Raw genomic sequence first — 144179 nt, 5'->3', positions numbered from 1 at the left:
TAAATCTTCGTCCGCGAAGCCAAGCCAAAGAAAAGAAGACATGTGAATGCATTGCACAAACCAAATGAGTCTTTCTCCCTTAATGGACAAAGTGTAGATTAATATCCTCATGTTCCAGATTCAAACTCTCCTTCTAATCTAACTGCATTTTCTACCAAATGGAGAGCCCTCCAATATTATTTATATTTTAATAATATATACTGTTCAGGTTTACACAAGGGAAAAAAAAGGAAGTAAAAGGCAGGGTTTCCTGTTGGCTGAGAGTTGGTGGGAAGATCAGCAAGACAGGGAAAAAATATGTTGATATTTTTTTAAAAATCAGATAACTAAGAATAAAGATACAATCTCCTTTCTGTCTTAGTCCTTTTCTAGTCTTGGATTTGTACAAGATGAACTACAGTAAGCCTTAATCTATTGTCATAGCAGGGTTCAATTTTCTTCCTGTCACCCAGATCTTTTCAGTTTTCATGTTACATTTTGAATTCTTAATGAAAGCAGTATAGAAGTAGGAAGTGGTCATCATTGGAGTGGACTGAGTCAGAGTTGTAAGGCTTTGGGTCAGCGGACTTTGGTGAGAACAGGTAAAAGATGAGGGATAGTAGGAGTTGAAGTGAGAAAGGGCTACACTATTCGAGGAACGACACAGATAAGGGAGGGTTTTAGATGTCAACTTTTTTTCTCTAGTCATAAACAAGGGGAATGGCAACCAAGGCAGGGGAATGCTCCTCTTGCAGAATGTGGGTTGTCAGTGGCGCCAGCAGTATCTCTGATGACTTCATCTACGAGAAGTGCATTCAACTGCAGCACATGACAAGCTGAATTAAGGAGTTGGAGCTGGAGTTAAATGAACTTTGGATCATTTGGGAGGTAGAGGGGATGATGGACAGGAGTTACAGGGACACTCACACCTAGGAGGCAGGAGAAGGGTGGATGAGTGATAGTCAGGAGAGGGAAAGGGAACAGGCAGACAGTGCAGGGCACCCCTTTGGCCATTCCCCTCTATAACAAGTGTGCTATTTTGGATACTGTTGGGGGACGGGGACATAATAGGGACAAGCCACGGTAATCAGGTCTCTGGCTTGGAATCTGATCATGTAGCTAAGAAGGGAAGGGAAGAGGAAGAGGTGAGCTGTAATAATAGGGGATTCCATAGTTAGGGGAACAGATAAGGGGTTCTGTGGAAGAGATAAAGTATCCTGGATGTACTTTACCTGGTTGCCTCCCTGGTACCAGGGTCTGAGATATCTCAGATCGAGTTCACGGCATTTTCAGGAGGGATGGTGGGCAGCCAGATGTCGTGGTCCAAATAGGAACCAATGATGTGGGTAGGAAAGGTGAAGAGGTCCTGTAAGGAGAGTTCATGGAGTTAGGCTCTAGGTTGAAGGACAGAACCTCCTAGGGTTATGATCTCAGGATTGCTACCTGTTCCACATGCTAGTGAGGTTAAAAATAGGAGGATAATTCCGCTTAACACGTGACTAAAGACATTATGCAGGAGGAAGGTCTTAAAGTTCTGGATCATTTGGCCCTCTTCCAGGGAAGGTGGCACTTGTTCCAATGGGATGGTTTGCTTCTGAACTGGAGGGGGACTAATATCCTTGCAGGAAAGTTTGCAAGTGCTAAGATTGGAGGCGTTGTGGACAGCGAAGAAAGTTTTCAAAACTTGCAGAGGGATCTGGACCAGCTGGAAAAATGGGCTGAAAAATGGTCAATGGAATTTAATGCAGACAAGTGTGAGGTGTTGCATTTTGGAAAGACAAACCAAGAAAGCACATACACTGTGAATGGTAGGGCACTGAGCAGTGTGGTAGAACAAAGGGACCTGGGAATACAGATACATAATTCTGTGAAAGTGGCATAACAGGTGGATAGGGTGGCAAAGAGAGCTTTTGGCATATTAGCCTTCATAATCCAAATATTGAGTTGGGATGTCATGGTAAAGTTATATAAGGCATTGGTGAGGCCAAATTTGGGTATTATGTGTAGTTTTGGTCACCTAACTACAGGGAAGTCATCAATAAGATAGAATGGGTGCAGAGAAGCTAATGAGGATGTTGCCCGGACTTCAGGAACTGAGTTGCAGGGAAAGGATAAACAGTTTAGGACTTTATTCCCTGGAACGTAGAAGAATGAGAGAAGATTTGACAGAGGTATTTAAAATTATGAGGGGGATAGACAGAACAAATGTAGATAGGTTTTTTCCTCTGAGGGTAGGTGAGATACAAACCAGAGGACATGGGTTAAGGATAAAAGGGGAAAAGTTCTGGGGGAACATTAGGGGAAACCTCTTCACACAGAGAGTGATGGGAGTGTGGAACGAGCTGCCAGCTGAGGTGTTGAATGCGGGATCAATTTTAACATTTAAGAAGAATTTGGATAGGATCATGGATGGGAGAGGTATGGAGGGCTATGGACTGGGTGGAGGTCAGTTGGACTAGGCAAAAAAAAAAGGTTCAACACAGACTAGGGGCAAAGGGGCCTGTTTCTGTGCTTTAGAGTTCTGTGGTTCTATGGTTAAACCTGTAAATGTGTGTATAAATCACATAAATGTAATCCTTCCTGTGAAGGTTAAAGTTAATTTTTTTTCTTTTTTATTTTCAGAGGAACTTCTCAGTGATGGAGCTGAAGATGTTTTTATGGATTTTAAAGATACTAACAATGACAATATTAAAGATCGACCAAATAAGAAGCTACAAACAGTTCCAAGTGGTATGGAAGTAGCCTTGTGTTAGTATTCTTTATTTATTTTTCTGTAACATACAAACCATTCAGCTATTAATTCAATGAAATTTTTTCACTGCTACTAATTTTCATCTGACCATTTGATTAATGAAGTTACTTATTTGTATATTTGTCTTGAAGAGGTCATTCCTTCCCTTGAGTCTGATGATTAATCTTTGATAATCTTTTTCTCAATTTCATTCACTCTCTTTAATTGAATGTCTTTTAAAATCCACTCAATTCCATAAATCTTTTTTATGGTGTGAAATTGTCAAATTTAAACCAAAGCTGAGATTTAAAAAAAAATCTAAATGCTCCATTCATAAATTGTGTTTTTGATCCATGCCAAAGAAAGTGGTACAGTTAGCACAGTGGTTAGCACAACCCTAACCCTACTATAGTGTCAGCAACCTGGGTTTGAATCTGGTACTGTCTGTAAGAGGTTTGTATGTTCTCTCCATGTCTGCGTGTGTTTCCTCGGGGTGCTTTGGTTTCCTCCCACCCTTCAAAATATACTGGGGGGTCGGGTGTATTTGAGCAGCATGGGCCTGTGGGCTGGCTGAAAGGGTCTGTTACCATGCTGAATATCTAAATTTAAATTTCATTTAAAAAAATTTAAAGTGCCTTGTACTGTATAAACAATATATCAAAAAATTGTCAGTTCTCCTTTACAACCTTCTATTTATTAAGATTATTGGATCGGGAATCATGATAAATAATTTCTAATAAGCATCTTGCCCACTGACAACGTTAAATTTAGTGGTTGGCTTCACAACAGAACTTACACATAAAATGGATAACTTCATAACTTGAAAAATTAGTGTTAATAAAGGCATCCTCAAAAAGGTAGTAAAAATGGTGGGAATAACTGACTTATCCCAATTACTTTACATTGCTATCAGCTAGAGATTTTGTCACTTGTGTACTTAAACTAACCTGTTTATTTAGTTCCTGACTAATGAGGTGGTGTTGTGGATCCAGAATAGGCTGTCCTTTGAATACTCACCAAGGACTATTCTCTTCACGATGGAACCAATGATGTATAATGAAAAATGGTTGACATTTGCCTCCAGAAGTCCACAATCATCTCCTTTGTCTTGTCCACATTGATACTTAGGTTGTTATTCTTATACCATTTTACAAGCTGCTCAACCTCCTCTCTGTAAGTCGACTCATCATTGTTGCTGATGAGGCTGACTACTGTTGTATTATCTGCAAACTTGATGATTCTGTATGAACAGAATCTGGTAGTGCAGTCATGAATCAGCAGCAAGAACAGTAGCGGACTACGCAGACAGCCTGATATGTGCTAGTGGACAGCGTGATGGAACTTGAGATTTTATTGGACATTATTGACTGAAATATAGTGATAAACATGCACTCACTAAGATATCCATCTGAATTGCCATCATGATGCTCAGGTAAAAAAAAATGCATACAACATTAATTTCCTAGAGATCTGAGGACCTTAATGGGCCAGAATTATGCAGTTTGGTTTCTACACCAATGAAATACTTGTATAGGAGCTTCTGAGCATAGATGTGAGGATCTCCAAGCAGATATTTTAATCCTTGTTAACATTGCCTGGTTCTCTTTTCAGGTCTACATCTAGTGAAAGCTAAGTGAAATTTGAAGATGTTTTATAATTATTTTTAAATGTGATCATTTTAATAGGTGATTCAGTTGTTCCTGGTCCATTACTTCCAGTAAACTGTGTTATTGGTGATCAGACAACTCTTGATTCAAATGAAGAAGAATGCTTTGCCTTGCATCCAGTTGATGCTACTGGTTAGTTATCTTTATTTATCTCTCTCTCTCTAAAAAGAAACACAATATATTGCATGCCAGGATTCACTGGTGAACCCTCTGGAGGTGTTGTGGGTCCATGAGCAAAACTCTGAGGAAGGAGAGCACCCATGTGATAACCCAGAAGATGCCATCACTCACTTGGCTATCCTGCAGTCTCGACAACAAGTCTCAGGAGTGCAATAAGGGATGTTAATATATACTCCTACATAACATAAATACTGCTGCAACAAATGGTAATCTTGCTTCAAACTTGATAAATCTTGTGTCAGAATTATTGTAAATAGTCACCCGCATTCTCAGCAGTTCCCTGGACTCTTGTGTCAAAGGCAGGATGCCCATATGTGGATCTATCTGCCTTTACTGCAGAACAGTGGTGGGCCTTTGCCTTCAGTAATTAGAGGAAAATGTGTTTGGTGCTTTCTTTAAAACCAAGACAAAACAACTAATGCAAACTGCAAAGTAACTAAAATTTACATTAGTTCTGACAGGTTTGACTCTCCTTTTATATTCTAAATAAACATTTAAGTATGGCAATCTCTCACAGTGAGAATGTGAATTTAGTCTCTCTTTAAATATTACATAAGGGGGAAATTGTTAAATGGTTGTTTACTTTTACCCCTTAGGGTCAAAAGTATTATATCTTACACTGATGATGTTCTTGTTGGTTTGTTCAGAAAGAAGACGAGACAAAAGGAGACGGAAGCTTATTGTGGATTGTGTTAAAGAACTTCATAGTGAGACCATTCGTAATCAGATTGAGGACATTTCAGATATAATCACAACAATGGAACTGGCTCCACCCACCAAGAAATTAATGATATGGAAAGAGACAGGTGGAGTTGAAAAACTCAACTCTCTGCCAGCCCAACACCTAATAAATTACAGCTTATTAAAGGTAAATCACTTTTTATGTTTCGCATGTTGCAGAGATCCTGAAACTTGAGTAAGTATCCGTGTTTTATATATATTAAAAAAAAATGCTGGCTTCACAATTTTTATTGATGAAACTTTATTTTTCAGATGGAAACATTTTACCTTCCTGAAAACAAAATCTGGATATTGTAGATTCCCAAAGATAATAACCAGAAAAGCATTGAAATATTTTTTGTTAAAATATACATCTGTTTTGCAGAAAAATAACTAAAAGAATGCAACAACTACAATGTGGTCGAAGTAATCCATGACTCCAAGCATACTGCTAATTTTGTTTGGAAAGTGACATTATTTTCTCGAATATAGGTGACCTCATGCTCCTCAGATTAAAGGGGGAGGGGGTTATATTTCCAGAAACTGTTCATATAACAAATTTCTGTGACACAAAGCTATGTCATTTGTACATGCATCAAGAAAAGCAAATTGAAAAAAAATGCTTACTTCTTTCAGGTAAATATGATGAGAGTGAATTTTATTCCATATCTTAAATTTTTGGGTAGCAATTTATGACTTCTGTAAGAGGAAATTTCAGTGTACCAAATGAGGTAACACAGGGGCCATCTGTAATATTCACTTGAATACCTAAGGAATGTAAAATGTTAAGTAATTCAGTTCTCAGATAAAGAAATTAATCTAAAAATGTCTTTACATCCAAATGTCTTTGCTGGATGGTTGCTGAGGAATTTTGACAGTTGCAGTTATGGACCCACACTGCAAATTTCAATGGAACAGACGCTCACATCTGAAAAGAAATGTCAGGATAATGATCCTTACTGCATTTTATTCCAAAAAAAAAATCAAATTTCAATCGAGTAATACTAGAGGAAAAGCATTCTGCAATTGTATTTCCAGGTAGTTGTTCATTCTCATGGCCAAGAGAAACAAACATGTTGCAGTATTTAAAGCAAGTGCAATTCCTTTCATCAAATTCTGTAAATTGCCAGTACTATTAGTATGGATTAGTGAGAGCAAGAGACAAATCATCCAGAGTTTAATATTTATGTTGTAATTTTATAAGAAACCTAGTTATGGCTAGGTGAATGTTGGTGTCAGTCTTCAGCATATTGAAAATGTGAATCTAAATTTAACATAAATAAATAAATAGCTACAGCAAAATAAACAATAAAGAAATATCTTAAAATCTGCCTCAGAATAAAATCTAAGGTAAGATCACTTGTTTAACATATGGCAAAATGGTTTTGCAGTTTGGCAGAGAACACTTTTTCCAGTTGGTGACATCAAGTTTTCTCCACATTGAGATAAATGTTTGCAGCCTCAATCAGCGACATATTAGAAATATCAGTTGAAGCGAAGACCCACCATTAGATTTTTGTGAGAATATTGATCAGATCTAGGTTCAATCTCTGCAATATGCACAGGATACAAATCAATTATGAAGGAATAAGTAGTTGATAAATGTCCTTGCTCTACTAAGTAATCTTCACTTTTGTTGATAATGATATTGAGTTCATTGTCATACAGATTGTCAGTATAATTCTTATTTGCTGCAGCTGAATAGGTCAGGAAAAACTATAATAACTAATTGAATTAAATGAAAAAAAAAGGCAATTAAAAAAGATAGTTAGTAAATATCCTAATTCTAGTGCAAAAAAGTAACTTGCAATGGTGCAGTCAATCCTTTTATGCTCTTGGAGCAGTCTATTAGTGTACCAAAGGAAGGTGCAAAAGTCTGACAGCTGTTGGAAAGAAACCATTCTTGAACCTAGAGGTGTTGGTTTTTAGCCTCTGTACCTTCTGCCCGAAGGTAACAGAAGAAATTGTGATCAGGTGATGGGGCTCCTTTATGATGTTGGCTGCTTTCTTGAGACAGTGTCTCACATGGATGCCTGCAATGAATCCAATATCAGAGCCTGTGATGGACCCAGGTTTGCTGCCTTCTGCGTTCCTGGTCACCTTAATTGGCAAACCAAGCTGTGAGGCAACCAGTCAGTATGTTATGCACAGTGTACCTGCAGAATTTTGATAGATTATCCAATGACATGCCATATTTCTTCAGAATCCTTAGAAATTAGAGATGTTGGTGTGTCTTCTTTGTGGTGGCCTCAATGTGTTGGCACAGGAGAGTTCCTCTGATATGTGGATTCCAAGGAACGTGAAGGTTCTGGCTTTCTCCATCTCCTTCCCATCAATGCTAACAGGTGTGTGACCCCCCTCAGCTCTCCTTCATAAAATCAACAATAAGCTCTGATGTTGAGAGCGATTGTTTTTCTGGCACCACCAACCAGGTTCTTGATAACCATCCTGAATTCTGACCCATCTTCAGTTATTCAGCCTAAAATAGTGGTGTCATCAGTGAATTTGTAGATTGAGTTGTAGCTGAAACTTTATGCAGTCATGGATGTACATGCAGTACAGTAGGAGACTAAGCACGCAGTCATAGGGTGCCTTTGTTGATGGTCAGAAGGAAGAGGTTGCCAATCAAACTGATTGGGTCTGTCATTGAGGATCCAAAGGTACAGAGGGATAGACAGAATCCAGGTTCTTTACCTTGCCAATAAGCTTTGCTGGTAGGATGGTGTTAAACGCCTTGCTGTAGTCGATGTCCAACAGCCTGACGTAGGTGTTTCTGTGGATTAGGTGATCTAACAGAGAGTGAAGGGCCAGCCACACGGCATCTACTGTTGACCTGTTGCCTGTTATGATAATAGGCAAACTGAAGTGGTCCAGGCCCATCGTCAACCTCTCAAAGCATTTAATCATGGTAGACGTCAGTGACACTGGCCAGTAGTCATTGAGGCAATTCACCTTGCTCTTTTTGGGCACTGGAATGATGGGTGCCCTTTTGAAGCAAATAAGGACCTTTGACCACTGTAGAGGGGTTGAAAATATCCATAAACCTCCTGCCAGTTGATTCAAATAGGTTTTTAGACCTGCCAGGCACACCACAGTCCCCAGTGACTGTGTACTCCTAATCCTATGGCTGATATGAACAGAACTTTCAGGAGGAGGAATCCTCAGAAAGCACCCAGTCAAGACAATAGAACCTGATTACATTATCAAATGATTCTTCTCTTTACTTTCTTTCCCCTCACTCATCCTCTCTACCTGACAGTCATCTACACCTTCCTTCCTCCAGCTCCCTCTCTCCTTTCCTTCCCTTCCCTTAATTCCTTCTATTAGGTTGTATCTTTCCTAACTGTCACCTCCTAGCTTTTTATTCCTATATCTTCCACCACCTTCTTGCATTCACATATCAGCCTGAACTACTCCACCCTTTATTTGGGCTTCTGCCCATTTCTTGCTATACCTGTTGAAGGATTTTGTTCAAAATGTTGACTATTGATTCTGCCTGATCCACTGAGTTCCTCCCAGCAATTTGTGTATCACACCTATCACAATCAAGGTTCCTTTTATTGTCTCAAAACAGAACATTAAAAATCCAATATACATGATATCCTTTAACTTTTGTCTGCCTGGTGTCCCTAGCAGTTGGAGAAAGAGGCAAAAGAAAGTCCCTTCAGTGACACTGAATGTCTGTGATTTAGCATCTAGAACTCCCAAAACCTCTGTAGTTGCACAGACTCCTGTTCGATCCATTGGCAACTTGAGTTCCAGTTCCAAAGCTGCCACACGATCAGGAAGCCTTCAGTGCTTAAGGCTCTTCAGGAGCCCTTTTTGCCCTCAACACCCGCTCGAATCCCAGTTCCGATGCCTGGTTCCCATAAGCCAGTCTCCAGCTGCCCACAATTCAAGCAGGTGTCCCGACCGTAAGCTGTCCGCAGCCTGTGTAGATCCTTTAGCCGCTGACCTTCTTGCTGGTCCACTGCTGTGGTCGCCATCCTGTAGGGTCGCCTCCTTTGTTTCTCTTTCTCAACAGGGAGTGTTCTCCTCTCATGTCACTACATGGTTTATTTTAATTGTTTGTACAATTGAATTTTATTGACATTGCAACTTAATGCTACAAGAAATTGTCAGAATATTGGCAGGTTTTTATATTGAATGGTTGGAAAACAGTTTGTACAAAAACCAATGTCCTTAATAAAAATCTATTGATTACTTATTTTGCTTTGTCCATCAGTTGTTCAAACGTTGTCTTCGAAAAAATCTGCCATGGGAGACAAACAATCATGATTCTCTGGAGGAAAGATCTGATATTGAACAAATAAGAAGTGAGGAACATAATGTAATTGGTGAGTAATTGAAGATTTTATCTGGCTGATTTAAAATATATTTTTGTAGTTGTTCATTATCATTCAGAGGTAAAGGATCTCTGTGAAAAATATTAATCAATCTTTAATTTAAGGTGGAACCTGCTTAATACGTGTTATATCAGTTCTTTTTCATTCCTCTTGTCACTTCAGTGATTAATCTTTTTGGAAATAAATAAAAACATTCATGGTTGATAAAATGCTGTGCTGCTCTCAGTAGCTTGCAACAACACCAGACCTGGCCTATTTTCTTAATACGAAGAATAAGGTTGGTATTCCTCGATACTGATTATTTTGTTTTTTCACTTTTTTGCAATTGCATACAATAAAATGAAGGGCCCTGGTGGGTAATTCAAGTTCAAGAGTGGGATGTCATCTTTTAAGTGTACAAGGCCACATTTGGAATACTCTGTGCAGTTCAGGTCACTTTACTCTGGGAGGGTTATAATTAAACAGGAAAGGGAAAAAAGAATCATAAGTTTGTTAATGGGACTAGAGGGGTTATGTTTTAAGGATAAGTTGGATTAGCTAAGACCTTTTCGCCGTGAGCAAAGGAGGCTGAGGGGTGACTCCATATTATGAGAGGCATAGATAAAGTAAATGATCAGTCTTTTCCTCAAGATAGAAAAGTCTAAAACTTGAGGATGTAGGTTGAGGTTGAAGGGGGGCAAAGATTATAATGTTCCTTAGGAGCAACTTCTACACACACAGTGTGGTGTGAATCTGGAAAAAGCTGCCAGAGGAAGTGGTAAAGGCAGGTACAATTACAACATTTAAGACATTTAGATAAGTACATGGATAGGAGAAAGTTAGAGGGGTATGAGCCAAGTGTAGGCAAATGGGGAGTAGCTCTATGGGCAACTTGGTCCATGTGGATGGGTGAGGCTCAAGGGCCTGTTTTTGGGTTTTATAGCTCTGTCTCTGTTGCACGTATCTAATATGAAGAGCAAATTTGTAGCTTTTACTCTGGATTTTTCAAAAAAATTCATTTTGTTCTGTGATATGTCATAATCCAATTTGTTTCTATACCTTCTACTCTAATTATCAACACAAAGGTTGCATGGAGGCCATAACTTCAGAGGAAAGTGCTATCAGCAGCCAAGCTTGTGGCATCACAATTGGCTCTGCTGCACAACAGAGAAGTGAAAATTCCAGGCAGGCAGTAATTCTAGGGAATTTATTAGTGAGGGGATATGACCAGCACTTCTGTGCCTGAGAGCAAGAATCAGAATGATATGTGGCTTCCTGGTACCTGGGTTAGAGATGTCTCAGATTATGTGCAGAACATTGTAAATGGGAGAGAGAATAGTGGAGGTCATGGCGCATGTTGGTACTAACATAAGTGGACAACAGAATGAGGATGTACAAAGAGAATTTAAGGAGTTAGGTAAAAAGCAGGATTTATAGTATCATAATATACATAACCTTGCAGGTATGTTTGCTTGTGCTACTCGGAAGGATTTAAACTAATATGGAGGAAGGTGGGAAGTATTGTAACACAGTAGTAGGTGGGGAGACTGACTTGTCTGACAAAGAAAATCAAGGAATTCTACTAACAAATGCAGATAGAAGCAGGCTAGGGATGGCAGACTTAACTTCATTTACTTTAATGCAAGGATCTTCACAGGTAAAAGATGAGCTTGGAGCCTAGATCAGCACTTGAAATTGCAATGTTATTGTGATCACAGGTTGAGAGAAAGGGCAGGAGCGACAGCTTAATCGTTTATGGCAAGGAAGGTTCAGACATGATAGGAGGATGCAAAAGTGGAGAGGAGTTGCACCATCAGTCAGGGAGGATATCACAGAAAGGATAACTTGCAGAAATCATCCAATGATTCCATGTAGATAGAATTTATGAATAAGAGGGGCAATCACTCTTAGGATTATTTTTCTGGGCCTCTTCTAATAGTGGAATTAAAGGTACAAAGCAAATTGCAAATAGTTAGAAGAGCAAAAGTAGTGAAGGATTATAATTTTCCCACCACTGATAGAAATTGCTTTGGTGCAAAGGGCTTAGACTGGGCAGAATTTATTAGGTGCATCCACAATAGATTTTTGAGGAAATTTAAGTGAGCAGATGGTAGAAGTATTGATGGAAGAATATTTTAATTTTTAAATTTAAAATTTAAATTTAGACATATAGCAAGGTAACAGCCCTTATCATTCCACGAGCCTATGCCACCCAATTATACCCAGTTGAACTATAACGCTGGTACGTTTTTAACATTGGGAGGAAACCGGAGCATCCGGAGGGAAACTCACACGGACATGGGGAGAAAGTACGAATTCCTTACCAACAGTGCCAGATTCAAACCTGGGTCGCTGGTGCTGTAACAGCTTTGTGCTAACACTGCGCTAACCAGGCTGCCCGAACCCTAATAGTGGTACTAATATTAGTACAGGTTGAGTACCCCACATCCAAAGTTCCGAAAATGGAAAGGGTCCAAAAACCAAACTTTTTTTTAGTGCCGACACAATATTGCAAGTGGAAAAAGATCTAGCTCCTGACTTTCCTATGTGGGACTCTGATGCTTTGCTGGCGCCAGTTTGATTACAATAACAGTTTAAAAAAAAACCCAGAAATCTTTGCTTCTGGTTGGCAAGATGCCAAACAAAGCTGGGTCCAAATTTTCAGCAATGGCTGCAGTGGCCCTTCAGAGCTTATGAGTGACACTTTGGCACTGGCAGACGGCCACAAGCTGTGTTTGCTCTTTCAATGGCTATTTATAGAGCATTTGCTAGTAGACATCCGCCTCACGTTATCCAATGAGGATTTCTGTGACCCACGAGAAGTGGGTGCACAGGCAGGCATCCTGTTGCGCGCAAAACAGCAGGGTGCGAAGCCCATTGAAATAAATGCTGAATCATACCCGAAGGCACTGAATCTTTGAGTCTTAATGACGAGAACATGGTCTTCACCAGACAGACATGACTCAGAGACTAACAGCTGGTGCTTCTATTACCAACATTGGGGAGCTGGTGCCCGCAAATGCCCTGCTCCTTGTGGTTTCTCGGGAAATGCCCAAGCCAGCCACCAATAATGGATATGATGGCTGGCCATCAATATAGCCTGCTTTATGTCTGGGATGAGCTCTTGGGGTGAAAATTCCATTTGGAGGTTAGCATCTTTCCTCCTTCAGGGTTTGACACACGTACTAGAGGAACAGGTCCTGACCTCACGGCTGTAAATAACAGCACTATTCATACGTATGGAGTAAGAACCATGGCTGTGAAATTCAACGGCAGCAAGTTTACATGGAGGCTCACTCTTGCTGCCGTGTTGTGGCCGTTGCTGGGAGCAGACTTTCTCCATGCCTAGTCCTTAATGGTGGATATGAATGGATGCTGCATGGTGGACAGCACAACTTTCCAAACCTTATTCCTTGGAGATTCAAGGTTACCCGACCCCCACTTGCATGTCTTCGAATGTATGAAGAACGAATTCGCCAGAATTCTCGAAGAGTTAGGCATTATACACAGGTCAGATAGCCCATGGGCACTGTTGCATATGGTGCCCAAAGCCACAGGAGTCTGGAGACCCTGCGATGATTACAGATGCCTAAATGACACAACAACAGCAGACCACTATCCTGTGCTCCACATACAAGACTTTACAGCAGATCTTTACAGGGCCAGGATTTTCTCAAAAATAGATTTGGTATGTGGTTACCACCAAATACCCGTTAACCCAAAAGACATGCCTAAGACAGCAATTGTGACGCCGTTCGGCTTATTTGAATTTTTGTGGATGCCCTTTGGGCTGGAAAATGCTGCACAAACTTTTCAATGCCTAAAGGACAGTGAGGAGTGCCATAGACTTCATTTTCATCTACTTAGACATTCTTGTCACCAGCCACTCCCACAAAGAACTTTCACTTTAGCACTTGTGAATGTTTGGGCTCACGATTAATCCAGCAAAGTGCCAGTTCGAACAGTCGACCATTGAATTCCTGGGATACAGAATCACTCACATGGGTGTGATTCTGCTACCAGCTAAAGTGGAGGCCATCACAAAATTCCTGAAGCTATCAATGCTCTCCGAGTTCCTTTGGATGGTAAATTTTTACTGCCGTTTTGTTCCTACTGTGGCACATATCATGAATCCCCTTTTCGACCTGACGTCTCAGAATAAAAAAGAACTTTGCTGAATGGAGAGAACTAGAAATGCCTTTCAGGAGTCTAAAGGTGCATTAGCAAGCACAACCATGCTGAGCCAACTGCCTTATCGACAGATGCATATGACCTGGACATAGGGGGAGTGCTAGAACAATAGGTGAAAGAACAGTAGAAGCCACGAGCATTCTTCAGCCGGCACCTTCACCACACAGAGTCCAAATATAGTACTTCAATAAAGAGCTGCTGGTGCTTTACCTGGCAAACAGGCACTTTTAATACTTCCTTGAGGGCAGAGACTTATCGGACTTTACAGAGCATAAACCATTAACTTTAGCGTTCAGTAAAGATTCGGACCCTTGGTCAGCCCGTCAGCAACATCACTTATCCTACATTTCAGAGTTATCTATGAAGATGGAGCACACCTCCAGAAAAAGGAATGTGGTGGCTGATGCTGTCTCCTGTGATGCTTTTCAACAAGTATGCACATTTTCCCAAGGTGTTGACTATTTTAACCTGGCAGAGGCTCAATCGCAAGACGCAGAGATACCTAACTACAAAATGTCCATTACAAACTTTGAGCTCCAGGACTGGATTTCGGATCTCAGGGCAATACGCTACATTACGATGTCTCGGCAAGACAACCACACCCTATCGTTCCTGCCTTATAGAGGTGCCACATTTTCAATGCCATCCACGGCCTATCGCATCCCTCCATTAGGTCAACGGTCCGCCTAGTATCTGATAAATTCATCTGGTACGGCCTGAAGAAAGACGTCACTCACTGGGCAAGGAAGTGTGTGGACGGCCAGAAATGGAAGGCACATAAAAATTCCGCTCCAACCATTCGAATGGCCAAAGCACGGATTTGACCATGTACACATTGATATCATCGGCTCAATACCAGTGTCCAAGACATTCAGATATTTATTCACCATCATCGACAGGTTTACTAGGTAGCTGGAGGCAGTTTCCATGTTCAACACTTCAACTAAAGCGTAAGCAAGAGCTTTTGTTTCGTCCTGGGTCTCTCGTTTTGGTCTGCCTGCACATGCCACTTCAGATGGAGGACCGCAGTTTACCTCTGCCATCTGGAGTGCTTTATCTTGGCTCCTAGGAACGCAGCTCCACTATAACATGGCCTATCATTCATAGTCTAATAATATGGTGGAGCAGTTCTCTCGGCACCTAAAGGTAACACTTATGGCCTGGTTACAGGGACCAGATTGGGCAGATGAACTTCCATGGGTGCTACTAGGCTTCAGAACAGTGCCTAAAGAAGACCTCAACTTATCGTCAGCAGAGTTGGTCTATGGAGCATCTTTGGTCATCCCTGGAGAGTTTGTGCTGTCTCCTCATGGACGGGAACAGCAGCCGTCAGGGATACTATACAAGCTGCAGGAGCGAGTAGGAAAACTAGCTCCTATACCAGGTTCTAGACATGGGAATCAATCTTCCTTCATTCCCAAGGAACTCAGAGATTGTGAATATGTTTTCATCCAAAGGGGTTCACGTGGATCACCCCTACAATCCCCTTATGAAGGACCATATAAAGTGCTACAAAACTCCAGGATAACATATGTCTTAGACATTGGGGGAACAACCTCAATGCTGGAAATATGAAATAATAACTAAAAATGCTTCAAATGCTCAGTACATTCAACAGCCATGGAGAGAGAAAGTGTCAGTATCATCTGTAAAGAATGAAAACTATAGCCATTTCTGATACAAACTGGAAGCGTTGGTGATCTGAAATTGTTGAATTCAGTCTTGGGGCCTTCAGGCCAACTATTTGGCAGATGGGACATTGTTCCTCAAACTTAGAATGGACTTCATTGAGAGAATATAAAAGGCCAAACTCAGAAATAACAGTTAAAGTGAAGGGCAACTGGAAGCTCAGGGTCACCTTTGTGAAACAGGTGTTTTGGAAAGTGGTTTCCCAATCTGATTTGGGTTTCTCCAATATGGGAGAAACAAATTGTAAGGTCTGCATGCAGTACACAAAATTGCAAGTCAATTCTGGCATTTGTATTTCCCATTTTATTGATGACTAGGACTTCAGTTTTGGAATCTCTTCACTAAACTCCATCTCCCTATTCCTTTTTATTTCTTTGGAATTGGTTTTTTGATAAGCCTGCATCCCATGTTTAATAGTTTTCAGTTATTTGTTCTTAGTTCAAACACCAAGCTGACCAAATGGAATTTTAACTTGTGTCTAGTTTATCAGTAGCTCCTCTATTGCAGTTCAATAACAAAATAATATGATCCAAGAATAAAAAATAATGTGTTTTAGTTGAAAAATGCATTGCTGATAGGAAATCTTGAATAGGATAATTAAAATATTTTAAAATGTATATGGTCAGCACAAGCAAGTTTTGTTTTGAAACATCATATTTCCAAACATACTTTGACTTTTATTTTCCCAATTTGCACCCTGATTTTGTTTTGGGTTTGATAGATTTGCCTGTTATGGAAGAGTCTTATGTTTTGCAAGAATCAATAATAATTGAATCCAGAAGGAGTAGCATTGATCACAGACCAATATCAGTGCAGAAAATCTGCAAAGGTCGGGATAGTGCATCTGAACAAGAGATCCATGAATTGGTAAGTGTCTTTTTGTCAACTATTTCAATAACCATAGAAGTAAATACACTTGCATCAGGTGATGGCTTAAAGAAGATTGCTGACTGACTTAAGAATGCACTGGCAGCTGCAGTAAATTCAAATTCTAATTGTTAACATCTATACAGAATGCCATTTAGGATAACCTTAGGCACTACAGACATATATAGATGTTTACACAAGCATCACAATTAAATCTAGCATCATGGTTTCACTTTTCCTTTTCTGGTTAGTGCTCTTTTTTAGTAGTGAATTTTTTTTGTGGCATTTCTCACTTGCCAACCATTTTTTTTGTATTTTTAAAGTATAAATAATCAAATCTTCAATAACACAATATATTAAACTTTATTACAAACAAGATACAAAGAAAAAAATTCCCTCCCTCCCTTCTATATGTACAGATCCACACACTATCAGAGCTTACACATCTTTTAAATATATAGAGTACAGTTGGTGAAATCACTTTTGGGTATGTATAATATCAGTGTTTATGCTCATTTCTGTTACTGTATTTGGGCCCCTATGTGGCCAAGGTATGGCTGCCAGATCTGTACAAAAGTGTCACATTCATTCTTTAAATTATACGTAATTTTGTTTTTCCTCAAGTATACAGCTATTCATTTCTGCAGTCCACCGTGCTATATGTAGATGGGAGTCGGACTTCCAAGTGATCGCAATACTTTTTTTTGGCTACCATCAGTACTATTTTTATAATTGAGGTTTGATATTTAGTCAATTTATTGCTTATTTCTATAAAATTGCCGAGTAAATATAGCTCCAGGTCACCTGCGTAGACCAATCCTGTTATCCTGGTTAATTTTTCTGCGATATCTTTCCAAAATGGCCTTATCTTTATGCATGACTACGTAGCATGTAGAAAATAACCTATTTCAGTCCCACATCCAAAACTCATCTCTGAAATTTCTGCTTTTGATCTATTTATCTTCTGTTGGGTAAGGTATCATTGGTGCTGAAAATTATACTGAACAAGTCCATATCATGCATTTATAATTGATGTCATACTGTCCATACACCAATCTGACCAGCTTCTTTCTGAGATTACTACACCCAAGTCCAACTCCCATCTTTCCCTTGACCTCTATAAACCTGGTTTTGCACATAAAATGCATAATACATTTTTGTTACAAATTTGGGTGTATTCCCCATCCATCATTTTACTAGTTTCAGGTGGGGTCAGCATTGTTCCCCATCTTTCTCTTAGGAACAACCTTAGCTGGAGAAATCAATAGAAGGTCCTACTGGCCACTCTGTATTTCTGTTTTAGTTGTTCAAAGGACCTGCAAGTTCCTTTTGTGTAACAGTCTTTAATATATGCCTTTGTCATATCATGTATTCAATATTCTATTGCCTATATTAATAGGCAATAACACATTTTTACGCAGTGTAGTCTTTATTGATATTCCTACTTTTTTCCTATACATTCATTAATTTCCTGCCACATTCTGATCATATGTATTAGTATAAGATTATCTGTTTTAGTGATTTGACAATCCATTTATAGATAAAATCCTTTGCTTTCCCCTCCCTATTGAGTACATTCCCATTTGAATTGGGGGGTGGGGGGGGGGGGGGGCTGTCTTCCATAAAGAAGGCTGCGAGAAATCTAGCTTGTGCAGCTAAGTACTATTTTTTTAAATCCGGAAGTCCAAGTCCTCCCAGCCCATAGTCCGTGTCTAGTTTTCCAATGCAGTTCTTGGTACCTTGTTATTCCATAGGAACTGTCCAATATGATTTTTTAATAATTATGGAAATTTTTAGGTAACCAAATAGGCAGTGATTGAAAAAGGTATTGTCGTCTTGGCATTACTTTCACTTTGACACAATTAACCCTTCCCACTAAAGTAATTGGCAGATCTCTCCATTTCTGGAGGTGTTTTTCTATCTTCCCCAAAGACAGAACATAGTTTATACAGAATTTATAAATTATTGTTAGTTGCTATTCTAAGTTATTTTATTTTATCTGTCTTCCATTTAAATTTACTTCCTTTTTGATACCTTTTGCATTCTAAATGTGCCAATGTCATTATCTTGCTTTTGTCCCTATTTATTTTAAAGCCAGATACTCTTCCATATTTTTCTAATGTTTCCTTAATTTTTCCAAAGGTTTAACTGGGTCTGATAGGTACAATAGCATGTCATCGGCAAATAGACTAATTTTGTGTTCTTGTTCACTTGCCAACCATAATCAATTCTGGTCACCTCATTATAGGAAGGATGTGGAAGCCATGGAAAGGGTGCAGAGGAGATTTACCAGGATTTTGCCTGGATTGCAAAACAAGTCTTATGAGGCAAAATTAGCAGAGCTGGGACTTTTTTCTTTGGAGTAGAAGGATGAGAAGAAACTTGATAGAGCTCTACAAGATTATGAGGCATAGATGGGACGGACTGCCAACATCTGTTTCCTAGGGCAAGATCAGCAAACCCCAGAAGACACATGTACACAGTTAGTTGAGGGGAGACATCAGGGGTAAGTTTTGTACACAGAGTTGTAGGTGCCTGGAATGCCTTGCTGGGGATGGTGATGGAAACTGAAACATTGGGGGGGGGGGGGGGAATTTAAGAGACTCCGAGACACATGGATGAAAGAAAAATTGAGGGTTATGGGGTAGGGAGGGTTTAGCATTTTTAAGGATGGGATGTATGAGTTAGCACAACACTGAGGGCTGAAAGGCCTGTATTGCCTTGTATTCTATTATACACCTTGGCAGAAGTCGCACAGAAACACCAAAAACATTATTTGTACTGTATTAATGGAGAACAAACATGCACATTGTCCATGGAAATTCACCTATATTAAACCATATTAAGTATTTTTGGTATGTTTTTGAAATAATTGCATAAATTCTTATAAATTAATACATAGTTTTGCTTCCAGTAAGTGAACCCTTACCTTTGAATTTTTCTTCCTCAAGAAATATCATTACAAGCATTATAATTTCCAACTCATGTCATCTTCAAAAATCATGAATAAAAAAGGCAGGATGTATTCTTAAATTGAATTGTAAGATTTTTAGTGAATTTTGGACTTTACTTAATATTTATGCTCCAAATGCAGATGATGAAGTATTTATTTCGGATGCATTTTTATGTTTGGGTCAGGCTAATGATAATATTTTAGTTGGTGGTGATTTTAATTGTGATTTGGAACCTTTATTAGATAAATCTCTGAAGAAAGTAAAAAAAATCCAAGATGGCAATTCAGGTCCAAGCGTTGATGAAAGATCTTAATTTAGTAGATATTTGGAGACGTCTTAATCCGACAGAGAAAGATTTTTCCTTTTATTCATCTAGACCTGAATCGTTTTCAAGGATTGACTTCTTTTTAGTATCGGCACATTTACAAGGGAAAATACAACAAGCGGAATATAAAAGTAGGGCGATTTCAGATAATTTTCTGTTATATTTTACATATGAGACTTCTGAGAAAATTCAAATAGCTTATCGTTGGAGATTTAATACAATGTTGTTAAAAAAATATAGAATTATTGATTTTTTTTGAAAAACAAATTAATTTTTTTGAAAGAAAATTCTAATTCTGTTCAAAGTAAGTTTGTATTATGGGTTCTATGAAAGCCTATTTGAGAGGACAAATAATTAGTTATACTTCTAAAATAAAAAAAGAATCGATTAAATTAGAGTCTTTGAATTAGAGAAACAGATTGATGAGCTAGAAAAGGAATTTGAGAAAGATGCTACAGAAGATCAGAAAATAGAATTATCTAGGCTGAAATTGAAATATAATACTTTGCAATCTTATCAATTTGCGTGTGATTAATAGGACTAAACAATGGTATTATGAATGGGGAGAGAAAGCACGTAAGGTATTGGCGTGGCAATTAAAGAAAGAACAGATATCGAGGAATTCTCTTAAAAATCATGAACAAGTGGTTCTGTACTCAGCCCTGAATGTGATGAAATGTTTTTTCTTCATTTTCAATTTCTCTTTTCTTGAGATGTCGTTCGCATTCATAATTGCCCATCCCTGTGTGATGTGAGAAAGGAATTGTGAAAGTGTTTTCGGACTGGAATATTTATCAATGTTTAGTTTTTATAGAGCAAAATAATCAAACCATTGGAGGAATGCAGTGGATCAAGTGACGTCTGTGGAGGGAAAGTAAATTATGACAATTCATGTCATTACACAGATACTGCTCAACCTGCTGAGTTCCTCCAGAATTTTGTTTCTTTACTTTAGAGCATCTAATGTCTCTTGTGTCTGCAATTGTTATAGATTTCCAAAGAATATGATCATGCTTGAGTTCTGACAGAATTTGCTAAATGGTTACCAGCTGAAGCCTATCTTCAGTTAAATTTGGGACTTTTTTTAGGATGATATTTGATGAACCCACATTAACATTTGTAAAATAAGAGAAAATTTTCATTAAGCGAATTTATGGTTCATTACCAACTACATTACAACTCCGATTATCGGAAATGATCAGATAAACGGTTTTATTCAGAGAACTGGTCATTTATAAAAAAACAGTCCAGTAGCAACAGTAAATCACTTGCATTAATGTTTAAACAACAAGGGAAGGCTTTTTAAGCATTAAAATAATGTTTAATTCTTATCAAAGAAATGCTGACTGCCGCCCATCACCAAAACAAACCCAGTGTGGCCGCCAATCACCGAGACCACCCAACCGCTGCTGCGATCTCCGACATAAACCCACCATTGCTGCTGATGCCCGGGGAGGCATTTCAGGCTGGTGGAATACTCCTAGTGAGTCGCGGTCTCCTGTCTCCCTGGTCATTGGAGCTCCTGACGCTGGAGTTACAACTGTGAATCCTCCCCTAGGTGCGTGCAGTAGGCCAAGGGGAAGATTCAGAGTCAGTGTCGGCATCCGGTGTGCTGGAGGGAAGAGGATAGGAGGGGTGGGGAGGTAACGCCACTGAGCTCGAGGATACGCTCCTGCACAGAAGGCTGCTCTCCTTTATGATGCTAGGACAAGGGACTTTTCCAACCACTTGCGGCTGGGAGACAGTAGCATGCAGTTTGAGAGGGAGTTGGAGAGAAAAGTCATTAGGGGAAGGTAAAGAAGAAATGGAAAGAGAGGGGGGAGAGAGTTAACTGAAATGAGGATAATCATCATTCTAATTTCACATTAGGTGAATTATTTTTCAACCTGTGAGATCAATTTGGCTCTAAACAAAATTCAGATAAATGTGGATTTCTGATTTGTTTCTGATATCCTCATTTATGCAAAAAAAATTTAAAATTGGATAAATGAGGATTTTGGAGAATCTGATTTCAGATAATTGGAGTTGATTACTGTACAAAATACCTGGTTACTTCATGGGGCAAATGGAGATGTATATACAAACCTCCACACACCCTGTCCCAGTCCGACCCCTACTATTGTTCGTACTTTAATGAAATCCTCAGTGGAGCATTTACAAGTACAGTTTTGTAATGTACGTAACACATATTAATGGATTTTTTAATAAAATGTAATGGATTTTTTTGTTATTTAAGGAAAAATCTGACAGTGACTTAATGCAAGTAGATCTTCCTCTTGAGGAGTCATTAATTGATCACCTTTCTGCTGGAGAAGAGAGAGAAAGTGCACAAAATGAAATTATACAGGTGAGGTAAATGGAAATACTTCAACCAGAGGTAAAGGACCATGGTTTAACAAGACCTGTGTTAGGTGTCCGCCTACCTGCAAGAGATCCTGACTCTTACCAGAGCTGCGGCCACCCTCAGACCAGAGCTTCCCATACTGCCTCCATCCATGTGTCTCCCAACGTAGAATCCCACATTAGTCCTGATCACGCTGCTGGATCCCACTTACTCATCCCTCTCACTACTCCTTACCCTTCCCTACCCCTTCCGCCGCCCCCCCTCTGACCTCCCCCCGCCCCCCCTCTGACCTCCACCGCCCCCCCTCTGACCTCCCCCGCCCCCCCTCTGACCTCCCCCGCCCCCCCTCTGACCTCCCCCGCCCCCCCTCTGACCTCCCCCGCCCCCCCTCTGACCTCCCCCGCCCCCCCTCTGACCTCCCCCGCCCCCCCTCTGACCTCCCCCGCCCCCCCTCTGACCTCCCCCGCCCCCCCTCTGACCTCCCCCGCCCCCCCTCTGACCTCCCCCGCCCCCCCTCTGACCTCCCCGCCCCCCCTCTGACCTCCCCCGCCCCCCCTCTGACCTCCCCCGCCCCCCCCTCTGACCTCCCCCGCCCCCCTCTGACCTCCCCCGCCCCCCCTCTGACCTCCCCCCGCCCCCCTCTGACCTCCCCCCGCCCCCCTCTGACCTCCCCCCGCCCCCCTCTGACCTCCCCCCGCCCCCCTCTGACCTCCCCCCGCCCCCCTCTGACCTCCCCCGCCCCCCTCTGACCTCCCCCGCCCCCCTCTGACCTCCCCCCGCCCCCCTCTGACCTCCCCCCGCCCCCCTCTGACCTCCCCCCGCCCCCCTCTGACCTCCCCCCGCCCCCCTCTGACCTCCCCCCGCCCCCCTCTGACCTCCCCCCGCCCCCCTCTGACCTCCCCCCGCCCCCCTCTGACCTCCCCCGCCCCCCTCTGACCTCCCCCGCCCCCCCTCTGACCTCCCCCGCCCCCCCTCTGACCTCCCCCGCCCCCCCTCTGACCTCCCCCGCCCCCCCCTCTGACCTCCCCCGCCCCCCCCTCTGACCTCCCCCGCCCCCCCTCTGACCTCCCCCGCCCCCCCTCTGACCTCCCCCGCCCCCCCTCTGACCTCCCCCGCCCCCCTCTGACCTCCCCCGCCCCCCTCTGACCTCCCCCGCCCCCTCTCTGACCTCCCCCGCCCCCTCTCTGACCTCCCCCGCCCCCCCTCTGACCTCCCCCGCCCCCCCTCTGACCTCCCCCGCCCCCCCTCTGACCTCCCCCGCCCCCCCTCTGACCTCCCCCGCCCCCCCTCTGACCTCTCCCCCGCCCCCCCTCTGACCTCCCCCGCCCCCCCTCTGACCTCCCCCCCGCCCCCCCTCTGACCTCCCCGCCCCCCCTCTGACCTCCCCCGCCCCCCCTCTGACCTCCCCCCGCCCCCCCTCTGACCTCCCCCGCCCCCCCTCTGACCTCCCCCGCCCCCCCTCTGACCTCCCCCGCCCCCCCCTCTGACCTCCCCCGCCCCCCCTCTGACCTCCCCCGCCCCCCCTCTGACCTCCCCGCCCCCCCCTGACCTCCCCCCGCCCCCCCTCTGACCTCCCCCGCCCCCCCTCTGACCTCCCCCCGCCCCCCCTCTGACCTCCCCCCGCCCCCCCTCTGACCTCCCCCGCCCCCCCTCTGACCTCCCACGCCCCCCCTCTGACCTCCCCCGACCCCCCCTCTGACCTCCCCCGCCCCCCCTCTGACCTCCCCCGCCCCCCCTGACCTCCCCCGCCCCCCCCTGACCTCCCCGCCCCCCCCCTGACCTCCCCCGCCCCCCCCTCTGACCTCCCCCGCCCCCCCTCTGACCTCCCCCGCCCCCCCTCTGACCTCCCCCGCCCCCCCCTCTGACCTCCCCGCCCCCCTCTGACCTCCCCCCGCCCCCCCTCTGACCTCCCCCGCCCCCCCTCTGACCTCCCCCGCCCCCCCTCTGACCTCCCCCGCCCCCCTCTGACCTCCCCCCGCCCCCCCTCTGACCTCCCCCGCCCCCCCCTCTGACCTCCCCCCCCGCTCCCCCTTCTGACCTCCCCCGCCCCCCCTCTGACCTCCCCCCGCCCCCCTCTGACCTTCCCCCGCCCCCCTCTGACCTCCCCCCGCCCCCTCTGACCTCCCCCCGCCCCCCTCTGACCTCCCCCCGCCCCCCTCTGACCTCCCCCCGCCCCCCTCTGACCTCCCCCCGCCCCCCTCTGACCTCCCCCCGCCCCCCTCTGACCTCCCCCCGCCCCCCTCTGACCTCCCCCCGCCCCCCTCTGACCTCCCCCCGCCCCCTCTGACCTCCCCCCGCCCCCCTCTGACCTCCCCCCGCCCCCTCTGACCTCCCCCCGCCCCCTCTGACCTCCCCCCGCCCCCCTCTGACCTCCCCCGCCCCCTCTGACCTCCCCCCGCCCCCCTCTGACCTCCCCCCGCCCCCCTCTGACCTCCCCCCGCCCCCCTCTGACCTCCCCCGCCCCCCTCTGACCTCCCCCCGCCCCCCTCTGACCTCCCCCCGCCCCCCTCTGACCTCCCCCCGCCCCCCTCTGACCTCCCCCCGCCCCCATCTGACCTCCCCCCGCCCCCTCTGACCTCCCCCCGCCCCCCTCTGACCTCCCCCCGCCCCCCTCTGACCTCCCCCCGCCCCCCTCTGACCTCCCCCCGCCCCCTCTGACCTCCCCCCGCCCCCTCTGACCTCCCCCCGCCCCCCTCTGACCTCCCCCGCCCCCCTCTGACCTCCCCCCGCCCCCTCTGACCTCCCCCGCCCCCTCTGACCTCCCCCCGCCCCCCTCTGACCTCCCCCCGCCCCCCTCTGACCTCCCCCCGCCCCCCTCTGACCTCCCCCGCCCCCCTCTGACCTCCCCCGCCCCCCTCTGACCTCCCCCCGCCCCCCTCTGACCTCCCCCCGCCCCCCTCTGACCTCCCCCCGCCCCCTCTGACCTCCCCCCGCCCCCCTCTGAACTCCCCCCGCCCCCCTCTGACCTCCCCCCGCCCCCTCTGACCTCCCCCGCCCCCCTCTGACTCCCCCGCCCCCCTCTGACCTCCCCCGCCCCCCTCTGACCTCCCCCCGCCCCCCTCTGACCTCCCCCCGCCCCCCTCTGACCTCCCCCCGCCCCCCTCTGACCCTCCCCCGCCCCCCTCTGACCTCCCCCGCCCCCCTCTGACCTCCCCCCGCCCCCCTCTGACCTCCCCCCGCCCCCCTCTGACCTCCCCCCGCCCCCTCTGACCTCCCCCCGCCCCCCTCTGACCTCCCCCCGCCCCCCTCTGACCTCCCCCCGCCCCCTCTGACCTCCCCCCGCCCCCTCTGACCTCCCCCGCCCCCCTCTGACCTCCCCCGCCCCCCTCTGACCTCCCCCGCCCCCCTCTGACCTCCCCCGCCCCCCTCTGACCTCCCCCGCCACCCCTCTGACCTCCCCCGCCCCCCTCTGACCTCCCCGCCCCCCTCTGACCTCCCCCGCCCCCTCTGACCTCCCCGCCCCCCTCTGACCTCCCCCGCCCCCCTCTGACCTCCCCGCCCCTCCTCGACCTCCCCCGCCCCCCTCTGACCTCCCCCCGCCCCCCTCTGACCTCCCCCCGCCCCCCTCTGACCTCCCCCCGCCCCCCTCTGACCTCCCCCGCCCCCCTCTGACCTCCCCCCGCCCCCCTCTGACCTCCCCCCGCCCCCCTCTGACCTCCCCCGCCCCCCTCTGACCTCCCCCCGCCCCCCTCTGACCTCCCCCGCCCCCCTCTACCTCCCCCGCCCCCTCTGACCTCCCCCGCCCCCCTCTGACCTCCCCCCGCCCCCCTGACCTCCCCCGCCCCCCTGACCTCCCCCGCCCCCCTCTGACCTCCCCCGCCCCCCTCTGACCTCCCCCGCCCCCCTCTGACCTCCCCCGCCCCCCTCTGACCTCCCCCGCCCCCCTCTGACCTCCCCCGCCCCCCTCTGTCCTCCCCCGCCCCCTCTGACCTCCCCCGCCCCCCCTCTGACCTCCCCCGCCCCCCTCTGACCTCCCCCGCCCCCCCTCTGACCTCCCCCGCCCCCCTCTGACCTCCCCCCGCCCCCCTCTGACCTCCCCGCCCCCCTCTGACCTCCCCCGCCCCCCTCTGACCTCCCCCGCCCCCCCTCTGACCTCCCCCGCCCCCCTCTGACCCCCGCCCCCCTCTGACCTCCCCCGCCCCCCTCTGACCTCCCCGCCCCCTTCTGACCTCCCCCGCCCCCTCTGACCTCCCCCGCCCCCCTCTGACCTCCCCCGCCCCCCTCTGACCTCCCCCGCCCCCCCTCTGACCTCCCCCCGCCCCCCTCTGACCTCCCCCGCCCCCCTCTGACCCCCGCCCCCCTCTGACCCCCGCCCCCCTCTGACCCCCCCCGCCCCCCTCTGACCTCCCCCGCCCCCCTCTGACCTCCCCCGCCCCCTCTGACCTCCCCCGCCCCCCTCTGACCTCCCCCCCGCCCCCCTCTGACCTCCCCCGCCCCCCTCTGACCTCCCCCCGCCCCCCTCTGACCTCCCCCCGCCCCCCTCTGACCTCCCCCCGCCCCCCTCTGACCTCCCCCGCCCCCCTCTGACCTCCCCCCGCCCCCCTCTGACCTCCCCCCGCCCCCCTCTGACCTCCCCCCGCCCCCTCTGACCTCCCCCCGCCCAACAGGATCCCACTACCAGACATATGTTTCCCTTCTCCTCCCCTTTCTGCCTTCTATAGGGACCACTCCCTCCGTGACTCCCTCATGCACTCATCCCTTCTACCAATCTCACAACACCCCCTCCAGCATTTTCCCCTGTTGCCACAGGAGTTGCAATGCTTGTGCCCACACCTCCCCTCTCACCAGGGTCTGGGGCCCCAAACAGGCCTTTCAAGTGAAGCAACATTTCATTTATGTATCTGCAGGACTGATTTACTGGATGTTGTGCTCCCTTTGTGGCCTTCTCTACGTGGAGAGATTGGGCGCAGATTGGGAGATCGAGCACCTTCGCTCCATCCAAACAGTGACACCCAATAGCCAACTATTTCCATTCAGTGTCACACTCCTATACTCACATCTGTCCATGGCCTCATGTACTATCCCACCAAGACCAGCTGCAAATTGAAGGAACAATGCTTGATTTTCTATCTGGGCACTTTTCAATCAGATGGCATTAACATTGATTTTTCTGGCTTCTGCTCACCTGCTCTCCTTTCCCCCTCTCCTCCCCTCCCCCCCATTCCAGTTCTCCTCCCTCCCTTCACCTAGCTTCCTTCTTGATCGCTGCTCTCCCCTCCCTCCCTTCTCCATCTATCACCATCCTGCCTTTGCAACCACACCTTCCCCCCCACCCTTACTCTTTGCTTGGATACCTGCAGACAATTTTCCATACCTTGATGAAGAGCTCAAGCCCGAAACATTGGTTATATATTTTTACTTTGCTATATAAAGGACGCTCTTTGATCTGCTGAGTTTCTCCAGCATTGTGTTTTTACTTCAACCACGATGTTTACAGATTTTCGTGTTTTACTTGTAGCCACATTTGTCATTGACAAACTGCAATACAGAGAGAATAAAAGTTCAATAAAGTGCACAGTTAAGAGTCCTTAAATTCAAGATTCAATTTATTGTCATAATAATAAAAAATTGTCCTATTACATAAAATTTCCTTTTGCTTGCTGCAAGGCAGATAAATTCGCCACTGGCAGAAATTGCCTAAGCACCTCTTACATTTCTTAGTCAGAGAAAGAGAAGCAAAAGGGAGTCCCTCCAGAGTCACTGAGTGTCCGTGGATTCACCTCCAGCACTTCCACAGCCTCCGTTGCCACTCAGAGTCCAGTCCAAACCACTGACCACCTGAGCTCTAGATCTGAACCTCCGACACAGTCAGGGACCCTTTGACGCCCTTAGCACCTCCTCACATCCTGGTTCCGATATCTGGTACCCCTCCAGCCAGTTTGATCAAGTCTCCAGCAGTCCGCAGCCCAGTTTGTTGTTGACAAATCTGATGGTGGAGGGGTAGCAGGTGTTCCTGAACCTGGTGATGCGAGTCTTGTGGCACCTATACCTCTTGATGGCAGCAGCGAGAACAGAGTGTATGCTGGGTGTGTGAGTTCTTGATGATTGCTGCTGCTCTCCGAGATGGCAGCTTTCCCTGTAGCTGTTTTCAACGACTACTCCCTCCTGGCTATAGTGTATATAATGACGTACAGGTATACCCTGCTTTATAGGGTTCAAGCCTGAAACGCCGGTTATGTATCTTTAACTTTGAGGGCTCAAGCCCGATATATCGGTTATGTATTTTTACCTTTAAGGGCTCAAGTCCAAAACGTCGGTTATATATTTTTACTTTGCGACATAAACAACACTTTGACCTGCTGAATTTCTTCAGCATTGCGTTTTAACTACAACCACAGGGTCTACAAATTTTTTGTGTTTTACTTCCCCTCCTAACTATACCAATATACTGCTCTTCTGGTGCATTTGTTCCCCCCCCCTCCCCGTGTAACAAAATATGCTTGATATCTTGATGGTTTGAAAAGTATAACTTAGTGAGGCTAATTTATGAGATCAGCTCTTGATGTTGGTGAAGACAACTTTGTCGATTCTCTTTTAAAATTTAAAATTGACAGATAACGCCCACTAATATTAGCTAGCAAATTACTTGTTTTTGTCTTACTGAATTGCGATTTAGGAGTTAAAATGTTAACTATTTCTTTGATTTATTGCACAGAAAGCAAGATGGAGCAAGAGAATGGAATTTAGAAGAGACATATAGCAACCAAAGAACACAGCACCTTTGGCACAGCCTACAGGTATACATTTTTAACTTTCTGTTTTTACAGGTAAAGTCAGCTATTACAAACTGCATATAATGACGTACAGGTATACCCTGCTTTATGAAACCAGAGCATCCTATGAAACCTTAAGCTGAAATGGCGTAAAGCGAAGAAGCGATTACCATTGATTTCCATGGGAACATTTTTTGAGCATTCTCAGACCCAAAAAATAACCAAATCATTCCAAATAACACACAAAACCTAAAATAACACTAACATATAGTAAAAGCAGGAATAATGCAATAAATACATAGCCTATATAAAATATAAATAATGTATATGCAGTGTAATTTCATTTACTAGAATCAGGAAGATAGTGAGTTTTGATAGCCCCACCAGCTGCCCTATGACCACCCTTCCGGCTGTGTGCTGACCGCCCCACAGGCTGCCCTGTGAACGTCCTGCTGGCCATCCTATGACTGCCCCGCCAGCTGAAATGGCCTGTTACCATGCTGTATGTCCAAATCTTTTTAAAGATTAAAATTCCACCAGCCGCTTTTTTGTAAAAGCAAAAAACTTTTGTAAAAGCGAATACAGCTTTCTTTGTTAAAGCAAATTTTTGTAATTCAAGTATTCGTAAAACAAGGTATACCTGTAATTCTGTTTGTGACAAGTGCTTTGTGACATTAACTATGGTGAGAGATGAAGGAAAGGGTGTGAGAAATATCCTATTTGTGCAAAATGTGAAATAATCTCATGTAAGGAGGGGAACAAAGACCCCAATGTAAAATAAATCACAAGGCTAATTTATGTTTAAGCAGCAAGTTGTAAATGCCTGTAGTGTTGCATGTAAAGTCAGGACAGTGACTTTTTTGGAGCTACTTGTATTGAGAAGGGTTGAGGGTGTCATGTGACAGCACTTTTTACTATCTAGTCAGAGGACACACCAGCTTCTGCCTGTACTTGGCCTTGAGCCATTGGCGGTTGTAATTGGATTAACCCTCCTGGCACCGAGCCATTGGTTCCTGCTATCGATCTGGGCTGGAACCACCAGCACTATAAAGGTGACATGTGTTCTTTGTTCTCTCTCTTTGCCAACTTGGGACTACCCTGCTTCACTCCAGGCCTAGAAATGTGAAGGGTGCTGGAGAAACTTGCTAAGATGTGCACTGTTAAAAGGGTTTGGAGCATTTAATTAGTGTCCCCTTGTAGCATAGAGCCGTGCCTGGACTGAGTCAAGGGGGGGTGGGGCATCATAGTGATTGTGTGTGTGTGTGTGTGTGTGTGTGTGTGTGTGTGTGTGTGTGTGTGTGTGTGTACGTACGTTATTAATTGTTTGCTATTTATTTCCCATGGCTACTGTAAACTTTGCATGTGCAATTACCATTGCTGCATCAATTACCATTTCCACACTTGCCTTCTGTAAATAAAATCCTTCCCTGCCAAAACTGTGCTTAGAGTCCTTGCCTTTGAGACCTACCAAACCTGTTTCCTCGCTGGCAACACTACTCTTCGGGTCAGATTACATCTTGTTGGTATGGATTTGCAGCAGTCTCCTTTCCAATAGAATTAGAACATACTTAATGTGTGGCCGGGGTGGGGGGGCTTAGGAGGGGGGGGAGGCATGGGGGGGAAGGATGATCAATCAGAGGTTGTGGGCCATATTGATACTAACAGGAAGAGCGGTGAGAACCTGCAAAGAGAATTTAAGAATTTAGACATAAACTTAAAAAACAAGTCATCTAGATTGTAATCTTGTGATTACTCCATGTGCCACATGCCAGCGAATCAAGAAATAGGAAGATAGTACCGTTGAATGTGTGGCTAAGGAGCTGCTGCAGAAGGGACAGATTTAGGTGCATAGATCATTGGGCCTTTTTCCAATTCAGTTGGACATGTACAAGAATAGGTTGTACCACAACTGAACAGGCTGCAATTTTCTTGGAGAGGTTGGCTAGTGCTACTCAGGAAGCCTTGAAATAGGGAGGTGGGTCCTGCAGTAGAGGAGGGTTGAGGGAAAGGTCTGAGGGAAGAACAGGCAGCGCTAGATTAATGAACATGGTGGGGTTGATGGGCTGAAATGTATTCCTTTCAATGCAAGAAGTGTTAGAGGTAAGGCAGATGAACTTGCGGCCTCGATTAGAACATGGAACTATGATATATTAGCCATTACTGAAACATGGTTGAGAGAAAGACAGGACTGGAAACTCAGTGTTTCAGGATTGATAGAAAGGAATGTATGAGTTGGTGAGGGGGGGAAGCATTTGCACCACTCACGAGGAGGTCACAGCAGCACTGTAATGCTGTTTTGCCATTAATACTGTATCTCTGTGCAACAGGAGTATGTGTCCGTCTTATGGTAATAAAAGCCTGTTATAAAGTAGCTCCAGTCTTTTGGCATTATTGATAGGATATCAATTTTATTACCATAAAAGTTTTTCTTCGCAATGGACAAGTTGCTGAGGCTGGACACACTAGATAATGATCCACATTTGCCTGAAGCCCCAGACCGATTCGAGATCTGGCTACATTGCTTTAACGCCTTTCTGCTCACCTCTGCTCAACTTGAGGGTTCTGATGACGGAAACAAACTATGTCTGTTTCGATCATGGGTCGGCTACCACGCCTACGCCACCATCAGTGGCTGCGCGACTTATGAGCAGGTCATGAACAAGCTCAAAACCAGTACAGACCTAAGATGAACGTGGTCTATGCCAGATATCTCCTGACCACTTATAAACAACAACCCGGAGAGCCCCTCGTGGAATAATTTCGGGCCCAGCGCAAAGATTTGTGCATCCCGACACTGTGTGGGGTCATTTGAGGGGTAAATATTTTTTTATTCCTGCTAATTTGGAGCCCGTTCATTATAATTATGGGGTTAAAATTATAGTTTACTTAATTTTTTTGGTTTCTTCTTTCCAATAAAGTTTTCCCTGAATTAATAAATTTTATGTTAGTTGGGTACCTTGAGTGCCATCTGATGCAATCCAAATTAATTATGAGGTAGTTATGAAATCATGTATTTTAGTTATGGGATTAGATTAGGTTTGGGGGTGGGGGGGGAGGTCTGGAGGTGGGTTTTTAAAAGTTTTTAGTTAGTTTGGTGTTTTTTTCTATATATTTTCAGCATAAATTTGTTAACATTGTATTGTTACTTATTATGATCTTGTATATGTTGATTAATTAAAATATTAAATAAAAAGAATGAGAGAGGCAAGATAAAATAATGGATTCTGTTTTAAAATGTCATGAGCAGAGGGATCCGGGTTACTTCTGCATTGAAAACAACATGAAAGTCTGCAGATGTTGTGATTGTAGTAAATGCACAAAAATGCTGGAGGAATGAACAGCAGATAAAAATAGTAACTGCACAAAATTGCTGGAGAAATTCAGCAGCTTGACAAAGGGGTCAAGCCTGAAACGTTGATTACATGTGTCTGCTACGTAAGGAAAGAGCATGACTTGCTGAATTTCTCCACCACTTTGTGTATTGAACTACGATCACAACATCTGCAGACATTGTTTAACTAAAGTATTTGTGTTCAGTTCTGGTCATAACATTGTATCTTTGGCTTGGCTTCGCGGACGAAGATTTATGGAGGGGGTAAAAGTCCACGTCAGCTGCAGGCTCGTTTGTGGCTGACCAGTCCGATGCGGGACATTGTAGGAAGGATATGAACTACTAAAGGTGAACAAGAATGAATTGGGGAAATAGGGACTACGTTTGTAAGGATACACTGGAGAATCTGACACTTATTTTCGGCAGAGACACAATTGCCTCTTTCTGTGAAGCCTGGCATGGCAGATGGAATCAAGAACCTTTGAGCCACCCCTTGGAAAAACAAAAATCAAAAGTATATCGACACTTGTTAAAATAGCTATTAAGAAATAAAACTCAGTAAGGGACTGAAAATAAAATTTGGAAAAACAAAGTAAAATAATTCTGATAAGTTTAAATTGCTACTTTACATCATTCTGATAAGTTTAAATTGCTACTTTTACATCAGGGAAAAAAAACACAGGAATGTGTTTTATATTATTGATGTGATATATAGTATACCACATCTGTGCAAAATTTCAGTTTATAGAAGCATAAAAATATTTGTTCAAAGAATATGTACATTTCCAATCTTCTGGCTATCAGTTAGAAGTTAGCTGGAAATTCTGTGGGGGACAGGATAGATGATTGTGATTTATTTGTATTTATAACTTGTTCTACTCTTTGAGAATGGAGTTTTTGAAAATAAGAGCTTCACTTTCAGTTGAACCCAGTTGCTCATTTTGCTCTCATGACAAAGTGTCTGTTCCTGCACTCAGAATGTACTGTGCTGCTTCCATTTTCTGCAACTGAGCTTGGTGGGAAAGAATAATGTCCCAAGGTGGTGTCCACTGAACATATATTCAGCAATAGCAGGATATTGCCACCAGCAGGAAATATAATTACATTGTAGTTGTATGTGATATTTGAGCAGATAATATTGATGCTATCAATTAGCAATTTTACACAGAAATTGGAATTATTTTGGAAAAAAATTAGCAGATTTACCTCTAGTGTGTCCTGATGTGTTGTTTACACGGTACCTTTTAGGACACTTTCACACAGCCTCCTGTGTAACGGAGTTTGTTGGAGGGGGAACATTGTATGCATTTGGCCTATATCTTACAAAGTGTCTGCTATTACTGCCAGCCGCTCTGTAAAAATGTGTAGGGGTCCCAATTGAAAAAAATTGGGATGGAATTTACATAATAAATTCTGTCTTGATATTTTTACACTGCCACTGGAGCAGAAAATTTCTTGAAATCTTCAGCTCTTCAGTGGCCGTGTAAAAAGTGTCTAATATTGTTATTGCTCTTGATCTATCCAATATGCAAAAGGGTTCATTGGACCATGTTCTCAAATTTAAATTCCAACATTGGTATTTACATAGTATTAAGTTATACCTTACTTTTCTCATTGTCATTTTCTTTCTTAATAAAAATACAGAAATGTTGGAGGACCTCAGCCAATCTCACAGCGTCCATAGGAGGTAAAGATATATTACCAATGTTTGGAGCCTGAGCCTTTCAAGAAGTGATGTATCTTTATCTCCTATGGAGGCTGCGAGTCCGGCTGAGTTTCCTCCAGCATTTTTGTATGTTTTTACTCCAATCTCAGCATCTGTAGACTTTCGTGTTTCACAACATTTATTTTCTAACCATATTTAGTATATGGATAACTTGCATAATAAGCTGTGCTGTAACTTTCTTGGACTGTACTTCATGGACCAGAAGAATGAGGGGAGGACCTCAAGGAAGCATTTCAAATGTTGAAAGGCCTGGACAGAGTAGATGTGGCAAAGTTTTTTCCCATGGTAGGGGAGCTTAGGAAAGAGGGCACAACCTTAGGATTGAAGAGTGCCCAATTAAAACAAAAATTTCTTTTCCCAGAGAATAGTGAGCCTCTGGAATCTGCTGCCACAGGTGGCAGTGGAAACCAGGTTGTTGGGTGTATTTAAGGCACAGATTAAATAGTTATCTGATTAGACCTCGTATCAAAGGTTATGGGGAAAAGGGAAGGAAGTGGGGCTGTGGGAGAATGGATCAGCTCATGGTGGAATGGTGGAGTGGATTCCATGGGCCAAATGGCCTACTTCTGCTCCTACATCTTATGACTTTATTTTCATATCTGGATAGTCTTAAAAAAAGTCACTTTGGTCTCCACTTTCCACCCCACTTGCCTCCACATTCAACATTTTATCCTCAAATGCTTCTGCCATCTTCAGTGCAATGCCACCACCAGCCAATTCTTCCCCTCTCCACCCCGTCCACGTTTTGCAGGCATCAGTCTCTCCAAGATCCGATCTGCTCTTAAAACAGCCCTCCATCCAGGGCCACAAACAGCCCACCCAAATGAGGCATACCTTTACATTCATATCGTCCAACCTAATTTTCTGCATACAGTGTACTCATTGTGGCCTCTTCTACAACAGTAAGATGAAATGTACATTGGGTAACCACTTCCCCAAACACCTGCCCTCTGTTTGGCTCCAGGTTTGAACCCTCATAAATTAGAGGCACTGGTCAGTAGTCATCCAAGTCTGCTATTGTGCTGCTGTTTGATATGGATATGATTGTGGCCTTTCTGAGAACTATGACCTATTGCAGGGAGAGAAACTCCCACCAGTTGATCTGCACAGGCTGAAGTGGTGAATGTGGGTTAAATGTTAACATTGAAGAATAATTTGGACAGGTACATGGATGGGTGGGTATGGAGAGCTATGGACTTGGCGTAGGTCAGTGAGACTAGGCAGAAAAATAGTTTGGCACAGACTAGAAGGGCCAAAGAGCCTGTTTCTGTGCTGTAATCTTCCTTGATTCTCTGGCTCTCAGAACACATCCAGGGACTCCATCTGGACTAGGCAAGTTCTGTGGATTCACTCTAAAAAGCTGACCTTACTTCAGTATTGACGTGGGTGCAGAATTGCATGAAACAGTTTTTAAAAATATTTTAACAATTTTTAAACCATAGCAGTCAATACATTTCTTTCAAAAAAAACTTTCAAAAATTATACATATGATGTACAAAATCCTTCCCTCCCTCCCCAAACCCCCAAAAAGTAAAAAGAGAAAGAAAAGAGAGAAAAAAAAACTGGAGAATGTCAAGAGAGTAAATGATATAACATAGTTTTTAATAATATAATGATGCTGGAGGTTTCCAAGAAATGAGGTCTTCAGAAAGTCTATTAAACATTCATACCCACATTTTGCAAATATGGGTGTTATATTTTCCAAATTACCTAAAATTTATCTGTAGATTATGTAATCTTAAGTGGAATACAGCTGCAAAGCTCCGCAGTACTAAATCTATGTCTGATTTCCAAGTAATAGCTATACACTTCTTAGAAGCTGCTAAAGCAACTTGTACAAATTCAATTTGATGAATAGTTAATTTCAATTTAGGTCTTATAGTCCTAATATTATTCAACAAAAATAACATCGGATCCTGTGGAAACTTAACCCCTGTTATTCGTACCAAAAAATTTCCAATTTCCAACCAAAAATGTTTAACTGTAGGACACTCCCAAGCAGATTGCAGAAATGATCCAACTTCTTGACCACATTGAAAACATAAATCTAATAAGGTAGCATTCAATTTTTTTAATTTTTGAAAAATTAAGTGCAAAAACTTGTATTGAACCAACCTATACCTAACATTAATAACTTCTGTCATATTATCTCTACATAATTGCATCCAATCTTTCTCATCTATTTTTCTATTCAAATCCACTTCCCATCTTAATCTCAACTTATGTACCCCTATTTTAGGGGCTTTCTTTTGAAGTAAATTATACATTACAGGGATAAATTTATTCATGCTATCATTATGAATCAATAATTCCAATTAACTCTGGATAGGTAACATTGAACTAAGACCTATCTTATCAGTCAAAGTACATGAAATAGTTGAGGTGGTTGTTGCTGGCTCCCTGTTCAAAGCAAGTGTAGAATGTATTTAGCTCCTCGGCGAGTAAGATGCTGTTGCATGTTACACTGCCCAGTGTTATTTTGTACTATGTAATAGTGTGAATGCACTGCCATTGTCTGAGTGTCCATTATGTTCTCATGGGACTCAATCCTGATGCAGTACAGGCTTCTCTGATGACCTCGCTAAAGTTTCTTGAAAGATCCAGGTCCTCTGACCTGAATGCCTCCAACCTCAAACAGCATGTCAACTTATTGAGACTGAGGCTTGACACTTATTAATGGTTTATAATCTACTTTGTTTACAGTCTTATGAGCATCTCCCTGGGTCAGCGTGTTATTCATGCTCCAGCACTGGCTGCCGTGTTCTATTTTGCAAAGTTTAGCAACATGCTACACAAAAATGAGGTTGCTGAATCTGCATACTTTTGCAGGCAACAAATTCACATCTTGAGGTGACCATTACCATTTTCCATTACTCTACTAATTTACTTTGGTTGCTCTCATACTTGTTCTTAGCAGCTGTAGTTACAAAACAGTATAGGCATTTGGCCCAGAGTGTTGTACTGACATAATATCCTGCTCTATCAACTACCTACTATATACCTTCCACTTTTCTCTGTTCCATGTACCTATTTAATAGTGCAATAAGATCTTATTGCACCTGCCTCCACCATTCTGTGCACCCACCACTCTCTGTGTAAAGAACCTACCTCTTGTATCCCCCTTGTACTTACTCCCAAGCACCCTAAAATTCTGCATTGGTGTTGGCCACTTCGGCCATGGGAGAAAGCCTCTGGACATCCACATGCTTATCGACTCTCATCATCATGTACACCTCTATCAGGTCACTCATTCTCTGTCGCTCCAAAGACCGAGTTCACTCAACCTCTCCTCACAAGGCATGCTCTCTAATCCAGACAAAATCCTTGTAAATGTCCTCTACACCCTATCTGTATCTACATCTTTCCTCTAATGAGATGACCAGAATTGAAGACAATATTCCAAGTGGATCCTAACCAAGGTTTTGTATAACTATAATTACCTCATGGCTCTTGAACTTCTTATTAACATCAGCTTTTTGAGTCCCATGGACATGGATCCCAAGAAACTTAGTTTGTCTGCACTGCTCAGAGTCCTCCCCTTAACATTATATTCTGCCTTTAAATTTAACTTTCTGAAATGAACCACCAGCTCAGCTCTGCATCCTATCAACACTAACCTCTGCCACTTCTCCATACTATCCACAATACCACCCACTTTTGTGTCATCTACAAACTTAATAACCCACTCTTTTAATTCCTCATGCAGGTTATTTATAAAAACCTTGGGGGGGGGGGGGTGTGGGGGGGGGGGGGGGGAAGGTCCCAGAACAGATGTTGATGGAGAGGCCTGTGTTATTAATTAGAACCTTCTTGATCCCAATTAGTAGCTGCCAACTCATGGGAAACTGACAATATTGTCAAATGTTAGTCCCAAAGATGGCACTAAGATTAAAAATCAAATAATTTCTTCATGAGAGATAAAGCTTGATGACCTCTCCAGACACATGAGCATGGCACAAAGTTTACCCACAGACTTTTTAAACCCTAACCTGCAAATATATTAGTTAGCATAAATATCCAGGTTAAGTATGACATAAAGTAAGAGTTACAGGAAATAAGCAATTTGCATATAGCAAGTCTTTGCCTCCTTCCCAAAGATCCCGAACCTTTCTTGAATGGCTTGCTGTGACATTTATAGTATGAGAGACAAATAAATGAACAGATCAGCAAATAAAAGGCATCTATTGTTTGTGATAATGTAGTACTGCAATGGTGACATTAGTGGACTGGCAATATTGTGCAATGATTCATTGGAAAATTAGATTATACAACACCTAATCTTTCATCTGGGCACTCTCCAACCAGGTGGCATTAACATTGACTTTTCCAGTTTCTATTCAACTACTCCCTCAAAACTCTCTCTTTTCCCTGTCTGCCTCCTTTCTTCCAGCTCCTCCTCCCTCTCCATTCAGAAAGCTACCCACTCTCCATCACTTCTCAGTGTTTTTTCCTCCATCCTCTCACCTATATCCACATGACCTCTCACCTATTAGCCTGCACTAACTTCCCCTGCTCCTCTCCTCCCTCCACCTTTTTATCTAGGCACTGACATGCTTTTTGCTTATAGAAGGGCTTAGGCCCAAAACGTTGGTTAACCTTCACTTTCCATAGATGCTTTTTGAGTTTCTTCAGCATTTTTGTGTACAGCATTAAAACCCACCATTACACTCTGAGGATTTGTAATTTTTTTTCTAAAATCCAGCAGATTATTAAAACCTGAACTAATGTCATTTTGGCGAACCACTGCCCTTAGTTGTTCTGGTCTACATGTGATTCAAATCTTTTAACAAAGTAGCTGACTTAACTTCCCTCTGAAGTGGTCTGGTAAAATGTTCTGATCAGTTTCTCTGGAAAGTCTAATGAATGCTTGCTAGTAAAGCCAGTACCCAATATTAAACTAGGAATAATTATCTCCATGGAAGCTGTCAAAGTTTGCTTAGTCTGTGTGATAGTACAGATCTATCACCAATGTATATAGTGTATATAGTTACTGTATCTAGACTGTGCTTACAGCGATTGGCTGAGAGCTAAGCCACGACTATTGTCTGGGCCTTAAAGGGTTGTGTCCCTAGCCAGGTCGGATCATTCCGGACTGGTCGGCCACCTGTGAAGAGCTCCTGTCTTTTGCTAATAAAAGCCTTGGTTTGGATCAACAAGTCTTTGATTCTTTCGATGAGCTCTACAATTTTATTAGCAAAAATAATTTTTTTTGAAAGGGATGGAGCGTTTAACTCGGCCAGAAAAACTTGATATCGACCCACAGTCAGCTACAGCCTTCAAAGCCTTTAAGTTCTGACTGCTGAACTTTGAAAACTTTCTGAGATTCATTGAGGTGGAGGAGGATAACCAGCGTCTAACAGTATTGCTGTCTATGGTGTCCTTGAGAGTCTACGAGAACATCCAGGATGAGACCACTTACACCGCAGCCATAAAGGTACTGAAAGAACTGTATAATCAACTGGTGAACAGAGTTCATGCCCGGCTCGTGCTTGAGTCGAGGAAGCAACAGCCCGGCGAGTCCAGCAGGGCATATTTACAAGTATTAAAGGTGTTGGGCAAGGACTGTAACTGTGTGGACAAAACTGCTGCCGAGATCACAAACGATCTTGTCCGGGATGTCTATGTGGCCGGGCTCCGATCGAACAAAGTGAGGCTGCGCTTGCTCGAGCAAAGGGTAGAAAAACTAGAGGACGTGGCCCGGATTGCAATCACAATGGAGGATGCAGCCTTAAAGTCCAATGAGTTCTCTAGGGACTGGACCCCTCGTTCTGATGTGAGTAGAGTGCCCTCCTACCCTACCACCCCCCTGAGATACTGACGGCCTGTCGGCTGCTGCTACACTGCCCCGTGCGAACCCAAAATGTTATTTCTGCGGGAGGGACAAGCTCAGCAGGTCCCAGTGCCCAGCAAGAAAAGCCAGGTGCCAGAAGTGCCTTAAAAAGGGCCACTTTGCTGCAGTCTGTAGGTCTAAAATGGCCACCAGCAAACACAGTGCCTCATGTGAAGCTCAACCGCCACTCTCCCATTCAAACACTTCTTCCACAGAGCTCTCGTCCAATAAGAGTGAGGGCTCCCCTGCACGGCAACGCCTGACATCACGGAGACGCCGAACCCGGAAGGGGCAGCCCACCCTCGCAACCATGGTGTTGGCCCGCCTCTCGCCCCTGTGCGGAACACTCGACCCGGCCTCGGTCCCGACTGTGGCAACCGCTGCTGCTGTCGCCGCCACAGACACCCCCGGGGCCAACCAGGTACTAACCCTAACGTCCATCGCTGATGACCGCCGGGGCCCGACCGCCATGACCAACGACCTACCCACCGCCAACCGTGAGCAACTACAAACCCCACTACTTACCTTTCATCGGCCGACGCCGCCACAACAGCACTTCCGGGAGTTCCTCCAACCTGCTCCTCCAGCGTTGACTACGTCATCCCGTTGCGTGACGTCATCCCGTTGCGTGACGTCATCCCGTTGCGTGACGTCATCCCGTTGCGTGACGTCATCCCGTTGCGTGACGTCATCCCCTGACAACTGCTTCAATAACACTAAACCAGCAATGCTCTCATCCCCTCACCAGAGCAATGGAATTGATTAAAGTGCATGGACACTACACCAATTGCTTATTTGACTCTGGGTCAACTGACAGCTTTATCCAGCCAGATTTGGCCCTCTGTTGGGGACTTGACATTATCCCCACTACCCAGAGGATCTCATTAGCGACGTGGTCACACTCGACCGGGAGAAAGGGGTATTGCATTGCCACGCTGGAAGTACAGGGCGTAACGGTCACCCACTTCAAATTATTCGTCCTTCCCCAATTGTGCGCCCCAGTGTTGCTGGGATTAGACTTTCAGTGTCAGTTCCGACCGGTGTCCCTACACTTTGGGGTCCCCACGCCCCCCTCTCGGTCTGCCATCGCCCCACCCCCGAAGCGCCTGAGCAACCCGCCCCCGGGGCCAATCCTGCGGCCTTTCCACACTCCGGATTGCCCTGCCAGCACTCTTCGCAAACCTCACCCCTGGCTGGAAGCCTGTGGCCACCAAAAGTCGGCAATATAGTTACGAAAACAGGCAATTCATTAGGAGTGAGGTGTGTAGATTGCAGGATGAGGGCATCATCGAACCCAGTTCAAGCCCCTGGAGAGCCCAGATGGTGGTTGTCAAGAACGGGGAAAAACTACGGATGGTGGTCGACTATAGCCAGACCATTAACCGCTTCACGCTCCTGGATGCGTACTCCCTTCCACGCATCACGGATGTGGTGAACCAGATCGCCCAATACCACATATTCTCCACCATTGACCTACGTTCGGCCTACCACCAGCTCCCGATCCGCTGTGAGGACCGACCATTTACGGCCTTTGAAGCGAATGGGCGGCTATATCAATTTCTCAGGGTGCCATTCGGGGTCACGAATGGTGTCGCGGTCTTCCAGCGGGAAATGGACCGGATGGTGGACCAGAACAGGCTAACCGCTACCTTCCCATATCTGGACAATATCACCATCTGCGGCCATGACACGCAGGACCACGACGCCAACCTACACAAATTTCTTAAAACTGCCCGTCGGCTGAACCTGACTTACAATTTGGACAAGTGTGTCTTCCGGACCACACGACTCGCTATTCTAGGTTGCGTGGTGGAGAACGGGATAGTCATGCCAGATCCTGACTGCATGCGTCCCCTAATGGATTTACCCCCCCCCCCCCCCATACCTAGAAAATGCTCAAACGTTGCCTGGGCCTTTTCTCGTATTACGCCCAATGGGTTCCACACAACGCCGACAAGGCTCGTCCTCTTATCAAGACCACCTCCTTTCTCCTCTCGACCGAAGCCAGAGCGGCTTTCGATCGAATCAAATCTGACATCGCTGCTGCGACGCTGCACGCGCTCGATGAGTCTGTCCCATTTCAAGTCGAGAGCGATGCATCCGACTTCGCCCTGGCTGCCACCTTGAACCAGGCCGGTCGGCCTGTAGCCTTCTTCTCCAGAACCCTCCAGGGTCCAGAGAGTAGACACTCCTCGATCGAGAAGGAGGCCCAGGCCATAGTTGAAGCGGTGCATCGTTGGAGACATTACCTCGCTGGGAGGCGCTTTACACTGTTGACTGATCAACACGCGGTCTCCTTCATGTTCAGCAACACCCAGCGAGGTAAGATAAAAAAACGACAAAATCGCCAGATGGAGAATCGAACTCTCCACCTTTAACTATGACATCCTGTACTGGCCTGGTAAGCTTAACGACCCGCCTGACGCGCTCTCCAGGGGGACATGCGCCAGCATACAGATGGACAGACTATAGAAACTCCATGAGGCACTCTGTCATCCAGGGGTCACTAGGTTTGCCCACTTTGTGAAGGCGCGCAACCTACCCTACACAGTCGAGGAGATCCGCTCCATGACCCAAGCCTGTTCGGTGTGCGCTGAATGTAAGCCCCACTTCTTCCGTCCGGATAACTCCCATGTTATCAAAGCCACCCGCCCCTTCGAGCGTCTTAGCGTAGACTTTAAGGGGCCCCTACCGTTGACCAACCGTAATAACTACATCCTTATGGCCATCGACGAGTACTCCCACTTCCCGTTCGCTGTGCCCTGCCCAGACACCACTGCCACCTCAGTGATACAGGCCCTTCACAGTATTTTCGCCATCTTCGGGTACCCCAATTCCATCCACAGTGATAGGGGGTCCTCATTCATGAGCGCAGAGCTGCAACAGTACCTTCTGGAGTGTGGTATCGCTTCAAGCAGGACCATGAGCTATAACCCACGCGGTAACGGCCAGGTCGAGAGGGAGAATGCCACCATATGGAGAGCGGTCTAAAGGTCTCCCCACCTCTCACTGGCAGGAGGTTCTCACTAGTGCCTTACACTCCATCCACTCCCTCCTATGTACTGCAACAAATGCCACCCCCCACGAAAGGATGTTCCTTTTCCCTAGGAAATCTGAATCAGGAACCACTGTACTGGCATGGCTCACCGTCCCTGGCCCCGTCCTTTTGCGACGCCACGTCCGGCACTCAAAGAAGGACCCCTTGGTCGACCGAGTGACTCTACTCCACGCGAACCCACATTACGCCTACGTTGAGTTCCCAGATGGGCGGGAGGACACTGTTTCGGTGCGGGACCTAGCTCAGGACGCGGTCGACCCCCCAACCCAACCTTCCCCAACTCTTTATTCCCCAGGCCCCATGCCGCAACAGGACTAACAGCACCCCAACGACCCGGGCCACCCTGCCGACAACACGACTGGGGAATTGAGCGAAGGAGCAGTCGCACCTGATGAGCCCGCTGGCGACACCACTCCAGCGACCCCAATCCCGGCACCACGGCGGTCATACCGGATGGTCAGACCCCCTGACCGCTACAGTCCTTAACCTTCCCCTTCCTTTCATTCTCTCCCTCGTTTTTTTTGTTTTTTTTTTCCAGGGTCAGTTCTCCAAGAAGGGGTGAATGTGATAGTACAGATCTATCACCAATGTATATAGTGTATATAGTTACTGTATCTAGACTGTGCTTACAGCAATTGGCTGCGAGCTAAGCCATGCCTATTGTCTGGGCCTTAAAGGGTTGTGTCCTTAGCCAGGTCAGATCATTCCGGACTGGTCGGCCACCTGTGAAGAGCTCCTGTCTTTTGCTAATAAAAGCATTGGTTTGGATCAACAAGTCTTTGATTCTTTCGACGAGCTCTACAGTCTGTACTTGAGTTGTGACGTAATTAGATCTCGTGCTTTTAGGTCTTTTTTTAAATCATAAAACACATGAAATCATCTTGCAGTCTTAAAAGTTTGATCAGGAACCAAATAGGACACATTACAGGACACATTACAGCCTTTATAACTCAATATGGAATTCTCCAACTTTCAGTAATCCATGCTTTCTTTCTGTTATTATCTGAACCAACAGTTTCTGCCTGTCATCAATATGGTTCATTGTTTATTTTATTTTACTTACGTGTTCCTTGGTGAAAGCTCTTGCCTGTGGACATTGTAACACAGAAGCAGGGTCTGATCCAGAATCAGAATTTATTGTCATAAACAAAACACAAAATTCATTTGTTTTGTGATAGGATCACAGTGCAAACATTCATATAAGCTACCTTAGATCAATAAATAAAAATAGAGCACGAAAGTCTAAGTAAGCCAGTGACTGTGGTTCATTGATCATTCAGGAATCTGATGGCAGAGGGGAAGAAGCTGCCCCTGTGCCGCTGAGTGCTCAGGCTCCAGTACCTTTTTTCCCCAAAGGTAGCAGAGTGAAGAGGACACGGCCTGGGTGGTGGGGGTCCTTGAGGATAGAGGTTGCTTTCTTAAGACACCACCTCTTGTAGATGCCCTCAATGGAGTGAAAACTGGTGGCTGTGATGTTGCAGACCAAGTTCACAACACTGGAGTTTTTTCTTGTTTCCTTTATTTTATTTTTCCATTTTGAATTGTATGGACTGGTCTGATGAGGATAACTCCCAGCATTAGCATTAACAACAGGTTCCATAAAAATACATAATCTGATTTTAGCTGTCACTTAATTGGTTTAGACTGATTTATTATTATTATCATATGTACTGAAAAGCTTTATTTTGCATGCCATTCTAAAGTGCTGCCATGCTCTGGGCCATCTTGTTTAAAATAAAAAGGAGAAAAATAAAAAGTTTCTTCAGAGGTAGCATGTGATTGAGGATCATGCCACCTCTTCTGATGAGCGGCTTCTGCTGCCCCTGTGCCCAGCAGACCTGCTCTCCATTGCACTTCCTCAACCCTGTTCATGATTATGGGAAGCTGACACTGAAGGTCTTAAGCCACCGAGCTTGAAAGGAGACTAATTTATCCAGCTGCTGAATTTTGTGACTGTTCCTGACAATAAATTCTGATTCTGCCTTTGCTCTTCCAAATTCAACCACTTGTGCTCTGTACCATTCTGATGCGACTGACAGAAGCTGCACTTCTATTTGGTCTCACTGTATCAGGGATGTTTCCTTTGTTCTATCCATCTTTTTTCCACTTTCTCTGATACTAAAAATGACCTCTTTTCTCTCTTTCCCAGTGCTGATGAAGGATCCTGGACCTGACACATCAAGTGTTCCTCTTTCTACAGATGCTGCCTGACCAACTGACTGGTTCCAGCATTTTCTGTTTTATTCAATAAAATTAAATTTGACAAGAAGCTGCTTTATAATAATCCACCCTTAAATTGTTACGTAGCAGATTTATTTCGGAAAATTATTTTTTTTAATTTACAACCAACTTAATAGATCCCAAGTTGTAGTCTGTTGCATTGAAGCAGCAAAAATATGAAAGTCTACTCAACATTTTTTTTTAGTATAAAGTAAATGAAATAGCTTTTTTTCCACAACTTCAGGACTATCTATTCACCCCTTCAATATGTCTTCCTCCAACCATCTTAAGACTTTAAAAATTCAAACTTTACAGTGACTTGATTTGTGTTTGCTACCCACTTCATTGCTGCATCCCAGGCCTTTTATCTATTATTAGGTATCTGTTTAAAAAAAAAATGTTTGCAATCTTGTATTTATAGGTATCTTCTTTGGCTTGGCTTCGCGGACGAAGATTTATGGAGGGGGTAAAAGTCCACGTCAGCTGCAGGCTCGTTTGTGGCTGACAAGTCCGATGCGGGACAGGCAGACACGGTTGCAGCGGTTGCAGGGGAAAATTGGGTGATTGGGTTTTTCCTCCTTTGCCTTTTGTCAGTGAGGTGGGCTCTGCGGTCTTCTTCAAAGGAGGTTGCTGCCCGCCAAACTGTGAGGCGCCAAGATGCACGGTTTGAGGCGTTATCAGCCCACTGGCGGTGGTCAATGTGGCAGGCACCAAGAGATTTCTTTAGGCAGTCCTTGTACCTTTTCTTTGGTGCACCTCTGTCACGGTGGCCAGTGGAGAGCTCGCCATATAACACGATCTTGGGAAGGCGATGGTCCTCCATTCTGGAGACGTGACCCATCCAGCGCAGCTGGATCTTCAGCAGCGTGGACTCGATGCTGTCAACCTCTGCCATCTCGAGTACTTCGACGTTAGGGATGAAAGCGCTCCAATGGATGTTGAGGATGGAGCGGTATAATCATGTCTCAACATGCCCTTTTAGAAGGTAGGCAAGGATGTGAACTACTTTGCGCGTCAATCCATTCTAAAGCTGATAGAATGATGCTTGTTTTCTTATTCCCAACATGTGCACTGTATGAGAATTAGACACACCTTTCTTAGAACTCAGAAATTCCTTTTAGCTACATCTCATCCTATATTGCAGCATTGTCATCTTGAGAGAACATATGATCCAGAAGTAATTATTATGAGTACTCTATTGCTTTAAATTGAACTGAGCCGCCTTCCAGTCGTACCTTAATCCTGATGTGATTGTTAGCTATTGGTGCATTATGGTGAACTTGGAACATCAAGAGAGTACTACTGCCATTTCTCTGAAAGCAATATGTTATTCCCTATTCTGTTATTAGAGCGAGAATTTACTGCTGCATACCAGCCTATTACCACAACTCCAAATCTGTCAGCCTTTCTGTCGTCATTGCCCTGATGAAGAACATTCTGAGATGTCAAATCAATGAAGTTAGGTCCAGGAACAGGAAGCTGGCATGATGTCAGATTCACAAACTCACCCTAGTGAAACAAGTGACCGTGTATTGCTAAGTATATGGTAACAATTGAATTTGTATAAGCTATTTTACATAGTAAAACTTCCCAAGGAATTTTATTGAAATGTTACCCAAACTAAACTTCGTATTAGAACAGAAACTCCGAGAGTAGAGGAGCATCTTCAAAGGTGCAAGAGAGACATGAAGGTTCAGGGAAAGAATACAAATTCTAGAGCCTTGACAGCTGAAGGTGGGAGTGGAATAATGTAGCGCGCACACACATACACAAATCTGGAACCTATGGGGATTGGTAGATGTCGGATAAGTGAATTTGCCAGTTGCTTGAGATTGCATGTTGCATGGATTGGCAGACCTGCTGCTAGGGGAGTGCTAAATTTAAACTTTTGCATTTTTTCTTTATTTATTTGCATTTTTTTTTGCTGCTTGCTTGGGGCTGGCAGTTGCTTGAATCTGGATAATGGATTTTATAGTATCAAGTAAGAACTGGGCCACAGAAATCTGATGATTATAGAGCTAGAGGTATTACAAAGATACCATGGAGGGAATGAATTCAACCATTGGCCATTATAACTTGGCTGGTCCCTGAATGGTTGGGTGGATGAGTGTTTATGAAATTTAGGCATCTGAATTCTGGATGAACTCAATTTTGCAGAGAACAAAGATGGGAATTTGGCAGGAGCATCTTGGAAAAGTACCCTTCATTCTTGTCCACTTGTTCCACAAAACCCTTGCATCATCATTTTATACCCTTTTATATGCATCTTGCACTTTGAGTACACCCCTTTACCTGGGCTTTCAGAACTTTACTCGTATCCCCTTTTTTGCTTGTTTTTATAGCGAGCCCATCGCAAAACAGGTGAAAGGTTCTTCAGCATCCTGGAGCTGTGCAGGAACAACAATCGCAAACAGGCTGCAGCAAAGTTCTACACTCTCCTGATGCTCAAGAAACAGCTGGTGGTTGAACTCACCCAAAGGGAACCCTACAGCGACATCATTGCAACACCAGGAGAATGTTTCATCTCTAAGTAACTCATGATACTTTTTGGTTTTATAAAATAGGCTTCGGAATTACAAGTATTTTTCTACCTTATAATGTTGAATAATTACATCATTCATGTTATCAGTCAAATGTAAAATAAATTTATTTTTTATATTTTTCACATTTTATAATTCAGCATCTTCTTGAGAGGGTGCCTTCCAGGACTAAAGGAAAGCATAACATTGCTGCAAGGAGAATTCAAACAATCCAAATCATCTGAGCAAAATAAAAATTACATTTTCAGAATTAGTTGTGTTCTGCTAACATGCAGAGTCCAAGGTGATCTGTAACTCATTGGCAACTTTCACCTTTAATGACCTGAATGTAGCTTACTATGAGATGAGAATATACTTGTAGGGCATTGCATTAAGCTCAGCCTGAAACATAAGAGCATTGCACTGCTTCACTGGCTAGTGGCGATAAAGTTAATTGAATAAAATGGGTGTTTTGGTCCAGGGTTGCCCTGTTTTCATTCATTTGATCATCCTTTCAGAGTTCAAGATGCCTTTTTTGTCACATAATACATTAAAAATGTAGCATACGTGATATACTCTTATAACTTTTGCCTGTTGGAAGTCAGATAAAGAGTAAGGTTCCCCTTACAGTATGAGGGAAAAAGAAGCAAAAGAGTCAACTCTTTTCATTGTCCAATGTTGGAACAGAATTGAGCATAGCCAATTCATGGAAATTACGCCAGGGAGAAGTGAGCAGACTTGATTCAGTCCTCCCTATTTTCCTGTAACCTGGTAATCCTAGAGCAAGATTAGTTAACCCACCTTCAAAAATATTTGTTAGCTGCATTAAAAATATTAGAAATGGAAGTAGTTCAAAGTCACTGGCCTTTCAAACTATCTTCTACTATTAAATAAAATAGCAACATTTGTTCCTCAACCGGACTTTCCTACCTCATGCCTCATTCCTTGATTTCCTGAATGCTCAGAAATCTTAACTATTTCCATTCTGAATATAGGCAATGATTGAGCAGATGGAACCTTCTGAGATGGAAAGTTTCAAATTCATAATAAGATGAATTTAAATTTACTTAAACTTTTCTGAAATGGCTGATACTCATGCAGCTTGGGACATTGTGACATTGTGTACATTGCGACAATTACTTTCAATCACAAATATCGGAGAGATTAGCTTTAAAGTTTCATATCTCCACTCCATTTTGTCTTTTCAAAATCCAACATTTGTATTTTATGTAAGAAGTTTATTTGCTGCACGTTGTTTTCTGCTTGTTACAATCAATTCTTTTGACTGGATTCTTTGAACACTTTCTGTACTTATTTTTTGGCAAGACGTGTTGCCACAAACTAATCTATATTTGCTTCTATTGCTCAATGGAAGAACATTTTTTTGATGTGTTTTGAAATTGTGTTTTATGATGTACTTATTTAACATTTCCATGTAAGTAAACATATTTGCTGAAGTTTTCAGACTGGACTGGCAGATCATTGCTTTGCGCAAGAATCTTAATTACATGAATTACTTGATTCGTTAATTCATAAAGCATAGTAACAGTTAGATTTCTGGAAACGTTAAGCAAGTCCGCGGAGGAGAACTCTTGGTCCACAGATGCAAGCTGTAGAAGTCACTTTTCAATCTCTAGATCATACTCTGCCAAAAGGCAAGGTTTCAGCCTGAATAGTCGACCATCCCTCGCTTGTCTCCAAGGATTATGCCTGACCCGCTGAGTTCCTTCTCCAGTTTGTATTTTTGTGCTCCAGGTTCCAGCATTTGTAGTCTCTTTTGCTAAACTAACTGGGAAAATGATGATGTTTAAAGCTGATGCAGATGTGCACTTCTTTGTTGCAAAATACTGGATGAATATATTGCAAACCTCAGGATGTAAGCAAACTGCCTACTCAAGTCAAGTTTATTATCATCTTATTCCACAAGTATAACTCGATTAAATAGTGTTCTCCAGTACTCAATGCAAACCATGCAGATATACAACCAGACATAAAACACATACAGACACATGCAGGACAAATATTTCACCTATACAAATAAATAAATATTGTTTCATGAACATGAGAGTCTCGAATGGTTAGTGTGAGCAGTTCCTTTGGTTGTTCAGTATTCTCACTGCCTGTGGGAAGAAGCTGTTCCTCAGCCTGGTGGTGCTGGCTCTGATCCTCCTGTATTTCTTCCCAACAGGAGCAGCTGAATGATGCTGTGTACAGGGTGGAATGGTCCTCAATAATTTTGCATGCCCTCTTCAGACAACAATCCCGCAAGATCGCGTCAATGGGGGCCTAATCACTAAGTTCCTGTATAGAATAAAAGTCCTAAAATCCAGACTGCTTAGGGATTGGGGTTGGTCTAGATTTTTGGATTTTCTCGGTTCACAGCAGTACTTTTAAAATTCAAATTTAAGGAGAATAAACAGGTACATTTTGATAGCTTATTAACAAAACATCTTTTCATATAAAATAACATTACAAAAAAACATTTTCTTACATTTTTGCGAATTCTGCATGGTTGCATGTTGCCGGTGTGCACCTAGGGCATTTAAGCATGCATGCAAAAGCCAAGTTTTCGAGAAGTCCGAATTCTCAGATGGTCCAGATTTCAGGCGGGAGTTTTCAAGAAGTCAAATTCTTGGATGGTCCAGATTTCTGGTATTAGGGTTTTCAGATTTTTTCTGTAGCTCAAATCAAATCCAATGTTTATCCTAAATCCTGCTTTGTCCCTCCTGCTTCTCTGTCCACTCAATATTCTAACATATGCAGATTTTGTGTTTTTGTACTGGAGCTAGTTCATTTGCCTGTTTTGGCCTATATTCTTCTAAATCCTTCCTATCCTAAATTTATTTTAATGTATTTTTTACAACTTCTTCTGGCAACTCGTATTCCATATCCTGTTTGTGAAAAAGTTGCCCCTCCAACCCCTTTTAAATCTTTCCCCTCTCACCTTAAATATGTGCTCTCTGGTTCATGTATTAGTTCAAGCATCGGTTAGATTTTGGCTCCACTCAAGATCACTAATTGACCTGGAAATCAAGTTTGTCAGTTTCTACCACACAGAGGATGTTCTCTATCTGGAATGAGCTGCCAGGGAAAATGAGAAGCAGACACAATTACAATGTTTAAAAGACATTTAGATGGAATTGTGGATCGGAAGGGCTTTGGAATAAGATGCAGGTTTTAGGAAGGGAAAACCAGAGGTGAACGATCAGAAGTAGAGGGTGCAAACTTAAATTTTAAGCAGTCACTATCTTGGAGGACATTTCCTGGACCCAACACACTAATAAGAAGAAAGCATGTCAGTACCTCTACTTCCTCAGGAGTTTGTGGAGGTTTGGTATGACATCAAAAACCTTGGCAAACTTTTATAGATGTGCTGTGGAAAGCATGCTGACCAGCTGCACCATGGCCTAGTATGGGGCTGCAATATTTAAGCAGAAACCCCTGGAAAGAGTGGTGGACACAGCCCAGCACATCATAGGTAAAACCCTCCCCAGCGATGAGAGAATCTAACACGGAATGCTGCTGTCAGAGAACAGCAGCAATCATCAAGATTTCACACCATCAAGGACATGCTCTGTTCTAGTGGCTGGCATCAGGAAAGAGGTATAGGTGCCACAAGACTCTACCACCAGGTCCAGGAATAGCTGCTACCCCTCCACCATCAGACTCCGAAACCCATCAGAGACTTATTTCAGGATTTTTACATTCCACATTATTTACCACTGATTTATTTTCTATACTGCACAGTCAGTTTGTTTATATTTTTCTCTTTTTGTATACCCATCTTATTCTGGAGTACAGTTTACGTTTTGGATGAGTAGAAATTCTGCCACGCCCACGGGAAAAAGAATCTCAGGTTTGTACGTGATGTCATATACGTACTCCAGTCTCCGACAATACATCTGCACTTTGAACTCTGGAATGCTAACGTTGTCAGCATGGACATGTTGGACCAAAAGGCCTGTTCTGTGCTTTATGTTACTGCATAGTTCACCCCAGCATAGTCGCATTCTTAGCATCCACTATCTCGTCTTTATTCTCTTCCCCCCACGCCTCCCGCCCGCTTCTTTGCCTTTGCTCCTCGCTCCACACGCCTCCGCCCGATCACCACCACCGTTGCTCTCCGAGCGGCGGGGTCTTTCTGCCTCCCACCGTCAGCGCTTTGACACAGCGGCAGTGTACGCAGAGGCGGCAAGAAGGGGTTGGGGGAGGAGGGAATCGTTGCTCCCAGCGAAGCTCAGCGAGCGGGACTCCCGCACAGCCCGGTAAGTGACCTTCTGTGCACTGCATGGGTTCTCTCCACCACCGAAGGGAGGGGTGATGCTGACCCATCCCCTCCATCTCAGTCTGGATGCAGAATATAAATTTGGGGCGGGTGACTCTGAAAGAGACTCATCTCTAACTAAATTATTCGATGCAGCTGAGTGCTCCGGACAACAACCAGCGAGAAGCGTTTGAAGCTGGTGCAGGAGAAGGGGGCTTATTGGAGGTTAGAAAACCGGGGTTGGGTGGAATTGCTGTGCAGCCGGCTGGTGGTGAACCAGCTCCTGATTCCGCAGTGTCTCTGCACCACTCTGGATGTGTGTGCCTCAGCTGTTGAATCCTGCAGCTGGCGTCCGAGCGCTTCAGCGAGGCCCCAGGACACTCAACACTGTTTCCCAGCCAGCTGGGCAGTTTTTATTTTGCTTGTCTATTACTAATTGTTGGGTCTTCAAGGGATGAGGGAATCTTTAAATTCTAAAATTTTCATTCCATTTTGTGAATTAGTCAATAAATAAAATTCCCTCGAGTGACATTTTCAGTCACATATCAATTTGCTGGTTATGGGAGCTTGGGTGCAATCCATTTCCTTTATCTAATGCTGACTGTACTTTAAAGATAATTTATTGGCTGTAAAGCTCTTTAGGATGACCAGAGGTTATGGCACATACACTATAAATGCGCGTTCCTGGAAGAATGTTTTGGTTTTGGTTCAACTACCCAGAATTTAAACAGAATTAGGGTCTTCTCCCCATGAAACAAAACCCCAAACTCATCTGATTCAAATTTGACACAAGCCCAAGGACATAATATTTTGCTATCCAACTTGACCCACCTCAACGCATGTAGTTGGGTCTCTTAAAGAGTTCAGAATTAGAATTTATTGCCCTGAACAAATCGTGAAATTCGATGTTTTGTGGCAGCACCGTAGTGCAAACATTCATATTATAACCATCTTGAAATATTATTATAAATTTAAAAAAATTAAAAATAGTAATGCCTTTGGTTCATTGATCATTCAGGAATCTGATGGCAGTGGGGAAGAAGCTATCCTTCTGCCAATGAGTCCTCATCGTTAGGCTCCTGTGCCTTTTTCCCAATGGTAGCAGAGTGAAGAGGGTGTTGCCTGGGTGGTGGGGTCTTTGAGGATAGAGGCTGTTTTCTTAAGACGCAGACTCATGTAGATGTCCTCAATGGAGTGGTCTGGTGCCTGTGATGTCGCAAGCCAAGTTAACAACCCTCCGGAGTTTATTCTTGTCCTGAGAGATGAAGCCTCCATAACAGGCAGTGATGCAACCAGCAAGTAGAAGTTTTCGAGAGCTTTCGATGACATACAAAATCTCCTCAGACACCTCACTAATTGTCACTGGTGAGCCTTCTTTGTGATTACATCAACATGGAGGCTCCAGGACAGATCCTTGGAGATGTTGACACCAAGAATTTGAAGTTCTTGACCCTGTCCACTACTGAGCCCTCGAAGAGGACTGGGTCGTGTTCCCCTGACTTCCTTCTGAAGTCCACAATCATCTCCTTGGTTTTGCTAATTCAATGAGCTGATCTATCTCACTCCAGTATGATTCCTCTTTGGAAGTTAGCCAGGATCTACTGCAGATTGGTGATGAGAATTAGTAGTTTATTCTCCCGCAGAGACTATTATAATCAAGACAAGATGGATTCTCCCCAAAATCTCATACCAGCTGTATCTCCATACACAAGTACTAGGTCCAGAATACAAAAATGCTGTAGAAACTCAGCAGGTTAAACATCATCCATAGGAAGTAAAAGACAGTCAACGATTTGGATTTGAGTCCTTCCTCAGGAGAGCTGAATATCAGGCAGATGGACAAATTAAAAGGTGGAAGGGAGAGGAGCACAGGCCACCAGGTAAAAGGCGATATGGATACAGAAGGGAAAGAAGCTGAAGGCTATCCTTCCAAGTAAAGCAACATTTCACTTGTGAATCACAGTTCTGTGAAGTACTTCTATTGGGCTGCAAGATAACTCCCAATGTTCTAAAAACTGAAAAGGCCCAAAGCCTATTTTATTATACACCTAAAGTTTTCTGAAAGCATAGTACAAAGATGTGGAGGAATTTCTTTAGCCAGAGTGGTGAACTGCTGGAATTTGCTACCACAGGCAGCTGTGGAGGCCAGGTCGTTGGGTGTACTTGAGGCAGAGATTGATGGTGATCTCTATAGTCAGGTTATTGAAAGTTATGGGGAGAATGCAGAGGAGTGGGTCCAAATGGGAGAAAGGATCAGCTCATGATCTTGACAGGCCAAATGGCCTATTTCTGCTCTTATATCTTAAGGTGAAACTGCAGGAGTTAAGGGTCAGATCAGTAATCATGGCAATTTATCCAATTGAATTTAATAAATTGCATTGTGGGCTGTTACCTGATCTGGCCTATCTATGATGAGGCTAGGGAGTTCTTGTAGACAAGAACTTTTCTGTCACCCAGTCTCTACTTGTGCATTTTGGTCTAATCAGTTGCCTTACAGTGCACATTGCTATACTGAAGACTAGATGTCATAGACTTATTCAAGGAGTCACAAGCAACAATAGCTCATTTATTGCAATTAACAGTGGTGCTTTACGATTGATTGGTAAAATGCTATCTTTATACAATTATCATCCAACTTTTCTCAGCAAAAAACATCACTCAAGAAGCCAAGATCTTGGTTCAACGGCCCTATGTTATCATCAGAATGAAAATGTTGAAGGTTCTATCCTAAATCCAGAGATCTGAGTTCACAACAGCTGTAGGTGCTGAGCCTGAGGATGTGTGGCACGGTTAGAGTGCCATCTTCTAGGAGAGGTATTAAATTAAAAGTCTCATTTCAGCCAGATGTTAAAGATCCCATGGTGTCATTTAATGAAGAGTAGGCGAGCACCTTGTTTTCAGGGCCAATACTTGTCTCTCCAAATCAAAAGTCAGGAAAAATAAACAGTTTATCTGTTCATCTTTTTTCCCAAGTGGGGGAGTGTAAAGCTAGAGGGCATAGATTTAAAGAGAGGGGAAAAGAAATGAAAGGGATCTGAAGGGCAAGATTTTCACACAGAGGGCGATAGGGGAGGAGGATGGGAGGAGAGATTGGGAGGAGATTTAAAAGGTGAGACAAAAGAGGGTGAGCTCTGCAATGACTCTAGTAGAGGCTAGGATCCTGATTATTTGATCATTCTGAGTGAGTGCTAACAGTCAGGTGTGCTCAGTGGAGCCAAAAGCCCAACACATACATAAACCAGTGGGCATAAATTTGAGGTGAGAGTGGATAGATTTGTAAAGGACTTGAGGGGAAACTTTTTAACAAAAAGTGTCCTTGGAGCATGGAGTGAACTGCCAGAAGAAGTGGTACAGTTGCAATATTTAAAGACATTTGGATAGGTACATGGATAGGAAAGTTCAGAGCCAAGTGCAGGCAAGTGGGGCTTGATCAGGTGAGCAACCTGATCGATGTGGGTCTGTTCAAAGGGTCTGTTTCTGTGCTAAAGAACTCTATGACTCCCATTGCTATTTTTTTAAGAAAACATTTATTTCAACAAACAAACACAAACTATACACTGGAGTACATCTAATAAACTACTTAACAGAAAAAAACCCCCATGATAAGCAGTAAATCAATACCACCCCTCTGATCCATACACTTTACATTTCAAATTAAAATCCCATTATTCTTATTTACAACACACTTAATCCCGTGGGGGAGTCCACTGATCCCGGAACTCGGCCACTGTCCCCTTGGATACCACAAGCTGCCACTCTAATGATGCAAAGGCCTGTCCGTAACCCTGCTGCCTTTGCTCTTTCTAGTCACTTGCAGGCATTTAGAAATATCCAGTGGGTACAAACGGCTTAACATCAACATTTGTCTATATCCTGGAATACTCCAGTGTGTTGTCAGTGGTAGCACACAAATTGTTGAGCTCTGTGATTGCAGCCATGGGTGTTAGCCTTGAACAAGAGGCTTCCATCTCTGTTTTGAGAGATATTTATATTGGGGATTTAGCAGCATTGGCTGGATTAGTCCAGAATGTTCTTGGCCTCAGTGTCAGTGGTGTATGTCAGCAGTGAGTAGCTGTTAGGTTGTGCGGACTGTACTTTTAAATAATTTTTATGCACTTTCTATGTGTTCCTCGGTGAAAGCTCTCGCCTGTGGACATTATAACACAAAAGCAGGCTGTGATCCAGGATCAGAATTTATTGTCAAAAACAAGACACAAAATTCATTGTTGGGTGGCAACATCACAGTGAAAACATACATATAGACCACCTTAGAACAACAAATAAAAATAGTGCACGAAAATCAAAGTCAGGAAGTGTCTGTGGTTCATTGATCATTCAAGAATCTGATGGCGGAGGGGAAGAAGCTGTCCTTGTGCCGCTGAGTGCTCGTCTTCAGCTCCTGTACCTTTTTCCCGATGGTAGCAGAATGAAGAGGACATGGCCTGGGTGGTGGGATCCTTGAGGATAGAGGTTGCTTTCTTAAGGCACCGCATCTTGTCGATGTTCTCGATAGAGTAAAGATGGGTGCCTTTGATGTCGCAGGTCAAGTTCACAATGCTCTGGAGTTTTTTTCTTATCCTATTGTCTAGTTGGTCTTGTGTTATTGTTTATGCCCAGCGCAAGCTTCTTTCCACTGCACAACCATTAGACAAGCAAATAACTTCAGCTATGATACATAAAGTAATTAGTGATTATACTAGGGGTCGCAGGCTAGTGGTTAAGCCTTGGCAATCTAGACTCAGAGGGTTGTAAGTGTGAAAATCTCTACCTTGGATCTGCAGGGATTTAGATAATTCAGATTATAGGGTAATTAGGGATGTGGAGAGAGGTGAATTAGAGGAGTTAAAGTGGAACTAATGTGAATAAGTGCCAAAGAAGGCTTGAGTGGATGCTTGTCTGGCAGAGTAAAATGACAAACAAAATACAAACTTCTGGAAGAACTCTGTGTCGAGACTTTACCTCAGGAATGGCTCTCGACTTGAAATACTTGAAACACCGAGAATTCCTCCAACCCCCCACCCCACCTGGCACTGGCTTCAATGGTGTATCTAGGGAAAATAGCACCTATGGCAAGCACTGAAATTGCATGCCCCCCATTAAAACTTACTCACTTCAACCCTTCACCTTGCAGCCATCCCTTACCACTGCCGTGCCATCCACTTTGCCTTCCCTACATACCCTCACCACTGTAGAATCCTAAAATGGGCATATCCAATGTTGTATTGGATATATTGAGATATTCAAAAATAGTCTACACCTTAAAAAGCATGACAGTCATTTCAATTAAAAACACCCTCTGCCTACTTCAAAGGCCAGCATTCGCTGAATGAAAGCAGAGAGCAGTGTTCCCCAGGCTGGAGTGGAGCGGCCAAAGTTAAAGGTGTTGAGTAGCTGTTACCATCCCCATGGGTGCCCTCTCTTACCTTTGATGGAAAGGTGAGTGTCGGTACCGAGCACCTGGTGGGAAAGAAGCAGGAAGATGCCGAAGCCCACGCTCAGACTCCTCTTTCAGTGCACACCCTCCTCAGCTCTGGCTCCAACAGGGGAGGGTTTGGAGATGAGTGCCGGGAGCTCCAGTGTAAGCTGAGGGGAGGGTTAGGAGTTTGGCATCGAGAGAACCGAGACGCCTGACTCTGAACCCTCCTCAATGCGCACTTCTGCTCCTACATAGCACATACACGCTTGTTTTAAACTCTAATGAGAATTGGTGGACGAGGACAGTGGCCCTCTCCTTCAAGTGGTACCCAGGGCATGTGCCCTGGATGCCATACCCTAGTTACACCTATGTCTGATTCAATTCAACTTGCTGATGGGAGCAGATGGGAACTGGGGTTGCAAATGGAGGGACAGTTGGGGAGGGAGGGAAACATTGACACTGTACCCTTGGCCATATGCAGGAACAGATTGTACCATTGTTTGGCAGTAATTTGACAAGACCTTATAATTTAATGAGCATGGTTCAGGTGGGTGTGGTTGAAGTGAGGATAGGGAATAAGGAACTGTCATCTCCTCATCAAAAGAACATTAATGAGAATGTAATAAGCCCGAGTGGAAACGCGATCGAAACAATTGATGTAGAAGGTATGCCAGTTTTTAACAAGGCTGTCCAATCAATCCTTCTCCCATACTTCCCTCAGGCCACTAGAAATTTTTGGAAAATTATTTGCCTCTGAATTTTGTGAAGCATTGCTGGCCATCCCAAATTTTATACCTTGTTGATTCAATGATGGCGTGAAGTTGTAATCCTTTGTTCAGCTTGTCTGTGCGTTGAGCACTTTCTTGGTTGAGACTGCTTTGATTTTTTTTTGAGTGTTGGAACATTCAGGTTGCAGGCTAATTTCCCCTGTCACTCAGCTACTGTCAATTACATAATTGTCTGCATTCTTCAGGCCTAAACTAGGCTACAAGTTGACGACACAGACATTTAGAGCAAGGTGATGGAAGCAAGTTGCATTATTTAGGTCAGCCATTCTCAACCTTCTTTTGGCTGTGGTCCCCTTGGGACTCGGCTCAATGTTTATGGGCCCCTTCCCCTGTGAAGCAGTCATTTAGTTGGTTTCTTCTTTACATCTCTCCTACTGACTACATATTAAATATTAAAAATATTTTCTGATTTCTCTCCATTGCTCCCCCAGGATCCCTGTTGAGAACACTTGGTTTAGGTCATCCATAGAAGCTGATTTTCATCGACACATTTTTAATTCTTTCTCCTTCTCTCAAGCAAATCCCTGCTCATTTCCCATGACTTCTTTCTAACTTATCTCCTTTTTAACAGTGCTGAACAATGTAACAAAGGCTAGTTTTCTATTGTGTCTTCTTCTCTGCATGCATGTTGATTTTTGTGCTTCATGTGTATGAATATTTCTCCATTCTGTATCTGTTTTTATTTATGTCCAAGACTATAATCTTGCTGTTCATTGCTGACCAAGGCAGATTTTATTTTGGCAAGCTGCTTTCTTCGGAGTCCTTTGACCTTCTGTTGAAGGAACATCTACAGTGGAAAGAAATGTAGATTGGAACAGGTGAACTGAAGTAGAATTGTTCCCTCCTGTCAGCTCCTTCATTAACCTGTAACCATAAATTCCTTGAGTAATGTCAAAGGTCCTGTTTGCTTTGTCTTGGTGTTAGCTGTTTGCTCTGCCACCAGTATTGAACCATTATTTGTACATGCCATAAATCTCCTGAGTCAATTTAGATTGCATCAATAATGATGTCATCATTACTTCCAAGGCCAAATGCAACCTATTTGTAAAAGTCCTCTTGCAGTCTTTTGTGCAGATTGCTGTACCTCCAGAGAAACGTTAAAAAAAACTGCAGATGCTACAATCATGAGAAAATAAAGAGTTGCTTTATGGGACTTAGCAGCTCAGTCAACATTTCAGGTCAGGACCCTTTATTGAGACTAGAGTGGGAAGGTTGTGGGGTGGGGGGGGAGGGCATATCAACTATACGAAGGGGCGGGAGAAGCTGTGGAGGGGCTGAAATGTGATGGGGTATTGGACATAAGGTGGGAGAGGGGGAGAGACCACTGGGAGGGGGAAAGGTTAGAAAGAAAAGTAAGAGAGGAGTAGTTAAAAGAGATGAAAACAGTAAGTCTCAGCTCGAACATTCAATAACCAATCACTTCAATTCCCTTCACCATTCTCTCACAGATATGCCTATCTCTTGCTTTAGCCATTGCCAGGGGGAGGCCCAATGTAAAATTGAGGAACAACAGATCATATTCTTCCTGGACTGCCTTAAACCTAACATGATGAACATTGATTTTTCTAATTTCATGTAACCACGCCTCTATCTGGTTCCACTGTTTCTATCTCTTCTATTTTTACTTTTCTTTCTAATCTCCTATCCCCATCTCTTCCTCTACCTGTATCTACACCTCTCTCCCTTCCCTCAAATACCCTATCAACTCCCCAACTTCTCCCCACTTTGATTTAGTTGACATATCCCTTTCCCACTTTCTTCTCGATGAAGGTTCCCATCTCGAAACACTTCTACCCATGGAGGCCTGCTGAGGTCCTCCAGCACCTTGTGCCGTCAATTTGGTGACATTTGGAAACTGAAATGTTCTTACTGAATGAAGATTGAACATAGTATAATTAAGATTTTTGTGGATCTTTTCATCTTCTCAGTTTACTTAGCAAATCCCGAACGGAAATAGTCAAGGTTCCTTTGTTGTCATGTAATAATACAGAACATGTAATATTACATGATATTGCCTTCTGCCTGCCGCAAGGCAAACAAAGAGTCACCGTGACTATTGCCCGGTGCCCAACAATAGGAGAAAAATGAGCAAAAGACACCTTCAGAGTCACAGTGTGTGGATTTCCCTCCAGCATTCTCGCTGCCACACAGACTCGGCAACCTGAACTCCAGATCCAAATCTCCAACACGAGGAAACCTTCAGTGCCCGAGGCCCTTCTGGAGCCCTTCTTGGCCTCAGCACCCTCTCCAATCCCAGCTACGGTACCTGGTTCCCATGAGCCAGTCTCCAGCAGCCTAGGCCATCCCATGACTGCAAGTCGCCCGCAGCCTGTGTAGGTCCCTCAGCTGCTGAGCCCCTCTGCTGCTGTGGTCACTGTCCTGTAGGGTCATCTTTTTCTCAACAGGGGGGATGTACTCTCTGTTTCTGGTGCCCTGATCTCCCCCTCCCCCCGGAATCCGCAACCCCTTGTGGCCACTGCTGAGCCCAAGCACCACCATCTTGGGCACGGACTCCACATTGAGGATTTTACTTATAAGCTCCGTCGGATCCATTAACAGGCCATTTAAAGATTGTACAGCGCCACTGACATTAGGACCAAGCAGTTAGATCCTGCGAAACACTGCTGTGTCTCCACTCCCTAGTCTCCCGGGTCCACACCAGCGACAGTGCTGGTGTTACAGCAGCTCCGGCAGCGCTGACGTTTTTTTAATTCTCCAGCAAGCTGAAATACTGGATGGAAGTAACAATGAAGACAGTGCCTTTAGGTTCATCTCTGTTTTAAACTGCCCTCTCTATTCCCCAACTATTTCTCTACCTCTTTAAAGTTTCCATTCATTCTCAGGGTTGGGAATCATCGTGTACTGCCTATCACAGACTGATGGATTTGAATGACCTCCGCTTCCGAGTCATTTATTTTTATTATTAATAAAGACCGCTGGATTGTCAGCCTAGTCAATTAAACATTACCCTGTCCATGAATCTCTTGATTGATTTTTACCAAATCCTTTATGTGCATACACTTTAGAGATGATCTGCCAATTCATTTAAAAAGCTTCTCTGCAATGCTGTTAATTTTCAGACCTGCCTCGTGATGGACCCAAGCTACCGTATATTTCGGCATATAAGTTGACCCCCATTTTTCAGCCTAATTTTATGGTATATCCGGCATTTGTCAACCCCCATTTTTTGGGCTGTCCCGGCCTCCAAAACAACCCAAAATATTTTAAAACACCCCAATCGCAAGTAACAAAGCTGTAAATTAAGTAAGTTAAAAAAAAACCTTGGCCTACCAGACAACAACAGTGACGGCCCATGTAGTTGGAGCACCGACATTGTGCTCCTGATGGGAGCAGGGACTTTGGCCTATCAGACAGGAGTGACGATGGTGACCTGAGGGTCCCAGGTAGGAGCGATTATGGTGGTGCCCCACAGTGGGGAGGTGTTGGGGAATGGCAAGTGCTTCCAGCATTGACTTATACGCTGAATCAACATCAATGTGGTATTTTCGGTGAAGTTAAGGTCTCAAAAGTATAAGTCAACCCCAACTCGACTTGTACGCTGAAATATACGGTAGCTTAAATTTTTATGTTATAACATAACAATTACAGCACGGAAACAGGCCATTAGGCCCTTCTAGTCCACACCGAACCAAACACCCCTTTCTAGTCCCACCTCCCTGCACAATGCCCATAACCCTCCATCTTCTTCTCATCCATATACCTGTCCAACCTTTTCTTAAATAATACAATTGACTCCGCCGCCACTATTTCTCCCGGAAGATGATTCCACACAGCTACCACTCTCTGAGTAAAGAAGTTCCCCCTCATGTTACCTCTAAACCTCTGCCCCTTAATTCTTAACTCATGTCCTCTTGTTTTAATCTTTCCTCCTCTTAACGGAAATAGTCTATCCACATCCATTCTGTCTATCCCTTTCATGATCTTAAATACTTCTATCAAATCCCCTCTCAACCTTCTACGCTCCAAAGAATAAAGACCCAATCTGTCCAATCTCTCCCCATACTCCAGATGCTTAAACCCAGGCAACATTCTGGTAAACCTTCTCTGCACTCTCTCCACTCTGTTTACATCCTTCCTATAATTAGGCGACCAGAACTGCACACAGAACTCCAAATTAGGCCGCACCAACGTCTTATACAATCTCAACATCACCTCCCAACTCCTATATTCCATGCAATGATTGATAAAGGCCAGCATACTAAAAGCCTTCTTCACCACCCTATTCACGTGAGTTTCTACCTTCAGGGAACGATGTACCGTTACTCCTAAATCTTTCTGCTCTTCTGTATTCCTCAATGCTCTCCCATTTACCACATATGTCCTATTCTGATTCTTCTTACCAAAATGAAGCACCTCACACTTATCAGCATTAAATTCCATCTGCCATTTTTCAGCCCACTTTTCTAAGCAGCCCAAATCCCTCTGCAATCCTTGAAAACCTTCTTCATTATCCACTATTCCACCTATCTTAGTATCGTCTGCATATTTACTAATCCAATTCACCACCCCATCATCTAGATCATTAATGTATATAACGAACAACAATGGGCCCAATACAGATCCTTGAGGCACACCACTGGTCACCGGCCTCCAACCTGACAGACAATTATCCACTACCACTCTCTGGCCTCTCCCTTTCAGCCAATGTTCAATCCATTTGACTATCTTAAAATTTATACCTAAAGACTGTACCTTCCTAACTAACCTTCCATGTGGTACCTTATCGAAGGCCTTACTGAAGTCCATATAGACAACATCCACTGCGCTACCCTCATCCACATTCCTAGTCACCTCTTCAAAAAATTCAATCAGATTGGTCAAACATGACCTTCCTCCCACAAATCCATGTTGAGTGCTCCTAATCAGACCCTGTCTATCCAGATGTTTATAAGTACTATCTCTAAGAATTTTCTCCATTAATTTACCTACCACAGACGTCAAACTTACAGGCCGATAGTTGCCAGGCTTCCTCCTCGAACCCTTTTTAAATAACGGAACCACATGCTCAATGCGCCAATCCTCCGGCACTATCCCCATATCTAATGACATTTGGAAAATTACCGCCAGAGCCTCTGCTATTTCCTCCTTCACTTCTCTCAATGTCCTGGGGAAGATCCCGTCTGGTCCCGGAGACTTATCCACCTTTATATTCTTCAAAAGCCTTAAAACTACACCTTTTGTAATCTCTATATTCCCCATATTTACCCAATTTGCTTTTTTTATCCCACATCTCCCAATATCCCAATATCCTTCTCCTTAGTGAATACCGAAGAAAAGAAACTCCTCGTTCTGTGCCTGGTTGTTTAACAGAGTCTTGTTTAACTCTGAAAACTCACCAAAAGCTGACATAGACTAAGTAATTCCTTCACTTACTTAGCCATGTCAGACAAAGTGGGTCACGAGACACTTACAGGCCCAACTTGGCTTTTTTCCCTAAAAGGACATCAGGAAATATTGTTTTTTAAAATATGAAATAACTTCAAGCTACTATGTTATAATTTGAATTCACTTTCTTTATTATTAATCCAAGCAGATGGATAGGCAATTCAGCTACACGCCATCATGTACAGCAATCTGAGGTCAATGTCATTTCCGTGAGCCCATCCCTTCTATCACCATCATGAATGCAGACATGAGCCACTGCATATCCTTTATTAATGGCGTGTAATTTATTCAGGTATTTTATTAGTGTTACATCACAGACCAGCAGCAATAGAAATTCACCAAGACAGTGTTATATTAAAATAATATCTTTATTTATTAATTACCAACAATGTAATACCTTATCTAAACTTAACCCCCAAATATGCGTGAATATACGTGTGTGTGTGTGTGTGTGTGTGTGTGTGTGTGTGTGTGTGTGTGTGTGTGTGTGTGTGTGTGTGTGTGTGTGTGTGTGTGGTGGCAGTCCCACTAAAATGGAAATGAAAACTGGACCACGTAATATTAGGCTGATCTTGATTTTGAGAGCTCCCTGGTTTGCTTCCCTTTCTCCAAATTCATCTCTGCACCTTGCCAAAAACTGTAGGATCATCTCTTGATCTATAATTTCCTCTCCTACCTTCAAGGATGGGAGACATTCACGTAACTTCCACCCATTCCAATAGCAAGTTTTTCCTTTTTGCCATTGTGTAGCAGCACTGATTTTAAGGTGATTCTCTATTTCTTGGAAGAGTCATGGAGTTTCACACCATTGAATCAGGCCCTATGGCCCAACCAAACTGAGTCCAGCTGCCTGTCTTTGGCCTCTGTATCTATACCAAAGTTTCCACCCCACCCACTCACATACCACCTTAAGCAACTCTTTACTAACCACAGAGCACCTATAGCATAGGATGCTATAGTAAGGGATTACTTAAGGTGATATGTGAGTGGAAGAAAAATGTTGTAAACCACTGCTCTATTACCTTTCCTGCCCATGCTCCTGTCTAAATGTCTCTTAAATCATACTATTATCCTTGCCTCTATCAATTCTCTGACAACTCGTTCTACATATCTTCCTCCTCTGGTCCCTTTTAAATCTTTCCCTTCTTATCTTAAAACTAACCCCTCTAGTTTTAGACTTCACTACCATGGAGGAAAATGATGATGACTATTTACTTCTCTATGGCCCTCATGGTGTTATATCCTTGATAAAGTTGCCCCTCAGTTCCCTACACACCAGGGAGAAAAATCCCAGCCTACCCACCATCCCCTTGTAACACAACCCCTCCAGTCAAAAAAACCTACTTATGAATCTCTTCTGCTCTCTTTCCAGCTTAATGAAATCTTCCCTTCAGCCCAAGGATAAGAATTGCATGCAATACTCTGTGTGATTTCAACAACATTTTGTACCACTGTAACATGACGGTTCAACTCCTGTACCCAGAGGATAAAGGTGAGTGAGTTGAACATCTTCATAGCCTTGTCAACCTGTGTGAAACGTGAAAGTCTGCAGATCCTGTGATTCTATTAAAACTGCAGAAATGCTTGGGGAACTGAGCCAGTCTAGTAGCGTCCTTTGGAGGTAAAATATATTATTGACATTTCAGGCTTGAGCCTTTCCTCAAGGAATGAGTGCAAAGAGACAGACGTCTAATTAAAGGCTGGGGAAAGAAAGGGGGAAGAATGGGGGATGGGAGGTGGGAGGAGTACAGACTGTGGTAAACCACTGTATGTATGTTTAGCTGTCTGACTGTACCTGTGGCTCCTCCCACAGACTCCTGAATAAAGGTAACCGTCCCACAACCTCCTCCCCAGTTCAGGAAAGTCAACCAGCATGACATGCCTCCATTCTGTTGCTAATAAAAGCCTATCAGTTGGAGTTATTGAAGGTGCATCACAGACTAATAGACAAAAGGTGTTAATTGAATATGATAAGATGAAAGGTGAAAATTGATTTTGGCCCTGTGAAAGGAGACAGGGGGAAAAGGGGGGAGAGTGAGACAGAGCTAGAGGAAAGATAACGGGGGGGGGGGGGGGAAGATGTGGAACAGGGGGGTTTAATTCAGATGCCTGTCTCTTTATTCCACTTAGTCCCATAGATCTGCACCTGGACCTTATTTCCACCCACCCCCACCACCCTCCTGTTAAACATCTCACCTTTCACCCTTAACCCATGACCTTGAGTTCTTGTCTCACTGAACCTGAATGGGAAAAGCTTGTTTATATTTGCCCAATCTCTACTCCCCATCTAAGCATCCTGAATCTCGTTTTAATGCTACATTCTCTTAACCTGGATGCATCACATCAGAGGAATAATTTATTTTCATTGAGTCACTTTGGACCTCAATCCTTTTATCATTTATTGTTGGGATTTTGAGCCAAACCAAGGACTTTGTAAATGTTGCTCACATGTGATGCCCAGGCCATAGATTGCAGGATTCCAGGCTGAACCTAGTGGTTCTCAACCTTTTTCTTTCCACTCACATACCACTTTAAGTAATCACTGTCCCATCAGTTCTCTGTGATTAATAAGGGATTGCTTAAGGTGGTATGTGAATGGGAAGGGAAGGTTGAGAATCACTGTTCTGGACCCAATTGTTACTGAAATACTTTGCTTCAGAAAATTTGTCATTGGCCCATTTCCTTTGGAGTTATGAAACCTTGAACATAATGAGTCAATCAGGTACAATTGAAACAGTGGTTTTCAAACTTTTTCTTCCCAGCCATACACCACCTTAAGCAATCCCTTACTAATCACAGAGCAACTATGGCATAGGGAATACTTAAAATGGTATGTGAGTGGAAAAAGGTGGAGAATCTGATCTAGCCAGAGCTTCACCAAGTTTTACAGCACAGAAACAGGCCCTTCAGCCATTATGATCAGGGTGTCTAACTATTTGCCTGTGTTCAGCCCACATCCCTCTAAACCAGCCATTCTCAACTGGGCCTCTATGTCCCCCCGCCATAGGGTCCATGGCACATTTCAGTAAAAGCTTTGTTTTCTTTTCACCTCACATAACAATTTTTTAAAATGTAATTGATAGGAGAGAAGTAAGAAGGAACCAAAATTTGACTGTTTCTCAGGGAATGGGGCCTATAAACTTTGGGCAGAGTCCAATTCAATGTTACAACAAGATGTTTAAGTAAGCAGTGGCCAGGCAGAGAAAATAGAATAGAGCTCCGGCAGTGAGGCAAAACTGGCTTTGGTCATTTCATTATTCAATTAGAAATAAAGTTTTCGTTGAAGGACGTCTTAGCCGGAAAAAGGTTGAGAATGGTTGCTCTAGTCTAAATCTTTCCTCCCTATCCATGAATGGAACTGTAACAAAGCTTATATTGGAATATAGATGGAATGTTCCGAATCTTGTGCAGTTCCTTTTATCCCCCAAAAAATGAGTCCCAAGATTGCATTACCAATTGGGGTAATGGGTACAAACTTCCTGGGGAAGGCAGCTGCAACGTGGGAAATTCCAGGATCATCAATAGGGAATACAAACTCTGGAAAAGTTCCACACTCATTCCCTCCATGGACTGAAACCAGTCCAGAACATCATAATTATCACTCCAACCCTAAACCTAATCTCTATACAATGTGATCCCTCTCTGATGTTCAGCCCTTAATGTAACAAACATCACATTCAAGATGGAAAATGGAGTAGTGGCTAAATAACCAATAAAAATAATTTGGAGGGAATCTTGTTCAAGTGACACAGCCCATGGCCCTTTATTCAAACGTAGTTTGGGCTTGAGGGCTCGTCCATATCTGAGGTCTGTCTGTGGGGGACTGGAACCCTTAGTTAAGGACAAGGCTACCAGTCTGTCTGTGGGAGACTGAGATCCTCAGTTAAGTTTGAGGTTCCTGGTATGTCCATAGGGAACTGGGGCCCTCAGTTAAGGACAAGGCTGCCAGTCTGTCTGTGGGAGACTGAGATCCTCAGTTAAGTTTGAGGTTCCTGGTATGTCCATAGGGGACTGGGGCCCTCAGTTAAGGATGAGGCTGCTAGTCTGTCCCTTTATCCTGGATTGAAAAAGAAACAGGGAAGTAGAATACAGGAGAAGGGAAAGAAAGATGGATATAAGAATGGAAGGAGAGAGGAAGTAAACAACACCAATTTTCAAAAATAACAAGATTAAGAGTGAGCTGGTATTTACACACATCATCTTTTTAACACCATCAGGTGCTTAAGGCACAGTATTTTGAGAAAGTTTTGTTTTCACATTTTTTGCTTTCCTAACTTGGAGTGCCTCACATTAAACTCTTCCTCCATGGTGCAGGTGGATGGATTACCATTTCAGCTGGGTGAGTGACGGAATGAGTGAGGCACTAGTCCCTCTGCCTGCTGCCTGCAGCCTGTGCCCTGCGGACTAAGGAAACCCCCCTCCACATTCTCCAGGAGAAGGTCAGAAAACGTACTTTTTACCCTTTGGGGTTTTTATTTGTCGTCAATCCAGTATTTAACAAAACACTTCTCAAGTAAATGGAAGATTTGAAAAGAGGAGGAACGTGTCAGAGTTCTGGGCGAAGACATGTACATTCATTAAGATTGGATCCAGATTAGTTGGTGGGACCTCCGACACTGGTGGGATATCTGAGGTCCTGGTGAGCAAGGATGCATCAGCTTTCCCAAGTTGCCTCATTATGATTCTTTCATTATTGTTGTGAGGAGCGCCGCCTTGTTGAAGGTACTATTTTACAAATGTATTATAAAAATGAGCACCTTTCAGGTGAATGGAGCAGCCCATGGTTCTGAATAATGAAAATTAGGAATTCTTTCCAGTATGGATATTTATAACTAAAACCCCAGTGGTGTGGTCATTATTTCATTAATGTTTGTGGGAACTTGCTGTGCGTAGGTGAACTGCTGTACTCGCTCTAGTTTAAAGCAGTGACTCCACATAACAGAATCACAGAGAAGGCCATTTAGCCCTGGTACCTAACCCTACCTTACAGTACAGGTTCTGGCTCAAGTCCTTTTTTGTAATGATTTCTGTGGACTACTGAGGGATTACAATCTTCATATTTATATAATTTTAAAATTTTAGAGTCCTGCGGCATGGAATCAGGTCTTTTGGCCCAACTTGCCATCACTGACCAAAATGTCCCATCCACACTAGTCCCACCTGCGTTTGACCCATATTCCTCCAAATCCTAACCCATCCTATCCACATATGCCCAAATTTTCTTAAACATTGCAATAATATGTGCCTCCTCTCTCTTTGTATTAAAAAAAAGTTGCCACTCAGGTTCCTGTTAAATCTCTCATTCCGTGCCACCCACCCACCCACCCACCCATCCACACACACACACACACACACACACACACTGCCTCACCTTAAATCTGTATCCTCTGGTTATTGATTTCCCCTACTCTGGGCAAAAGACTCTCTGTTCTTCCAATCTATTCCCCTCATGATTTTGTACAACTCTATGAGATCACCCATCATCTTCCTGCACTCCAAGAAATAAAGCCCCAACCAGCTCGGCCATTCCCTACAGCTCAGGCCCCTGAGTTCTGGCAATATCCTCGTAAATCTTCTCTGCACTCCCTCCAGCTTGATAACTGTGGCATGGTGATCAAAACTGAACACAATACTTCAATGTCTTATACAATGGCAACATGACCTCCCCACTTCTACACTTAATACTCTTCCCCCTCCCACCTGTATTCACCTGTCAACCTGTGCTTCTCCTCTTCCTTTCCCCGCCCCCCCCACCCCTATCTTTTTTTTATTCTGGTGAAAGATTACGGCCCTAAATATCTATTGCCTTCCATGGACACTGTCTAACCCACTGAGTTCCTCCAGCATTTTGTGTGTTGCTCCAATTTTCTCATCTCTCTTGTTAGTCTCATGGACATATGGAGAATGAAGGGATATGGGTTCTATCCAGACAGATGGATTGGCATCATGGTCAGTGCATTCATGATGGGCTTGAAGGCCTGTATTATGTTGTATTATTCTAGATACATTGAAGCTTACCATTAACCAGGAGTTCTAGATTGTTATGTTACTCTCTCTTTTGATGCTGCCTGCCCTGCTGAGTATTTATAGCATTTTCTGTTTTATTCCAGGATGTTGAGTCAGTGATAATTCTGTGTGACGCATAGTAAACAGACCTTGGTGGTGATCCGCAGTTGTTAATATTCAAACCAGTGCAGAATTAGCATTGTGAATGTATGAGGCACTTGTTAGCTTCAGCTAGACTCTGGTTTAGCAGAATGATAAGAGAGAACAATTATATTCAGGTTTTTAATTCAGGACCTTAAGTATCAGAATTGAGCAATGGCAGGTATGTTAATATTTAACTTCAGTTCACAGTCAAAGTTTCCAGACAGTGTTATAATACGCCATTGGATCTGAATTTACATTTAGAACATAGAACAATAGGGCACAATACAGGCCTTTTGGCCCTTGATGTCATGCTGACCCATATATTCCTTAAAAAAATTACTAACCCCTCCATATCTTTTCACCCTCTATTTTGCTTCTATCCATGTTCCTCCCTAGAAGTCTTTTAAATGCCTTTAATGTTTCAACCTCCACCACCAACCCTGGCAAGGCATTCCAGGCACCCTCAACTTTCTCTGTTTAAAAAAAAAACTTACCCCTGATGTCTCTCCTAAGCTTTCCTCCCTTCACCTTTTACATATATTCTCTGGTGTTTGCTATTCCTGCCCTGGGAAAAGGTACTGGCTGTCCACCCTATCTATGCCTTTCATAATCTCGTAGACCTCTATTAAGTCATCTCTCATCCTTCTTCGTTCCAAAGGAAAAGGTCCCAGCTCTGCTAACCTTGCCTCATAAAACTTATTTTCCAATCCAGGCAACATCCTGGTCAATCTCTTCTGCAGCCCCTCCATCCTTCCTATAATGAGGTGACCAGACTGAACACAATACTCTAAGTGTGTTCTCACCAGAGATTTGTAGAGTTGCAACATGACCTCTTTACTCTTGAACTCAATCCCCCTATTAATGAAGCCCAGTATCCCATAGGCCTTCTTAATTATCCTATCAACCTATGCGCCAGTCACTTTCCAGTTTTGAGCAGTCACATCTCATTTCCCTTATTTTGCTTTAACTGATGGTTTACTCTGTTTTCTGCTTCTGTGAATACTTCTGATGAATCACAAGGAAAAATGGCTTCCCATGTTCTTGCCAACAGCGGGCGCCCACATGTTAAAGAGACAGCATTGATGGAATATTTCAGCAAGTTCCATAGTTCCATTAAATGTTTTAACAAAGGTAAATTATAATTACTTAAGAACTGAGAATTCCATTGATAAATAAATTGATCCATCTTCTTCTCTCCAATCTGAGATAATTCAATATTAGCCCATATCAGAGGATTATCCTATTGATGAATTTCAACAGAACTGATTCATAATAATTTTGAAAATTAGGAAGTTGCAAACCTCCTAATGTATATTTCCAAATTAGCTCTGTAATGATATCCTCACCATTTTATCTTTCCACAAAAATTTTCTCACCAAAGTATTCAGATCTTTAAACAAAATTTGAGGAATCAAGGAATAGACTGAAAAAGATATTAAATTCAGGGAAAGATATTCATTTTAATACAATTAACCCATCCTATCAATGTTATAGGTAAATCTTTCCACCGACTCAAATCATACTTAATTTTAAACAGTAAAGGTAGATAATTTGATTCAAATAAATGATTATAATTACTATCAATTATAATACCTAAATATTTAATCCGATCAGTCCATTTAAACTTCGCAACCTGTCAACAAAGTGAATAATTCATTTTGGCTAAAAGCATAATTTCACTTTTTTCCCAATTCATTTTATATCTTGCAACCTCACCGTACTGTTCCAATCACTTATGCAAGTTCCCCAAGGATTGCAAGGTTTGTGTTAAATATATCAAAGCATCATCAGCAAATAGATTTATTTTAGATTCATCAGTTTTCACCTTAATACCTTTAGGACAGCCCTCTCCAGTCAATCTGGATAATACAAAAGGTAAAGACACCTGTCCATTTGTCACCACCCTAGCAGTAGGATTTTTATATAAAACCTTAATCCAACCAATAAAAAGAGGCCCAAAATTAAACTTTTCCAAAACTTTAAACAAAAAACTCCATTCTACTCTATCAAAAGCCTTTTCTGCATCCGAGAAATATTAACTAAAGAAATCAACTTGACAACATTTATCTGCTGAGTTTCGATTCTTAATAAAACCTGCCTGATCCACCTGAATCAAATCAGGTAAGTATATGGTTAATCTATTAGCCAGAACCTTGGCAACAATTTTACTCCAGAAGTCTTCCCTGCCTAGAGAGAATCAAGTTCCAGTTTTGAAATTTTCTTGTCCTTGTTGGTTTTGTCTGAGTCGGGTGTTCCAGGATTTGAGCAGCGATGTGGAACTTGATCACAGATATTCAAGGGCAGTGCTACATTGAGGTTGCATGAGACATCCAACAGAATCTCAAATAAATGCAAAAGCTCCCATGTCATTATCATAACGTCGATTGACGATTCATCTCTACTGAAAACCATTTGCAGTTTTTAGGCTCCTCAGTTTAAGATTCTTTTATTGTCATGTAGTAAAACGGAAAATGTAATAATACATGATATTGCCTTCTGCCTGCCGTAAGATTTGTCATTTGTATTGCCCAGCGCCCCTTACAGTAAGAGAGAAATAGAAGCAAAAGAAAGTCCCCTCAGAGTCAGAATGTCCGTGGATGCAGTGAGAGCAGTGAGTTAGTGGCATTTGTCAGTGCGTTATTTAGTACTGATCTGTTATTTGGAACATTTTATGATTTATTCCATGAGTAATAGCAGTAGAAGCTTATCATTTTATCTTCATCGGAAATGAAGATGTGCGGGAGATGAGGAGATCGCGTACTGTCAGTTATATCAGGGGAGTTAGCAGCAAGTATGCTGATGAAGGCTGAATCTGCCATTGGTGTCAGAAACACATTCCCTCTGATAGACTGGGTGCTCAGTGATGTTACCTGCAAGCTATAAGCCACGTGTCCTGTCTTGGTGGGACACTGCGGATCTTGGATATGTGCAGGCATTGTGAGAAGAAGTCTCAATCCCCACCCTGATGTACTGACTCTCATTCTGATAGCTCCACAGCCATGGATAACCTGGTCTTTGGCCTCCCTTCCACTAGTGCAGTGTACAGGGAGCTTGTGGGGAAATTCAAAGCAAACACCCTTGAGCTAACTGAGAGTATTTTTTAAACCAAAATAGATTTTATTCACGATAAGTTATTTACAAAGAGAAAATTGTTCCAATGTTCTTCCCATCCTTAGTTTTGCATCTGTACATTTCCATCATAATGGTGCACCAACAACAACCTCACACTCAATGTCACCAAGACCAAGGAACCGATTGTTAACTTCAGGAAGGGAAACCAGAGTCTCCAGTGATCATTGGGAGATCAAAGGTGAAGAGTGTGAGCAAATTAAGTTCTTGGGAGTCACTATCTTGGAGGATCTTTCCTGGACCCAACACACTAATGGCATCATCAGTGCCTCTACTTCCTCAGGAGTTTGTGGAGGTTTGATATGACACCAGAAACCCTCGCAAATTTCCACAGAGGTGTGGTGGAATGTGTGCTGACCGGCTGAATCATGCCTGGTATGGGGATACCAATACCCTTGAGCATAAAGCTTGCAAAAGATGGTGGACACAGCCCAGGACATCACAGGCAAAACTCTCCCCACCTTTGAGAACATCCCAAATGGAACGCTGCCATTGGATTGCAGGAGTAATCAGCAAGGATCTACACCATCCAGCACACGCTCTGTTCTTGCTGCTGCCATCAGGAGAGAGGTCTAGGTGCCACAAGATTCACACCACTAGGTTCAGGAACAGCTGCTCCCCCTCCACCATCAGACTCCTCAACAACAAACTCAATCAGGGACTCATTTAAGGACTCTTACTTTTCGACTTTATTGTTTATTTTCCCTCTCTGTATTGCAGTCAGTTCACAAGATCACAAGATAAAGGAACACAAGCACAAGTAGGCCATTTGGCCTATCAGGTCTGCTCTGTAACTCCACCCTGGGCTAAACCATTCTCACATCTATTTCCAAATTCCAGCCTTTTCCCATATCATTTGATATCCTAATTAGATACCTGGCAATCTCCTCATTAAACTCCCCCAACGACCGGACCTCCACAGCTGTTTGTGGCAACGAATTCTACAAATCCACAACACTCTGGCTAAAGAAATTTTTCCTCATCTCTGTTTTAAATGGGTAACTTCTAATTTAGATTATGGTTTGAATGGTTTTGTGGCTAAGTTAGCAGATGACACCAAAATAGGTGGTGGAGTAGGAAGTATTGAAGAAGCCGAAAGGTTGCTTGGCAGAGTGGGGAATGAAATGGCAGATGAGATACAATGTTGAGAAATGTACGGTTGTACATTTTGGAAGAGGAAATAAACAGGCGGATTATTATTTGGATGGGGAGCAAATTCAAAATTCGGAAGTGCATAGGGACATGGGGGTCCTCATGCAGGACCCCTTTAGGCATCCAGTTTGTTTACATTTCTTTATTCATTTACATGTGTACGTTGTGTACAGTTTTTTTTTGCACTACCAATATGTGGTACTTCTGCATCGCCTGAAGGAAAACAAATTTCAGGGTTGGTATGTGATGTATGCGCTCTGACAATAAATCTGAAACTTGTACATTGCTACATTCATTCCTTTTCACACCATTCCCTCCACTGTGGTACCTTATCTTAACACCACCCCCCCCCCCTGTTGTTTGAGGGTCAGATGCATAACTAGCTGATTTGCAGTCTCCGCCCCCCTGTTTATTATCAGTTCAGCTCCTGTTAATTAACACAGTGAAAATTACAGAACAGACAGCCACTTCCTGTTTGAGAACTGGAATCTGAGTCCCTCTGCCTTTCCTTCTCTTCATGTGGTTATCCACCTCACATTGCGATAAGGCCAAATTCCTTATTTGAAGTATTACTGAGTGACCATTTTGTGATAGTACAGATTCTATCACCAATGTGTATATGTACAGATGGTAGTGTAGGATGACTGTGATTGGCTGAGAGTGTAGCCACGCCTACTGGCAGGTCTTAAAGGGTTGCTCCTAGCCACACCAGGTCATTCTGGACTGGTCGACCTACATGTGATATGCTCCAGTCTTCTAGTTAACAAAAGCCTTGGTTTGGATCAACAAGCCTTTGATTCTTTCGACACGCTCTACACATTTCTTATGTTTTTATTTATGGCCCTACCTTTAGACATTGTTGTGAACCCTCCCCAGCATTTAGATGTCCAAATCCATTTCACTGACTTTTCTATAGCTTACAAATCTCTCTTTAGCTACCAGTCAAATTTCCCAAGGTAAAGAAGCAGGTTTCCCACATCTGGGTACCCTGCCTGTTCTGAAACAGAGCTCAGAGTTGTTGCCGGCTCCCATTTATCCCCATAGCAACATCAGATACTAGATGGCGGTTGCTAAGGACACCCAGCAGAAATGGGCACCCAGGAATGACTCGTTTTGCGAAAGAGAAAAGAAAGACTTGCATTTCTGTAGCGCCTTCCATGATGCTAGGAGTCTAAAACTCATCACAGTCACAGTATTTTTGAAATTCCCTGTTGCAACGGAAGATCCTACAGACATAGGATAATCAAGAAGAACACCTTTGCTGGTATGAAGCATTACCCTGGGCCTGAGATGCAGCCAGGGACTTGGCTTAAATGTGATCTGAAAGATAGTATCTGGCAGTGCGGCAGTCCAGTCTGTTGTTTCGGATGTGATAGCAACCTCCCATAGATGCTGAGTGACCTGCTAAGTTCCTCCAACATTGTTGTGATTTTACTACGATCACAAACCATAAGATATATGAGCAGAAGTAGGCCATTCAGCCTGTCAAGTCTGCCCCGCCATTTAATAATGAGCTGATCCATTCTCCCACTCAACCTCACTCTCCTGCCTTTCCCCCCATAACTCTTGATATCCTGACTATTCAGATACCTATCAATCTCTGCCTTAAATATACTCAACGACCTGGCTTCCACAGCCACTCATGGTGGCAAATTGCAGAAGTTCATCACTCTCTAGCTAAAGAAATTCTTCCGTATCTTGGGCACCTACCTACATTTTGCTCATATCTTGAAAAAGGGCTAAAGCCCAAAATGCTGGTTATGTATTTTTATCTTTGCTATATAAAGTACACTGTTTGACCTGCTGAGTTTCTCCAGCGTTGTGTTTTTACTTCAATCGTGGTGTTTGCAGACTTCCGTGTTTTACTGGAGTGCTACTGGTTGCCTGGAAATCACAAGAGACTGTGTGGGCAGTGTGGTGTTTATCACGTCACACAGCAGAAGATGCATGGAATTCAGGGAGGTTGGTTCTATCCCTGATTCATATTTCCTAGAGTCATAGGGACACAAACTATTGGACTGCAGTCAATTCAATTCCAAAAATCACCAAGATTTTGTTATCTAGATAACGTCTTTTAAGCATGGAAATACAAGGAACCACAACTGAAAATGTGAACTGAGCCACAATGTGCTGAACTATTGAAATGTACAGCTCAGAAGGAGGTGATTTGGTCCTTCGTGTTCATCTCGGACAAGAAGACTGATCCAATCTGATCAATTCCCAAATCTCATTCATCATGTCAGTGTATGTCCAGGGGCCTGAAAATGTGACAAGGGTTTCAGCTTCTGCTGCCCTGTCCACCAGTGAGTTCCAGACCCACAAAAATGTCCTGAACACCTCTTGATCTTTTGTTAGTCGCCTTCAATCTCTGCCAACAATTATTAATCTCTCTGCAAAGGGTAATACGACCCCTCAGCCTCTCAATGTTCCACTTGTCCTCACTGAGCCTATCAAAATCATCCCAGGCTCTATCTAGACTGAACACTGGGGCTAAAATTCACAGACCCATTAAATCATTGTAAACTTCATTTACACTGACCCACCCTGGGCTGAGCTGCATAAAGCTGGGGTAGAGAGATTTCAGGAGTATTTGAAGGATGGTGTGTGGTGTTTGAGCTTGGGGCCGGGATGGAACCACCATTAGTAAGCCTGTGATGGCTGCTGCAAAATACACAGTTGCCTAGAAATTCATGAGATGGTGGGACACAGCAAGGATGCACATGTGAGATGCTCAAAGGAGTGGGGCGATTCAAGGCAAGAGATTGGTGATGAAGGCATGTCCAGAGCTGGGAAACCTAGGCTGAGTGGTTCTGCTATTCAATTTGGACCTTCTGCTTTTTTCAGGTTGCCTGTGGTTCCCAACAGTGACGTCCATGTCAGGATCAGGAAGCAGACGACCAACTGCATCACGGAGGTAGGCGTATGTGAATATGGATTGAATGAGTTTCCAGTATGGCGGACAGTCCGAGGCTGATCTGATGGAGATGATGCAGGGGGTTGACAGGACAGATGTGGAGACAAAATGTTCCCTTGTGGGAGGAGCCAGATGGCACCTTGGCACAGCAGGTAGTCGCTGCCTCACAGGTCCAAAGACCCACGTTCAATCCTGACCTCAGGCGCAGTCCGTGTGGAGTTTTCACGTTCCTCCTGTGACAGCATGGGTTTCCCCTGAGTACCCTGGCTTCCTTCCATTTCCCAAAGATGTGCAGGTCGGTGGGAAAATTGGCCACTAGGTTATCCCATGAGTTGGGCTGTTAGCATGACAGTATCACAGCGCTAGTGACCCGGGTTTGAATCCCGTGCTGTCGGTAAGGAGTTTATATTTTCCCCCCGCATCACTGTGAATTTTCCACAAGTGCTCCAGTTCCCTCTCATCATTCAAAATGCATGGAGCTTGTAGATTTGGGCACAATTTTAAGTAAAATTTGGACAGGTATGTGGATGGGAGAGGTATGGAGGTCTATGGACTCGATGCAGGCCAGTGGGTCTAGGCAGAAAATAGTTTGACACAGAATAGAAGAGCTGAAGGACCTGTGTCTGTGCTGTAATGTTCTATGGGTGTAATTCGTTTAAGTGGCCAAAAGCAGATTCTACTTTGCGGTAAATAATCAATTAAACTAAAATAACCAAGTAGAAGTGAGGGGTTGCATTTGGGGGAAATGAAAAGTGGGATTAATGTCAGATTGGTGGAACTGGGTGGTTGATGGTCAGTGGGACTCCATGCAGCCACAGAGAAGAGATCCTGAAATCTTGAACAGACAAGAAACAGGAAGAACTCAGTGGACGGGGCAGCACTTGTGGGCAGATTCCCCAGCTGAAATGTTGACTTTCCAGTTCCACCCATGGATGCTACCTGACCGTCTGAGTTCCTCTAGCATCTCGTGGTATGCTCGGTGCAGTTGCTGCTAGCTCCTCAGTCCACTTCACATCGGATCCTATCCTTTGGAAAATCCAGAAGAACCAATGTAGGTTAGAGACCTTCAAATTACTTCCTGGGGGCTGGGGGGGAAATTATGAATAGGCAATAATTTCACCTCACCAGATCCCAGAAATGAATATCATGAACCAATGGGTCTGTGCTGTGAGCCTCTGAGCCAAAACTCAGTCAGGAATAAAAATTCAGGAGGAAGTTTTATACCAGAGAATTATAGGAATAAGGAACCAGCTGCTCTGGGGACCATGATATGAATAGTACAGATGTAGTTAAGGCCCCAGTCCACATACTCCTACCCCATAAGGTCCCACACCCTTGTTTGTATTAAGATAAAGATTGAGATCGGTGCTGCTTCATGGTAGCTTGGAGTCTCCTGGATTAAGGAACTCACCTCATCTGTTGTGTGACTCTAGTAGCTCAGTTATAATCACAGCTTGAGTGACCCTAGTTCATTCCTGGCCTCGGGCACTGTCTGTTGAGTTTGCACATTCCCCCTGTGACTGTGTAGGTTTCTCCTGTGTGTGCCCCAAAGAGTGCTGGTTGTCAGATTAATTGGACACTGTGAATTGCCCTCGGTATACTTTATGTGAGAGGGGAGTTAATGGCTTGTGAGAGAAGATAGGTGAGAAGTAAGTGGTCTGGGGTTGACAACCTCCAAGAAAACATGGAAAAGAATGTTGAATGGTGCCCAGATTTCACCAGACTGTTGATTTTCATATTTAGTATTGCATTTTAAATGATCATGGAATTTTCTTTGAGCATTCTTTAGGGCAACACACTCCAGATCACAACTGTGGAGTGTTTACAAATTGCCAATTTAGCACGTAGTTTGACACTGAGTCATAAAGATCACGTATATGGGCCCCACAGCCCACCTCATCCACACTGGCTGAGAGTTGCCTGATTAGGCCCATATCTCTTTCCTCCTGGAGAAACATGGAACAGTACAGAACAGGAACCGGCCCTTTGGCCAGCACATCAATGCTGTCCGTGATGCTAATATGATGTATTTCATAATCCCTCTATTCATATCTCATAATTCCTGTTTCTATGGCTCTTGCATGTTACTATTGTATCTGCTTCCAACACCTCCCCTGGCAGGGTGTTTCAAGCATCTACACCCTATGTGTAGAAAAATACTTAAATCTTCTTTAAACATTCCCCTGCTTGTCTTAAACCCACGCTTTCTAGTATTTTGGCCTTTCCATTCTTGGAAAAAGACTGTCCATTTACCCTTTCTATTCCCCTCATAATTTTGTAAACTTCTGTCAAGCTGCCCTCTCAGTCTCTGGTGCTCCAGGGAAATCAATCACAGTTTGTCCAAGGTCTCCCAAAATATAAAACTAGGAAGTAAAAGTTTTTAGAATTATATAAAGCAGAAAATGGTGGCTAATTAATTAATTGGATGATGCGTTCATGACTGAGGCCTTGAAGGACTATTTTGTGTTGCTCTTCATGGTGTCTAGATGCTAATGAGGTATTGGGAGTGCAGGAGGTAAATCCACAGACACTCAGTGACTCTGAAGGAACTTCCTTTTGCTTCTCTTTCTCTTGCACTGTAAGGGGCACCAGGTGATATTAATGCGACTCGTTGTCTGCCTTACCGCAGTCAGAAGGGATTTTCGTGTAATATTACATGTTCTGCACTATTACATAACAATAAAGGAATCTTCAATCTAGGTATGATGGGAGGTGAGGACCTCAGTATAACTCCTATCAATAAAGAGGCAGTGCTGAGCAATCTAGTGGATCTAAAAGTAGATACATCCCCTGGTCTTGATGGAAAAGCATTTGTGATCATTTGTGGGTCCTGGCAGTCTGGAAGTCAGCAAATCTCACACCATTGTTTAAAAATTATATTTGCAGAAGGCAGATAATTAGAGGTCAGTCGGTTAGTCTGGAAAATGGCTGAAGCTCTCATTAAGGAAGAAATAGCAAGATAGCTATATAGAAATCATTCCATCAGGCAGATGCAGCATGGATTCAGGAAAGGCAGGTCATGTTTGACAAACTTGATGGAGTTCATTGAGGGTATAACAAGTGCAGTGGATAGAGAGGAACAGCTGGGTCTTGAGTACTTCGATTTCCAGAAGCTGTTTAATAGATGCCATATAATAAACATCCATAAGTTAAGGATACATGGGGCTTGGGGTTAAGATATTCATTAAATTCCCTCCTTTGTTCTTGAATGAACCTGTCCTTTCCCTAGCTGCCTTCTTGCTCCTAATATATGTTAAAAAAAAAATGCCTTGGGATTCTCCTTCTGCTTCCTCTGGCACCTCATTCCACACACCCACCACTCTCTATGACAGTCTTGCCCCACAGATCCCATTTAAATCTTTCCCCTTTCATCTGTGCCCTCTACATTTAGATTTTCCCTCTCTGGGAGAAATCAACTCTACCCACACTTTTCATAATTGTATTAATTTCTGTAAGGTCACCCCTCAGCCTCCAATGCTCCAGTGAGTGAGAATAACCCCAGCATCTTTATAACAACCCTCCATTCTAGGCAACAAACTGGTGAATCTCTTCCACACTATATGATCAAGTATTCCAATTTATTTAATGCTGCTTCACATTTGTATTGTCAGTAGATCGCAACCTGTCCACAGTACGTTTGGACAGCCTAGTTCCTCAGAGGAAGGTGAGGTAGAGTGTTGGGGTGCAGGATTTCTCCTCTTGACTGCTTCATACCGATGCCTCCTGGGAAATGTACTATCAACTTTGTCTCATGTCTTGATCAACAGCTCATGTAATTGTGGGTGTCAGAGACCTAAACAGATTGAACGAGGTCAGTTCTACAATCTCTGTCCTTGAGTTGAGAGGAGGTCTAGCTGAAACATAATACTGTAGCTAAAGCTTCATGTTTATTCATTCAAGGGACTTAGGCTTCACAGGCTGAGCCAGCATTTAATTTCCCCTGAGTTGTGGTAGGAAGCTGCCTTCTTGAACCATTGCAGTCCACGTCAGGATGGGCACAGAGAGGCACTTTCATCTGGCCAGGGAGTCGAGAGCAAGGGGTGACTCTTTCAAAGTAGAAGGCTTCCATTCAGGACAGACATTTTACATCTGGGGAGGGTTGAATCTTTGGAATTCTCGACCGAAAAAAGGATTGGCAGTCCAGTCACTCAAATAGATCATGGTAGTTTTGAATATTAGGGGATTAGGGCAGGAAAGTTAGTGAAGTTAGTGAACCACAATCTGATTAACAACAGAACTGGCAAAGGGGGTCAAATGGCATCCTCCTGATTTTTATCTTCTCTGTACAAAATTAACCTCTTTGTTGCCACTAGATCAGTAATTCAGTAAACAAGAGGTTGTGAGAAACCAATTGCAGAATTTTCAAGATTCTTTAATTGTCATGTAATAGTACAGAACATGAAATTTCCTTCTGCATACTGTAAGGCGGACAAAGAGTTGCCATTACTGCTGCCCAGCAACCCTTACAGTACGAGAGAAAGAGAAGAAAAAGAAAGTCCCTTCAATCACTGAGAGTCCATGGATTTGCCTCCAGTGCTCCTCCATCAGCAACCCAAGCTCCAGATCCAAACCTCCAACATGATCTGGAAGCCTTCAGCACCCGAGACCCTTCAGGAGCCCTTCTTGGCCTTAGCACCCTCTTGAATCCCGGTTCTGATACCTGGTCGCAATGAGCCAGTCAGAAACATTCAATTCGTTCAAATTTATGATTTAATATAAAATCATGTCCTTCCTCTGTACATCAGTGAAAATAATGGACATCAGTAAGGACACATAATGCATGGTGCCATGGGGCATGAGGCCTGACATGTCAAGGTACATCTTTATTGTTGCCATCAGTCTGCTTTTGTGATTGTTCTGTTATCTCCAAAGCACCAATAGTTATTAGCTTCAGTCCAGCAACACTAAAATCAGTGTCCTATTACTTTGAGAGGCAATCTGAAGCAAATGCCTGCAGAGTGATCTCATCAGTCATTTAAAGGGTTGGGAGCAAGCGATGGTGGGCTGGAGACCTTTGGGCTGTTCAGGGTGAAGTGTTAAAGAAGGATTACGCTTTCTAATAGCTTCACTAGGTAAAGGTTGAACTTGTTCTCTTCACTCATCCAAAATAATCCAGCTTAGTTTTGAATAAAATGCAAAACTGTTGGTGAGCTTTGAATCGGCTTCTGAATAAGGCCATCTATGGAATGGCCAATGAAGTTTAACTTGGACAAGCGTGAGGGGTTGCATTTTGGTGGGTTAAACCAGAGCAGAACTTGCACAGTGAATGGGAGGGCCCTGAAGAGTGTGGTTGAACAAAAGAGACTTGGAGGGGTGGGGGGGAGAATCTAGTTCCACAGAAGTAATGACACTGGTAGGCAAGGTGGTGAAGGTGTTTGATGTGCTTGTCTTTAGCAGTCAGGCACAGAGTACAGGAGCAGGGGTGTCATGTTTCAGCTGTACAGGACCTTGGTGAGACTACATATGGAGTATTGTGTTCTGTTTTGGTCATCCAGCTGTACGAAAGATGAAAAAGGTGAAGAAAAAAATCAAGCAATTTGTTGCAAAATTGGGAGTCTTAAATTATAAGAAAGGGTTGGACAAGCTGGGATGTATTTCCTTCACTCATAGAGGCTTAGAGGGACCTTATAGAAGTTTATTAAATCACAGAGGGCATAGATAAGGTAAACAGTCATATCCTTTTTCCCAGATGAGTAAATCCAAAACTAGAGGATGTAGATTTAAGGTTAGAGGGAAAAGATTTGAAAGGGAACTGAGGCGTATCCTCTTCACACAGAGGGTGGTGGATATTCAACCTTCAAAAGATTTTTTTATTGGGCACATAGATATGGAGGGTTTAGCTTAAAACTCACATTCCACCTTAAGTATTCCCTATGCCATTAGTGCTCTGTGATTGGTAAGGGATTACTTAAAGTGGTATGTGAGTGGAAAGGGAAGGTTAAAACCATTGCTCTAGACCCAACTGTTACTGAAATATTTCACTTGAGAAAAATTGTCATTGGCCCATTTCTTTTGGAGTTATTAAACCGTCCACTCAACAAGTCAGTTAGATACAATTAAACAGTGGTTTCCAAACCTTTTTCTTTTCAGTTGCATACCACCTTAAGTAATCCCTTACTAATCACAGAGCACTTATAGCGTAGGGAACATTTAAGGTGGAATGTGAGGTTTTTTAAAAAAGGTTGCCCATCCCTGGTTTAGAGGGATATGGACCAAGTACAGATAAATGGGTCTAATTTGGTGAGCATGGACAAGTTGGCTAAGTGGCCTGTTGCTGTGCTTTAGAACTCTGTGCCTCTATTCTGATGGTCTTCTCTCCCCTGTGTCCAGTCGGGGCTTCCATGGAAGAAGTGGTTTCTCCTCCCTGTTTAAGTCAGCTTTGACCCCAACATCAGCACAGCATGAGACGCAACCCCTGCTCCGGCCATCCAGACGAACGTCCCCACCAGTCGGGTTACGAGACAGCTGTGCCACGTCTTCCCTCAGCAGCAGCAGCAACTCTGGATCCTACAAGGGAAGTGACAGCAGCCCCACACCCAGGTAAAGGGGAGACCCCAGTCGAGGCAGGGCTCCTGGCAACAGTTCAACTGCTCTCTGCAGCAGGACCTGAATGAATGACATGCAAATTGTCATATACAGAAGTAGTGTTCAGATGCATTGAACATCTGTCGTATAATACATAACCACACAAAAAAGTGAAAAAAGTAAAATATATATTTACATAGTGATAAAGGCTGCTTTGTCAACTAGGCAGATAGATTCAAGCTCCTGTACCTTCTGCCTGAAGGGAATAGCTAGAAGAGAGCATGACCAGGGAGATGGGGGTCCGTTGCAATGTTGGCTGAAATTTGCCTCGTGCAGATGTCTCCAATAGCCAGGAGATGGATGTCTGTGATGGACTTGGATCAGAGCCACTGCAGTCTGTGCAGACTCTGACAGTGAGAGCATCACCGTTGGCTCTCGATTTAGATTGGATTTGAGCCTTATTGGAGAACCCTAACTTAAAGCCGAGATCAACCATTCTTGACCTGTTTTCAGCTATGCCCCACCCCCCAACCCAGGGCTCTGCTCAAAGTTTATTGGCCCCTTCCCTGCAGTCATGTTTTGGTTTCTTCCATACGTCTCTACGACCAATGACATTAAAAAAAACGTGAGGTCAAAATAAAACAAAGCTTTTATTTAAATGTGCTGTGGCCCCCAGGGGGGCTGTAGGGCCCTCATTAAGAATGGCTGGCTCGAGGCTGATGCTCCACTAAGGAAGTGATGCACCTCAATCAAGCTCGTTCTGCAGTATTGGACGGCAGTGTAGTACCATGCATTCTTTAACAAGAACAGGGTAAATCCCCATTAGGTTCTGTTCAATATTTCTCCGTCAACCAACCTTTCTGAGAAACAAATGATCTGGCCATTGCCATGTCATCATTTGTGGAATCTTGCTGTCCACAGATTAGCTTTCACATTTGCAATGCAGCAGTATTTTTGTGGCTGGGACATTCTTTGGTATATTGGCACAATTAGTAGAGCTGCTGCTTCACAGCTCCTGAGACCTCGTTTTGATCCTGACCTCGGGCATTGTCTGTGTGAAGTTTGCACATTTTCCTTGTAACCAGGTGGGATTCCCCTGGGTGCTCTAGTTTCCTTCCATGATCTAAAGACGTGCAGGTCAGTTGTCCTACCTAAATTGTCCCTAATGAGCAGGTGAAGGATGGAATCTAGGGGGAGGTAGGGGCATGTGAAAAAGAGGAAAGGGACAACTTTGTGAGGGAACAGGATTGATGTATGAGCCTCAAAGGGCTGAAATGACCAACAGGAACGTTCAGTTCCTCGGTATTCATAATGAGGTAGTAAACTGGATTTGACATTGGCTTCAAGGTAGACCACACCAGTCCCCACCAGTCCTGACCAATGCGCTGGTTGAGAGCCTTCTGTACAGCAACCCCTCCCCTCCCCACCCCCCCAACCGTGCTCAGCCCAACCTAGGGCACAGATTAGTCAGGGGTGGGAGCTGACAGAGAGATGGCCAGTCCGGGAGGGTCGACGGATGGCTGGCGGGGTGGGAGGGCGGAGGCGAAGGGGCAAGGGCAATAGAAAGCCGGGGAGGTTGGGGGGTAAGTGGACAGTGGGGGGCTAGAAGCGAGAAGTTTGCTTAAAGGGGCAGAGATCAATTGACCTGCACCCAAATCCAGAAAATTCCAAACAATGGCAGGTGTCCGGTCCCGATGATCCTGGATAAAATGTTTGGCACCTGTATAAGCCATTGGTGAGGCCAAATTTGGAGTATTGTGTGCAGTTTTGGTCACCTAACTACAGGAAAGATATTAATAGAATTGCAAGACTGTAAAGAAGATTTAGTTGGACGTTGCTGGGACTTGAACTGAGTTACAAGGAAAAGTTAAACAGGTTAGGACTTTATTCCCTGGATCTTAAAAGAATAAGGGGAGATTTGATAGAGATGTACAAAATTATGTGGGGGATAGACAGAGTAAATGTAGGTAGGCTTTTCCAAATGAAGGTAGGTGAGATACAAACCAGAGTGCATGGGTTAAGAGTGAAAGGGGAAAAGTTTAGGGGGAACACAAGGGGGAACTTATTCACACAGAGAGTGGTGGAAGTGTGAAACAGCTGCCAGCTAAAGTGATGAATGCAGAGCTCAATTTTAACATTTTAAGAAAAATTTGGACAGGTACATGGATGGGATGGGTATGGAAGGCTATGGACTGTTGGTAAGTTTTGGGACTTCGCAAAATAATAGTTCATCCACTGTTCTCGTGGCTGTAGGTGCTCTGTGATTAGTAAGGGATTACTTAAGGGGGTATGTGAGTGGGGGAAAAAGGTTGAGAACCACTGAGCTAGAAGGGCCTGTTTTCTGCCATGTTCTCTGGTTCTGTGCACAAATAAATAGAAAATTCTGAGAAAGTGAAGCAGTCTCCCTCTCAAGGCGTTTGGTTCTGATCTCCCTCTACAGACGCTCCAGTAAATATTCCTCCTGCAGTGATAACCATGGCATCAAACCTCCAACTCCGGAACAGTACCTGACCCCCCTGCAGCAGAAGGAAGTCTGCATCCGACACCTGAGGGCAAAGCTGAAGGAGACGGAAGAGAAGCTGGATGAGAGGTACGGATGAGGAGGGGTGTAGCCTGGGGCTGTTGTGGAGAAGAAGGAGGGCCTAGGACTGCCCGTTTGCCAGCCTGGCATACCTCAACTCTGCATAATGTGGGACCTGTTCAGTGAAGTGACCCATTCCACACTGACAAGATAAGATCTTATACACAGACTGACTGGGTCCACCTCATTCGATGCCAAACCTGGGGCCAACTCCTGGTCACCTGTCCAAAGATCTTTTCTCTGCCACTGAATTGGATTCTTGCTTGAAAATGGCTTGTGAAGCACTCTTGGTATATCAGCATGACTTATAAATGTTCGGTGTTGCTATCCCTAGTGCAGAAACTAGGGTGATGAGGACATGATTTGGGAAGGTTGTTTCCCATGGTGGGAGAATATATGATGAGGGTATAACTTCAGGATTGAAGGGTGCCTGCTTAGAACAGAGATGCAGAGGAATTTCTTTAGCCAGAGGGTGGTACAGATGGTTGGGGAGGCCAGGTCATTGGGTGTATTTAAGGCAGAGATTGACAGGTTCTTGATTAGCCAGGGCATCAGAGGTTATGGGGTGAAGATTGGGCAATGGAGCAGAGTGGGAAAATGGATCAACTCGTGATTAAATGGTTGGACAGACTCAGTGGGCTGAATGACCTATTTCTGGTCCTCTGTCTATGGATGTGACCCAGCTTTGGGGTGAAAAGGGATAAATATTTCAGTGGAGAAATTCAATGATTTCCTGTGGGGCAGAAGCCAGTTGCGGCAGAAGATGACCCAAGCATTGAAGCCAAGCACTTCCTCACCTAAGTATTTGTAGAATTGAGCAGTGGCAGCCACCTTACAAGAATAAGGAACGCTGAGGGTTGGTTGCTAGACATTTGGTAGATGGTTGGGGATGTGAAGTGGAGGTTATGCAACAGATGGGTTGTGATCTGGAGGGCTGAGGGGTTGGAGACGGCTGACTGACAGGGTATGCTGTGGGTTTGACAGGGCGAGCGAGGTGGAGGACCTGAAACTGCAGCTGTCCAGGATGCAGGAGGACTGGATTGAGGAGGAATGTCACCGTGTGGAAGCTCAACTGTCGCTGAAGGAGGCCAGGAAGGAGATTAAGCAACTGAAGCAGGTGATTGAGACAGTCAAGAACAACCTGGTTGAGAAGGACAAGGGCATCCAGAAATACTTCATAGACATCAACATCCAGAACAAGAAGTTGGAGACCTTGCTGCACAGTATGGAGTTAGCTCAGGATGGGACCTCTCGGTCCACCTCTAGCTCCCCGGCCAAGCTGACCCGCAGCTCCACCTACACCAAGCTGAGCGAGCATGTGGGAGACTTCCAGGGCACTGAAGGATCTCTCGTGGCCCACCACAGTTCCCTTGCTTCTGGGATGGACCGAGCAATTGAGGGGCCCAGCTTCACTGTGAGGCCCAAACTGCTGCTGGACCGTGAGCCTGTTCCTGCGAGCCAGCAGGTCAGTCTTCAGGACCAGAGCATCCAGACTGACTGCTTTCCCCGCGATCTGGACTTGGAAGAGATGGCTGAGAGGGTGCTGAGGTCCAGAGCTTGCAGTCCGAGCAGCCTTGTGTCAGAAGCAGCGACCCGGAGAGGCCTCCCCGACCAACAGACAGACTCAAGCCCCTGTGGGTTCCTGGATATGAGGCTGATCAATAACCAATCGGCCACTGGTGTGCTGCCCGAGATGCCAGGATGGGGCACGGAGGAGGGAGCGGGTAACCGGCGGACCCACTGGAGCCGCTACTATATTGTGGACCTGCTGGCTGTAACTGTGCCTGCTTTCCCCACCCTGCTGTGGCTGTTTGCCACCCACCGAGGGAGCACCCAACCTCTCTACAACATTGGGGTATTGCTGCGCAGTTGCTGCGTCGTGGCCCTGCATTCTTTGCGCCAGTTGAGCACCAGTGAACCTCCTCACTCTCCCCACTTCCCCTCCTAGCCCCTAGCACCACCTCCTTCCCTGCTCTTTATCCCCAACCTCTGCGCCTCTCCCTTCTTCATAATGGACCATATGCTCACCATTCCCTCTCCCCTTCCCCATGCCCTTTCTCATACCCTGCCCCCTCCCTGTGCCCTTCCTCATTCCCTGCTCCATTACCCGTGCCCTTCCTCATTCCCTGTCCTCACTCTCCCCACTTCCCCTCCTAGCCCCTAGCACCACCTCCTTCCCTGCTCTTTATCCACAACCTCTGCGCCTCTCCCTTCTTCATAATGGACCATCTGCTCACCATTCCCTCTGCCCTTCCCCATGCCCTTTCTCATTCCCTGCCCCCACCCCGTGCCCTTCCTCATTCCCTGCTCCATTACCCTTGCCCTTCCTCATTCCCTGCCCCCTCCCCATTCCCCGACCCGACTGCTGTGCTCTTCCCCCTCCCCTTTCCCCCCTTCCCTGCTCCCTCCCCTTTCCCATTCCCTTCCTTCTCCCTGCCTCAGCTCCCACTCTCCCACCCCTTCCATTCCCATCCCCACTTCAACCCCAGCATTCTCCACCCCCATCCACTACTCTCAATACGAGATCCCCCACCTCTCCCAGACACTTTTCCCTGCTTTCATCATTCCTCCCAATAGCAGCATCTGCCCCTCTCCTCATCCACACACACTGTCTCTGTGATTTCCCACTCAGACACAATCATACCATTCCCACCATTGATCAGACTCTTGGTATCAATGTTAACAAATCATTGATACAGACAGATATATACAAATATACTTTAAAATAATATATATATATAAAATATAGAGAAATGACTAAATAACCTAATGAGTGCTGATAAGCTGGGACAAGATCCATCGCATGCCCTGCAGTGCATCAGAATACGTCTGCCACCATTATTATCACAGTTCAAAGACTTATGGTTGTTATTTTAAGACAAAGTAGTTGTATTACCACTTTATCAGTAACACAGTAACAAAATGCCCCATTAATACACTATTGGTTACTGTTCAATGTCAGCCAGAACACTTTCCAGATTGATGTACGACTGCAGTAAATAGACTGTTTGTCCATCTCCTCTTCTGTGGTGACAACTGTATTTATTTGTTTATCTATTAATTGAATTAATTTATTGCGTATTTTTAACGTTAACTGTGTGTCATGTTTGTACCAAGTTTAGTTTTGCTGTATAACTTCTTGGAAGTGGAAAAGGGGGGATTTTTGGGCCGTCATCTTGGGCACAATCCTTCGTGGTTGCAGGATTTTACTTACAAACGTAATGGCTCCTTCGACAGGCCATTTAATGGTGCCGCCAGCATGAGGACCAGGCGGTTGAATCCTTCAGGACAGCACTGTGTCTCCACTCTCCCCAGGTCCACATCAGTGGCAGCACTGCTGTTGCAGCAGCTCTGGCAACGCTGCCATTTTTGGGGGGGTGGGGGGGGGGGGGAGACAGATGCAACTTCCATTGTTGTTCAATTAGTGAGAGGATCAATGGATTCTGAGTGAGGTGGTAAACCTAATTCCTAGTTGAGGTCTAAAGCAGCTTGAATTAATTTGTAAACAGGCTCGGATGGCTCGTCATCATTCCTCCTTACTTTTAACCAGCAGAAGGAGAAGGGGTGTCCTTGACTTAGTCTGGGTTGGATTTGACCTCCGAATCTGGCATTAAAGCCTAGACGGGCATCACCAGTTGGAGATGATGCTGCAAAGCAAGGTTACAATAGATGAGGGTTTATTTCTCAGGAAGATGGTGCAGTATCCTACCATTTCCAGCAAGTTCACCCTCCTCAAAATGGTGCTATCGAAGACTTTTATTATAAAATTCTCAAAAGAAACAACTTTGACTTGGCCTATCATTGACCAAGGCCCTGGGGTAAAGAGGGATGAGAGTCAGTCACAATATTGGACCCCACTGATACCAATCAATCCTTGGTAACAGATCAAAGGTGGGTTGGTCTCGGGATGCAAGGCAATCATTCAACTTTGAATCTCCCTCAACCCAATTCAAATAGTCGAATCCCTGATCTGTTCTTCATCCGGGACGGTCGGGTGGGATATAGTTGACACCTATGAACACAAGGGTTCTACTGGATTATCAGACTTTTAAATTAAATTCTAAAATAGTGGGGCACCTATCAAGACTCAAAATAGTAAATAGCCCTGACAACAAGAATAAATTTCAGGCAGTTTCAGAGCAAGATTCACCAAAAGATTCTTGTTCAGGGAATGTAAATTATTTCAAATTTACAAGATTGAAAATCTGTTTGTGCAGTGATTAATCTTAATTAGGTAGTGAAGTTTCCAGCATGTTCTTTCTAAATGTTCAGAAACATATGAATTCATCGTGGTTTAAAATGAGCTCTAAAGAAAATTATAATTATAGAAGTGTAGCAATTTAAATTATTTCTGTAAGGCGTGGGGATGGCTGGAATTTTTGCCCAGTCTCCTTGTTACCCACAGAAGATAAAAAAGACCCCATGATTCATTGGCACTCCTTGTGCTGATGGGGCCAAGTGATCATCCAACACACAATGTTACATTCCCAATTCAGGGTGGTAAGTGGTTGGGAGGGGATGATGTGTCCAAATATATTTTGTGTGTTCCTGAATGAGGAACCTCACTTCCTGTTTCTAATGGGACATACCTACCCTGCCAGATTTCCCTCTGCTCATGCACTGCAGCGTCAAGTTCTGGCTAGAAAACAAGTGATTATTTAATTTGATGTCTTTGTTTTGGGTCTGTCTAAGTTTTTGTGTTGTATGTGTGTGGTACAGGTGTGTGTATGTTTACAAGGCACTGGTCACAAAGGGTTGAAGTCTGCTGTGTACCAGCCTAACGCAGACCCTGCTGCTGTCCAACAGACAATTGAGGGCTTTCATCTCTGTTTCTTTTTGTCACTTGTACCACTGATTCTGTAGCAATCAGCGTGAAGTGTACATGAAATAAAACACATGAAACCTCTGAGCTCCTTGTGTAAATGCTGTAGTTAAAAAAAATCCCAGTACATGTTAAATTTTGTCAGGAAACACAGAATGGGTCTTTCCTCAGAAGAGGAGAGGTTAACCCATGGTTCAGGTTGCTCTACATTTGATGCATTAACTGGACAACAAAGATTTTGCTTTCTAAACAGTTTTGGGTGTATTTTATGGATATGAAAATCACCTTAACATTTCATATCATACTTTTTTAAAATATATAACCTATTTTTGTGATTTCCTGTTTTTTTAAATGTGCTTCAAGCATACAAAACCATCGGTGGAGCGGGAGGGGCGTGCGTGGCATGATGGCATAGGTGGGAAACGTAGACACATCTCCCGTCAAAACTATTTTTCTGACTTTTAGACATTTTTTAATAAAAAACAGTATTAAAACTTGTTTAAAAAATGAATTATAACAGAAACTATGGGGAAAAAAACAGGACACATTCAATGAAGAAAGTGACTCCAAAAGAAACGATAAGTACTGAGAAATTGGGGCCTACCTTAGAAGTGGATCCTGGAGACTCGCCTCCTCTTCCTCCAAGATCAACTCGGCAAGTCCCAGCGAAGTTTCAGGTAACTCCAGTGCCACCTCCTCGGGGAACCAAGGAAGAGGGTGCTGGAGCTCGAAAACAGTAGCTTCAGCTCTCGGAATTACAAGATCAACCACGCACGCGCAGATCTCCATGCATGTGCGTGACACAGGTCATGACATGGCTTGTGGGGAAGGCTGAACCGTTGCAGCCCAGTGCTTCTGGAATGCTGAGGGAGAAGTCTTAACCCCGTAGACAGGTTGAACAAATGCTTACATCGATGAAGAAGAGGATACTTTACCAGTAACGGAGAAAGAGGAGACAGTGATACATCAGGGAAGGCCCCAATCTCAATATGTGGCTGAAGAAGGTAAAGTTGGAGCTTCTATAGTTTCTTATTATGTGGACTCATTAAGTCAATTGGATACAGATTCAAACATTATCAACTCAAATGAGTCAGGGTTTTATGTCTATTAAAGACCAATTTGAAACAAGATCTAGCAGTATGAAAGAAGAAATGTTTATTATTAAGACTAATGCTTTAAAATATGTGAAGATGGTGGATAAAATTCTGATTAAATTTCAAAAAATTGAAGATTTTCAAGATTATCATGATGTGGTGCAATGGAAAGACACAGTTGGCAAATTGGAGGATTCTTGTATTGCTTGGGAAGTTTAGAGAAAAGAATTGCTGAAAGAAATGATGTTTTGGAAAATCAAAGTCGTAGAAATAATGTGAAAATTGTGGGTTTGCCTGAAGATTTTGAAGGTTCAGATCTGGTACAATTCTTTCAGAAAGATTTGGGAAATGAATATTTTCCAAATGGTTTGGAGTGGTATAGAGCTATTAGGAGGAAGCCTTTTCTGGGTCAACAGCCATGCTGTATTCTAATTAGATGTTTTCATTATCAAGATAAGGAAATGATATTGAGAGTTGCAGTACAGAATGCAAGAAAACACCAGACCCCTTTATTGGATGGAAATAACAGCATTTTTCTATGCAGATTTGAGTCAAACCATTATTAATCCTGTCAAGGCTGTGTTATGGAAAAAAGGTTATAACCTCACTTTTAGATACCCTGCCACACTTAGTTTTTTTTTTAATGGAGAATTTCAAACATTTCTTCGCTGATGAAGATTATGCTCTTTTATTTGCTAATTCATTGTTTGACAACAAACAGAAGGGGAGTCAAAATCAGTTTTCTCAACAGGTGAAGTTGGCTCAAGAGAAGAAATGGTTCATAGAATGTCACAAATGAACTGAAATTGAGTTATTTTTGATGACTGTTGATTTTTTCCTTATTATTCTGTTCAGGGGAGATGGTTTTGTTTGTTTCTCCTTCCGGAGTCGTTGGCCACTTAGTGGCATTGGTCACTTCCTGAAAATAGAAGGGAGTAGTACTGCTTTTTTAATCTTTTTTTTTGGGGGGGGGGGTCTTTTTACTTTTACTATCCTTTCCAAAGAAAAAAAGCATACAAAACTATCAAGTGCAACATGCAGTTGCACTTGGACGTCTTCCCTTCTGATCTTGGTGAAGTTAGTGACAAACATGGTGAAAGATTTCACCAGGACATTGAGACTGTGGAAAAGTGGTATCAAGGCAACTGGAATCCATCAATGCTGGCCGACTATTGCTGGACACTGACACGGGAGGCATCAGATGCTGAGTACAAATGAAAATCAGTGGCAAAACATTTTTAGGTTAGTTGAACTAACATAATGTGTCAACATCATGATGAGATTAAACATTCAAAATTCAATAAAGATTAATGTTTCTCCAACTTCCTACAGGACACAGCAAATCTGAAATTATATATTTTTTGAATATTTTATTGAGAATTTTTAATCAACATGCAGTCAAAATGAAGAATAATCAAAAAGAAAAGCATCAATATCCATAATATTAACAAAACAGTATAAATATTGATCCACATAAAGAAAGTGAGAAGAGTCAACATGTGATTCAATTATAATAAAGAAAGAAAAATTACAATAATACTGCAAAAATGCAAATTCAATGTTGAACCAAAGGGAGAAAAAGAATAGAAAGATAATAGAGAGAAAGAACAAAATAAGAGGAACCCTCCCCCCCAAAGAAGAGAGAAAGAATAAGAAAAAAAAATTAGCTTCACCTAGGATAAACCCCACTCCCATCAAGGGACAAATAACCTGACGTATCTAGGGTCCTCAGCACTGTGAGCACTGGGGGTGGGAATCAGACCTCAGCTTGGAATTCCCAGGCTCACAAAATCCCCCTGCTGCAGCATTTGTTTCTCTTTGGCATCATGTGTTTGACAACACCTTGACTTCTTTTACCTACTGAACATTATTGTTCTTTTGCCCACTTCATGCTCTGGAGTACCCCACAGCCCTAGCTCTCTCCTCCTCCCTTAAGTTCCTTGCGCACTACCTCTTCAGGCATGTCCTGTGCACCTGTTTCATTAACCCTTTGTAGCTTACACAAGATTAAAGATGCTAAATAGAGTAACTCCCAAGTACTCTACTCCCCTTTCATTCAAAAATCCTGAGGGTTGGCATCAGACACACCTGGTTTTATTCCACACTCTCTAAACACCCCAAGGGCCAATTCCCCATGCTCTCTCCAAGCACTCCAGGGGCTTGTTCTCCACACTCTCTCTAAATAACCCAGGAGCTCATTCCCCACACTCTCTAAACACCCCAAGGGCACATTCCCCACCGTCTCTAAATGCCCCAAAGGTCCATTCCTCACACACTCTAAACACCCCAGAGGTCCATTCACCACACACAGTCTAAACACCCCAAGGACCACTTCCCATGCTCCTTTAAATACACCAGTCTTGTTTCTCACACTCCTTCTGAATTCAGCTAGCTCACCTTGAACTCTTAAAATATTGTGTATTGACAGACATACAATAGTCTGGAAAATCTACATTGGTGAGAACAAACCCAGATTGCATGACCACTTTGCTGAACTCTGTGGGTCTAAATTTGAGGTTCCTGCAGGTAACCCTTTCAACTCCCACAACCATTCCTACAGTTGACCTGTCTGACCTCTGTTTCAGTCATTGTCAGGGTGAGGCCAAATGTACTCTTGAACAACACATCATATTCCTTCAAGACAGCATGAACATTTTTCTGATTTTAGGTAACACAAACCCCCATCTGATTCCACTGTTTCCATCTCTTTGTTACCTACTCTTGGACATTTTTTTCTCTAACAATGTTCCTTCCCCTCTTTCCTTCCTAATGGTCTTTCCCTCTACTTGTCTCTCCACCTCCCACATCTTCTGCCCTATATCTCCTCAGGGCCCTTCCCCCAGCTTCCCCCTTAATATATCTAACTTCACCTATCTTAGTCTTGATAAAGGGTTCAGACCCAAAACATTGACTGACCATTTCTACCCATGGATGCCATCTGACCTGCTGGGTTCCTCCAGCCATTCTGTCCGCTGTGGATAATCGATTAGTCTGGTGCCACAATCTTTAGGAGCCACTTTAACAGGAAACACAAGTTGTTATAGTACCTTGCTTGGTCCTGAATTGCACTACTGATAAGAATTGTGACCTGAGGGTTTGTGATGCAAGGTACAGCAGTTTTAATGATTAACATTATGCTTCTATTAGCTACATTTGAAAGTTACAAGAAAACTGAGGCAGCATTTCTCATGCTGAGATCATGAATTAGTTGCCAGGAATTAGTTTTGGTGTGAGTGGCAACAATAGATATGCATAAATGAGACTGCTGCCCAGTTTGCGCAGGAAACTGGATCAATGTCAGCCTGCCCGGATGCTAAAGTAGTTGGGTTGGTAATGGAGCAACTCTGCACACCTCGGTTTACCAGATAGAAACCTCAGACGGCCATTTTATTGCTAATTGCTCATCTGTAGTGTGTGCGCTCAGCAACTGGGCATGATGTATTACCAATGGTCATGCGATACACCTCGTGTTCAAAGTGGTTTCTGCTTTAGTCATGGATTAACTGTGTACCACATTCTACTTTTATACTTTTATATACTTTCTACTTTTATAACATGACTCCAAGAACTATTATTAATTCTCATTGGTTATTAATCCATAATTATACTTGAAAACCTGTTCCTTTTGCACTGCCTGCTCTTGAAGTTCTGATAGAAATTGTGTCCATAATTACGTTAGCCAATATCATGCATTGAGAGAGAAATCCCAAGAATAAAAGTGAGAGAAGACAAGACCAGAGTATACCCTTTCCACACCAACGTAATGTACAGGGCAGAACAGAAGTCTCACTGCTTCGTTCCAGTCAGGCAGTTGAGACTGGAATCCTGCTGAAGGCCATTTGCAGTGAACTCGAAAGCCAAGTAGCTCTTACACCTCTGGAATAGAGTGATCCATCTGAGACACAAGACCAGAGGACATCCTAGAAGAACAAACACACCATTATCTGAGTTACCTCCTCACCTTTGCAGCATTCCACAAAGCAAAGTGACATCCTGCAGTGGAGGAGGTTGCGGGGAGACCTGATGGAGGTGCCCAAAATTATGAAGGGGAAAATAAAAATCAATATCTTTCCATTGGTGGGGATGTTGAAGACAAAAGAGACACTGGTCTAAAGTGAGAAGAGGAGCTCAGAGGGAATTGGAGGGGGGGTGGGGAAACTTCTTTCTCACAAGAGGGAGTTTTGAATGCACTGCTCTGTGGTGGAGAGGCATCTAGACAAATGCTTGAATCATCAAAAGCACATTGGGCTATGCACCTACTGTGAGCAAATGGGATCAATGTCGATAGGTATCACAGGCAGCGTAAATTAGGCAGACAAAAGAACTGATTCTACACCGTAAGCCTCTATGACCAAAGCCTTATATTCCCTCTGCAGTTTCCAACCAGATGGCATGAATATCAATTTCTTCAATGTCCATTAACCCCCTCCCTCTCTTTCCCTATCCTTCTGTCTCCTTTCCTCCAGCTCCCACTTCCCTTCCTTCTCTTATCTTTCTTAGCCCTGTCCTCTCCGCATCACTTCTCAGCTTCTTTCCCTTCTACCCTCCCACCTCTATCCACATTACCTTTTGCCTGTTAGCCTGTGTTCCTCCCCTTCCTTCCTCCTCCCTTTTCCCTTCCCCCCCATTCCTCCCTCCTTCCCTTTCCCTTCCCTCCCTCCCCCTCCACCTTTTTATTCAAACACCCGCCAGTTTTTCCACATTCCCAAGTCCAAGATATTGATTGTCCTTTACTTCCTGTGGATGCTGTGTGACCTGCTGAGTTTCCCCAGCACGTTTTGGGCATAGTACAGAGCAGAAAAATATTAGAGAGGCTGAACAAAGTTTGATCTTGAAAAAGGAGTTATGTTATGGGGCATATTAGATGGGCTGGAGAGACAGGGTTAGAGTCCCAGAGTACAAGGGCCAGATACTGCCAAAACTTCCTGTTTGTTCATAAGTATATTTAGTGCAGAAATCTGGATGGAGAGAGACACTGGTGGGATTCATGGAAAAGGGGGCTAGAAGTGAACTGCAATGGAGATGAGGATTCCCCATTGGAGCAGGGTTTGACTGCCATTGAGCACAAGGTTGGCCAATACCCCCTGCAGCTCCCCATCACTTTCCAACTCCTGAGAGGGCAACAACTCATCCAGTTGGTATCTGGCGTGTCCTATTGGTTTACTCACCTTTTAATCATGTGCTCAAAGATGACATGTGGCATGACAGTTAGAGTAATGGTGGTTCCAGTTGTGGCCAAAATGTCAATGACCTGAGAGTCCTGTGAAACAAGAGAACAACCGATAATATCCAACGTCTTGTCACAATGTCCAGTCCAGACCCACAAAAGACGTGGAACAGGGAACTCAGAAATATTGAGTGACTGGTGGGATTGGCTTTGAAGGATTGTGTGTGAATTGATGCATCCCACCTGGACAGAAGAAGGTGGTGAAACCTATAGATTAACTCCACTCCTGCAGGAAGCTGTTGGAGGTAAGGTCAGCATTGCAGTGAGAAAGGGTGAAGGAATCATTGTGGAGTTAATGGAATCTTGCACAGCACCATTTTGCACTGGAATGGGATCTGTAATGAAGTAAAACTTGAAAGTCTGCAGATGCTGTAATTGGAGTAAAAACGCAGAAATGTTGGAGGAACTTAGCCGATCTTGCAGCGTCCATAAGAGATAAAAATATATTACCAATGTTTCGGGCCTGAGCCCTTCTTCAAGGTACATGTAAAATGCAAACAGGCAACTGAATAAAGACTGATGAATGGCAGGGAGAGTAGGTCAGACCAACAGCTTTGTTGACCATTTCAGCTCTGTCTGCCACAATAGTGTGAATCTCCCAGTGGCCACACATTTCAATTCTATTCCCTTGCTGACATGTCTGCCAAAATCTATTTTCACCTTTCCTCTATCATATCTAATAAACACCTTTTGGCTGTTGGTCTGGACTCCTTCCCCTGCCAGTCTTCAGTCTTTATTCAGATGCCTTCCTGTTTTCTGCTTAAATCTTGAAGAAGGGATCAGGCCCGAAACGTCGGTAATATATAACCTCCTATGGACAGTGCGAGACTGGCTGAGTTCCTTCAGTATTTCTGTATATTTTTACTAGGGTCTGTAAAGGACCTGTTTGTCTCTAGTTGTGGAACTTAAGCAGACCTTGCTAATTTTCAGTTGGAAAAGGCCTTTGTCTTCTTGTAGGTTCTGGGGTGGTGACAAGGACACATTGGCTGTTTTTGGAATGGAGCCCATGAGTAGTCACACCAGAAGCACATGAACACAAAGACAATGAGAAAACAGCAACAGGAAGCCATTTGGCCCCTCAAACCTGGCCCCTCATTGAATATGGCCTGATGTACAGAGGCCTCTTCTGTGCCAGATCCAAAATAACCTTCAATTCCTCAATTTTTCAAACATTCGTCTATCTCACCTTAAATATAGATAATGATCAGCCCTGAGAGATACACAACCCTCAGAGGGAATTTTCTATTCACCTCAATTTTAAATGACCTCACCCTTACCTTGTAATTGTATCTTGTTCTTTCTGACTCGCTCATGAATGAAAATATCTCAGTATTTATCCTTTGAAGATCATAGGTTTTTTTGATTTTTGAATAAGGTCTACCCTCATTCTTCTAAATACCAAAGAATAAAAACCCAAACTGTTAAGCTTTTTTGAATGACAACCCACATCCCAGGAATTTTTGTGTTTTACTTCTTCCTGTTGCAACAATGAGCCTGATATGTCTTCTTTGCATTCCCTCCAATGCTATGAGGTCCTTCTTTTAGCTAAGGAAACCAAAAGCTGAGAGCAGTATTCTTGGACTGTACTCCTTGGAGTTCAGAAGAGTGTTGAAAGGCCTGGACAGAGTACCAGGTGACGTTGTTATCCATGGTAAGGGAGTCAAGTAAAAGAAAGCACAACTTTAGCATTGAAGGGCACCTATTCAAAACAAAGATACAGAGGAATTTCTTTAGCCAGAGAGCGGTGAACCCCTGGAATTTGCTGCCACAGGTGGCTGTGGAGGCCAGGTCGTTGGGTGTATTTAAGGCAGAGACTGATAGGTATCTAAATAGTCAGGGTATCAAATGATATGGGGAGACGGCAGGAGAGCAGGGCTGAGTGGGAGAATGGATCAGCTAATGATAGAATGGCGGATCGAACTCAATGAGCTGAATGGCCTACTTCTGCTCCTATATCTTATGGTATTTCAGGTGTGACTTCAAATCCCTGTACAAGTGGAACAAAACTTAATCACTTCACAATAAAGGCCAGTGTGCTCTTTGCCTTCTTGAAACCTTACATTTTGCTCCTTCCTTCAGATCGTTAATGTAATTAGAATAAAACACCTGTTATAACCATAACCATATAACCATTTACGGTGCGGAAACAGGCCATGTTGGCCTTCTAGAACTCAAGCAACTGGCAGTCTCAGGCAACTGGCAAAAAAAAAATTGTGGAAAATAAATAGGTAAAAAATATGGAAGTTTAAAATTGGCATGTCTCATCATTAGTTTGCCAATCATACAACACTCAATCTCAAGCAACCATAAAATTCACTTATCCTGCATCTCTACCAATCCCCATAGGTGCCAGATACTAGGAGTTTTACTGTAGTAAATGATTGAAGCCCAAGAACCAATCTCAAGGAACCACTCCACCAGTATATCTCTCCAGTCCAAGAAGTACCCATTTATTCCAACTCTTTTACTTACTATGTGACAGCTGATTTTTAATCCATGATAATGCACTTCCTCCACTAACTTATGCACCAGGTTCTTATGTGGCATCTTGTCAAATGCCTTTTGGAAATCTAAATACATTGCCTCTAAGGATTCACACCATCAATTCTCCCTGTCACATCCTCAGAGTCATGGGGAGATAAAGCATAGTTCACCATCTCGGTGCTCAAGCCCAAAACATAGGTTATATATCTTTATCTTTGCTCTATAAAGGACACTGTTTGACCTGCTGAGTTTCTCCAGCGTCGTGTTTTTACTTTAACACGATGTCTGCAGACTTTTGTGTTTTATTCGTTTTTACGCCACTCATTTTGTCTGAAATCTACACTAATTCCATTTTATTTTATGCCTCACATTCTCTCGAGAGGCAATAACTTACAATCCCCATAATGTGGGGGGAAATCAGGGCACCCAGGTGAAACGTATGGGGGTTGTAGGTTAACAGGGGTATTTGGGTGGCATGGGCTTGTGGGCTGGAAAGGCCTGTTAACGTGATGAACATACAAATTTAAAACCCACGGGGAGAGCATGAAAACTCCACACAGGTAGCACCAGGGGGCAGGATTGAACCCGGGTCCGTGGCACTGTGAGGCAGAGGCATTACCCGCTGAAGCACTGTTGCCCCTCAAAGAATTTGACCTACTTTCTTGGACACGGATTAGGTTTCATTATGTTCATCTTTTCCTAATTGATCAGTTATTGCTTCCTTGATACAGTAAATGCGATCAAATGGATGGCTGTTTATGGCAAGGTTTACCAGGAAGGCTCTCAGGGTGGGGTTACAATAAGGTAATCGCCTTTCTGTTGTCTTCCAGTCTCACAGATCAAATCCTTTCTTTCCAAATGCTGGTCAACTTCGCTGAACTTAATTATTTATTTGCATTGGACATTAGGGTGAGAGCTTCCTGCCACTGATCCTCCCTCTGTACGTCGACTGAGGTACCCAGTGCCCAGCTCACTGTGTGTAATAAATCATTTACTCTGCCACTGGTAATGGGGCTCAGCAACTAAACAGGATACAAGCCACAAGGGAAATCGCAGTCAGGGAGTGCAGAATTCTGCGCATTTTGTGCAAATGTAATGATAAACTCTAATCTGGAATCATGGTACACACTGCATTGTAATATAGTGGACTCCAATTGCTAATCACAAGCAATGAGCGTCACTTGGCTCTGCAGCCCCACCTGGTGACAGATGAAGATCATGCAGGTTCACGGCAGCCACTCTCCTGTGCAAGAGGAATCAAGTTCCCTGCCTCTGGCAGGGTACCCGTATCGGTTTTTGTGGCTACACAGATCGGGCAAGTTGCTGCTCGTGCAGACTGGAATATAGGAAAAAAATGTCAAAAAGCAAAGACTTTATTCATTAGCAAAACTAGGGATCTGATTGTGGACTTCAGGAGAGGGACATCAGGAGAACACTATTGAGGGCTTGGTAGCAGAGAGGATTAAAATCCTGGGTGTCAACATCTCTGAAGATCTGTGCTGGGTACTCCATGTCATGAAGAAGGCTCACCATAGCTCTATTTTGTGAGGAGTTTGAGGAGATTTCGTATAATCACCAAAGACTCAAGCAAATTTTTCCAAGTGTAACAATGCCCAGGACAGGAAAAGGCTACAGAGATTGTGAACTCAGCCAGCACCATCATGGACATCAGTGACAATGTCTCTTTATCCTCAAGGACTCCCACCATCCAGGCCATGCCCTCTCCTCACTCTAACCATCAGGAAGGAGGTACCAGGAGCCTGAAGACGAATGCCTAACAGCACAAGGACAGTTTCTTCCCCTTTGCCATCAGATTTCTGAATGGACAATAAACCAATAGACATTACCTCACTTTCTCTTTTTTTAAAAATTTAGACTTACAATATGGTAACAGGCCCTTCAGCCCATGAGTCCATGCCGCCCAATTAACCTACAACGTTTTGAACAGTGGGAGGAAACCGGAGCACCTGGGAGGAAACCACACAACGCAGGGAGAAAGTACAAACTCCTTACAAACAGCGCTGGATTCTAACCCCGGACCTGATTGCTGGCACGTTAACAGCGTTGCACTAACCACTACGCCTCCATCTATGCTAACCATGCCACCCTTTTGTATTTATTTACTTTTTTAAAAAGATATAATTTCTATTTGCACCTGTGATGCTGTAGCAAAACAACGAATTTCCTGAAACATGGTCATGACAATAAATTCAATTTCTTCTCCTTCATTACTTGCCGTAATCAGGATCTATTTTATGATAAAAACAGAAATGCTGGAGGTTCTCAGCAGGTCTCACAGCATCATTATGAGGTAAACATATGCAACCGATGTTTCAGGAAGAAGGGCTCAGGCCCTAAACTTCGGTTAAATATCTTTACCTCTTATCGATGCTGTGAGACCTGCTGAGTTCCTCCAGTATTTTGTGTTTCACTCTATTTTATAGTATTTATACTTTGTGGCATTTTTATAATCAAAGTTGCTACAATCTCAAATTTTGTGTTATCACTATAATTGTTGATTTGTGACCATGTTTCAATGACTGGGATGGTTACTGGCCAGAAATGCATGTAGGAGTTTAAATATTACTGCATCGATGTATAGATGGGCTCTCCCCCAGCCTAGCTGCTTGTTATTCACTCGCCCTCTTTCACCCAGTTTCGTTTGTGATATAAACCCTTCTGTCCTCCAACACCCCCCTCCCCTCCTTTTTGTTCTTTAGTGTAGCGGTTAGCACAACGCTATTGCAACACTCGGCTGCACCATTTCATCAGATGCAAGGATCGACAATGAGATAGACAACAGACTCGCCAAGGCAAATAGCGCCTTTGGAAGACTACACAAAAGAGTCTGGAAAAACAACCAACTGAAAATCCTCACAAAGATAAGCGTATACAGAGCCATTGTCATACCCACACTCCTGTTCGGCTCCGAATCATGGGTCCTCTACCGGCACCACCTACGGCTCCTAGAACGCTTCCACCAGCGTTGTCTCCGCTCCATCCTCAACATCCATTGGAGCGCTTACACCCCTAACGTCGAAGTACTCGAGATGGCAGAGGTCGACAGCATCGAGTCCACGCTGCTGAAGATCCAGCTGCGCTGGATGGGTCACGTCTCCAGAATGGAGGACCATCGCCTTCCCAAGATCGTGTTATATGGCGAGCTCTCCACTGGCCACCGTGACAGAGGTGCACCAAAGAAAAGGTACAAGGACTGCCTAAAGAAATCTCTTGGTGCCTGCCACATTGACCACCGCCAGTGGGCTGATAACACCTCAAACCGTGCATCTTGGCGCCTCACAGTTTGGCGGGCAGCAACCTCCTTTGAAGAAGTCCGCAGAGCCCACCTCACTGACAAAAGGCAAAGGAGGAAAAACCCAACACCCAACCCCAACCAACCAATTTTCCCTTGCAACCGCTGCAATCGTGTCTGCCTGTCCCGCATCGGACTTGTCAGCCACAAACGAGCCTGCAGCTGACGTGGACTTTTTACCCCCTCCATAAATCTTCGTCCGCGAAGCCAAGCCAAAGAAGAAAGATTGCAACACCAGTGACCTGGGTTCAAATCCAGCACTGTCTGTAAAGAGTTATTACGTTCCCATCGTGTCTGCATAGGTTTGCTCTGCTTCCTCCCACCCTTCAAAACGTACAGGGGTTGTAGGTTTATTGGGGTATTTGAGCAACATGGACTCGTGGACCGGAAGGGTCTGATATTGTGCAGTAAGTCTAAATTTTAAAAAATATTAATTCTCCCTCTCAGCTTCTTAAAACATTTCCCCGTGTTGACAAGAGGTTACTGACTTGAAACGTTAGCCATTTCTCTCTCCACTGACACTGCCTAACCTTCTGAGTATTTCCTGCATTTCTATTCTTTGTTTCAGATTTCCAGTAACTGCAGCATTTTGAGGTGTGCGGTGATCTGCGCCTCACCTTCAGGCCGATGATATTCTGACCGTTGATCTCACAGATATTGTGATCGGTCAGGAGCCCATTCCTGGCAGCGGAACTATCTTTCACAATGGACGTGACCTTCCCACGTTTATAGATGAACCCAACGTGGCCACTGCTGTCCTTGTGCACCGTGATGGTTCTCTGAAACGGGCTTGGGGTGGAGGTAAAGAAACCACAAAAAGGTCAGCACCATCTTAGGAAGAGTGAAAGAGTGCAGAGATTTACAGTACTACAGTGTTGCTGGGATTTGAGGAACTGAATTACAGGGGAAGTTTAAACAGGTTAGGATGTAGAAGAATAAGAGGAGATTTGATAGCAGTATACAAAAGAATGCAGGATTATTTATTTACATTTTTCTACATAAATTCCATGAGAGAAATTTTATTCTTTGGTTAATGAGTTCTGTAAGGGGGAATGTCTGTCCCCCAAACGGACGTACCACAAGAAAGGGTTGGACTGGTGAAGCTTGTACATGCTGGAGTTAAAAAGGGCAAGAATGATTGTGATGGATACGAAGATTCTGATGGGTCCTGAGAGGGTCTTTTCTTTTTCGGGAGAATCCAAAAGTAGGGGTTACTATTGGAAAATAAGGGGTCACCAGATCAGGTGAACATTTTTCCCTTTGAGGCATGGATCTTTCAAACTCTTCCTGAAAAGGGTGGTGGAAGCAGATTCTTTGATCGGTTCGAGGCCAGGAGGTAGAGAAGTTTTTGATGAACAAAGGGAGATAGGAATACAGAGCGGAGATTCCCATCAGATCTCACTGCATGGTGAGGAACGTGAAGGAACCTCCAATGCACCAAAAGAGTTAATTCTTACAGATATTCTGCCTTAGGCTCAACATGCTTTCTCAGCCATGCAATCAAGTCTGCGTTTCTTACCGGTCACGGACAATGAGCGAGATCCGGTCCTGTGGTGCCCGTTTCAGTGCCTTGTGGGCTTTATCAGTGCTCCAGCCAGCACAGGTCTTTCCATCCAGCTGCAAGATCTGGTCCCCAAACCTCAGGCCAACGAGAGAAGAGGGAGAATTAGCCTGCACCAATTGGACAAAAATCCCCTAAAGTAAAAGAACAAGAAGTAATGGTTAAAACAAATCACTTTCCTTTTTGACACATCCAACATCTTCATAGTTCCACCAAATAGTTTAGTGTGGTAGCTGTTTTGCACATAGAATGGTCCCATACCATTCCTCAGAGAGTCGTGAGTCTGTGGAACTTGTTGCCACAGGTGGCTATCGAAGTGAGGTCATTGGGTGCATTTAAGGCAGAGATTGACAGGTATTTGATTAGTCAGGACATCAAAGGTAATGGGGAGAAGGTGGTAGAGTGGGCTGAGTGGGAGGATGGATCAGTTCATAATTAGAATGGCAGAGCAGACTTAATGGGCTGATGGGCCTGTATCTTGTTATGTTGTGATACCAGCTGGTTAAAGAGCTAAATATTGCCCAGGACATTAAGGGAATCCCTCTTCCTCATTATTGGGATGGGATTTCATGTCTAGCCTTAGTTTGCAGCCATTCTTGATAGGAGCCCTAAAGTCCCCCTGGGATGGAGGGAAAGCACCACACGTTTCAGTAAAAGGATGAAAGCCTGTGGACTATGAGGTGACTAACGAGTTCTTCGTGGGCTTGAAATCTGGATTCTAGATGGTAGGCTCCCAATTATTATAGTGACAACTACAAAAGCTCTGGATTGTTGATTAAAAACCTCACAATAATATCTCCCCAGGAAGGGAATCCACCAACTTCACCCAACTTTGTCTATATGCGACTTCAGGCTCACCCCTTATGGGTCCTGACTGCTCCCTGCGGTGGTCCAACAAGCCGCTGAATTGTGAGCAACTTCCACTTTCTCAAAGTCATTTCTGGATGGGCAATAAATGCCGACTCTACCAGGAACAACCAGGTCCCAAAAATGAATGAATAAAACAGGTCAGACTGCTTCCCAGGGCAGTGTCCCAAACAGCCAAAACAGGGAGAGGTCTGAGAGATGCAGGGAGGTGACAAAATGAGTCATTAGGTGGCCTCTCAACTCAGCACTACTGAATCGGCACCACGGGTCTTCATTGGGAGTGGGAGGTGGACTCAGCTCCACAGCACAGAAACTCCCCAACTCAGAGGGGCTGAGACCACTTGATCTAGTTGAATGGTGGAGCGGTCAGATGGCCAACTCCTGCTCCTGTTTATATGTTCTAATGACCAGAATCTGCTTTTGCTCCTGGTGCGTGTGCACCATTTTGAGTGACAGGTTGACACGGAATGTTAGGGGAAGGATCCACTCAATGGATTCAGGTATGGACGTGGTGGAATGCTAGATTTCTTGTTGATGTGTTGGCTTCAATGCAGCAATGCTAGAGGAACTCAGCAGGTCTCATAGTGTCCATAGGAGGGAAAGATGTATAACTGACATTTTGGGCCTGAGTCCTTCCTCAAGGTGTGAGAGGTAAAAGAAAGACATCTGAATTAAAGGCTGGAGAAGAATGGGAGGGGGAGGAGTCCAGACCAATAGACAAAAGGTGTTAATTTGATATGATGAGGAAAGGTAAGAACTGATTTTGACCCTGTGAAAGGAGACAGAGCTAGAGGAAAGGAGACGGGGGAGGGGGGGGGGAGAGATGAAAATGGGAGATGTTTTAAAGGAAACTGGTGAAATTGATATTAATGCCATGTGGTTGGAGGGTGCCCAGATGGAAGATGAAATGTGGTTCTTCCAATCTTCCAATTTCTTTCCCCACCTGTATTTTTTCACTCTTGCCATGAGGAAGTGCTTAAGCCCGAAACTTCGGTTATGCATCTTTCCCTCCTATGGATGCTGCGAGATCTGCTGAGTTCCACCAGCATTTCTGTGTTTTTACTACAGTAACAGTGTCTACTGACTTCCATGTTTCATTAGCTGTTGGCTTCATCAGGCTTGCCTGGTTCAAGACTTACCAACAAAGTTCAAGGTTAACCTATTTCTAATAGTCCAGCTGTGACCATTGTTTAAAGACCAGCAAAGGTAGTTGTCAAAGTACCAAATAGCATAATTGAAGCAGCCAAGTCCTTGGTTCTGTGCCGCATTTGTATGATGGCAAATTGGAATCCATTTGGGTTGCATCTACTTACTCTATCAATGGCACGCAGGCGTAACCCGACCTTTCCATCTTGGTCCTTGCACAGGATCACCTCCCGGACACCAGCTCTAATCTCTGCACGGTGCAAGCCCAGGTTGTTTCCAGTCACTGGGGCCACCATGTTACCCAGGGCAGACTGACCGCTGACAATTTGCTGCAGAATGAAACAAAACAAATAAAATGGATCATGGATGAAAGCAAACATGTCTATAAACACCATCTCAACACCAGACAGAATCTCCCAAAACCATTAGTGCCCTCTGGAGATTCCTGGAGGAATTTCACAGTGTGATCAGATTCAGGATCCTTGGCCAACTCGATCCCTGGGTTGAGGTTAGTTGAATAGGGGAGAATATTCATTCAGCTTCAAGCTGCTTCTGCCAATCAGATCACGTGTATGTGTGCCCTTAAGGAAAAACAATTGGTTGCTTAGCAAGTTACGTCACCGCAACATTGGACTGGAACGAGTTTGGAAAATGTGGGATCCTGGGTTGGGAATTCACTTCACATTTGCACTCACTCGATTCCACAACTGTAATGTGAAGGAAAATGCAAATAAAACACAATGACAACATATTTATGCTGCTGCCTTAAGATCAGAGGTTGTACTGCTGGAAGAACTTGAGGTTAGTGTAGCAGTTCGCGCAATGCTGTTACAGGGCCTGCGACCCGAGTTCAAATCTGGTGCTGAAAGGAGTTTGCATGTTCTCTCTGGGTCTGCGACAGTTTCCTCCGGGTGCTTAATTTTACTCCCCACCCTTCAAAAGGTTGGTGGATTGATCGGTTACGTCGTAGTATTTGAGGGGCTTGGGCTCGTGGGCCTGGAAACCCTGTTACCATGATGTTTCTCTGAATTAAATCAATGGGCCAACTGGCCGAGGACCTTCAGCCATTGGATTTTGGATCATTATTTCTGAGGTGGTAGGCATCTCAGTAGACGTAAAGGAAGCAGCGGTTATGGCAGGAGACACCCATGATGGCGGTGCCCACAGGAGGGGTGGGTAGGCCGTGGAGGTCCGAGGAGGAGGAAGAGTCTGCAGCCACAGACCAGGTCAGCCAGGCCTGGGCTGAAGGAAGGCTGGTGCAGATGCCTGTCCTTCCACTGGAGTGGAGCACAAACCTTGCGTTCCTGTTGGGTGTGATGTGAAACAGGGGCCTCCCGCCGGGGTGATGTGGGGCGGAGCGCGGGCCTCCCGCCGGGGTGGAGTGGAGTGTGGGCCTCCTGCTGGGAAGATGTTGAGTGCAGACCTCCTGCTGAGATGATGCAGAATGCAGCCTCCCCCAGATAAGGCGGGCTCAGCCTTGATAGGTAGAGGCCTCCCACCAGGCCACAGCCACTGATCATTTCTAGGAACCAGGTCCTAGGATCGAGGGGGTGTGATGGAGGTCAGGCAGCTGGATATGCAGGTGGGGGGGGGGGTGTTGAACTTGGGTCTTGCGAGATCCTCAATCACTCATTCTCTATGAAGGGATTCTCCTTTTCTTTTTCCACTTTCTTTTGTTTGTGAGATTAGGTCTGGAGTCTGGTGACTCTCTCTAGTCTTTGAGCAGCAAATAATAGGTGGCTTTTCACCTCAACTCGATACACATGTCAATCAGTAAATAACATTTATTCCACTGACCCTCCCATCTTGACAAGGCCAATATCCACATTCTGTGGCCTTGGGAACAAAGGAAGGGGTGAGGAAGGTTGTAGGGCGATGATTGTATGGGATCGTTGCATTCACCAAGCCCACTGGATACTTACTCCGGATCCTGAGGTGGGCACCAGGCACATGTCTTGCTGCAGCTTCTCGTTGTTCAGGTCTAGTCCCATGTAGTTGCCCAGCTCCTGCAGGTCTGGGTACAAGCCTGATATTGGAATGGAAAACATCATTCAGAAAGCCTGAACATATGCTGGAAAACTCAGCATGCATTAAGAGCCTAGAACATAGGACACTACAGCCCAGTACAGACCCTTCGTCCCTCAATGTTGTGCCAACCCATATATCCCTAAAAAATTTACTAAACCCACACTACCCTTTAACCCTCTATTTTTCCTTCATCAATGTAGCTGCCTAAGAGTCTCTTAAATGCCCCTAATATTTCAGCCTCCACAATGATCCCAGGCAAGGCATTCCAGGCACCCACAACTTTCTGTGTTTAGAAAAAAACTGACCCCCTATGTCTCCCCTAAACGACTTTCCCCTCACTTTGTGCATATGTCCTTTGATGTTTGTTATTCCTGCCCTGGGAAGCGGGCACTAACTCTCCACCCTATCTATGCCTCTCATAATCTTGTAGTCCTCTATCAAGACTCCTCTCATCCTTGTACGATCCAAAGAGAAAAGTCCCAGCTCTGCTAACCTTGCCTTATAAAACTAGTTTTCCAATCCAGGCCACATCCTGATAAATCCCCTCTGCACCTTCTCCATCATTTCCACAACCTTCCTATAATGAGGTGACCAGAACTGAACACAATATTCCAAGTGTGGTCACACCAGAGATTTGTAGAGTTGCAACATGACCTCTCTACTCCTGACCTCAATCCCTTATTAATTAAGCCCAGCATCCCATAGGCCTTCTTAACGATCCTATCTACCTGTGCAGTGACTTTGAGGGATGTATGGATTTGAACCCCAAGGTCCCTCTGTTCATCTACACTTCTAAGTAACCGACCATTAACCCTGTACTCAGCCTTCTGATAGGTCCTTCCAAAATGAATCACCTCACATATATCCACTTTTCTGTACAACTCTGCATTCTGTCTATATCCTCTTGTAACCTTCGACAAACTTCAGCTCCACCCACAACTCCTCCAAGCATAGTGGAGAACCTACCAGAAGGAAGTTATTCAACCCATCACCTTCATTCCAAATGAAGGAGAACCGCCCGGCCTCATCCCACCTTTCAACCAATGGTCCCTCACCCTGTAGCTCACATCCGCATGCTGAGTTTCTGCATTACCTGCCCTCTCATTTCTAATGTTGAGAGGCCTGGACGTAGACGTAGCAAAGTTGTTTCTCATGGTAGAGGAGTCTAGGTCAAGAAGGCACAACTTCAGGATTGAAGGGCACCCATTTAAAACAGAGAGGGGAGAAATTTATTTTGCCAGAGAGTGGCAAACCTCTGGAATTTTCTGCCCCAGGCCACTGTGGAGGCCAAGTTGTTAGATGTATTTATGGCAGAGATTGATAGGTATCTGAATGTCAGAAAATCAAAGGTTATGGGGAGAAGGGAAGGGAGTGAGTGGGAGAATGGATCAGCTTATAATGGAATGGCGGAGCAGGCTCAATGGGCCAAATGGCCTACTTCTGCTCCTATATCTCATGGTTTTATGGTCTCTTGTAGCAGATTCCAGAACCCATCCACACTCTGGATAGAGGATATTTCTTCAGCTACCCTCAAATCCTCTTACCAATTGCTTTAAGGACACTGGACGACAAATATTTTGCTTCCTGAACACTTCTGGGTGTATTTTATGGATTTTGGGTTACTGATCATAAAAATCACCTTAACATTTTTCTATCACGTTCCATTTTTAGCTATAACCTATTTTTAGATATAACCTATTTTTGTGATTTCCTGTCATTATTTTAAGTCTGCTTCAAGCATACAAAACCAAGTGCAACATGTCATTAAAATTAATTTTCTGCATTCGCACTTGGACGTCTTCCCTGCTGATCTTGGTGCAGTCAGTGACGAACATGGTGAAAGGTTTCACCAGGACATTGCGACCATGGAAAAGCGGTGTCAGGGCAATTGGAATCCATTAATGCTGCCCGACTATTGATGGACACTGACATGAAAGGCATCAGAAGCTGATTCCAAACGGAAATCAGCGGCAAAACATTTTTGGTCAGTTGAACTAACGCAATGTGTCAGCATCATTATGTGATTAAACATGATAAATTCAATAAAAGTTAATTTTTCTCCAACTTCCTACGAGATACAACACATCTGAAATTATTTCTGTTCAGCTTGAAGTTGTCTATCGAAAGCAAACCTTTTGTTGATGATCCCACTACTATTGAAAAGACCTATGTGGGCCCCTCAGTTAAATGCCCCAAATCCCCTGGTTCTACCCCTCTTCTTTGGAATACCCCAGCTTCCATGGACTTTTCTCATCACTGTTTTCCTCTCAGGACATTGTCCTCCCACAGCAGTCCAAGTCACACCAGCATCCCTTCTGATGTACCGCACAACAAATCCCCTCTGGAAGCAGTCCCTCTTTAAGGCCATCCCAAGTAATCCCTTCTCTCTCTACTGGTCCTGTTGAGTACTTCCAGCATTTTCTGTTCACGTTCCAGATTCCCTGCACCTGCAGATTTTTGTTCCTAATCTAATTCCCACCTGATTAGTGATGTACAAAAGGGAAAGTGAAGATAGATTAATTTCCCTGATCTCTCAGGCCCAAACCATGGCAGACCAGAGCGTTAAGGAAAGGTATGGCTGGCTCATTCCTCCCCAGTTATCCTCTGCCCTGACTCAGAACACACAGCCAAGGGAGTGGCTGCAGCATTTCCTCAGAACTCCCAAAATTCTGCAGAACATGATATCTACACTGAGGACTGGGTCTGTGGTCCATGCAGAGGGCTGAGGGGCCAGAGGAGTTCCAGAGAGAGGGTGCAGGTAAGTTCCTGGTGAAGCTGCAGACACGGAGAACAAACCAGTGACTGGCTCTTGAATTAGAAACGCAAGAACATAAGAAATAGGAGCAGGAGTCGGATGTCCAGGTCCGTCGAGCCTGCTACATCATTCATGGCTGATCTGATGATAGGCTCATCTCCACATCCCTTAATTCCTTTACCACATAGAAATCTATCCAACCTTGTCTTAAATATATTTACAGGTCATCTCCACTGCTTTAATGGGCAGCAAATTCCACAGATTCACCACCCTCTGGAAAAAGCAGTTCTTCCTCATCTTTGTCCTAAATTTACCCCCCTGAAACTTAACCCTGATGAATGGGGAAGACAACATGTAGACGTCACTCACTGTTTTCAGCATCCATGGTTTCAACAGCCGGCAAGGCCTGGTTGGCTGCAATGGTGGACTGAGCCTGAGGAAAAGCAGAAGTTATTCCTGTAGGTATAATTACCTACAGTCCTGATGTAGGTTGGCATCAATATATATCAATCAGATGCACAAATTGGAGTTAAATCCTCCTCAAATCATTCCCAAATCAATTTTAATTTAAAAGAAAAATTGCCTTGTTATGGTTTCCATTTTGTTTTTAAGACCCTTGCCTTGAATTTAAGTGTAAACATAGCTCTGTTTATTTATTTATTTTTAAAGACAGCGATTTAGCCTTCATTATCAGATTAGCCATTTACTGTCTCTTCTCCACATTATAGGGGCGGCACATTGCATAGCGGTTTGCACAACTCTGTAACAGTGCCAGCAACTCAGATTCGAATCCGGTGCTGCCTGCAAATAGTTTGTACGTTCTCCCCATGTCTGTGTGGGTTTCCTCCCACCCTTCAAAAACATACCAGGGTTGCAGGTCTTGCCTTTTCTCACCTCCTGTTATTTTACACCAAACATTGGTGTCAACAGTTAATGGTAGTGCTGTTTGACCCTTCCGTTCATTTGCCCTTCTACCCTAGCTTCCATTCTAGTATCCACAAAGCTGTTTTCGGATTGGAGTGTCTAGAAACACACTGACCTGCAGGAACATTTCATTTTTAGAGGGCTGTAGCTGCTTTCTTATTGACTGAGGGAACCAGAAAGTTGATAGGCTTCAAAATCTGGGTCTCTTCACCTCACTCTGCAACTAGATCCTTGACTTCCTCAATGAAAAACCACACTCAGTGCAAGTCGGAAACAATGTCTCCTCCTCACTAACGATCAACACCACGCACCTCAAAGATGTGGGCTTAGCCCACTGCTCTACTCATTCTACACCCTTGACTATGTGGCAAGGCAAGATTCAAATGCCATCTATAAATTTCCCAATGTCGTCACAGTTGTCGGCAGAAATACAGATGGCAATGAGGAAATGTACAGGAGTAAGATAGATCAGCCAGATGAGTTGCTTCAACCTTGCACTCAAGGTCAGCAAAACCTAGGTACTGGTTGTAAACTTCAGAAGGGGGAAATCAGGAGAATATGAACCAGTCCTCATCAAAGGGTCACCAATGGAAAGAGTAAGAACTTCAAATTCCTGGGTGTCAATGTCCTGGGGCATTTATGTCAATTCAATCATGAAGAAGGCTCGCCAGTGGCTAGACTTCGTTAGTTGCTTGAGAAGATTTGGTATGTCACAGATTTCTACAGGTGTATTATAGTTGCCTCACTGTCTGGTGCGGAGGCACCAATGCACAGGACAGGACAAGACTACAAAGAATTATGAACTCAGCCAGTGCGATCATGGTCATCAGTCTTCCCTCCTACAATTGTCTATAAGAGGCGATGTCTCAAGAAAGCAGCCTCAAGAATTCTCACCAGCCACTCAATGTCTCTTCTCACTGCTGCCATCAGGAAGTTGATACAGGAGCCTGAAGAACAAACAACCATTGGCACAAAAACCCTCCGCCATCACATTTCTGAATGGACAAGGAAGCACAAAAACTACCTCACTTTCTCTTCTTTTTGCACTAAATCATTTATTTAAAAAAATATACTATTTGCATCAGTAACGCTGCCGCAAAATAATGAATTTTGTGACACGTTCATGACAATAAATTTGGGATGTGATTCTGAAAAGGTTTAAATGGGAAAGTGTTTGAAATACAAGATCAATCATGATTAATGAAAGCCAAACAGGCCTGAAATTGTTAAACATCTCAACTCCAACTATCTTTTCTTCTATATTCTTACCTATGAAAATATTTAATCATATTACCCACATCTTTTTGCATTATCTATTAACATTTCAGATTCAATCACCTAAACAATGATGCAAAACTTTCCCTAGCATTTTTCCTCAAGTGTCTCTTCATTCAGATTTTTGTCACAATGTGCCTCATTTCAGTTACTGATGAACCAGTTTCAACACTGCTGCTAACTGCCTTCCACTAGGACCAATGTCTCTTTGTTAACACCTTGCAGTTCACCCATCAATTACTGGGGGCCCTCAACCCAATCTATATGAAATCTTGATTTTCCTTTGTAGACAAAGAGAAGCTGGAGGAATTCAGTGCGTCAGGCATCATCCATGGGTAGAAATAGTCAGTCAACATTTTGGGCTGGCACCCTTCATCTCTTCTTTCAGATGACATTTGACTTCAGCTGCCTTCACTGTCTGTTTGATTTTCCCCATCGTTGCCTCTCCTCAATGTTCCACTTCATTGTTAAGGTTATCATTTGGATTTGTGTCTCTAAATTACATAATCAATCTGCTTTCCAAGGCTTCATTTGTCTTGCTCTTATCATGTGTGATCGATAATTTTTTTTAAATTACATATTCTGTGCCAAAGATCATCTTGCAACAGACAAAGTGTTATTTAATCCAGAACCAGTCAAGAAATAAACACATTCTTTCATTCAATCATTTTAATGAATTATTCATTAAAGGAATTTTCTTGAAAAGGTGGTGTTAACCTAAAAACACTGCAAAGTTTATTTGAACTGACCTGAATTACTTTGGAGACCTCAATATCCTCCAGTGACGGATACAGAGACATCTTTTAGTTCAACCTGTACAAAGAAATAGACAATCATAAGTTACAGATCTGTATCTAAATTTTTTTTAGTTGTACAATTTTGTGAATGAGCCCTTTGACACTAATTCTTTCTTGTGCCTGGTGGGCCCCGTGGTAGGTAACATTACAGGGGCTAAACGTCCATGGTGACCCGACCTCAACTCACCACTTCCCTCTGCACACCTGCTGCTGCCTGGACCGGATGGAATAGGCCAACCACGCCCAAGAATGGGGAGGTGCAAACGGGGCTGGGGGAGCTCACACGGAACCCCTATCTCAGTGCAGGTGAGTGAGAAATAAAGTCCACTTCAACTCCATGATCACAGCTGAACAAAAATTGTGGCACTTCCCCTCTCCCCATTATCTGCCCGATCCTTTTCGGTGATTGAAAAAAATATTTTTGTAGTGAAATCTTACATAACAGAGCTTTCATCATGTTTCACAGGGGTTCTAGGTTCATTGGTGGCTTGTGAGTTGGAAAAGCCTTGTTTCCATGATGTATGTCTACATTTAAAAAAGCCCTGCGGTTGCACAGAGAGAACTGGTCAGATGTTTGTAGCAGGACAAAAGCCAAATTACTGCAGGGGGAGAGAGGTGGAGGATTGGTGGGGGGGGGGGGTCAGTTGGTGGTGGTGGGGGTCAGTTGATGGTGGTGGGAAGATGCAGAAGTAGAGGAAACAAGAGTGGGGACAAGGGAGAGGGGGTAGGGATATCATCTTCAACCCCTCAATACAAGAACACAAAATATTTATTTTATGCTCACCTGACTCTCCTACCCAACCCTTCTCCTCAGTTCACATAGGTGAAGCTTAATGCTCAGGCGATGAGAAAAAATTCTACCCTGGGGGTCAGATTAACACCTCAGAATTGGCTGTAGGTACCCATAACTCAGTGGAAATGGCAATTGTTCTGATACAGAAGGAGGCAGTGATTATTCAAACAAAATTGGCAAAGTCAAATGATGAGATCACATAACATAAATCTGGGCACATTCCTTTCACTTTTGATAATATAGGATATCTTGATTAAAATTTTTAAACATTGTAAAAGCATTTGACACAATGGGTACATATAAACTCTTTTTCTTGGAATAAATAAGCAGGGGTTTTTGTCTTTGGAACAGAGGCACCAGAGGTGAGATTAATTGGGGTGTACATGCCTTCCAGATAAAATAAGTACCCATTTCCTAGTCATAATATATATATTTTTTTAAATCACATTGAACTTTCTTTCAGAGGGTGGTGAATCTTTGGAATTCTCTGTCTGAGGTTCGTGGAGGAGAGATCCATTAGAAGTGCACAAAGTGAGGAGGATACATTTTTTGAAAGGTCAGGGAATTGGAAGAGAGGGAGTTGAGGCCTGGGATGGATCTGCCACGATTACATTGAATGGCAGAGTAAGCTTGAGGGGCCAAGTGACCTATTTTCTTGTGTCCTTGACTCAGTGCAGGATGGAGGGATTACACAGGGAAGCTCTTTCTCAACCAGCACAGGCACAGTGGATGGAATTACTATATTCCACTAGGAGTTTGGGGAGATTTGATACTTGCAAATTTCTACAGATGTACCATGGAGAGCATTCTGACTGGTGGCATCACTGTCTGGTATGGGGGTGCCAAAGCACAGGACAGGGACAGGGTACAGAGGATTATAAACTTGGTCAGTGAAGGCATTAGTCTTAAGGACATATTTAAGAGGTGGTGGCTCAAGAAAGCATCCTCCATCATCAAGACCCTCACTACCCAGGTCACACCACTACCATCAGGAAGGAGGTACAGGAGGATGAAGACAAACACCCAATGATACAAAAACAGCTTCTTCCCCTCTGCCATCAGATTTCTGAACGGACAATGAACCATAGACATGACCTCATTTTTTTTCTCTTCTTTTGCACTAATTTGTTTATTTTAAATAGTTTATTTATGGAAATGTAATTTAGAGCAAATTTTGCACCTGTAATGCACAATATTACTGCTGAAAAATAACAAAGTTCGTGATACACATTTGTGACAATAAATTCTGATTCTCTTGGATCATAAAATGTTCTATTGGATGGAGAAATAGAACAGAATTGGGTCTTAAAATAACTAGATGTTTGGACCCCCTCTAAGCTACTATTGTTTTGGTCTGGCTGTCATTGCCGAGCCGATTTTTCCTCACTCCATCTTTTAGACCCCAGTTCAGAACAGGAGGGAGGAACATTGCAAAGTCAGCTGTGGCATACAAAATGGGTAAAAACACAATGCTGGAGAAACTCAGCAGGTCAAACAGTGAATATAGCAATGACAAAGATGTTTCAGGCTTGAGCAAGGTATGAGCAAGATGTTATGTAGCAGAAGCCCCTTTTCCACTGGCCTCCCAGTTAATTGGCTGTGCAGTGTCCCAGGATAGGAAGCCCTTTGTGCCGTTTCCTCTGGGCCACCCTTAACTGGAACATTAATTGCTTTTCCACTGAACACAACTCATCCCCAGGGATTGGAGTGTTCTACCTTCCACTGGTTTTATCAGCATGCCGGGGATATGAGTAGAGGTAGAGGTGGTTAATCCCCGGCGTGAAATGACATAATTTGACGCCGGCGTTCGGACAGTGTTCCTTTTCCACTGGACCCTGTCCCAGTAAATTCCTAATTAATTCCTGGCACAGGATGCCATTGGAAAAAGGGGTAAAGATAAAAACACATAACCAACATTTCAGGCTTGAGTCCTTCATCAAGTTCTTTATCTTTGTTATATAAAGTACATTGTTTGAATTCAGCACTGTGTTTTTACTTCAACACGGGGTGTGCAGACTTTCATGTGTTACTCGTATACATAATGCACATTGGTCAGGGGTCAGCAATCCTTGAAGCATGGGTAAAATGTGGTGGGCACAGCCAATTATCTGCAGAGATACCTGTAGGAGAGGTTAGGTGCAGGATAGCCGACTTGACTGTCCCACCAATGACCCAGCAATCTAGGTGGTGGGCCTTGTTGGATGGGGCTACATTTAGGGGCAGTGACTACCCCAGCCTGGGTGGGAGACGGAGTGAAGCAGACCCACCCCACCCCCTCCCGCCACTCCCCATGAGGTGTTAGTGCAGACTACCAGCCTGTCACTGTAAGATAAAAGTTGATACAGGAGACACATCTCTTTCCTAATATTTGCATTAAAATCTTTGTTTAAGCCATTTGCTTTTTCCCTCCCAGAAACAAATATATTTAAATTTGTTGTTAAACAGGAAGGTCTGCAGATGCTGTGAATATAGTACAATACGCAAAAGTACTGAAGAAATTCAACAGGTCAAGCAGCATCAATAGGAAGCAAAGGTTTTGGGCCTGGGCTCTTCATCAATGCACCTTCTAAGTTTTATGTTTATTCATACAATGTTATTTGTCCACAATATTATTCATCTTGTTTGCAATTCAGCAGAGCTTTAGTAAGTGCCTATTCTTCAAACTGCAGACAGATGGAACTATTGTGAGGGTCCTTAAGTTCAAAATTCAAAGTTCCGATTCATTGTCAGTGTACATCCATGACATCACATACAACCCTGAGATTCTTTTTCCTGCAGGCCAGGCAGAATTTATACTTATTGGTAATGCACAAAAAGAAAACTATACTCAAAAACAGATAGTATACAAAAGAGAGAAATGTAAACCAGACGGCAATGTAAAAAAAAACTGTGGAAAACAGAAAATAAATATTCAATAATAAAGGATGAGCAAAGTAAGAGGCCTTAAATGTGCCTCTGATTGAGTTTGTTGTTTAGGAGTCTGATGGTGGAAGGGTGGCAACCGTTCCTAACTATAAAGAGTCACAGAGTACAGAAACCGGCCTTTCAGCCCAGCACTTCCCTGCTGATCAACTATGCTACTCCCATTTACCAGAAAGCAATCTGTGGCTTATTATACATCTGAGATTCAAGTGCCTGTCCAACTTCCTTCTGTTAGGGTTAGGGTTAGGGTTAGGGTTAGGGTTAGGGTTACAATGGAGTGTGGGAAGCTAGATACAGGGTCTCCAGCAAATGAAGGCAAACATTCCACATCCTTTCTTCATCCCAACCTGTGCTGTCACACTTAGGGGTCACTGGACTTGTACTCCAAGTTCACTGTTCCTCAATACTCCCTCGGTCTTATTAGACCACCAAAATGCATCACCTCCCATTGATCAAGGTTAAATTCCATTTGCTGCTACTCTGCCTAATTTATCATCTTATCAATATTATTCTCCAGCCTAATTACCCTTCTCACTATTGAGAACAAGGACTGAGGAAATAGATTTGAGTCAAAGATGAGTCTGAGTGAATACTGGTTCAGGCCCATGGACTTTCTCCTACCATAACTGTGGTCAAACACAAATATTTTTGTGGAATTTGATTTTTCAGTTATTTCCTCTTTAGAACAATTGAAATGAGATCCTGCTTCAGTCATGAAAATGACAGGTCGATGTGATTAAATCTGAAATGCATTTAATCACCTTCCTGCTTGCGTAGCAGTTTGTTCACACCATGTGACTCCAGTTCTCTCCGCACAGAGTGGCCCTGTAAACATCCTAGGCATGGTGATACTCACACGTATCCTGCACCCTCCAACGAGTATACATGAGGAAGAGGTTTCCTTTTTGTTGGAGAATCCCATTTTCTTTCAATGTAAAAGGAGGCCATTTGGTTCATTGAGCCACGTCTGCTCCCAGAATGACCCCATCAATCCCACGTCTCACTTACCTCCCTCTGCCTTTGGTCGTGTTAATACTGATGAGTTTATTGTCATACACACTGTACAATGTACATATGTACTAAAATACTTATTTGCTCCAGCCAAACAGGCATGTAAAGAAAAACAATACTAGTAAACTAATTAAGGCAATATATACACTAGATAAATAATAAATATTTGGGTAACTTAGAATAGAAAATTAACCTACAAGCACAGCTTTGGGTTGTGGGGGACCCACACAGGCTGCGGGTTGGTGGTGTCTTGATGTTGAAGGACCCATACAGGCTGCAGGCAGCTGGTGACTCGTGGTCAAAGGACCCACACAGGTTGTGGGCTGCTGGAGACTGGCTCATGGGAACAGTACTGGAACCAGGATTCGCGAGGGTGCTGAGGGCAAGAGAGGCACCCGAAGGGCCTAGGGTACTGAAGGCTTCCTCATTTTGTCGGAGGTTTGGATCTGGAGCTCGGGTTGCCAGTGGATCGAACAGGAGTCTGTGTGCTGCAGAGGCTGTGGGAAGTGAATCCCTGGGACTCTTCTTCTTTTTCTAGTCCTGTAATGGGCACTGGGCAACACTAACTACAATTTTTTGTCTGCCTTACAGCAGGCAGAAGACAATTTCATGTAATATTACATGTTCAGAACTATTGCATAACAATAAATGAATCTTCAATCTGTCAGTTCAGACGGTTTGGGCCAATTTTACTCAGGACAACATAATTAGTTGCCCTAAGTGTAAGTGCTGGGATTTGTGGGGAAGTAGATGATAACATGGAGAAAATAAGTTGGGGTTAATGTAAATGATTATCATTGCTCACCACGAACTTAGTGTAAGCGGTGCCAGGCAATACTAATGGTGACTCTTTGCCTAAAGGAAATTTCATGTAATATTTCATTTTAAGTTATATACATGACAATAAAGAATCTTGAATCAGAGCATCTAGGAAGACCAATGTGGCCACTGTTCCTAAGATGGAGAGACGTTTCTTGTTATATACTGTAACCAGGGTCATCTCTGAATGCTTTCAGCGTTTCAGTGGAGAATGTTACTCATTTCTTAAGGGACAAAGCTGGAACGGTGCATTGGTACAGCCTCTGCCTGACTGCTCCAGCAACCCTGGTTTGATGCTGACCTAAGGTAAGGCATTTGTATGTTCTCCCTGCAACTGCACATATTTCTCATGGGTGCTCTCATTTCCTCCCTCATCCCAAAAGCATGGGGGATGGTAGGTTCCTCATCTTTTTGGGATGGCAGGTTAATTGGCTATTGTAAATTGTACTGACGAGCAAACAGAGTAAGATAGAGTTGATGGGAATGTGGGTGGAATGAAATGGGATTAATGCAAGACCAGAGTAAATAGATGCTTGATGATGGGTGTGGATCTGATGGGTTGAAAGGACTGTTTCCATGCTGTACAACTCTTTGAATTTTCCTGATTATTAATGACAACAGCAAGTTTAAAAGGAGGAAAAGCATGCATTTCTGTAGCACTATTCATATTCTGTGGCATTTTCCAGCCCGAGTATGTTTTTTAATGTTGTCATTATTGGAGTCGTACTCAGCAAGATTCCATAAAGAGCAATATGATATTGGCCAGATAATTCTCAACAAAGGATCCCAACTTGAATCATGACCTGCGGAGACCCTCCTGCTGCTCTTTGTTCACTCACGATTTTGCCATCTGTGTTGCTCTTTAATCTCTTTTGGTGACATCAGTTGTGGCATAAATATAGTCCAGAACACCAGGGGCAACTCCCCTGTTTTCCTTTAAACAGTCACCAAAGAAATAGACAGTGTAAATATTTCAGCTGACACAGCTGTTCATCTTTAATACTGGAGTATTGGCCATGAGGTTGGAGTCTCTGGAGTGTCATTTTAAGCCCACAGCCATCTGACTGAAAGAGAGTGCTGCACAACTGTGAGGTTCCCAGAGAGGAGTTGCTCATTCTAACGTCGCTGTTTGTTGCTCAGGCCTTCTTACTTCACAACATGTAACCCTCTTCCGGCAATGCTCCGGAACACTCTCATCTCTCTCCACTATGATCCATTATGGGGCTGAGGTGATTTCTTTTAAAAACATTGCCATAGTGAGGTTAAAAACTTTAATCAGATTGCTGACCACGATGGAGACCATTTAATAGATTAAAATAACTTCAAAAAAGTATGCTCTTCTAAACATCTACAATTTCCAGGAATGACTTTTGATCCATTGCCTAATGTCATAAATTCATAATCTCCCCAGTTCTGTGGCATATAATAAACCAGAAATTCTCAACACATTTGTCAGGGTGAATCAGGGTAAACTATTCAACGTCTTACACAGGTCACTTACGTACCCATTTAAAAATGTTTTTTGTTCTATCTGTTATCACGCTGAATCATGAACCAATAATGACTGATATTTGACTCGGGGAACGGTGTCGTGCAGGAGTAGGATTGCAACCAGTGCAGAGTAGTCTTAAGAAAAAGGTACCGTTAAACAGTGCCAGCCAGGACACATTTTGAAGTTTGGCCTTAATCTAAACTGATTGCCTCACCCGGGTAGATGGATTTTGCAGGTGGATTCACCGACGTAAAAAAGATTTTCAAAATCTTTACATTATTGTTTGTGTCAGCATGCACCCAGAAACGCCCACATGGAAATACACGGACCTGATTATTGCTAATTTGCAGGAATGGTGTTCGCTTAAGGGGTGGGTCGAAAGGTGCTCAGAGCCTGGGCGGAGGAGGCTGAGAGTTAGTAAGAGATTGAGGAACCGCAAGGGGACTGAAGTTACCTCCAACAAGGAGCCTATGGTGTAGTTTTGTTATTCATTGGCTTCAAACAGTAAATAGTGCACACCTAAATACAAATTTAAAAACGAATCATTCAAAATAATTACTTTGAGCTACTTGAATCCCAGCGAGGTTACAGATTCCTTCCTTGTATTAGGTCGATCGAAGCGTCCCACAGACATGTTAAACGATTAACTAGTGTAACGATTCGTTCCTATTTGTTCAGCTTGTAATGGTCACCTGCAATGAAATTCGCTCAAAGGGAACTCGACAACCCCCAGCCCCAGGAAGCTCGATTGGAAAGCAAACCAAACTTCCATGGAAGGGAGGAAACCTCTACTCACCAGAGGCTGCCCCAGGAACTATCACCGGTGCGCTGTCCGCTCGGAGACGCCAACCCCGGCTGGAAGCACAGGGAACGCAGTGAACAGGTCGCCAAGGGAGTGCGGGGAGGAAGCAGGAAGAAATGTACGGAGAGGCAGGGCTCGGGATTGGTTGGGGTGGATCCCTCTGTCGTTCGAGGATTGAGACCGAGCCCAGTTCTAACGCCAGCAATTAGGATTGCGGAGGTCCCCAACACTCCCTCCGACTCATCCAGATTTTAGCAACTTTAATGGACTCGGATATGATCTGGAGTAACGTGGCTCACTGCTTGGATAGAGAATGTTGGGGGTTCATTCCGTTTGAAGCAACACTTTGCCCAGGTTAAAATTATATTACAATAAATACAACAAAAATACCAAGGACATCAAAATAAAAATGCCCGTCTTAACGACTGTGTTGTGTTTTTCCCCCTGTTAAATTATATTTGCTGCATTACTCCACAGATTCATTTCAATTTCTGGAAACGCCCAAACCCGGAAGATCGGCGACACCAAGTTGAGTCCGCAGGTGATTGTGGTAAAACACACACTGGAGGAACTCAACAGGAACATAGGAGGTCAAGATATACAGCCGACATTTGGGGCAAGGTGTGAGCAAAAAGCAGACAGACGCCTGTCATAAAAGTCTGATGAAAGGGGAAGAATGGGGAGGGGCTTTTAATGGACTTCTCCCATTCTTACCATATAACCATTTACGGAGCGGAAACAGGCCTTGTTGGCCTTTCGAGTCTGCACCGGTTCACTGATTTTGTGAGCCCTCTTCAGGCATTGGTCCCGGTCGATCTTCATTCAATAACGAGGGGCGAATTCAATGCAGGTGGAATCCGATAATAGCAAAACTATGAGCAAACAGATTGGCTGTCTGTGTACCAAAAATAGTGAAACTGGATTTATTAAGAAAAGACAAACAATGGACAATATCTCTAAGTTAATTAACTTAATCCATGCAGTACAAGGAAAGAAGGTAGATTAAGGAGTGAAAACTAATGTCCATGATGGCGTTGGCCAAAATGACTTATTGAGTCCCTCCACCCACCCGCAGCACTAGCATCATTGAGTTTCGTCTCCATGAGCTAGGAATATATGCGTTACCTTTTTACCAGTTTTAATAATAGCCCTGTTGCTTGTTTTTTTTCACTCATTCCTTGAGGAAGGGGCTCAGGCCCAAAACATCGTAATATATCTTTACCTCCTATGGACTCTGCAAGACAGCGGAGTTCCTCCAGTATTTGTTTATTGAGCTCTGTTGAAGGATGAGCTCTAAATAGATTGAAATCTTGTTGATGAATAATTGGACTCCTAATGTACACAATGTTTTTTACATCTCTGAGAGACTTGATTGAGGTTCAAAATTATACATTGACAATTCTTATTTTTATCAGTTACCATTTCTCATTTCTTGTTTTTTTTTAATCATCTATTTCCTGTCTCTCATTGCTCGAGTCTTTGGACTGCTCAACACCAGATACTTGCCTCTACAGGAATTTTATAAGAAACAAAACTTACACTCTGGCATCTAAACTCTCATTAGGAAGCAAAAGAATTTTGTCAGAGTTTTGTTACTGTAGCAACTCAGGTTGTGCTTTTCCAAAAGGACATTGAATTTCATTTAGTAGAAATGTGTACTATCCAACATATATTGCATCTCTATGCTGCTTGTAAAATAGCAACCATCCTAAGGCTGTCAATGGAATGCACAGCTAAAAGAGTTGCCATTTATTAAACCCGTGGTTGGTCAAATTTGCAGGTTCTAAGAAGTATCTTGAAGGTGAGAGAGTCGTCAGCAATGAGGTTTAGGGAAGGAGTCCCTTGAAACTTGGGGCACAGTAGGCACGATTTAAGATTCCCTTATTGTTAAATAATAGTACAGAATATGTAATATCACATGAAATTGCCTTCTGCCATAAGGTAGTCAAAGGATATTGAAAGAGCCCACATCAAACTAGATTATCTTCTCATTTTTCATACTGTTGTCATGCACACATTGGCTGATGTGATTATCTAAAACTTCATGCTTTGGTTTCAAAAATACTTAACCACATTAAGATGTACCAGGAATGTGAATAATGCTATAACTGCAGATTATGTTTTAAGGGTTAAGACTTTTTTGAAAATAAATGAATGAAATTGTGGCAGGCACAGATACATGGAATGGGATAAACATTCAAGGGGGAAAAAGTAGCCAAAGCATAATCCAGTTAATCCTATTCTATCAGTGGTGATAAAAACACAATCTGTTTGGATTGGAGGAAGGTGGTGTGCAAAAACTGGATCTATAAATAGAGGTGCTTGGACTCAAAAAACAGGTAAATGGCTGAGAGGGGACACCAATTTTCCAAAATACAACATTTTAAAAACAGCCTTAAGTTTTATTTCCATTTCAGGAGATTCCTTCAGGAGTGGAACTTCTTCAACTTCTCTCATTACTGTTGACTTTTAATGGCTTCTTGAAATACAATCACTATGGAAATTGTCCCATATTGTTCCAAATAATATTTGTAATGATGTAACTTCATTATCCAGGAAATGAGAATTGCCATTCTTTGAAAAATAAAATTAGACCAAAACAGATGACTCCTCAGCATAAGAGACAATACAATACTTCAGAGAAACTGTGCTCAACAGATTGTTATTTCATCCCATGTCAGTTTCAAATTTTTCTAACTGAAGGATTAAAAATCAGATATCCTTTAATTTATCAGCTGTGCTCAATTTTTAATTTCATTTGGTTGGATTATAATTGTCTTTGGCAGATAGGCAAAACCTCAATCAAGTCTCTTAGAGATTTTTTTTTAACATTTCATAGAAATGTGATCCCATTGAATGGAACAGATCCCAAAGCCCTGCTTGGAGATTTTCATCTGATACTGTGGCTGAGGTACTGGTTGGAAACCATTTGGAATTGGGAGAACCAGGATTGCTTTGCCACCACCCCAGCAAACACATGGCTCCAGTCTTACTGGTGATCCAACCTCTCACAAGATCAAATGGATGCTATCCACAAAAGTCTGCAAATGCTGTAATTGTAGTGAAAACAAATACTGTAAGAACTCAGCAGGTCGCCTACCACATACAGTACTTTGCCTGAAGTTCTTTAAAACTACAAATATCACCAAGTCATACACTGCAAAAACAGATCCATTGGTTCAGAGTCTGCACAAAATATCAAGCACGAATCCCTTTATTTTAAAAAATATTCTCCCCACATTCCCATCAACTTAGGATCAGCACATGATTAAATGGTGGGGCAGACTCAATGGGATGAATGGCCTATTCCTGCTCATGTCTTATGGTCTAACTTCCTCAGATTCTGCTCACCTACACACAAGGACAATTTTATTACTCATTTAATCTACAATCTCAACCTATGAGGTGTGGAAGAAACTGGATAACCCAAAGGAAATCCACACTGCCACTGGAAGAACTTGGAAACTCCACACAGATAGTACAAGGGGTCAGAAGTGAATGTGGTTTTCTGGAAGTGAGGCAGCATTCCTACTTGCTGGGCTACTGTGCCAATTGTTATAACATGCTTAAGAGAGACTGAAATACAACCAAACTGTCAAACTCCCATTTGCTTCAAGTGTTCCACTTGGACACAATTCTCCCTGAAATGATACTGTAAAGGAGTGTTAAATTCTGATCAGATTTCTCTATTCACATACTCAAACATTCCCCACAGGAAAGAAATAATCTGAATAAAGTAAACTTCAAGATCTAAAAGTGAAGAGACTTTCTAAAATAATTAACAAGTGTAAAGTCATAAATGCGAATCAAGTCTATTTTGTCTTGTCTATAAACTGGAGAGCGGCTATGTTCCACAAGAGAGAATTCTGCTTGTAATCATTAACCAGTAATGATACTTTGGAAAAAAAACAGTCAGTAAGGACCCAAAAAGAATCTGGAACAGCAATTCCTTACAATCTGTTGGGATTCAGTGCATATGAATTAATTTCACTTGGCCAAGTCAGGCAAAGTACAACTTTATACAAGGTCTGATATCTTCAGACAGTACACAGAAAACAATATTTTTGTTTAAATCTGAACTAATCCTTTATCCATCCTTTAACCTCTCTTTGACTAGTTTTAATTTTAAATGGCTTATCTCAGTCCCAGAAAGAATCAAACTTTATTCCATCCATCAGTGAACATGTTGAGGATATTAATAAAATATTAGTGAGGGCAGTATATCAACATCACAGTAATTTGATCCAAATTTAAACAGCTGGAACCAAACCTGGTTCTACAATTTCTGGTTAAAATCATTATGTTAAAGATAAACCCTTTCACACAATGGGATGGAGGTAAGACAAAAGATTAAGTGATAAGATTTTAATCTAGTCTTTCAGATGTAAAATTAGATTTTGCTTAAAACAAATCCCAGATTGTGTCCACATCCCCAAAATGTGGAATTATTGAAGTGACCAAATTTGTCCATGAACAGTGTTACACTCCCCAGCAGCAATTGGGAGGTACACAAACAAATGAGTCAAGTTTAAACAAAAATTTATTAACCAAATTAACAATAATAGAATTAACTCAATAAACTTTACACCTGAACACCAACCTTAATGGCAACTCTATATCAACAGCAAACTATTATAGTTTATGTGGAAAAAAACCCAGACCATTACAATCCAGGCTGAAATGCCCCAAAAATCACCAAAATTCCCAAAAATAAACTACAAAACCAAAAACACCCACATTAGTCATGTCAAGTCTGCCAGGGAACACAAGACTGCCTTAGGGTTCAAATGGGCTACCACCACCAGGAATTTCCACAATGACCTCCTGGTCACTATACAAGGTTCACACATCCAAAGCCTACTTTAGGGTTCAGAAGTGCCCTTCTTTGGGCACCTTGTCCTGAGTGGTCTGGTGAAAGCCCTCCTTAGGGTTCAGTAGTGCTGTGCTGGCACACATCCTTCTTCCTTAGATACTTAACTTGAGTGGTCTGATGACCCTTCAAAAGCCCTCCTTGTGGTTACAGTAGTGCGCTTCTGGCACAAGTCCTCTTCATTGGAAAGGGAGGCACTGGTTAGTCCTGCACACTCCAGCAACAAACCTCTCCAGAACTAACACTTCTGGGGTTTTTTAACTGCCCAGCACTGCCTCCAGCTCTCCCCATTGGTGGAGAGAGGTTAGCAGCTGCAGGCTCGCTCTCCTGCGAGCCCACAAACTTGCAGCACATGGCTCACGTGCTTTGACATCTGTCAAAATTTCCTAGTAGGAGCTTAGCACTACTCCATCTCCAAGCAGCTGTCAAAGTCACCTAGTAGTAGCTTAGTGCTACTACAGCTGTCAAATCTCCAGCAGTAAATTCAGTCCAGTCAAAAAACAAAATAATAAAGGTTCATAACAACATACAAATATACAAAATATATAAGTATAAGTTGTGCATTCGTGGCTAAGCCAAAACCTGTTATACACCATGAAATGCTTCTGAGATGGCAGTGAACTGCTGCCACATTTCTGGTGAAGGTTTTCCCACAATCTTTTGTGCTGGGATGCTCCAGGAATCTGCCTTAGTGATAACTAAAAATAATGCACTGATGGGTCTGGACAAAGTGCAACTTAGGGAATTTCTGGATGGTGATAGTCCCACATGTCTGCTTTATTTCATTACACTCCTGACTTGTAATACGAAATTTCCGAAGCAGACTGAGGGATAGAGAAAGAGACAGGGGAGGGGCCAAACAGAAACCTGAGAAGTCGATGTTAATACCATCGGGTTGGAGAGTGCCCAGACAGAATATTAGGTGTTGTTCCTCCAATTTGCAGGTGACCTGCTAAGTTTCTCCAGTATTTTTGTGTATTAATCATAAAATCTGCAGTAAAACACAGAAATGCTGGAGGAACTCAGGTCTCACAGTGTGCATGGAACGCAAAGATACATAACTGACCTTTTGGGCCTGAGTCCTTCTTCAAGGTAACTGCGAGATCTGCTGATTTGCTGCGGCATTTCTGTGTTTTTATAATCACAGCATCTGCAGATTTTCTTGTTTGAATCCAAGTCTATCCTCCTGCTATTAAATCTAATACAATGCAGGGACCATCTTGGTGAACCTGTTCTGCAGCAAAGGCTCCACCTCCTTCCTAAAGTGTGGCAACTACTGAACAAAATCTTCCAGACATGTACTAAACACACACTGGCCAACTTTTACAGTGTACTCAATGGCCTGACTGATAATAGCCACATGCCATACGTCTTCTATTGCGTTTCCACTGTAAGGGAGCAAGCCAAGATCCCTCTTGGATCAATGCTCTGAAGACACCTGTCATTTACGATATAATTACCCCCTATGTTTGACCACCCTCCAAAATGCGTCAACTCGTACTAGTCCAGATTAAACCCCATCTGCTATTTCTCCACCCAAATTTCCAACCAATCTATATTCTGCTGAATTCTTTGACAACTCTCCTCACATTTCACAACTTCGCCAATCTTTGTTCCTTCTGCAAACTTACTAATTAGACTGACATTTTAAAAAATTTAGACATACAGCACGATAACAAGCCCTTTTGGCCCATGAGGCCATGCTGCCCAATTACATCCAATTAACCTACAGCCCCCAGTGCATTTTGAAAGGTGGGAGGAAACTGGACCCACACAGACACAGGGAGAACGTACAAACTCTTTACAGACAGCAAGGGATTTAAATCTCAGTCCCGATTGCTGGGACTGTAACAGTGATGTACCAATGATATGCTCACCATGCTTTTCCCTACGTCAACCTACGTCAACCCTACTAATAACAGAGGTACCAGCATTGGTCCTTGAAGAACACAACAGGTCATGAACCTCCATTCAGAAGAACACCACTAACTTCTGTCCAAGTGACCAAGGCAATTGTATAAAACAACTAACCAACTCACCACGGACACCAATGCTTGACTTACGTCTGAATAAATGACATTCACTAGCCTATCTTTAATCACCATTGTCGCCTCCTTAAAAACAAGTCGTATTAGTTTATAGATGTTAGAGAAAGAGAGGCTCAATGCTTTTCCAAATGCAAGTAATTCCTGTCTCCAATTCGTCCAATAATTTTCCTTGTACTAATGCAAGGGTCACCAACCTATAATTTCTTGGTCTGACTATGTGCCCCTTCTTAAACAAAGAAACAACCCTGGCTATTCTCCAGTTTTCTGTGATCTTATTGGTGTCAAAAGAGGATACAAAGCAATCTCCAACCTTGCCTTCCTTAGTATTTTGGGATAGTCAACATTTTGGGTTGGGACCCTTCATCGTGGGAAATGGAGATATCAAGTGAGAGGGGAAGAGGCTAAGGCCCTGTCTCATACCTTGGAGACAATATTTTTCAAGATTCCCAACTTTAATAGCTGCCAGACCAATAGGTTGAAAGGATGACGTTTATAATCTTCAGCAGTTTTGTTGAAAGTAGATTTTAAATAAATGGATTATAACTCACAGAGAAGGCAGTAGAATTAAGTGGAAATAAGTTACACCCAGCCATTTATAGCATATTACAAAGGATGCTCAATTCAACTAAACAAACTTTTACCAACTGCATATCAAGAACACTAGTCTGCACCGGATCTCAAACAATGATGAGATGGAGTACAGGAAGGAGATAATCTACTGGCATGGTATCAGGACAACAACTTCTCCCTCAGTATCAGCAAGACAAAGGAACTGGTCATCTACTTCAGGAAACAGGGTGGAGCACACAGCCCCTGTTGGTGCCAACAGTAATGGAATGGAGATGCTGAAAAGCTTTGTTTATAAGTGTAAAATATCACAAGCAAACCTATCCCTGACCAACCATGGTGAGACACTATGCCCCTACATTCTCAGAAGCCCAAATAAATTTAGCATGTACCCACTGTTTCTTATTACCAACATTTCAGGCCTGAGCCCCTCTTCAAGGTACAAGCAAAAAGCAGGTAGGTGTCAGATGAATATGACAACCACTTGCTCACATTAGCTCTGATTTGACCCACTGAAGGTTTTCTCGCAAAAAAAAAGCTGCTCCAAGCAAAGAAATATTTTCAGTCCGCAAAAGAGCTGGAGAACTCAGCAGGTCATGATGTATCCATACAAAATGAAAGGCTGTCGACATTTCATACATCAGCCCTTCTTCAGGGGTAATGAAAAATCAGTCAGACAACTGAACAAAAAGGTGGGGTGAGGAGGGGAAGGAGCACAGATTAACAGATTGGAGGGTAGAGAAGAAAAAGCTGAGGTGATGGAGAAGCAGGTAGAGGGTGAAGGATACCTTTCATGGGAAAAGGATGGGGAGCAAGAGGAAGGGAGACAGGGATAAGGGAAAGAGAGAGCCTGGGGAGGGTGTTACCAGACATTGGAGGACAAAACTGATGCCATTTGGTTAGAGATTAGCGAGAGAATAAAAGATGGCCTCAACTTGGCAGTACACGAGGCCACAGATATACATGCCAGTAGAGCCATGGTGCGTGGAATAAGTGGCTGGCCACTGGGAGAACCTTAGTTGCAGTGGACAGAGCAAAGCTGCTCAATGAAGCAATCTCTCAATCTGTGTCCCATCAGTGACGAGATTTTACAGCGTAGATTTGGGAAGGTGTTTACCCTGGGTTTAGAGTCCAGAACTAGGGGTCATGATTTCAAAATTTAGGACTGAAGTGTGAAGAAATTTCTTCATTTAGAATGTGGTGAATTTTTAAAATTCTCTTTCCCAGAGGGCACTGCAATGAAAATAGAGATCAATTGCTTTCAGGAATCCTGGGAGAGGAGGCTAATGCTGAAAGTCAGGGCTGAGTAAACCAGCCATGTTCTCACTGTATGGCAGTGCAGATTAAGGATACTGAATGGACTACTCCTGCATCTTTCCTCATGATCAGGCTCCGACTTGCAGCTTCCCCAAATAGTGGTAATAAAAAATTAGGTCCACATTCGTCCAAGAATCTACATGCAACGAAATGTGAATAGAGAAGTGGAAGGGTCTCACCGAATCAAGCAGCATCCATCACCTCCCCCTGCCCCTTCTTCCCTCTTCTTTTCCCCCCGTTATTTTATTCTGGCACCTGCCTGCTTTTTGCTCATACCATGAAGAAGACCTCAGGCCCAAAATGTTGCTTTGCTTCCTCGAGACGTTGCATGGCCTGCTGAGTTTATCGAACACTTTTGTGTATCGTAGTCAACATTTTGGGTTGGGACCCTTCATTGTGGAAAATTGAGATATCAAGTGAGAGGGGAAAAGGCTAAGGCCCTGTCTTAGGAAAGGTCTGTCCTGCAAGCAAGAACAACCACAGGTTTAAATTGGGCAGTGGCATCAACTCACCCCAGAGAAGAACCAGCCCATCTCCAGGGTAATGGTCTCCAAATGAACGCATATGACTCCGCTTCGCTCCTGCTCCCTTTTCTCTGCTTGGTGTTAGAGCAAAAGGGAAGGGGAGCATACGCATGGGCACGTCGCCCATTAGGGCAAAGGGGCATGGGCGCAGGATGGAACCTTCTGGAAGGTGATGGCTGAGGTTGGGGGTTGGGTGGGTGCTGGCATGGCGCCTTCCACGGCTCTCTCAGGAAGGTTTGGGTCCTGAGGGGTTTGTGGCTGAGATGCCACATTTTTGTGCTGACTTTAGGTAAGGAAGGAATGAACTGATCTTTCATTCAGCTGGGTAGAGGGGCTGAATGGCCTCTGGGTCAAACGTGAAAGTCTGCTGAGGCTGTGATTATAGTAAAAACAGACAGAAACATCCAAAAGAACCTCACACTAACCATCTGAGACTCTCATATCCATGAAACAATATTCATTTACTTATTTGTATAGGTGAATATTTGTCCTGCATATGTATTGTTTGTCTGTATGTGTTTTATGTCTGGTTGTGTGCCTGCATTATTTACACCGAGGACAGAAGAACGCTGTTTTGTTGGGTTGTACTTGTACAATTGGATGAGAATAAACTTGAATCGAAATGCTGGAGGAACTCAACTGGTCTCGCAATATCTATAGGAGATAAAGATATATTGCCGACATTTTGGGCCTGAACCCTTCTTCAAGGAATAAATGAAGTTCTTTGGAATAATGACTTTTATATTTAGTCCTCATGTCAAAAGTGATGAAGTGTTTTGAAATGTCGAAGCATATCAGCTCCTGCCTGAGTGGTGACATGGATCTGTTCCAATTCGCCTAATGCAGCAACAGATCCATGGTGGATTCCTTCTCTCTGGCTCTGGTACACCTGGGCAGCAAAGATACATACATCAGGATGCTCTTTATGGACTACAGTTCGGCACTTAACACCATTATCCCCTCAAAACAGATCAGCAAACTCCGAGACCTGGGACTAGACACCCCACTGTGTAATTGGATCCTGGATTTCTTCATCTCCAAACCACAATCAGTGAAGATTAGTAAGAACATCTCCTCCACAATCTTCGTCAGTATGGGAGAACAACAGGGCCACATTCCTGGCCCCCTGCTCTGGTCACTTTTTGGCTTGGTACGACATTAACACCATCTACAGATTCACTGTTGATACTGTGGTAGTGGGATGTATGTTTAAAAAAAAGATGAGTTAGCGTACAGGAGGGAGATTGAAAACCTGGCTGAATGGTGCACCAACAACAACCTCGCACTCAATGTCACCAAAACCAAGGAGCTGATTGTTGACCTCAGGAGGGGGAAACCAGAGATATATGATCCAGTGATCATTGAGGAATCAGAGGTGGAGAGGGTGAGCAAATTTAAGTTCCTGGGAGTCATTATATTAGAGAATCTTTCTTGGACCCAACACACTAATGGGATTGTGAAGAAAACATGTCAGTGCCTCAGGAGTTTGCGGAGCTTTGGTATGACAACAGAAACCCTAGAAAAATTCTGCAGATGTGTGGTGGTAAGTCTGCTGACCGGCTGCATCATGGTCTTGTATGGGTACACCAATACCCTGAGATTAGGAAGCTGTCAGTGCCCAAGGCCTTTTGGGAGCATCAGCCCCCACATGAATCCTGGACCCAATATTTGGTTCACAAAAGCAAGTCTCTAGCACCCTGCAGACTAGGGTGTTTTAGTCATTCGCCCTTTGTTGATCCACTGCTGTGGACCTACGTTATAGGGTCCTCTCTCAGGCACTGCTATTTCAGTGGGGGATGGGGGTGGGGAGAAGTGTTCTTTTGCTCTGGAATCCTGCATTGCTTGTCTCCTCCCCCAGTGGTCACAGGCATTGCCATTTTGGGCATAGACCACTGTGGCTTCTCTAATGTGAGGGAAAATGCCACCAGCACCCTTCTCCAGATGGTTTAAACCCGTTGAGCCAGTCAGTGACATGTGCAGGAGTCCTGGAAGGTGCATCTTGCCAGCAGTAGTGTTGTTGCTGTCGCAGCGCCAATATCTTAACAACTAAATTGAAGGAATATCTAGTAATGCTGTATTCAGGGTCCATAAAAAGACAAAATAATCTCCAGGATTCTCATTCCAGATTGTTATTTTTTGAAATTGGGTAAAAGGATGATTGAATGTGATTGTCATATCCTTTACAGTTTAAAGCTGTTTGCAATTTAGACTTAATTCAGAGGATATAAGGGTGATTTAATCTATAGGACAATTTTTGAACACAACTGTTCTCAAGGGAGATGGAAGATTGGATGAGAGAGCTTTCAAGTTTGTTTTTAATGCTCAGATACATTGTCTGCAAGTACTGCAGATGGGCACAAGGTGGTGCACATAAATCATAAAAGCATAACGAGTCAAGCCCCCGAATTTCGGACAGAGAGTCAAGTGGAAAAATTCAACTTGATAGTTCTTCATGAGATTGGATGTTAATATTAGGAAACCCCACAATGATAATTACACTTTTGTGTAGTTTATTTTGTTTGATGGATTTATTCAATTAGAAGTTCAGCTTGCTGTGGAAATATTAAAGTATCTTTGAAAGATAGAAGAGTCATCAAGGGAAATGGGCAAAAAGAAGAAATATGATACTGAGGAGGAGAATCCGAATATGCCTTTGCCATTAACAAAGTAGGCTCTAAAAGGCCTACTTTGTTAATGGGGGCTGACCATTGACTAAGAAAGGTTTAGAGGGCCATGGGAAAAATTCAGGCAAATGGGACTAGCTTGTGTAGACAACTTGGTCAGCATGGATAAATTGGGGAAGTTTCTGTACTGTAAAACTTTATCAGTATCTGTGGGGCCGTCATATGGTTGTCTCACTATCCAATTGCTGATGGAGGAAGTTGGCATCCATATTACTGAACACTTCTTGATGAACTTTTCCAGATCACATCTTCCTTTCAAAGCACTTTGCTGTTGTATAGCCTAGAATGTATAAGAAACAGAGGAGAGTGTGCAGCCAAGGCACCATACCATTTCCAGTATTAATCTACTTAATCAAAATTATATAACAGAGTTAAAAGTAGATTTTCTATATTTGTGAATTTTATCTCTATGATAAAATTATCTGTAATTTTAATAGTGTTTCTGGTGGGAATGAGTTCAGTGATGCACATCTCTTGTGCACCTCCTAAGCCCTCCTTTCCTGTCTCTCACACTGTGTTACCTTGCTAAGGATAAGTAGGGGAGAAAATTGCTTCTGGGCTATTTTAAATGTTTTCCTTCAAAAATGAATTGGTTGTGTCATTAATCTTTATGCAGATTGTTCATTACTAATATTATTATGTTCTACAGTTGGTTCTTTATTATTTTAACCATTAATATAAGTTTTATGGATGTTTTTATCTTACTGGTGTTTTGACTCCACTATCATGTGCTGGTCGTGTGATCAACATAGCATTTCCGAGATTTCACAGTGTAAATTCTGTTATTTTTCATGCTTCTAAAGGTCTTCTAAAGGTACAAAATTTCCTTGTTAAAGTATGATTCTAGCAAGTTAATTTTTCTATACAGTTTTTAACTCACCCACTAGGTGCCACTGTTTTCACCTTGTAAATATAGTTATTTTTATATAGTTTGAAAATATTTTAAAATGCAATATGTTTTCCTGGGAAAATCTTAAAAGTTTTCAGCCAATACTGTGTACACTGAGTTGAGTACATATTGAAATGTTAAAATAAAGTATATGTGTGCATTTGAGGAAAAGGATGAATGAGATAGACACTGCTGTTACTTTGCTAAGGGGAGCAAAATAAATGCTGGTAAACAATTCCATGAATCATCTCATCTTCTATGTCCGATGCAAACCCATTATATTGACAAAACTACTTTAAAAGCAATCCATGATGGGAATGAAAATCTGAAGGTTTCTAAAGGGCAGACAATTTATTTTGGTCAAATCAGGATATATGGTAAAAGACTAGAAGCAGTGGAATTCCCAAAAGAAACAATGAGCCCTGGATGAATAAATAATTAAAATCATACAGAAATGAAGTGAAGATGTAAATCTGTATCACTTTTAAAAATATTTGACAGTGCACTTTGCCAACAGCCTCCATTACAATAATAGACACTGTTTTGTATTGCAACATAGTTAGAATGGCTGCGCTAATAGTCTTGGTGTTAATGGTCTGTTTGAATACATTTAGTTGGTATAAAGTATTCAGATTAACAATATTTTTTAAAAATTACAAACAAGATAGAGAACAAGGAACAATAATTCTGCCTTTTTTTTTTGCTCTTTATTCATCCAAAAAGTATTTGAATAATGTAATCAGTTCTGGGTCTTAATGTTGACTTCAGTAAATATGTTTTTTCAAAGCTTTCTTTTCATTAATTGATTTTCTTTATGTAATGGAACCATGCAAGAATTTATAGATTCTCTGTTGTTTGCTAATTTGAGCTTCCTAGACAACTATCGACTATTCTATCCCTATATCTTGATATAGTTTGGATGGGTTGAGATTGTTTTCCCCAGAGATAAGGAGGCTGAAGTGTGACCACAGAGTGCCATAGATAGGACAATCATAGTTTTTCTTTCCCTCATCACATGGGAGTCTAAAATTAAATAAAGGGGAAATATTTAAAAGGATCTGAGAGGCAAGTTTTACCCACAGGTGGTAAGGTACTGTGGTAGAGAACTGCAAAATGTGGCAGAACAAAGAGGGATCTGGGAATGCAGAATCATAATTTGTTGAAACTTGCATCACAGGCAGATAAAAGTTATGGAAAGAACAATACATTTATCAGGATTACTAATTTGAAATCAGGATAATGAGCCATGAAGGAAAAATATATATTTTGTGTCATGGAAATTTTTGTTCTCTAATATTTTCAATATTGGCTTCATATGCTTTTCTGTCACTTGTGCGTAAAGGCCATATGTTGGTTAGGCATTTGTGGGCCGCATCACCTTGACTCATCTAATGTTTGCCCAGCATTAACCACACAGCTAATAACAATCTATCTGATGTGGAACAGCCATTTTATGTTTACCAAAATGCAATCTACAATCCATTTTCATTCACAGTATAACAAGGAGTATACCAATTATCATTGATAGATATCACAATATCTCAACATTATGGTGCAAGATGCTGAGATGACCAGTAGCTTAATGAACCCTAAATTGGTAATGGCTTTGGCCACAGAATGGTGTTTAGTCCAGTCCATTCTCTGTGGTGTGACCAAATACACAGGAGTAAGCGTACATCATCCCCATCCCACTGCTTCCCCCATTACCGTGTCAGCTTTTTAAGCTCCAGTACCATCAGTGCGGTGGAAAACATTGTTAAAGAGTTGACTCACGTCTGAGTGGTCAGCAAAGGAGGGTGAAGTTCATTATTCAGGAATTAGACACCTGTGTAAAACTTACAATGAGGTGCATGTGGCAGGGTGTTCAAACCATCACTGACTATGTCAACCCTGTGGGTCAGTGACAATGATGTCTCCCTGACAGGTTATAAATGCCTTCTACGCACAGTTCTGTGAGAAAACCAATGTGACACCAAAGAAAGCCTAATTTCCCCATGAAGAACAGGCATCCTGCATAGCTACGACTGAGGTTAGGAGAATCCTATCCAGGGTAAATTGGCACAAAGTAGCAGGATCAGACAACGTTCATGGTTGGGTGCTCAACATCCGTGCAACCCAGCTAACTGGTCACAACAGACCCCTTCTCACAGCAGCAGTCCATTGTCCCTGCAGGATTCAAGATAGTCGCCATCATCTCTTTAACAAAATTACTACCGCCAAGTGGCATTGACGTCTACAATCATGGTCTTTTGAGCAAATAGTAATGGAACACATTAAATCACACCTTCCAGCGACATTGGGGCTGTTCCTGTTTGCCTACCTTCCAAACCAGTCCACAGATGATGCCATAGACTTGACTCTTCATTCTGTTCTTCAACTGTACCCTATTTTTATTGGTATATTTTGTATGGATTGACATGCAAGCAAAATGAACTTTCTCATAGTGCACATCACAAACAACTTGATTTTAAAAATATCTTGAATTAGTTGGGTGTCCTATGAAGGATTGCCAAGCTGGGCTTCTAACACTAGAGTTTAGAAGAGAGAGATGGGATGTGATTCCATTTGTGGGAATATCTAGAGCTTAAAAAGTCGTTTAAGACAGAATCGTGTAAAACTTTATGTTGTGATCATTTGGAATTCAAGCACTCAAAATATGGTGAGGTCAAAATCTTTGCATACTTTTATGGTAAAGGAAAATACTCGATAAGTAAAGGTGTGAAAGGTCACAGCGTGTGATTGAAATATGTTGGTTGAGTTGCATTCAGATCAACCATGATTTTATTAAATGGCGCAGGAGGTTCAAAGGGCCATGTGGTCTTCTGCTGTTCCTAATTTGTGTTGAAACATGATAGGCAAGAGGATGAAAGTTTACTGAGGGTAAATGGAAGTAGAGAGGATTTTAGAATTAGATACACCCCATATCGTATTGAATGGCACGACAGGCTTAAGGGTACGAGCAAACCAACACTTTCCATGTTATTAGCAAATGCATTGTTTGATTGAGACTAGAATTGGGAGAAAATTGGCATGCTATCTTATTTAACACTCCATAAAAATCAAAGCACTGTGGGGAAAAAAGGGGCAGGCAAGTGTGAACTACTGTACTAAAAGATGGCAATGGCAATGCGTTCGGGCAATTTCGAGGGCCTGAGTATCAGTCTTTGAAAGCTAGATACAGCCAAATTGTACTGAGAAAAATCTGAAAACCCTGAGGCAATATCACAATGTGTCAAAGCCTTAATGAAATTAACCTATCCTGTTTTCTACTCAATCCTGCTTGAGAGCAAACTTTTCTAGATGAAATAATGGAATTTATGTCAGTGGAGAATTAATATAAGTCCCAATTAGAATATTTTTGTCATTGAATTGTTTCTTAAACACAAATTTATTAAATCAGTTTACCAGAGTTAAAGTTACTATTAGTGCTCAATTTTTATAGAAGATGTTTTATTCGAGAGATTATTCAGACTTCAGAATCAGAATTTATTGTCGTGAACAAGTCATGAAATTTGGTGTTTTGTGGCAGCATCATATAATGCAAAAATTCATATTATAAACCATTCTACAACAATAAATATAAAAGCAATAAAAAATAATAGTGCATGAAAAGTAAGGCAGTGTCTTTGGTTCATTGATTATTCAGGAATCTGATGACCTCTTCTTTAGCCTCCTGTAGCTTTTTCCTCGATGGTAGCAGAGTGAAGAAGGCATGGCCTGGGTGGTGGGGGTCTGGGGATAGAGGCTGCTTTTTTAAAGCACCGCCTCATGTAGATGTCCTCGATGGAGAGAAGTCTGGTGCCTGTGATGTCACAGGCCGAGTTAACAATCCTCTGGAATTTTTTTCTTGTCCTGAGATTTGGCACCTCCATACCAGACAGTGATGCAACCAGCCAGAATGCTCTCCACAGTGTACCTGTAGGCGTTTTCGAGAATCTTCATTACCATATTGAATCTCCTTAAATACCTCACAAAGTATAGCCGCTGGCGAGCCTTCTTTGTGATTGCATCAAAAAGGAGACTCCAGGACAGATCTTTGGAGATGTTGACACCAGAAATTTGAAATTTCTGACCCTCTCTACTACTGAGCCCTTCATGAAGACTGGGTTGTGTTCACCTGATTTTCTCCTGTAGTCCACAATCATCTCCTTGGTGTTGCTAACATTGAGCACAAGATGGCAAAAGAAAGATGGCAGCAGCACTGCTGCTGGTGCAGACCTATGAGGAAGCAGGCATTAGGGGCTGGAGACTCCAGGGAGGTGGAGGATTGGAGCAGGGAACTAGAGGACGGGAAGATCGAGCACCATCTGAGAGGGAAAAGCAGAGAAGACAATCCACGGGGATGGTGACCACAGCAGTGGACCAGTAAGGGGGCACTGCAGCTGAGGTACCAGTGCATGCAGTGAGCCATGGGAGCTGTGGGGTGCCGGAGACTGCTGTCAGGAGACTCACACTGGGCTACGGACTACTGAAGACTGGCTTGAACTGGCTGGAGGAGTATTGTTATGACCCCAGAGGACTCCAAAACTCAGCAGCAATAGAACCTCGCCAAGACAAGGGTTACTTAAACAAAAGTTGCTTTTAATTTTCTTTAAACATAAAAACAGGATCAATCTTTAACTTATTACTATTAGCTTAACTTAACCCCCTTCTAATACTAAGCGTGAGGGTATGTAAGGAGTATATATTCAGGAAGGTTCTTTGTTTCACAGTCAAATCATTCACTTTTCACTTCTCTAAGTTCACCGGTATCAGGCAATTCTTATACTGTGCACAGAATTTAACATTTATGAATCTTCACCAGGCTCTGGTGCTTAAAGTTAAATGGTTACTACTCAGGAAGGTTCTTGTTGGTTTCAGAGAGAGATTTGTTGCTCGTTGGACACACACAAACTGATTTCCTCCAATCAGTCTTGCCGAAGAAACTTGCCCCATCATGGGTTTTCCAAATGATAACCTCTTCTTCCAGGTCACCACAGAGTTCCTCTTGTTTCCCTTATTTCAGGAGAAACACTTTAGCCAGCCATTTCCTCTTGTAAGGACCACAAGGGTTTTCAACAGGCTCTCTCTCTCTCTCTCTCTCTCCCTCTCCCTCCTTTGCCTGGTCATAGTTCCTTTTGAAGTCCATTCCAAAGCAGTTCCATTGTCTCTACAAAGTCACTTGGAGCCTCCACGTCTAGCTTCAGCAAAGCTCTTGCATTTTAAATGAGATGTCTTTTGTGAAGTATACCCTACACTAAACCCCACAATCTATCTCTTTTAAAGACATATTTATCCATAACCGTAACAGTACCAAGTATTGGAACCAGGATGCGGGGAGATGCCGAGGTCACTGACAGGTTTCTAACCGTGTCAGGAGTTTGGATCTGGAGCTCGGGTTGCCAATGGTTTGGACTAAGCTCTCTTTGGCTGCGGGGATGGAGGAAGCACTGGAGGCAAATCTACTGACACTCAGTAACTCTGAGAGACTCTCTTTTGCTTCTCTCTCTCTCTGACTATAAGTCTGACTGTAAGAGGCGTTGAGGCAATTCCTACCAATAATGAATCTGTCTGCCTTGCAGCAGGCAAAAAGAATTTTCATGTAACATGATGCTGATTTATTACTATCATAATAAATTAAATCTTGAAGTTTGTTGGTGTGACACCACTCCCTCCTGGACGCTTCTTCATTGCTGTTTGTGAATCTGCTGACAACTGTGGTGTCATCGGCTAATTTGTAGACAGCATTGGAATTAGGCCTGACCACACAGTCATGGGTTTATAATGAGTCGAGCAGTGGGCAAAGCTCGTATCCTTGGGGTGCGCCCATGTTGATGATCAATGACGAGGAGACGTTGTTTCAATTTGAATTGACTGTGGTCTTCCGATGAGAAAGTCAAGGATCCAATTGCAGAGTGGGGTACAGAGACCTAGAGTTTGTAGCTTCTTGACCAGCACTGAGGGAATAATGTTATTGAAGAGTAGTTGTAATTGATAAAGAGCAGTTGTATGTATGAATTGCTGTTTTTGAGGTGATCCAGAGCTGAGTGGAGAGCTGCAAAAAGCAGATGCTCAGTACATTTAAAAAATCGCAGGAGATTTAAAGGGACATCGCACTGACCATCTAAACATTGTGGGAACTATCAGCAGTGGACCTACGGGCCATGTAAAGAAGACCCAACCACATGGACACAAAGAGGGACTACAGGTTAAGTTGAGAAGCTGGACCCTGAGGCTTCCGTTCCCTACCATCCTCTTGGCCAATGTACAATCCTAGGAGAACAAACTTGATGAACTCCAAGCCAGACTTCAACATGAGTGAGACACCAAGGAGTGCTGTGTAATGTGCTTTACAAAAATATGGCTAAACACGGACATCATAATACAGCCCAAGGTCTACACTCTCCATCACGCTGACCGGACAGTGGCATCAAGAAAAACCAGGGGAGGTGGCGTTTGTGTCATCATCAATTCATCATGGTGCACAAATGTGACAGTTGTGTCCCTATCCTGTTCCCTCGACCTGGAACATCTGGCGATCAAGAGTTGCTGATTCTACCTGGCCAGGATGTTCACTGCCATCATAGGCTTAACTGGCATATGGCAGGTGGGGCAGAGAACAAGGATGACACTTGTAGGAAGGTGCCACTTGCAACGGGGGTGCCACTGTCCTCACCTTACCTGCCCAATATCTGAGTCCTTAGTCCAATAATTAATCTCCATCCTCCCATGGATGCAATGCTGTGCTGCTGGGGCTCACTTGAGTGCCTCTCCAGGCTAGTGTCTTATCGGGACATTTCAGGGCTGCTTATTGGTGCCAGCAGCTCAATGCGAGATTAATGGGAAAAATAGCTGTCTTCCCTACCCATAATCCCCCACACAGCTGGAACCGCTCTGCTGTTCCAGCTGTGTGGGGGATTATGGGTAGGGAAAAACAGCCATTTTACCCATTAAGCCACTGGCGCCGATGAGCAGGCCTGAAGGCCGGTGTCCCAATGAGGTGCCAGAGGCCAGAGCAGCCGGTGGAGCAGGCTGTCAGTGGGTGGCCAGCGGGGCAGGCTGCCAATTGCCCGCCTCGGTCGCACCCTGACTACCCCACTGACAACCTGCCCCTGTTGCCCCGCTGACAACCCACCCCAGTCACCTGCTGACTACCCAGCCAACAGCCCGTCCCCTGCCAACAACCTGCCCCAGTCGCCCCCTGACTGCCTTGCCAACAGCCTGCCCCAGTTGCCCTCTGACTTACCCGCCGACAGCCCACCCCAGTCGTCCACTGACTGCCCTGTCGACTGCCACTTGCACCTTCCAGCTGGCAACGGAATGACAGGTAAGAAACAAAGACTTCTAATACATTAACGCAACATTTGTGTAATTTAAAGGGATATGTCGGGTGGCAGTGGCACGGTTGCTGTGTGGCGGTTTTTTGATGGGGGTGCGATGTCAGTGGCAGCTCTAGGACACCACTTGACCTAAATATGCCACTGAGTGTACATTCTGCCCCAGGCTAATGTCAGGCTGGCACTAGAGGGACTGAGCACAACCATGAGATAGCACATCCTGATGCCTTCCCGATCATTGTTGGGGACTTCAATCAGGCCAACCTGAAGAAGACTCTGACAAACTATCATCAACACATCACATGCAAGACCAGGAAAGCCAACACACACGACCACTATTACACCACTATGATAAAAGCCTACCGAGCCAGACTGTACTTCAGCAAGTCTGATTACCTGGCTGTACTTCTACTCCCAAAGTACAAGCAGGAACTGAGAACTACAGCACCAGTAGTGAAGACAGCGAAAGTATGGTTGAGAGAGGTGGAGGAGGGTCTGCAAGATTGCTTTGATTGGGTGGACTGGAACGTATTCAAGACTCATCCATAGGCTTGAATGAATACGCAATAGGTCTCACTGACTTCCTTAAGACCTCTGTGGATGAGTGTGTGCCCTCGCACACATACCGTTTGTTTCTAAACCATAAGCCCTGGATGAATCAGAGGATCCAATCACCAGCTGAGGGCGAGAACAAGGATGTTTAAGGCTGGGATCTCGATTTCTACAAAAAGTCCAGCTACGACCTACAGATGGCCACCTCTGAAGCAAAGTGGTAATTCCAGAGGAAGCTAGAGACAGACAGTTACACACCAGCTATGGCAGGGTGTACAGGCCATTACAACCTACAAAGTGAAGGCAAAGACTGTAGATTGCTGCGATGCTTCATTACCTGATGAGCTGAACACCATCTATGCCCGCTTTGAGAAGGAGAACCAAACAGTGCCTACCAGAATCCCTGAAAAGGCTGAGGACACCATGATATCTGTCTCTGAGGACCATGTCAGAACATCATTTAAGAGGGTGAACCCTTGTAAGGTGTCAGGCTCTGATGACATACCTGGCAGGGTACTGAAAATCTGCACCAACCAACTTATCCTCCACCATCCGGTCCATTACACTCTGGAAAGCAGAAACACCATTAGTAATGCTGAAGGGTACCCGCAGGAAGTGGAAAAGTTTCCCGTCAGCTTCGAATCCGGTATAGATTCAATCATTCAGACGGAGGGGAACTTGGTGGTAAGTCAACTTGAGGTCAATGGTCGAAAAAATTCTATATTTGGTGACCTTATTGACCAAGTCATCTATACGGGGGAGCGGGTACGCATCCAGCCGGGTGAACTGTTTGATGGTTTGACTATAGTCAATTACCATCTGGGGCTTGCCTGCCCCTCTGACCACGAGGACCTGTGCTCTCCAGGGACTGGTGCTAGGGGCTATGATCCCCTCCATCTGGAGTTGCTAATCTCAGCCCGGATAAATTGCATATCCTCCGAAATATAGACCTAACTCTTGGTGGCGATAAGTTTGCAATCTGGGGTGAGGTTCGCGATCAGCGACGGAGGGGGCACGCTTAAGGTTGTGAGGCCACAGGTCATAGCCGGGGACTGAGTGCCGGGACCACTGGATGATGCCCAGGACCGAGTGCCCATACTGCTGGATGGTTCTGGGGATTGAGTGTTGGGGCCACAGGATGGTAATGAGGGCTGGCCATTTGGTCAGAGATGGTCAATGAAACGCCAAGGGCTTTGAATGTTCAACAGTGGTTGGGGACCTCAAAACGCCATCATCACGCTCCTAAACTGACTCTGAAAGTCAAGGCTTAGGAGGATTGGCACTCAGAGGCAGGGCATGACTAGTAAAACAAAGTCATTATAACATTCACCTCCACTGCTACACAATACCTCTGAATACTCAACTGTTGGTCCCTGGCCACCATTGAAACCATCCCAGTCATGGGTCAGACCGGGAGGGAGAGTCTCTGGACCACATCAGGGTGTATGAAGCTTTCCGTACTGCCGCTATCAAAAAGACAGTTAATTTCATGTCCATTCACTTCGATCTGTATTATTGTGTTCGAGATCGGGTGAGGACTGGCTTGATTTAAGTGAGGAGTGGCATTTCTTCATCGTCGTCGTTGG

At 43.7% G+C, this 144179-nt stretch overlaps 3 protein-coding genes across 7 annotated transcripts in view; 2 read left to right on the top strand and 1 right to left on the bottom strand.

The window, feature by feature from the left end:
* Window positions 1-48738, top strand: part of LOC138735872 (double-strand-break repair protein rad21 homolog) — an 84778-nt gene extending 36040 nt beyond the window's left edge. For 3 of the 4 annotated variants that reach the window (XM_069884416.1, XM_069884414.1, XM_069884412.1), the window contains exons 7-14: window positions 2602-2727; window positions 4396-4509; window positions 5205-5425; window positions 9503-9614; window positions 16204-16349; window positions 21865-21975; window positions 28629-28709; window positions 47193-48738. In XM_069884416.1, the coding sequence (XP_069740517.1) occupies window positions 2602-2727; window positions 4396-4509; window positions 5205-5425; window positions 9503-9614; window positions 16204-16349; window positions 21865-21975; window positions 28629-28709; window positions 47193-47384 (1103 nt within the window). In that variant the 3' untranslated portion in view covers window positions 47385-48738. The remainder of the gene's footprint in view (window positions 1-2601; window positions 2728-4395; window positions 4510-5204; window positions 5426-9502; window positions 9615-16203; window positions 16350-21864; window positions 21976-28628; window positions 28710-47192) is intronic. The other variant, XM_069884413.1, reaches the window with a different exon arrangement.
* A 27809-nt stretch (window positions 48739-76547) lies between these two features.
* LOC138737468 (syntaphilin-like) lies at window positions 76548-87705 on the top strand. The gene is made up of 4 exons (XM_069888181.1): window positions 76548-76588; window positions 82919-83128; window positions 85554-85703; window positions 86679-87705. The coding sequence occupies exons 1-4, from the start codon at window positions 76548-76550 to the stop codon at window positions 87640-87642; spliced, it is 1365 nt and encodes a 454-aa protein (XP_069744282.1). The 3' UTR covers window positions 87643-87705.
* Window positions 87706-92960: 5255 nt separating this feature from the next.
* LOC138735870 (syntenin-1-like) lies at window positions 92961-121982 on the bottom strand. Of its 2 annotated transcripts, none has more exons than XM_069884410.1 (9): window positions 121821-121982; window positions 113940-114003; window positions 111361-111424; window positions 108131-108234; window positions 106376-106537; window positions 104154-104329; window positions 103252-103423; window positions 96779-96870; window positions 92961-95530 (listed from the first exon to the last, which is right to left on the bottom strand). In XM_069884410.1, exons 2-9 carry the CDS (start codon window positions 113988-113990, stop codon window positions 95479-95481), a joined length of 873 nt encoding a protein of 290 aa, XP_069740511.1. In that variant the 5' UTR covers window positions 113991-114003; window positions 121821-121982; the 3' UTR covers window positions 92961-95478. The 2 variants fall into 2 exon arrangements, with proteins under 2 accessions (XP_069740511.1, XP_069740512.1); XM_069884411.1 differs by lacking the exon at window positions 121821-121982 and adding an exon at window positions 121584-121752.
* Between the last annotated feature and the right edge of the window lie 22197 nt (window positions 121983-144179).

The sequence above is a fragment of the Narcine bancroftii genome, chromosome 6, assembly GCF_036971445.1.
Source record: "Narcine bancroftii isolate sNarBan1 chromosome 6, sNarBan1.hap1, whole genome shotgun sequence".
Classification (NCBI taxonomy): Eukaryota; Metazoa; Chordata; class Chondrichthyes; order Torpediniformes; family Narcinidae; genus Narcine; species Narcine bancroftii.
The sequence above is the reverse complement of the archived record's forward strand: the minus strand, read 5'-3'. Positions and strand labels throughout refer to the sequence as shown.

Bases quoted from the DNA above. Each gene is read 5' to 3' on its own strand.
- LOC138737468 (XM_069888181.1), top strand. From the start codon at position 76,548: ATGTCAGGATCAGGAAGCAGACGACCAACTGCATCACGGAG. The intron at 83,129-85,553 runs GTAAAGGGGAGA...CTCCCTCTACAG, and splicing joins GACAGCAGCCCCACACCCAG to ACGCTCCAGTAAATATTCCT. The intron at 85,704-86,678 runs GTACGGATGAGG...TGGGTTTGACAG, and splicing joins GAAGAGAAGCTGGATGAGAG to GGCGAGCGAGGTGGAGGACC.
- LOC138735870 (XM_069884410.1), bottom strand. From the start codon at position 113,990: ATGTCTCTGTATCCGTCACTGGAGGATATTGAGGTCTCCAAAGTAATT. The intron at 106,538-108,130 runs GTAAGTATCCAG...TTCATTCTGCAG, and splicing joins TGCCCACCTCAGGATCCGGA to CAAATTGTCAGCGGTCAGTC. The intron at 103,424-104,153 runs GTAAGAAACGCA...CTCCACCCCAAG, and splicing joins TCGCTCATTGTCCGTGACCG to CCCGTTTCAGAGAACCATCA.